At 30.9% G+C, this 142,465-nt stretch overlaps 2 protein-coding genes, 1 long non-coding RNA gene and 4 pseudogenes across 10 annotated transcripts; 5 read left to right on the top strand and 2 right to left on the bottom strand.

The window, feature by feature from the left end:
- The first annotated feature begins 25,310 nt into the window (after positions 1-25,310).
- LOC111274263 (cysteine-rich receptor-like protein kinase 25) lies at positions 25,311-29,396 on the top strand (annotated as a pseudogene). Its single transcript, XR_016334018.1, has 8 exons — positions 25,311-26,364; positions 26,456-26,481; positions 27,171-27,310; positions 27,445-27,537; positions 27,652-27,888; positions 28,102-28,338; positions 28,553-28,703; positions 28,824-29,396. The product of XR_016334018.1 is annotated as a cysteine-rich receptor-like protein kinase 25 (transcript).
- Positions 29,397-60,875: 31,479 nt separating this feature from the next.
- LOC111274262 (cysteine-rich receptor-like protein kinase 25) lies at positions 60,876-64,277 on the top strand (annotated as a pseudogene). The gene is made up of 4 exons (XR_016334355.1): positions 60,876-62,073; positions 62,319-62,456; positions 62,592-62,713; positions 62,983-64,277. The product of XR_016334355.1 is annotated as a cysteine-rich receptor-like protein kinase 25 (transcript).
- Positions 64,278-76,541: 12,264 nt separating this feature from the next.
- Positions 76,542-80,283, top strand: LOC111275150 (cysteine-rich receptor-like protein kinase 25). Of its 4 annotated transcripts, none has more exons than XM_089755860.1 (7): positions 76,542-77,690; positions 77,857-78,060; positions 78,203-78,324; positions 78,596-78,806; positions 78,998-79,235; positions 79,551-79,671; positions 79,789-80,283. In XM_089755860.1, exons 1-7 carry the CDS (start codon positions 76,874-76,876, stop codon positions 80,122-80,124), a joined length of 2,049 nt encoding a protein of 682 aa, XP_089611986.1. In that variant the 5' UTR covers positions 76,542-76,873; the 3' UTR covers positions 80,125-80,283. The 4 variants fall into 4 exon arrangements, with proteins under 4 accessions (XP_089611986.1, XP_089611987.1, XP_089611985.1 ...); XM_089755861.1 differs by having other exon boundaries at positions 76,553-77,690; positions 78,248-78,324; positions 79,551-79,701; XM_089755859.1 differs by having other exon boundaries at positions 76,555-77,690; positions 79,551-79,701.
- On the bottom strand, positions 80,029-82,144 carry LOC111274261 (uncharacterized). Of its 3 annotated transcripts, XR_016334358.1 has the most exons (6): positions 81,739-81,983; positions 81,362-81,572; positions 81,129-81,222; positions 80,985-81,038; positions 80,353-80,738; positions 80,029-80,141 (listed from the first exon to the last, which is right to left on the bottom strand). It is a non-coding gene; the product is annotated as an uncharacterized LOC111274261 (long non-coding RNA). The 3 variants fall into 3 exon arrangements; XR_016334357.1 differs by adding an exon at positions 82,000-82,144 and having other exon boundaries at positions 80,353-81,222; positions 81,739-81,853; XR_016334356.1 differs by having other exon boundaries at positions 80,353-81,222.
- A 23,261-nt stretch (positions 82,145-105,405) lies between these two features.
- Positions 105,406-133,981, top strand: LOC111275148 (cysteine-rich receptor-like protein kinase 25; annotated as a pseudogene).
- LOC149511345 (uncharacterized) lies at positions 128,135-128,965 on the top strand (annotated as a pseudogene).
- A 647-nt stretch (positions 133,982-134,628) lies between the features above and the next one.
- On the bottom strand, positions 134,629-135,571 carry LOC149511344 (cysteine-rich receptor-like protein kinase 11). Its single transcript, XM_089755155.1, has 4 exons — positions 135,406-135,571; positions 135,121-135,249; positions 134,864-134,979; positions 134,629-134,745 (listed from the first exon to the last, which is right to left on the bottom strand). The coding sequence occupies exons 1-4, from the start codon at positions 135,569-135,571 to the stop codon at positions 134,629-134,631; spliced, it is 528 nt and encodes a 175-aa protein (XP_089611281.1).
- Positions 135,572-142,465: the final 6,894 nt, after the last annotated feature.

Here is a 142,465-nt window from a genome sequence, read left to right as displayed (position 1 = left end):
TTTTCATAATCTTTTTCCTCAAAGTGATGGATTTAATCAATGCAATATTGAAATGAATGAATTTGGTGAACTTGGGATGGTTATATATGACCAACAACCTAGAAAAGAATTATTAGAGTTTTATAGGTTGCTTGAGGATATGAATGAAGAACTTTTGAGGGATCGAAGCATTCAAGGTTATCTTTCTGTGTTCATTTTTTTCACTTAAAATGCTTATGTGGATGGACATGGAACTCTCTAACTTTATTATTAGAGTTTATGAAAAAAATATTTTCTTTTGCAAAAATCCCTGAATCTTGTAAGGAATCAAAGAAGATGATCAAAGATTTAGGTCCTGAATATGAGAAAATTCATAGTTATCCCAATGATTACATGTTGTATTAGGGTGATAAAAAAAATCAAGAATCTTGTCATTTGTGTGGTATGTCTCGTTGGGTGGACAAAAACCTTAATGAAAAGTTGAATGAGGATGGTGACGAGCTCTGTGTCAAAAAGAAGCCTGTTAATGTTTTACACTATTTTTCATTAATATCAAGACTTCAACGACTCTTCATGTTTTTCAAAACTGTAAATTCAATAAGGTGACATCATGAGAAGTGGATAGATGATGGATTATTAAGGCATCCTGCAGATTCTTTGACATGAAAATCTTTTTATTTTAGGTTTTTAGACTTTGCATCTGATCTTTAAAATATTACACTTGGACTAGCATATGATGGATTTAACCCATTCAAAATGATGAGTACTTCTTACAGTACTTGACCAGTTGTATTGATTCCTTATAATTTGCCACCATAGATTGCTATAAGGCAACAATCATTCATATTATCTATGATAATTCCTGGGACAAAAGGTCTGGGTAATGATATAGACATCTACTTACAACCTCTTATCGAAAAGTTAAAGCAATTTAAAGAAGGAGTTAAAACCTATGTTGCATAAAAAAAAGAGAACTTCAATATAAGTGTTATTTTATTATGGACTATCAATGATTTTTTTGCTTATGTGAATTTATCTAGTTAGAGTACAAAAGGTCGTTAGGCTTGTCCATGTTGTACTGTACAGACATGTTCGAAGTGGTTACCTAATGGTAAAAAGTTTTGTTATACGAGACATCATCGATGGTTAGATGATAATCATCGATTTAGATTTTAAAAACATCTTTTTTACAAAATTGAAGAGTTGAGAAGATTGTCTTTACCCATTAGTGGGTCTAATATCTTGTCAAAGTTAAAAGATATCAATTTCACTTATGAAAAAATGACTTCATCAAGAAAAAGAGTGAGGGACATCTTTGAAGGTGTCTGATCTTATATTACACAAGTTGGTGACACTAATACTAAAGTTGTGATCTTGATGTTCAAAGTGATGAAAAAGATATTGAAGAAGATGACCCCAAAGAGTTTGAGTTGTGAAAAAAAGCATTTTTTTTAGTTGCCTTATCAGGAATATAATTTATTATGCCATAACCTTGATTTGATACACATAGAGAAGAATGTTTGTGAAAATTTTATCGAGACAATTCTCAATATGAATAAAAGATCAAAAGATGACTTAAGGAGTTGAATTGACCTAGTTGATATAGGGATTCATCCTAACCTTCATTCAAAGTTGCTTCTTAATGGCAAATATCAATTGTCTGTTGTTTGTTTTGAGATTTCTAAAGTTGAAAAAGATGTGTTTTGCATGGTTTTGAAAACTGTCAAAGTTTCGGATGGCTATGCATCAAATATATCGAAATGTGTGAATATGAATGAGCAAAAATTTTTTTCATTGAAGTCACATGATTATCACATTTTAATGCAAAACTTACTTCCAAATGGTTTACGTTCATCAATGTCAAAGCAAGTCAGTTTTGTGATAATTGAATTGAGTAACATATTTAAATCTCTATGTGAGAAATGTATGAATATGGAAGAGCTTGACAAACTTCAAGATCGAGTCGTGATTATTTTATGCCATTTAGAGAAGATTTTTCCTCCAACCGTTTTCACTATTATGATGCATTTGGTTATCCACCTTCCATATGAAGCAAAAGTCAATAAACTGATTTATTATCAATGGATGTATCCTATCGAAAGGTATTATTGTTCAATAGATTGATTAGGTTTTTATTGATGATCATGCCACTTTAGTTAAAAAGATATATGACTAATGTTTTATGTGATAGATTTTTTGAGAAGTTAAAGTCTTATTGTTGCAACAAACGCTATCTAGAAGGTTCTATTGCTGAAGGATATTTAGCAGAAAAGTGCATGACATTTTGTTCTCTTTATTTGAAAGATGTTGAAACAAGATTTAATAGACGATCGAGAAATGTTGGTATGCGGCATACTGACTCTGCTTATAGTTATCTTTTTCAAAGTTTTGGACAACCAATAGGTAAAGCTGAAATGATGGAGTTAGATGATAAATCTTAGGCACAAGTACATCAATATGTTCTTTTTCATCATGACTCTATTGAATCATTTCGCAGGTAAGTTTTTTAGCAAGAAAATTATTCATTACATTAAGCATAATTTATTAGAATTTTTTTATTGTTAACACTTTATCATGATACTTTGTAGTGAGTATAAAAATAATTTGAGAGTTCCTACATATTATCGACAATCAAACCCTCGAGAGCTTGATAAGTTGTTCACCGAAAACTTTCATGAATGGTTAGAAGCAACTGTAAGTAATGCCATACTTCCCATTATGAGAAATCTACATAGAATGCTTATGGTATAATTAACATTAATAACATATATATATTTATTCCACTTTTATAGTTTGAAATGGAAAGCTTGTTAGTGAAGAGGTGAAGTGTCTTTCACAAGGTCCGAACATGATTATGAAATGATATAAAGGTTTCATCATCAATGGATTTAGATTTCACACTAAATCTCGCGAGAGATTTAGAAGTACATAAAATTCAAGAGTTGTTGTTACTTCATCAACTACTAGCTATGCTAGTGTTAGGGACACAAACCCTTTAGAGGAAAATGTTGACTATTATGGCATGATTAATAACATCATTGAGTTGGATTATTATGGCAAGTGGAAAGTTATCTTATTTCAGTGTGATTAGGCTGATGTGAATAACACAAAGAGTATTAAAAAAGATAAGTATGGATTTACATTGGACAACAACTCATTGATGGACCTTATGTTTTTTCATCTCAAGTCAAACAACCTTTTTATTTTGAAGATCCCAAAAAATTGGGTTAGTTTGTTGTTCTTCGAAACACACTTAGAGACTTATTTGATATGAGGTTAGATACAAGAGATGATGTTGAACATGGAACTGAATGTTATCCTCTTGCTGAATAAAACTTGAATGAAAATATCTTCAGTACCTATGCTCAGTGGGTCCACGAAGATGTTAATGAAGACATTTATGAACCATAATGGATTATCTATATTTGGTAATTAGAGTGTTTAAGACATAATGTAGTAAATGATATGTATGAAAAAGTTGTCGTATTCGTTATGTATATTTATTATTTTGTAAATCATACATTATCTTTTGATTTAATTAAATCGATATGTTCTTTATATATCATAGGTTATGATTTCTTAACTTCCCAATGTCTTTATATACATTCTAAACTAATATCTTTTATATATTTGATTTTATGATGTAGGTAAGCTACAATGCGGAATAGTAGATTGAAAGGAATACTTATCAAAGATATTAGTTCAGAACTGTCTGTGACACCTGTTGATATTAGCTATGGATTGAATCCTTTGAAGGGGAATGAACGTATTATCGGATCTAACTTAGTCACTTCTAATCTTTCAATTGATATTGAATCTGACAATATAGGTGGTTTAGGTTTAGATAGTATTTCGTCAATTGATTATGCTTTAAATTTGAATGTAGGTATCATATACCCCATATTTAGAATTCGATTATAATGATAAAAGTATTACCATTTTACAAATTTATTTTTTATTTTTTGTAGTTGATAACAATGGTTAACAGAGGATCAAAGGCCGACAACTTTGAAGGAATTGTTTGCACTACCTCCGACAAGTGTATTGTAGTGTCTGCAAACTCTGATAGGCAACCAATTGGTGAAAAAGCTCAATTGTTGGTTGAATTTCTAGGCATGCTTGCCCGTAATGGAATGAAATTACCTATTCATTATGAAACATGGCATAAAGTTCCAGTAGAAGTTAAGGCCGATGCTTTAAACTTTATTGAGGTATAAGTATAATTAATTACAAATAAAAAAATTAATTATTTTAAATTTGGTTTATTGATTAAAACTTTTCTTTTTGTATTATTCAGTTAAGATTTGTATTTGAAATATCAACTTCATTTGTGCTTAAGTTATTGGGAAAGGAATGGAAAGATTATAAGCATAATTGGAAGAATAAGTATTTCAATCGAAATACTACTATAGAGGCAACAATGGAAAATCTACCCTATAATGTGATTAGGTGACAATATGAACACTTAATTAGATTTTGGTTCTCAAGAAAATGAGAGGTACTAATTTATAACTTTGTAAAGTAGAATGAAATAATAAGTGTTTTATGCTTTAAGTTGGTAATATTTGTATTTCTACCATATATGCAATTATTTTATATGACAAGAAAGAGAACAGATTGGGATTGGTAGCAAAAAGTAATAGAAATATAGCCACATAAGTGGATCAAAAAGTTTTGCAAGAAAGCAAAAAGAAATAGTAAATTTATGATTTTAAACTTATTCCAATAAATGAATTTTTTTACCGTTAAAAGGTAAATATGCAAATTAACAGTTATTGTTCTGTTTTAATAGTTTTGATAGTTTCAATACATGATATTAAACTTATCAAAAGTTTTGAACTTAGTTGACACGGATGATATGTATGAAAAAGTTATTGTTTACGTCTATTTAGGTAAAAATACAAATTTGTTGTTATGGTTCTATTTAAACAGTTTGGATAGGTTCAATACTTGATATTAAACTTATCCAATTGATTGAAATTGGTTTCTATGGTTGATATAAGAGAAAAAGTTATTGTTTATGTCTATTTGGGACTATTTTTGCCTTTAAAAGGCATAAATAGAAATTAAACTTTTGGATGGCTTTCAATAGTTTGAATGGCTTCAATTCATGATATTAAACTTGTCCAAATAATTAAATTTGGTTGCCATAATCGATATGTGTGAAAGGTCAAAATACTTTTATTGTTTGCGTCTGCTTAAGGCTATTGTGTTGTTAAGAGGCCAAAATATAAATACATGATATTAAAATTATTCAAAAATTTTGAACTTGATTAACAGGCTTGATATGCTTGATAAGTTGCGGTTGATATGTATCCTATCAAATAACATATGTTTTTGTATAGGAGATTGAGATGTGCGGTAAAATAGGATGTGTGAATCTTTTTCACTTAATACATACAAAAAAATATGAATCTTACATGAATATCAAAATACAAGAAACTGTGATAATTTGTAACATCTATTTTAATAGAAAATAAATATTTACTCTTTTTAAGATATTATCAATTAATCATTAAACTTGATAGTTGTGTATGACTAATTTATAGGAAAAAATAAAAGAGAAAATGGTTGCTAAGATTGAAGTAGCATCTGATAGTTCTCTCAACATACAAGACTTGGAAAATCGGATATTCATAAAAGTTGCTAGAAAAAAAAGGCATGGACAGGTCTAAGGCCTTGGATTGGGTCTAACACTAGCTATCTACTATAGACGTAGCTCTCAACAATTTACATTTTTAGCAAGTCAGTCTTCGCGAGACATTTCGATATTGAGAAAGGAGTTGCAAACTATGCAACAATATTTTCAGTAGATGAAAGTAGCGAAAGAACAAGAGTGTGCCAAAATTGAGGAAAAACGTGCTAGAATGGAGTAAGAGCGTGTAAAATTTCAGTAGTTACATGATCGATTCGATCATCTTATAAATTTTGTGCAACAACAATTTTCAGGAACTTATCTCAGTGGTCCACCAACTCAGGTAATATATTTAGTAAATATTTATCTTTTTTAATATAAAAAAAGCTTACAATGAAATGTTAAAAATTGTATGCTATTATTCAGTAGGTTTTTGAGCACGCAAGTGACGAAGGTGAAAAAATTTCTTTATCAATTGACAGCCTTTAAAATCTATGTAGTCATCAATTTCATACATTTTAATTTTTATTTTGTTAATGTATAAAAAAATTTTGAATGTTATTATACTAATTATTAAACTTTGTGTTAATTATATGCATATTTAAACGTGAATTAAGTTTATATTAATTTTAGTTTTTAAATTTAAGCTCGTTTATGAAAATAATAAGTATTTACAAAAATTTTTTATTTAAAAAAAAATATCTTAATTTCGCAGCATTTGCATACAATAATGTTGCTAAATGAATAATTTAGTGGCATTTGTACCATAAAATACTAATAAAAGTAGCAGTGCTCTTACTAGAGAATATGCTAAATTAGTGACATCTTTCTGATACAAACGTCACCAAAGTAAATGTGTTTTCTGATAAAAACGTCATTAAATTAATGGTGTCTCAAAGACACAAACATCACTAAAATAATGACATTTTTTAGATACAAATGCCTCTAATATAACGGTGTTTTCTAGATACAAATGTTGCTAATATAGCGGCATTTTCTAGATTCAAATGTTGCTAATATAGTGGCATTTTTCATATACAAATGTCATTAATATAGCAACATTTTTGACATACAAATGCCGTTAATATAGCGGTGTTTTATAGAAAACACTGCTATTTTTCATGACGTGTGTATAGCCGATACTTTGATTGATTTTTTTGCAAACACTATAAATCTTTTAGTGGGGTTTATAAACGCCGCTAAATGTTAAAAAAAACACCAATAAAAACCTAAACCCCTGTAGTGTCTTATGGAACATGAGCTTACAGTTATAAAAATCCATAAAACAATAATTCTAAGTTTCAGTTCACTTGTGCTAACATCAACCATAAGCCGGATGCTAGGTTTATGTTGTCTTACAGGGACGATAGAGGCCAAGTTTCCTTGTTTGGTTTTTTTTTTTGGCAAAGGTTTTCTTGTTTATATGGTCTATTAGCAACATTTTTAAAATCATGGCCAAAGTTCGGCCTGAATTTAGATGGGCTCCTAAGCCTGGTGGGCTTCTCAATCCATACTATTTTGTCTTTCTCTAGGAATTAAAAACTTCATGCATTCACTATTGTGGCCATTAATGCATTGTCTGTCTCCTCATTTTCCAACGTTATGCCAATTGTTAGAAATATTTTGTAATACCCTAGCCCAAATGATAATAGGGTTGGATTATTACCAAAATTCATTAGTTTATAAAAAAGATTAATTAGTAAAAGAAAAATAGTTAAGGTTTTATATGAGAGGAAACCTAGCAAAATTTTTTTATTATAATTCAAAAAAAAATGAGAGCTCTTCTTATTCTTCTCAAGGTTAGGGAGTTTGAAAATTAAGTTAGAGGTTTGAAATCAAATGATACAATCAGATTAATCTCTTAAAAATGAGTATATATCTTCTTTTTATTTAAGAAAAATACTATGTTCGTTGCTATTATTTGGAGTTAAAGTTATAAGAGAAAAATAAAAAAATTATGAAATCTTTCATTAATCTTCATGATATATTTGGAAAAAATATTGAGGTTTGTTTTCTTCATGCTATTAAGATTTAATGATGATTATTGAGTGGCTTTTAAATGCTAAAAATGGAGATTTGGATTTTTTAAAAATTAAAAGAGAAACTTTATTTTTGGATGAAATGTTGTTATCTATAATAGTGAATTAAAATAAAATTCTATATTAATAGATAAAATATTAATATAAGTATTATATATCGTTCGAAAGCTTGTTAAATCTACATTTCAATGACATAAATAGAAGTCAATTTTGAGTTTTCTATGAAAAGTTATCTAGATTTTACTTAAGGATGTTTAGGTTGCAGGGCAACAACATTAGTGATAAATTACGAAAGTTGTCTTAAATTTTATAGAAGGAATTACAAATTAAGCCATATATATTTGAAAAGTTTATTGAGTCTATTTTCTAATGAAATAAGCAAAACTAAATTTTGAGTTTCTTATAAATAGATATTTAATTTTTACTAGAAGATATGCATGTTGTTTGGTAACAAAATATGATGTGGATTACAAAAATTATTAAAATTAATCTACAGGGAATTATGAGGTGGGCCACCTTCTTAATCACTAGGTTATTCTTCTTTATATTTTTATGTCAAACCCATTTATTGTAGTAGTTAGATTCCTTCTACTGGTAGGCTACTATTTTGGTTAGAACTACATTTCTTTATTCTTCTACTATGTCTAGATTGGCTCTGAATGCATCCTCATTCCCATATTCTAATTTGAGCTCAACTTTTAAACTCGAGAGACCGATCCACGACCTATGTTTCAAATGCAAGATTAAAAGGGATTTCTCTTATGGGAACTTTCATGGTTATATTCAAATCCTACAAGACTCTAGAAAGCTCATTGGTCCATTTACCTTTGGCTTTATCTAATCTCTTTTATAGGGCTTCTAATGTTGTCTTATTGGCCATCTTGACCTGACCATTGTACTAAGAGTGAGCAATTGATATGAACCTCAAGTCAATGTGAAGATTAAAACACCATTTTTTGAACCTCAGATTTTCAAATTGCATGCCATTGTTTGTTATTATGGACCCAGGTAGCCAAGGCATCGGTCTCAAGCCATTTTGTAAAATAATCAACTGCTACCAATACAAATCTTCTTTGTCCTATGGTTGAAGTTAATAGGCAAAGGACATTCATCCTCCATTGCATAAAAGGCCAAAGACTGATAATGGTGGTTAGTTTAATTGATGATACATGTTTTACATGGGTAAATCTTTCTCGTTTATATAAATTTTCACAAGGTTGGTTGCATCTTTCTTGATAGTTAGCCAGTAATAGCCCTGTTTGAATACCTTATAGATAAATGGTCAAGGTCTGAGGTGATTTTCATATATCCCTTCATGTATTTCCTTCAGGACATAGTTTGTGTTTAAGTCATCAATGTATTTAGTTTGCAATCAAGTCATCCATACATTTCAGGTAAGGCAAACTAAAAGAACTTTTGTATAATTTTTCATTGATCATGGTGTATTAAAGAGCCCTCCTTATCAAGACTTTAGCTCAGACCTTATCTTTAAGTAGTTCTTATGTTGTCATGTATAACTTAATCAGGGTTATCCATGATTTTTTTTCCTCAATCTGTCCAACCAATTCTCCTCAATGCTTTTTTGTGTAGGCTCTTCCACCAAAACATGGGTTGAGCTTTCCGTCATCATATTTGAAGCTAGCTTAGACAAAGAGTCTGCTAATGTGTTTTTTGACCTCAGTATTTTTTTGACCCAGTCTTAGAAAATGTGGCAAGGTGGGTTAATATTTTTTCTAGGTACTTTTTTATCCTCTCTTTTGTAACTCTAAAGTCACCATTTATTTGGTCGACCACCAGCTACAAATCACTATATACAATGATGTTTTTCACATTTAGCTCAGTTACCAATCTTAGGCCTGTTATTAATACCTCATACTTGACCTAATTTTTGGAAGCTATAAATTTAAACTTAAGGGCATACTGGAATTGTTAGTCTTCTGGACTGATTAGATTAGGTCAACCCCATTTTTATGGTTGGTAGCTGACCCATCAACAAAGAATTTTCACATTTCTTCTTCTTTGACTTCTTTGGCCTTTTCTAGCTGTTTATTAGTTCCGGCCATTAAAAATATCTTAATTTCAAATTGTATATTTTAAGATATGTTCATTTTAATAAAATGAGCTCAGGCTGTCGTATTAATTAGATGACTTAACCCTTATATAACTTAGTTGTTTTTAGTATAAATGGTTTAAAAAAAGGTTAATTAATTTTTGATATGCTGAAATTATCTTGAATAAGATGTTAATTATTTTGGGAAGAAAACTAAGTGATGAAATCAAAATGAGATAAGTAGAATCTCATACACTTTACTTATTTTTGAACTTATGTATAAATGTATATTTTTAAATAAGTGAAAGTTTATTTCTTTATTTTAGATATATGAAAATAGGGTCATGTTCATATCGAGTTCTAAGCTGAAGGTCAAACTTACAAGAAAGGAAAGAAAACGGTTAGGAAAAAGGTAGGGATTGGATAAGGATGTAATGAAGAGTGGATTGGATTGATAGTACCAAGATGACTCCATTATAGGTAGAAAGTGAGGGATTTGTAGGGCAGAATAGGAATGTAACCAAGTTGATGTGGTACTATACATGTTAGGTTGGCCTAACATGTCAGGTTGACCCATAAGTGAAAAATACCCTTAATTGTCTGCTAATAGTCTTTAATAAGGGAGATGATTAATTTGCCCTTTGGATCCAAAAATAGTCATAACTTTTTATCCTTCCACTGAACAATCTGAGTATCAAACTATGGGTGCCTGATCGAACCTTTTTGGTGCAAATATTAGCTAGTTTAACCTCGAGCTTGTGAGTGTGGGTTTTTGAAAAGTTATGCTAAGGGTCCAACCTTATGTTGTTAATGTTAAATGTCATCAAGGTTGATGTGAGAGTCAAGTGAGAGAGGTTTATGACTATTGTTGTAGTGTAACCCTGGCTACCCAAGAGTGTGCCAACCTAATGTGTGAGTGTAGATGTCAAGCTTGATCTTGAGTGTAGGTTTTGGGTTATACATGTTACCAGTCCATTTAGGGGCTGTCAAGGTAAGTGTCTTTATTTCAAAGAGGGCTGAGGTTAGGCTAAGTAGGCTTATGAGTGAATATTAATGTGGCTTACGTGTCCGACATGAGACTTATGTTTTTTCTTAAAGTTTGACCCCCCAAACCTAGTTTAGAGTTGACTTAACAATTGGTTCATTTAACCAATTCACTTAGGGCTTTGCAACCGGTCTAGCCAATTTAAATAGGTGAGATGATCGATTTGCCCATTAGTTATTTAAAAATCACATTTAATGAGGAAAGAGGTATTGGGTGATAAAAATCCAAAGCTGAGAAGGGTGAAAGGTCATTCTTGGTAATCATTTGACTACAATAGTGAATTAAAATGAAATTCTATATTAATAGATAAAATATTACTATAAGTATTATATATAATTGGAAAGCCTTTTTAATCTACATTTCAACGAAATAAATAGAAATCGATATTGAGTTTTTTATGAAGTGTTATCTAATTTTTATTTGAGGATGTGCAAGTTGTATGGCAACAACATTAATGGTAAATTAGGAAAATTGTATTAAATTTTATAGAAGGAATTACATATTAAGCCATATATGTTTGGAAATCTTATTGAGTCTATTTTTCAATGAAATAAGTGAAATTGAATTTTGAGTTTCCTATGAATAAATATTTAATTTTTACTATAAGGTATGTATGCTGTATGGTAACAGATTTGATGTGGATTGCAAAAATTATTACAAATAATCTGCAAGGAATTATGAGGTGGACCATATATGGTTAGAAAGCTTATTGAGTCTATTTTCTAGCGCACTAAAAGAAATCTTAATTTCGAGTTGTATATCTTAAGATATGATCATTTTAGTGAAAGAGCTTAGGCTGCCAGTATTAGTTAGTTAAGTTGACCTTTGTATACCTTAGTTATTTTTAGTATAAATGGTCTAAAAGAGGGTTGATTATTTTATGATATGTTGAAATGATCTTGAATAGGATGTTAATTATTTTGGAAGAAAAACTAAGTGATGGAATCAAAATGACATTTTATTTGTTTTCGAACTTATATATATATGTATGTTTCGAAATAAGTGAAAGTTTATTTCTTTATTTTCAACATATAAAAATAGGGTCAAGCATATATTTATTTTGTATTTTGCTATATAAATGATAGATCATGCCTATTAATGAAATGATAAATTATTTATATTTAAAAAATGATTTTATGATAGCTATGTATTTACGTCTTTGAAAAGTGGGATTATCAATACCGAAACTAGTTATATGGTCCTAACTAATGAGTTATAGTATTTAGTATAGACATGATCATATGGCTAGGCTAATGGGTTATAGTAGTAGCATAAGGCTCTGACTAGTGGGTTATAATAGTTAACAATTATCATAAGAATGAAATTATCGAAACGGTCAATGTCACGGGTTATAGTAGTAACCATAGCTAATGATGAATTAATGACATTAATGATTTGTGATAATTATTTTATGATTTTGAAAACCAATCCATATTTTTTATGAAATAAGTATTTGACCATGATTTATGATTTGTAATTGATGAAATGCTTTAATCTGATGTCAATTATTTGGGTGTCAGCTTAAATGTTTCAAAAGCATAATTTGAATGATGATTCTGATTGAGCTGTATATATATGTATGAAAATGATGCTTGATCCGGTATGGTATGTGAGCTTATACTTACTGAGCTATGATTTGCTTATTCCTTTTTTTACTTTCCCTTTATAAATGATTAAAATGATAAGTTTATTTAGTCATGTGAAATGCTAGAATATCAAATTGGAAAGATTGTTTGGGCGTTTGAGACATTGTTGGCCACTAAGATCTTACGAAATAGTTTTGTATTTTTATTAGTTTACATTTAAGTATATGTAGATTTATCATTAGTTGAATTAAAGTTATGAATTTTACTTCAATATATTATTTTATTAAAAAATTTTAAAATGATTAAGAAAGAAAGTTTCGTATTACTTTGGGATTTTACTTCAATATATTATGGCTATGTTATGTCTAAGTTTTCTGGGCGTGACATATTTTCAATATTAATTAAGAAATTTAATCAAAAAAAAATTATGTTGAGTTAAAATATAACTTAACGAAAATTTTTATAGTCAAATTGACATGATCTTATAATAGAAAGAGTCAAACTATTTTGCTTGAGAAATTATAATTTTCAGAAACATAAATAGTGATTTCCCTTTGTATGAAAAGTTAACTATTCAAATGAACAAATATATCTATAATATTTCAAAAACACATATTTCTAACTAAAAGAAAATGATATTTGATTGAAACAATATAATCAAAAAGTCATAATTTTAGATTACATCCTTATAAATAAAGATTGATATGGATTCATTTGAAATACAATTCAATTCTAAATAACACTTTTCTTCTTTCGACTTTCTTTTAAAAGACTAGTTGTTTTAGTATTGTTTGCTGCAGAAAATTTTGCTTAAGATAAGACACTTTTGTTTCTCACAAAGGATTATTTAGTGATTTAATTTTTTTAGTGCAAAGTAAACAAAACTTAGTATTCATTGTATTTTGAAAGCTATTCGATTCAATTTAAGAAAGTAAAATAGTGAGATAAGCTAGAATGCTTTTGTATTGCACAAGTGTTGGTTGATACAAATAAGAGTGAGGTGGCCTTGTATTTATAGTTGAGCCCCAATACTTCTATGGTAGTTTTTAATATCAAGGGATTACATTTTAAGTTCAAAATACAATTATATCTCCATGATTCTAGGGATTAACTAGATCTTCCTTTGATTTGGGAGATATGCTACAGCACATTCAGGGAATATTCTCAAGCCTTGACTGTTTTGAAAGGTTTTAGGTTCACACCACTCTCCTAGGCCTTTCTATATGTGGTGCGAGCATGTTGTGGACTTGAACTTGGTGATGCATATAGAATTGGCTATGGTGCGAGCAACTTTGATGCTTTTAGCCTGACTATTGCATGAACTTCATGATCTATTTTTAGTGAGCAAGTCTTGGCCACTAGTGTTGGGCCTTAGCTCATACTGCACCTACACTGTGTGTGACATTCTCCTCCACATGATCTTATGATGCCTCTATCGTGTCTTCTGCATATAACTACTTGATTTTGTCATCAAATTATCATAAATCCGTGCCTAGCTCCCAACTAGCTTCATTGTTTGAAAGCCTTCTCTATTGCACTAAGTTCTCTTGTCTTGGTTTATAACTTTAATACTACACAACTCAATAGCAAGAATACACTGAACTTTCTTCTCATATGAGGCCCGGCTCTCAATTATGCATACAATGACTCTACTCATCTTGGATCCTTTTGGTTTTCATGGAATGGCTTGAGCATCTTAACATGAAAAATTGATTGTACCTTTAACTTTAATGGCATATCTAGCTTGTAAGCAACCTTGCTTACCTTCATAAGAAATTTAAAGGTCCTTTATACCTTCAAACTAAGCCTTTATACAAGCCCTTATTGCATATGATAGGGTGTAGCTTTACCAAGACCAAGTCCCCCACTTTGAACTTCATGTCCTTCATCTTCTAGTTGCCCAATTCTTAAACTTATTCATTGCTTTCTATAAACAGACCTTGCCAGGTCCATTTGCTTTTGCCAAGCCTTCATAAACTTGTATGCTGCTGAGTTTGGCCTTATGTAACCTGCTACAATCAAACTCAGTACAAGTTGCTATTGTCCCGTCATAATCATAAAATGACTCTAATTTATGACCTTACTCCACTACAAGTTGTATGAGAATTGGGTAATATCAATTAGTTTAGGTTAATCTTATTGTGTGGCACTCACACAGTGCCTAAGGTAAACCTTTAATAGTTCATTAACTCACTCAATCTGTCTGTCAGTTTGGGGATGCATACTGGTGAAAAAGTTCAAGTTTGATCTTAATAGCTTAAACAATTCGGTGTAAAATTACCCATCCCAAGTTTGTGGTACTCTCTAGTACTTTACCATGTTTTTCAGGAATAAATGGGATGCCTCTTCGATTAGGCACTCCTTGGTTAGCCTTTTAGGTTAGTTGATGGCAACAAGGCTCACCTTCCTACTGAGGGCGTTAGTCACTGAGTTAGCTTTCCTAGGTTCGTACTCTAAACTAAAATCAAACTCTACAAGAAAAATTTTACCAATGGGCTTGCTTGAGGGATAACTTATTCTGTGTCTGAAAGTAGCTGGTTACAACATTGTCAATTTTGACCACAAACCTTAACCCCAATAGGTAGTGTCATCATATGGACAAATAGTGCACCACTACTATCATCTCATTCTCTTAGACCATATATCTATGCTTGACTTTATTAGGCTTTCAGCTTTTGAATGCAACTGGATAGTTCTCTTACATTAGTACACCCCTAATTGTAAAGTTTGATGCATCTATATGCACATCATATTTTTTGGATTAATCTGGCAAGGCTAAGATAGGCTTTTCAGTCACTGCTCACTTTAACCGATAAAAGGCCTATTAACACTCAAAGTTCCATTCCCACACTTTCTCCTTTTTAAGCATATTAGTCAATGGTGTGGTGATAGATGCGTGGCCTTTGATGAAGTAAAAAATTACGAGGTAGGCCACCATCTTGATCATTAGGTCATTTTTTTATATTTTTATGTTCGACCCTTTTATTGTAATAGTTATACTCTTTCTATTAATAAGTTGCTATTTTGGTCAAAACTACATCTCTCTATTCTTTTACTACGTCTAGATTAGCTTTGAACGCATCCTTATTTCTTTTTTTTTATCTGAGCTCAACTCTTAAACTCGAGAGATCTATCTTAATAGATACCATGGCCTATGTTCCAAATGCCAGATTAAAAGGGATTTCTCCAATGAAGACTTTCGTGGTCATTTTCCAAGGCCATAAGACTCTAGGGAGCTCATTGGTCCATTTGCCATTGGCTTCATCTAGTCTCTTTTTTAAGGTTTCCAATATTGTCTTATTGGCCATCTCGACCTGACCATTGTATCGAGGGTGAATAACTAATGTGAACTTTAGGTTGATATGAAGAGTATAACATCACTCTTTAAACCTTGGATTTTCAAACTACTTATCATTGTCTGTTATTATGAACCAAGGTAGCTAAGGCATCGGCCTCAAGCCATTTTGTGAAATAATCAACTGCTACCAACATAAATATTTTTTATCTTATGGTTGGAGTGAATGGGTTGAGGACATCCATCTCTTACTGCATAAAAGGCTAAAAACTGATAATGGTTGTTAGCTCAATTGATGGAAGATGTTGTATATAGATAAATTTTTGGCATTTATCATAAATTTTCACTAGGTTGGTTGCATCTTTCTTGATAGTTGGCCAATAATAGCCCTGTTTAAGTACCTTATAGGTAAGCGATCGAGGTCCAAAATGGTTTCCACATATCCTTTCATGTATTTCTTTAAGGACATAGTTTTTGTTCTCATCATCTACATATTTCAGTTAAAGCAAATTAAAAGATCTTTTGTATAATTTTTCTTTGATCATGGTGTATTGAGGAGCCTTTCGCATCAAGATTTTAGCTTGGACCTTATCTTTAAGTAGTTCTCCTATTGTCAAGTATGCCTAGATCAAGGTCATCCATAATTTCTTCTACTCGACCTAACCGACCAATTTCTCTTCAATGCTTTTTTATGCCAAATTTTCCACTAAGACATGGGTTGAGCTCACCATCATCATCTTTGAAGCTAGTTTAGACAAAGAGTCTACCAATGTGTTTTTTAACCTCAGTATTTTTTTGACCTCGATCTTAAAGAAGGTGGCAAGGTGGGTCAGTACTTTTTTTAGGTACTTTTTTAACCCCTCTTCTTTAGCTCCAAACTCACTATTTATTTAGTGAACCACCAATTGTAAATCACTATATACAACGATGTTTTTCACATTTAGCTTAGTTACTAATCTCAGGCCCACTATTAATACCTCATACTTGGCCTAATCGTTAAAGCTATAAATTCAAACTTAAAGGCGTGCTAGAATTGTAAGTCTTCTAGACTGATCAAGATTAGGCTTACCCCACTTTTATGGCTGGTGATTGACCCGTCAACAAAAAATTTTCACATTTCTTCTTCTTTGACTTTTTTGGCCTCATCCAGTTGTTATTCAGTTCTGGCCACTAAAAAGATCTTAATTTCAAATTGTATATCTTAAGATATGTTCATTTTAGTAAAAGGATCTCAAGCTGCCAATATTAATTAGTTCAGTTAATCCTTGTATAACTTAGTTGTTTTTAGTATTAATGATCTAAAAAAAGGTTAAGTAATTTCTGATATGTTGAAATTATATTGAATATGATGTTAATTATTTTAGGAAGAAAACTAATTGGTGGAATCAAAATGAGATAAGTAGAATCTCATACACTTTGCTTGTTTTCAAACTTATATATATATGTATGTTTTTAAATAAGTGAAAGTTTATTTCTTTATTTTAGTTATATAAAAAAAAGGTCATTTTCATGTCAAGCTTTGAGCTGAGAGTCAAACTCATAAGAAGGGAAAAAAATAGTTAAGGTAAATGCAGGTATTGGATAAGAATGTAAAGAAGAGTGGATTGGATTGATAGTACTTGAATGACTCTATTATAGGTACAAAGTGAGGGGTCAATGGGGCAAAATAGTGATATAGCCAAGTTGATGTGGCACTGTAAATGTTAGGTTGGCCTAATGTGTCAGGTCGATCCAAAAGTAAAAAATATCCCTGACTATTTACTGATAGTCTCTAATGAGAGAGATGATCAATTTGCCCTTTTGATCCAAAAATACCCTTAACATTCTATCCCTCCATTGAGCATTCTAAGCATCAAACTGATGGGTACCTGATCAAACCCGTCTGGTGCATATATTCGCTAGTTTGACCTGGAGCTTATGAGTGTGAGTTTTTAAAAAGTTATGCTAAGGGTCTAGCCTCATATTGTCGAGGTTAAATGTCATCAAGGTTGATGTAATAGACAGGTGAAAGAGGTTTGTGACTATTGTTGTAGTGTAACCCTAGCTGCCCTAAAGTGTGCCAACCTAACGTGTGAGTGTAGATGTCAAGCTTAATCTTGAGCGTAGGTTTCAGGTTACATGTGTAGCCAGTCCATTTTGGGGTTGCCAAGGTAAGTGTCATTATGTCAAAAAGGATCGAGGTTAGGCTAAGCAGGCTTATGAGTGACTATTAACATGGCTCACATGTTCGACATGAGACTTATGATTTTTCTTGAAGTTCGACCCCCCCAGACCTAGCTCAAGGTTGACTTGATAATTGGTTTGTTTAACCAGTTCACCTAGGGTTTTGCAATTGATCTAGCCGATTTAAATAGGTAAGATGATTGATTTACCCATAAGTTATTTAAAAATTACATTTAATGAGGAAAAAGGTATTTGGGCAGTAAAAATCCAAAGCTAAGGAGGTGAAAGGTCATTCTTGGTAATCATCTGACTACAACAGTGAATTAAAATGAAATTCTATATTAATAGATAAAATATTACTATAAGTATTATATATAATTGGAAAGCTCTTTGAATTTACATTTCAACAAAACAATAGAAGTTGATTTTGAGTTTTTAATGAAGAGTTATCTAAGTTTTACTTGTGAATATGCAGGTTGCATGGCAACAATATTAGTAATAAACTAGGAAAATTATCTTAAATTTAAGAAGGAACTACGTAGTAAGCCATATATGTTTGGAAATTTTATTGTCTATTTTCCAACAAAACAAGCGAAACAAAATTTTGAGTCTCCTATGAATAAATATTTAAATTTTACTATAAGGTATGCATGCTATATGGCAACATAATTTGACGTGGATTGCAAAAATGATTACAAATAATCTACAAGGAATTACAAGGTAGACCATATATGCTTAGAAAGCTTATCAAGTCTAACTTCTAACGCACTGAAAAGATCTTAATTTTAGTTGTATTTCTTGAGATGTGGTCATTTTAGTGAACGAAGCTTAGGTTGCCAATATTAGTTAGTAAAGTTGACCTTTGTATAACTTAGTTATTTTTAGTATAAATGGTCTAAAAAAGGGTTGATTATTTTTTGATATATTGAAATGATCTTGAATAAGACGTTAATTATTTTTAAAGAAAAACTAAGTGATGGAATCAAAATGAGGTAAGTAGAATCTCACGTATTTTGCTTCTTTTCGAACTTATGTATATATGTATATTTTTAAATAAGTGAAAGTTTATTTCTTTATTTTCAATATATGAAAATAGGGTCAAGCATATGATTATTTTATTTTTTGCTATATAAATGATGGATCATGCCTATTAATGAAATGATAAATTGATTTATATTTAAAGAATAATTTTATGATAACTACGTGTTTACATCCTTGAGAAGTGGAACTATCAACACCAGACTAGTTTTACAGCCCAAGATAACAGGTTATAGTAGTTAGCATAAAGCCTTGGCTAGAGGGTTATAATAGTTAGTAATTATTATAAGAATGAAATTATCGATACGATTAATGTAATAGGTTATAGTGGTAACCTTAGCTAACGATGAATTAATAATATTAATGATTTATGATAACGATTTTATGATTTTGAAAATTGATCCATAATTTTTATGAAGTAAGTATTTGTCCATGATTTATGATTTGTAAGTGATGAAATGCTTTGATCTAATGTCAATTCTTTGGATGCCCACTTAAATGTTTCAAAAGCATAGTTTGAATGATGCTTCTGATTGAGCTGTATATATATGTATAAAAATGATGCTTGATCTGGCAAGGTATGTAAGCTTATACTTATTGAACTGTGGTTTGTTTATTCTATTTTTACTTTCCCTTTACAGATGATTAAAAGGATAAGTTTATTTACTCATGTGAAAAGCTAGAAGATCAAATTGAAAAGATTGCTTGGGCATTGGAGACATTGTTAGCCATTCAGATCTTATGAAACAGTTTTGTATTTTTATTAGTTTACATTTAGGTATATAGAGATTTATCATTAGTTGAATTAAAGTTATGGATTTTACTTGAATAGATTATTTTGTTAAAGAATTTTAGAATGATTAAGAAAGATGGTTTCATATTACTTTGGGGTTTTACTTTAAGATAATATAGTCATGTTGTGTCTCAGTCTCTGGGCATGACATATTTTCAATATTAATTAAAGAAAAATTATGTTGAGTTAAGATATAACTTACAAAAGTTTTTATAGTCAAATTGACATGATTTTATAATAGAAAGAGTCAAATCAAAAGACTATTTTGTATGAAAAATTATAATTTTCATAAACATAAATAGTGATTTCTCTTTATATGGAAGGTTAACAATTCAAATGAACAAATATATCTCTATCTATAATATTTTAAAAACACATTTTGACTAAAAGAAAGTGATATTTGATTAAAACAATATAATCAAAGAGTTATAATTTTAGATTAAATCCTTATAAATAAAGATTGATGTGAATTCATTTAAAATACAATTCAATTCTAAATAACACTTTTCTTCTTTTAACTTTCTCTTAAAAGACTAGTTATTTTAGTATTGTTTGCTATAGAAAATTTTGTTGAAGATAAGACACTTTCGTTTCTCACTAGGGAGTGTTTAGTGATTTATTTTTTTTAATGCAAAGTAAACCAAACTTAGGCTTCATTGTATTTTAAATGCTATTCGATTCAATCTAAGAAAGCAAAGCGTTGAGATAAGTTGGAATGCACTTGTATTGCACAAGTGTTAGGTGATACAAATGAGAGTGGGGTGGCCTTTTATTTATACTTAAGGCTCCAACACTTCTATGGTAGTTCCTAATATCAAGGGATTACATTTTAAGTTCAAAATACAATCATATCTCCCTGATTCTAAGGATTAACTAGATCCTCCTTCGATTTGAGAGATATGCTACAACACCTTTAGGGAATATTCTCAAGCCTTGACATTTTGAAAGGTTTTGCGTTCGTACCATTCTTTTAAGCCTTTCTATATGTGGTGTCGGCATGTTGTGGGTTTGAACTTGGTGATGCACACAGAACTAGTTGTGCTATGAGTAGCCCTGATGCTTTTAGCCTAACTATTGCATGAACTTCATGATTTATTTTTGGCGAGCGAGCCTTGGCCACTGATGGTAGGCATTAGCTCTTATTACGCTTACACGATGTGTTCTCTCCCACCTGTTCTTATGACACCTTCATCATATTTTTTTCATGGAACTACTTGATCTGGTCCTCAAATTGTCATAAATCCTCAGTTAGCTCCTAACTAGATTCACTATTTGAAAGCCTCTTCTATTGTACTAAGTACTCCTGTCTTGGTTTATAACTCCATCGCTAATCAACTCGATCAGTAATAATGCATTGAACCTTTTTCTTATATGAGGCATTGGCTTTTAATTGTGCATGTCATGACTCAGTTCATCTTAGATCCCCTTGGTCCTTATGGAATGGCTTGAGTATCTTAACATGAAAAATTAAGTGTACCTTAAGCTTTAGTGGTATATCCAGCTTATAGGCAACCTTGCCTACCTTCATAAGAAATCTAAAAAACCTTTATACCTCTGAACTAGGCCCTTACGCAAACCTATGTTATATATGATGGGGTATAGCTTTACTAAGACCAAGTCCTCCATTTGAAACTGTACGTCCCTTCTTTTTTAGCATGCCCACTTCTTAGACTTCTTCGTTGCCTTTTGTAGACAAACCTGGCCAGGTTTACTTGCTCTTGTCAAGCATTGGCAAACTTGTATGCTGCTTAGTTTAGCCTTATGTAACCTGCTACAATTAAACTCGGTATCAGTGGCTACTATCTCTTCACAATCACAAAAAGACTCTAGTTCATGACCTCATTCCACTATAAATTTTATGAGGACTAGGAAACTTCATGCAGCTTAGGCTAGTATCACTATGTGGCATTCACATAGTGCCTAAAGTTAACTTTCAATAATCCATTGGCTCGCTCAATCTATCCATCGGTTTGGGGATTCATACTGGTAGAAAAGTTCAAGTCTGGCCCTAATAGCTTAAACAACTAAATGTAAAACTACTCGTCTTGAGTTTGCGGTACTCCTCAATACTTCACTACATTCTTTAGGAACAAATGGGATGCCTCCTTGGTTGGGCACTCCTTGGTTGCTAGAATGAAAGTCCCATACTTTAAAATTATGTCCACCACTGCCATGATACTCCAAAGCCCATTAGCCTTGGGTAGACTGACTATGAAATCCATAATGACATTTTTTTTTAGGGTTCTAATATGGGTAAAGGCTCCAAAAGACTAGCTGGTGGCTTGAGCTCCATTTTATCTTATTGGCACATAAGACAGGCCTTCTTATAAGCCTCAACATTATCCTTCATGTGCGACCAGTAGCAACGATCCTCTAGTAAGGCTAAGGTATGATGTAGGCTTGGGAGACCAACCCACTTAAAATCATAGTAGTTTTACATAACTTCCTTGCGAAGTTTCCCATACTACGACATAAACAACTAGTTGCCCTTGGTGTATAATAGATCATCCTATAGCCAAAATTGTCTAGTTTCACTTTGCTTGGCATGCTCAATGAGGGTCTTTGTTGTAGGATCATAGAATAGCTTTTCTATGATGCGTGGTACCTTGGTTGATGGTAGCAAGGCTCACCTTTCTACTAAGGGCATCAGCCACTAAGTTAGCCTTCCAAGGTTTGTACTCCAAACTAAAATCAAACTCCGCAAGAAATATTTTACCAATGGGCCTGCTTGAAGGACAACTTTTTTGTGTCTAGAAGTAGCTGGTTGCAATATTGTCAGTTTTGACCATAAACCTTGACCCCAATAGGTAGTGTCGCTATGTGGGCAAATAAACACCACCGTTGTCTTCTCTTTCTCTTGGATTGTGTATTTGTACTTGGTTTCATTGAGCTTTCAGTTTTTGAATACAATTAGATGCTTCTCATATATCAATACACCCCTAATTGTAAAGTTTAATGCATCCATATGCACCTCATACGGTTTCGCATGGTCTGGCAAGGCTAAGATAGGCTCTTCGGTCACTACCCACTTCAATCGATCAAAGGCCTGTTGGCACTTGGAGCTCCACTCCCACACTTTTCTTTTCTTGAGCATATCAGTCAATGGAGTAGTGATAGATGAGTTGCCTTTTATGAAGCGCTTGTAATAATTAACCAATTCAAGGAATGATCTCAGCTCAGTGACCTTGGTTGGAGGCTCCTAATCAAAAATGGCTTGGACCTTGCTAGCATCCATGCGAATTTTGTGACCTCCCACTATGTGGCTTAGAAATGGTACCTTTTTCTGGGTAAATGAACACTTCTCTATTCTTTAAAAATAGTTTATTCACCTATAGAACCTAGTACACTTGCCTCAAGTGGTCTACATGCTCCTTCAATGTCCGATTATCAATCACAATGTGATCAAGAAAAACCACAGCAAAATGATTAAAGAATAGTTGTAGTACCTTGTTCATTAGAGTACAAAATGTTGCTGGTGCATTGTTGAGTTGAAATGGCATGACCAAAAACTCATATGAGCCATAACAGGTGACAAAAGTGGTCTAGAACTCATCTCCCTACGCGTCTTGACCTGGTAATACCCTGACTGCAAATCCAACTTGGTGAGCCACCTTACGCCTCCAAGTTGGTCGAACAAGTTAACAATGAGTGGGATAGAATACTTGTTCTTGATGGTCAACTTGTTCAGTGCCCGATAGTTGATACACAACCATAATGACCCATCATACTTGCATTGGAACAAAATTGGGGCACCATATGAGGCCTTGGACAGCCTAATGTTGCAAGCATTGATCAGCTCCCTGAGCTGCTTCCTCAACTCTTCCAACTCTAGTAGTGACATTTGGTAAGGGACCTTGGCAGGTGGCTTGGCCTCGGGGCACCAGTTCTATCTTATGGCTGACCTCTCTCTTGGATGGTAGCCTTTTGGGCAACTCTGTGGGCATTATATCACTAAAAGACTCCAGCACCTCTAACAATTTCAAAGGGGTGTCGGACTTTGACTTTTTAGGTTCATCAAACTTCGGTGCAGCTAAAAAGGTATCTTTGTTCCTACTTACTTTAAAGAAAATGACAATTACAATCTACCTTAAAGTCATTTCTATTCGTGATTGAAAGTTCCATTACAGTACTTAATAAAAGATTACAAAATATTCACATCAAGTTTATATTATTTAGTGTTTTTAGCTTTGTAATTTTTTTTAATACTAATTTATTCAATTGTAATCTTCCGAATGATGATAAATTAATAGTATGGCTTTTGATTCGGTGAAAAGGGCGATTAGACCACAGCAAAACCCTCGAATCTTCACCCTCACTGCCACATTCCCATCTTATAAGAAACATTTAATTCTGTAATTAGCCAACTTTATTTGTTATTACCTAAAACAATAGCATCAGCCACCACTGCCAGGGCCAGGCAGGCAACAGCTAGGAGAATCCAAGTTTTATTGTTGCTGATTCGTTAAGATTTTGACAGCCGAAATGCTTGAGAGTCCACACTTTCCCGTTTCAGACGCGATACATCTGTGGCCAATCCTTTTTTACGGTCCTTCTTCTATACGTTTTTCTACAAGAATAAAAAAACAACAACAACAACTTAATCTTAAAAAATTCACCCAAATTAGTAAGATAATGACTAAAGCTTATAGATATTATCATTGTTGAATTTCTAAATTCTGTCTTTATTTAACAACCTACTAACTTAGGCCATACTCAATCACATTGTTAATAAATGAAATTGTTATGATTGATGAAAATTTGGGTACATTAACATTATGTATAATATTGTCTAATGATTTTTTAATGTATACGTATATATAGTAGACTTTTGTGTCATGACATAAAATCATATATATGTAATATAAAATCTTCTTAATGTATACGTATATATAGTAGACTTTTGTGTCATGACATAAAATCATATATATGTAATATAAAATCTTCTTACTTTACTTATTTGATTATTTATTATTTTATATATTAATGATGACGTTTTTAAACTTGAAAATTGGATTTATACGATTAATTTGTGTTCATTCAATAGTTATATTAATTTATTAATACTTAATGTTACTCTAGTGCATATGTAATAATTTTTTAAAACACTAATATACAAGAAAATTAGAAGTGTTAATAGATTGAATCAAATCAAATTCAATCAATTTTTTAAATGTTTGTTTTAAGGTTCAATTCCTCAAACTCAATGGGATCCGTTTTTTGAAATTTATAAAGATTAATATTTGAATAATTTTAAACATAATTTTAAATTAAAATTAAATTAAAAATAATTTTGTTAATAATTCAATATTTTAGATCAAAACTAGGTTGAACTTCGACTAAACTCATAAACTGTAATGACAGATCCAAAACATTTTTTAAGTGTTCACTTATTTCAATGGATATCTTTTGAGTGTTAAATGTTGATTAGCTGAAGACCCTGATTGGTATTGGGTAGTAGTGGAATGGTTAAGGAATTAAAAAAAAAAAAAAAAGGATAAATTCAAAGAAAATTTTGGTTATTCAAAAAAATTTTCTTTCAATTCTTTTTTATATTTTAAGAATGTCGATAAATATTCCATCTTTACATTTGCCTCCTCCAATTATAAACAGGATTGATAATCCGGCCAATAGACAAGTCTAAAGATAATAGTTCAAATTCAATTTAGCTTTGATGTCTTTTGCAAAATAATAATATTATTTGGCAGACATGATGTGGTCACGATTGTTAATGGCTGGCTATAAAACCATATATTATAGCTACCAACATCACGTTCACCCCCCATTCCAACCTTTAATTATCCGAATAACTTTGATTTCTTATTCCCCAACTTCTTTGACTGCACTTTGCTTATTGACTTTCGCCCACATATGTTACTTGTATAAACCGAACCTTTGAAAAATGAGAAAAAAGAAATAGAATGTCAAACAAGATAGCTGAATTGCCCCTCTAAATGCTAAAACTAAGAACAGAAAACTTGATCGTGATTGATGCCTCCCTTCAAGCTTTCCATTGTGTATGTGTTTCTCTCCATCTTTTGCCTCACAGCTGAAGCCAACCCAACTTTCTTGTACAAAATCTGTAATGACAATGATACAACTTTCGCAAGAAACAGCACCTATGAAACAAATCTCAATCTCCTCCTCTCTTCCCTCTCCTCCAATGCCAACCGCAGTGATGGATTCTACAACACCACGGTGGGGCAGCAGCCACCGGACAAAATCTACGGTCTCTTTCTTTGTCGAGGTGATGTTACCTCAGATGCTTACCAGGACTGTGTCACTGCTGCTGCCAGAAATGCCACTCTTCTTTGTCCTGTGGAGAAAATTTCTGTAATGTGGTACGATTAGTGCATGCTACGTTACTCGAATGAATCTATCTTTTCCACCATGGAAAAAAGGCCTAGTGCGGTCACATGGGATAACAAGACTGTCGCTGAAGAAAAAGACTTTGTCGACGTAGTGGCATCTTTGGTGAAAGATGTAGCAAGCGAGGCAGCAGACGCTCCAATGGGTGCTAAAAAGTTTGCAACAAAAGAGGCAAATCTTAGTGGGTCTCAAACGCTGTACAGCCTTGCACAGTGCACGCCAGATCTTCCCAACATGAATTGCAACTTGTGCCTTGAGAGCGCAATTACAGAGTTCTCGAATTGTTGTCGTCAAAAAGAGATAGCAACTCGAGCAAGTTCATTGTTGCCTAGCTGCAATGTTCATTATGGATTAACCCCATTTTATAGCAAAAATTGAGGTGAAGCACCGGGGTCTGAGCCATCTACACGAAATTCAGGTTTGCTTATAGACTTCTATTTTGATGTTCATTGTAGTTTGCAATTAGATTTTCTCTGAAATTTCTGTTTTAAGGTAAAATTGAGATGCAAAACAGAAAGGATTAATGTTTAGGGAGTGTATGGTTCATTCCATTTGACTCTGTATCTTTTAATTAAACCTCCAAGATTGGCCGCAGCACGATCCTCGAAGCATTTTTATCTTCTCCCGTCTTTTGACCATGTACTTTTCAACTGTCATGGAAGAAACTTCCAGCATTTAATGGCACGAGTTTCTTTGACCATACAAGCGCACTGGCTTGTGAATTTGACTCAACAAGTACGTATATGTTGAAGCGGAAATGTGAAAGCTTAGGGGAATACTGATCGTAATGAATAGATCACTCTATCTTTATGACTTTTGATTTAAATTATAAACTCATGTTACAGCGTTAAACGCTACCTGGGAATGTAGTCAAAAATAGAATCGTGCTTTCCCAGGTTCTAGTTTTTAGGATTGATTTTACTTAAACACCCATATTCTTACCCTTACCCTGCTCCTTCAGGACTGTATTTAACCCATTCCCTGTTCCTCAATGACCTATATTTTGCCTCTGATTCTGCTCTTAGCTAGGAAACCTAATTATGCTTGGGTTGAGAATGAGTCTTTCCAAGTTATTAGAGGGAGATGTACCAGTTTTCTAAAACTTGTGTCCGAATACTACAATTATAAAGTGTATACTCTCAAGCAACAAGAAGGCAAGCTCACTTGCTATCTTTATGCAGGCAAAGGAAAGGTATCATCCCAGACACTTACTACATTATTGTTCCAACGGTTGGTTCCTTTGTGGTTTTCTCCACATTTTGTTATTGCATTCTAAGAGGGAAAGCAAGGAAGAAATCCAATGCGCTAAAGTATCAGAATGGTACAGTGAAATAGTCTCGTATATGTTAGCATATATAGTTCATAGTTTATACACTTTTCTATTGGCTCTTGTTAATTATATGAATTAGCATGTAATTAATGTCATTTCACTTTTCTGATTGGCATAATGTGTAGAAAAAAGCAAGCCTAGAACCATTCATACTTTACAATTTGATCTTAGCATAATTGAAGCAGCTACAAACAATTTCTCTGATGCTAACAAGATTGGTATGGGTGGATTTGGCAGTGTGTAGAAGATAAAATTGAATACTATTATTGTTGCTTTGTCTAGTTTATTATTTTTACAGCAGTTTGGACTGTTAACAAGCTTTAGAACTTGATCAATGCCTATGGCACTGTTCAATCAGGGTACACTTGCAGATGGACAAGAAATTGCTGTGAAGAGGCTATCAAGAAGTTCTAAACAAGGTGCAGAGGAATTCAAGAATGAGGTTGTGTTGGTAGCCAAACTTCAGCACCGGAGTCTCGCGAGGCCGTTGGGATTTTGCGTGGAAAGAGAAGAGAGGATGCTCGTCTATGAATTTGTGCCCAACAAAAGCCTAGACTACTTCCTATTTGGTCTGGCCCTCTTCAACATACGCTTTCGCCAAACACACATATATACGTTCTGGTTTACCCAAAAGGCCTATTTGTTCTGACTTCTTCATTACCCAAAAGGCCAAAACCTGTTACATTCCCATTGCCTTTTAACATTACAAAAAGGGTTTTTTATTTTTAGTACTATCTCTTTTTCTGTTTAATTCCTTAGCGTTGAGGTCATTACGCATGCAGATCTTGAAAAGCAAAAACAATTGGATTGGCCAAGACGTTTAAAGATAATTAAAGGAATTGCTCGGGGGCTTCTATATCTTCATACAGGTTCAAGGCTTAAGATTTTACATCGCAATCTCAAACCTAGTAATATCTTGCTGGATGAGGATATGAATCCCAAAATATCAGATTTGGCATGGCTAGAATTGTTGAAGAAAATCACAACCTTGAACATACCAAGAAAGTTGTTGGGACATAGTAAGTTTCGTATAGTCCGTAATCTTTATTTCTACCAACTTATAAATGAGGATTTGTTTCGGCTATCCCTTCACTTCTCCAAATGATCAGTACATTCTACTGGTATTATTGGACAAAATTATAATGTAACTAACCTATCTAGTTTTAAGTGACTAATTAGATTATTGATCAAACATTTATAATCGTTGCAATACTAACAATACCTCCATTTTAGTGGTTATATAGCTCCAGAATATGCATTGCGTGGGATATTCTCATTCAAATCCGATGTGTATAGCTTTGGTGTTTTGACACTAGAAATTATAGGTGGCAAATCAAACTCCAGTTTCTATGACCCTGACCGTGCTGAGAACCTTCTAAGCTATGTAAGCCCAAGATGAAATTTCTTTTCATTATTGCTTATATTATATCCCCTTAAGTGTGTATATATATATATATATATATAAAGGTTCCATGTTAAGCTGACAATGTTGGGATCATTACAGGCTTGGAGATATTGGAAAGAGAAGACGCCGCTGGAGATGATGGATCCAACTTTAAGAGATTCTTACGTCAGCGATGAAGTAATTAGGTGCATTCAGATTGGCTTACTATGCGTCCAACAAAATCCTAAGGCAAGGCCGATAATGGCAAGAATTGTTCCCGTGCTTAGCAGTTCTGCCATTACTTTACCACCACCACAACAACCAGCCTTCTTTTTTGGTACCAAAACAGGAGGAAGCACCTCGATTGCAGAGATGGAGTTAGATCAATCTACACAGTTCAAATGCTCAATAAATGAAGCATCTATCACTGAATTCTACGCTCGGTAGCGAGTTGAAACCCATTCTTTTGAAAAAAAATAAATAGCAGAAAATTAGAAATGAAGAAACTATTTCTTCCATTGATTGTAGGTAAATGTTTTAGTTTGAATATGAAATATATGTTTTTTTTTGAATTTATATTTGATACATTGACAGTGTATGCATTTCATACACTGTCAATTAACTAAATGCTGCTACTTTGTAAATAAAAAATTTTAAAAATTTAAAAGCAAGATATATACCTTTATATTTTAATTATTTAGTTTGAAAAAAGTAAGTTATTTTTCTACTCTCTACAAAAACTTAATCATAATTTTTAAATTGATTCAAATTTATTTATGAACTTCGATGAACTCTTCAAACTTGAGAGTTCAAACTTGGAGAAGTGAATATAACTGTTGAATAAAAATAATATTCAAAAAGTCATAATTACAACTAAAAATATTAGTAAAGAGTAAACCTGACTTTAATTTAAACTACTTAACCCAAAAGAAACCTAACTACCACTGTGATTCATGTTAACAACAACTAGCCACCACTCTAACCACCACATTTAGCCTTCAATAATCATTAATGGAGGAGCAAAGCATTAAGCCTTTGTTGTACTCTACCCAAAAAGTAAGTATCAAAGATTATCATATCCCCAAACCCAATTTTTCACAACTAGCCAACAACATGAGAAATCTCTTTAATCTTGATCTCAAGTCTACCATTTCATCATCTCATTCCCTATCAATTTATTCTATATCTTGTTCTTTTATTTTTGTTCAACTTTTGCTATAAATTCCTCCATTGTGAACAAAGGGAATGAATTTCATATCATGTTGCATTTTTTTTGTTGGCCAAATCATAACAATAGAGGATATAAGTCAATTAACTTTTCTTTTAATAAAATTTAAAGATATTTATTTTTGAGGGCTTTTAAATCTTTAAAATTTTTCATTAATGAGGTGACAGTATTTAGTTGATTAAGTGTATGGAATGCATACATTGTCAGGATGTATTTAGTTTATAAGATTATGATATGATAGAATAAAATAATATTATAAATAGAATTGATTAAATAATGTCATCCTATCTTATATTTGATATGTGCAAAAATTAAAATAGGATAATTTATTTATTAGTCAAACTATCATTCCTCAAAATTTATACAATTTAAATTATTGATATAACTTTTAAGAATATAATAAGATATGTAAGTTTAATCTTATAGATTAAAAATAATTCTCTTGACTTTGGAAGGATTAAATCATTTTATATCAAAAAAATGATTAATCCTCCTCGTAATCTTATATCTTTTTTCATATACAAATCAAACATAACATAAAATAATTATCATCTTATTCTATCCATTATTCTATACATCAAACATAAGCTACATGTATCAAATATAAATTTTTAATAAAATTAAAGTTCTAAATTAATTTCTTTCGAAGAATGCTAGCGGAACTGAGTCCAAACATCACCTTTCAAGCTCAAACCCACAAAAAGCTACATCACTTAACTTTCAAAACTAAAAACAAGTAAATTGTTATCACAATTTCTGAACTTCACATGAAAATAAAATAAAAATTTGATTGCAAGAAGATTTTTGTAATTTTTCAAACAGAAGCCATAGATCAAACTTCATGTGTCAATAAAAGAAAATAGTAAAATTTCATGCTATTTCACTTATTAAGCTTTTAAGGTGGTTCTTGATTTGTTTTATTTGTTGTGTTTCTTATTTGGGGGAAAAATGCTTTTGACTAAAATCAATCAATATTTTTAAGATTATAAAATTGGTAAGTTATTTAGCAAATAAAATGATGATTATACCTTTTCTAATTACTTAGATTATAAATTTGTGTACATTTTAATTATATGTATTTTATCAATTATATTATACTTTTTAAACTTTTCTTTGACTTGTAAGTAATTTTTGAAGGTAGCATTTGATATCTTTTATAAGATCATCATAGTAATCTAATCATCGAAGTGATTTTATTACCAAGAGAATCTTATCAGTTGTAATTTGAAATTACTTTATTTGGTTAACAACCATTAGTTTTTAGGAATTAAATATTATTGTATTTGGTATTATTAAAAATCAAATATTATTTATTTAAAAGTATGAAAATGACCATGCATATTATAATAGTTACACAAGTTAATGATTTAATGTTGTTTAAAGATAATAATTTATAAAATATTAGTAGACATGTTCATGGCCAGGTTCAGACCAGACTCATATTTGTTATTAATAGCTTATGTGCTTACTCAGGCTTAACCCGACCCAAAATTTTGGGCCTAAAAAAATTTTCAAGTTTGACTCAAATAAAATAAATAAATCTCAAATCAACCAATTAAACTTAATTTATATAATAAAAAATTAAAAAATTAATAAATGAAGTTTAATGGGATTATATTCAATTTACATATATATAAAAATTAAAAATAAAAATTATATAAAAATAAAAAGTTAAGTTTGATAAAACATATAATTTTTATTTTTAATATATATATATGAATTCGGCTGAGCCGAGCCACATTTAGGTTTAAAATTTTTTATATAAGGTATGGCTTGAAATTTAAATGGGTCTAAAAATTGTGTCCAATGAGTTTTAATTTTTTGTCCAAACTTTCTCAAAACTTGGGCAAGCCTTCAGGTATGAGTGAGTAACTCGATCCTTGAATAGATATAAATATTAGTAATATTTTATTTATTTTAAAATATAATTAAATTATCAAAATAATAAATATATTTATCAATAGGTAAATTGATGTTTATAATATAAAAAATAAAACTAATTTATTAAATTCATAAGAAAAGAAAAACAAAACTATTATATTGTATTATATATAAAAATATTAAAAAATAAAAAATAAACTTTTTTTAATTTGTTACAATGAATATTAATTTAAAAATATAAAAATTTATAATGTAAAACAACTACAATTAATTTGAAGAAAAAATAATTTTTAATTCACATATTAAATAGGTTGTATTAGATATTCTTAATTTGGCATATTAGTTCGCATCGAGAATAAAAGTTTGGGATAATGTCCCATTTACCCCTTAAACTATTACATTTTTTCTAATGTGATACCTAACAAAATTTTCTAATTAAGTACTTAAACTACATTTGCATGTGTTAATTTACTCCAACCTTTAATACTATTAACCTTAAATGTTGACATGGTGTAAACATTCAACAAGATGTTGACACGTGTTAAAAGTCCAATTAGTGACATTATCAATGTTACGTTAGCATTAAAAGAATAATAAAAAAATCTAAAAATTTTTGAAAAAAAATCTAAATTTAAAAATTTTTAAAAAAAATTCTAATTTTTTTAAAAATTTTAAAAATTCTAAAAAATTCAAAACTTATAAAAGCTAAACTTTTTGTTTATTTTTTCTTCCTCCCACTTCACAAAAAAAAAAAATCATTTCTCTCTCAAACAACAAACAATTGGCTTTTCTTCAACCCAATTTTTGACATTGATTGCCATTACCTTCATCGTCCACTATCGACTATTGCCATTCGTTGGATTCAATTTGCCCTCAAATTTCAACAAAAAGCTCCTCTATTCTTCCTTATTCATGTTTTCAAGTTGGTTTTCGTAAAAGCATTGTAGATTTCCCTAGACTTAAGCCAAAACCTGAGACTATCAATGCCCAAAAGTTCAGCCACCGCCACTTCAAACTCTCATTCTTCAAAGTATGTCCTTTACCTAGCCTTAACCTTAGTCTTCACCAAAAAAAAAAAAAAAAACCAAGTCGAGACCTCCTAGAAAAGCCTCGAATCGAGACTTGTAACCTCTTTTTTTACTGTTATGTTTTTTTTCCTTGAGTTTCACTTCTACAAAAAATTTTTTAGACTTGCTTCTCCTTATTTTAATGGATGTGTTTGATTTTTTTTTGTTTTTTATATGGCAAGATGAAGCTATGTTTTGTGATGATGGTAAAAGAAATGGGCTATTTGGGGTTTAGTTGATGGTTGTGGGTGGTGTGAGAGATCAAATAATGGTGGCATAGGAATGGAAGGTACTAGAATGGATTTGACAATGGTGGGTGGATTACCGAATAGTGGCTTGCAATGGTGTTGATCAAGAGATGTTGGTGATAGATAGGGTTTCGGTTGTAGGTATTGAAGGTGGTTAAGGGGTTTTGGTGATGATACTGGGAAAGGCTATGAGATTTTTAAATGTTGAGAGCTTTTTAATTTTTTGTGTCTTTCTCTTTAGCCAACTCCCTCTATGGTCTCTCCCTATTAACAGTCCTAGTAGTTCAATTTGCAGATTGAACTCTAATGTATTGGAAACATTACCTTCTTTTAAAATTTAGCTTGGGAAAAATGAAAATGAAAAAAAAGTCAACCTTAAAGAGGTACCAAGATTTCTAAAGGTCTATGTGGAAAGAATGTTATAATTCCTCGACTTTGTGTGCCATAAAATATGGAAAGACAAAGATGTATATAACTGTTAGTTGTTTATGATGCATGCCTTAGCTCTCATATCTCAAGGGAGATGCACTATAGTTACTGCCACCAGACATTTGGCACCATTAACAATAGTTTGAATTTCTCATTTAAAATATTTTAAAATCATTTTCTTTAATTTCTGAAATTTTTTTGGATTTTTTTCAAAATTTGAGTTTTTTGCAAATTTTAATTTTCCTTAATTTTTAAATATTTTTTAGAATTTTTAAAAACTTAAAATTTTTAAAAATTTTAGAATTCCTAGAAAATTTTTAACTTTTTTTTTAATTTTTCAAAAAATTTTTGATTTTTTTAAATTTTCTTTTAATATTAACGTGGCATTGATAATGTGGTGTTGATTAGATTTTTTGACATGTGTCAATATTTTATTAGATATTTATACCATGTCAGCATTTAGGGCTATCGGTGTTAATGTTTAAGGCAAATTAACACACGAAAATGTAGTTTAAGTACCTGATTAAAAAATTTATTGTTTCGTATCACATTAGAAAACATGCAATATTATCTAGGCGTTAAATGGGACATTATCCCTAAAGGTTTTCCACCTCTTTGGAAGGTAATTAGATTATCCTCCAAGGTAGTGATTTAAGATCATTATCATATAAGATTATTAAATGATTATCAAATATGATGATTTAGTCACCATGTGTAAACAACAATAGTTTTTTTGAGTGATCATCACATACCAAACACTACCAAATAAGCAAAAAAATTAAAACCAAAATAGAAACTATCAAACCCAAAAAAGAAATTATTCACAGTTTTTAATATATTGTTGAATGATGAATTAAATGATTAAAAAAAATTCATATATCTTCACTTGTGAGATCTTGATAAATCACTGAAAAAAAAATTAAAAAAGTTAGAAAATGTGTGTAAAAAAAAAAGAATTAGAAAAACAATGGTTATTGGGAAAAAAAAGAGAAAAGAATTGTGTATTTGAGCAAATTTTTGCAAATTGAGAAAGAAAAAATGATATATCACATACTATTTATAGGCCAAAATGTAAGATAATTCTTTGATGATAATTAAAATGCATAGATAATTTTTAAGTATTTTAATTTTAAATGATATACATATTTGAAAAAGCTATTTGAATTTCAAATATCGTACCCATTTTAAAATAATAAGTTTGAGGGATAAATTTTATTTAATTTAAATAAGATAAAATTTGGATAAAGTTAATCTTGGTAATTTTGAAATATTGAATAATTGATTGGATATTAATTTTAAAATATTAAAAAATTAATTGGATAGGATTATTTGATAAATGATGTAAATTTAGAAATTATGTATAAAATCTTATGTGTCAAAATATAAGTTATTTACCTAAGCATCCATGTGACATATCTTATCAAGTTTTTATATATCCTATAATATAATATTACATATGATAAGAAATCAAAATTTTTAAAAATTAAGTCAGAATGTGATAAGTTAACAGGCATATAAATAGTATAATTTTTTTAAAAAAATTAATATTGGAAAATTTGGGGATTAAAAATAATTTTTTAAAGGATTACAAAAAAAAAAATTGAATGGTAGAAAGTACATAGAATTTTGCATCCAGATAATTGATTTTGTGATTGATGCATAATTTTTTATACATAAATGACAAAATTCGAATCCCTCATTTTTACATAAAACAAGATTTTTTTTCCAATAAATATATTCATATTTTATGAAAATAATTTAAAAAATAAATGAAATAAAACTGATTAAGAAGGAATTCTATATTTGATGGAATGACCAATATTATATGAAGGGTATTTTTATGTTATAAAAACTTTTGAGATAAAGCCAACTTCTTATCACTTTACTTTGAGCCTCACTGTACACTAATAAAATGATGAGAAACACGTAAACATTCGGAAGCCGGTTTTAAATTTAGAAAGTAAGGTCACGTGGCTACTTATGGCCTCAAGTGTTTAAGGGCAATGCTTAAAGCACCTGCCCCCAGTATTCCCCATTTCTCTAAGAAAGTTTCAATACCAGATAGGGCTATGCATTCATTGATTTCTATAAAAAAAATAAAAGAAATTTTGTTTAATTGAAGTAACTTGGTTGGTTTTTTCGTTTTAATAGGGTAAGTCAATTGAATCTTCAGTTTAATCGATTTTCAATGTTAAATATTTAGATCTAAACCGATTGAAAAAATTAAAATTAACTAATTAAATATTTAAAATAAATAAAAATATATATTTCAGTTTTTAACATTCAAACCTTAGTACCTAATTTCCTAACCCCTCAATTTTGATCTTATTTCCCTCACTCTTTCAGCCACTACTTGACCTATCTTCTTCAGTCCAATCTCTTCATAAATCTGAAATCAAAATACATCTCGCGTCAGCCAAACTAGACACTAGTCCTCTATTCCTCTCACCTCACAATTCACAAAACACAATACATATCACAATCCTCTTCCTTTCTTTTCCTTTTATTGGTCAAAACTTAGCCACCATCTACCCTTAACCTTAATACCATGAACAAGCTCCAAACCAAGAAGCCATGATCATTCTCACTTTCAAAGCTTGGACTGGGAAAGAAGAGAATCTAAAGAAGGCCCAAGATGTTTTCCTTATTAGGTGCAAGGCTAACTCAAAAACTACTCTTGCTACCTATAAGGGTAGTGCAAAGCTTGGTGAAGGTGCTACAAAAATCCTTCATGTCGTCTAATGTGTCATGTTTTGTAGAGCAAATTGTGATATGGATATTAAGCTTTTAGGCCTTTTTTTTTTCCTCTTATTTTTCATCAAATTTAGGGGGTAAAATCAAACAAATAAGCTTAGGAGCCTTTATGCTCATTGAGTGTGGACAGTTTTTATTTCATTTAAAAATAAAATTTTCTACTTACATAAATGTTTAATACTACATTTTGGCATAAATATGATTCGGCTTTTATTCTTTTATTTTTTATTGTTACTTTGAATTAAAATGCCTTTCTTTATTGATTAATCATAATCCTAATTCTTGCTTTGACATTGAAGACCTCTTGAGAGCAATCTTGAAATGTCCTTTGAATTGAAATGGGTTTCTTTATTCATGCGATTCTTTGTTCATTAATTGATGAAACTAAGGAAACTAACCATTTTAATTCAGTTCAATTAATTTTGATTTTTATCTTATAAGTTGATTGGTTCAGTTTATTAATAGATAAAGTTAGTTTAATCAATTTTTGAATTTTAATAATTGAATTAACCGAATTAACTTATTACTCTGCTCTAATATCATATTTCACTATTCTTTTCATACTAGAAAGTTTGAAAATGTGAAGATTACTTCAAGATTTGAAATAGTAATAGAAATCTAAATATCTACATCTATACCATAGATGAACAAAAAATCCCTAGAGAGATTTCATGTAGAAAAGTGTCATTTTTTATTTTTTATTTAATTTTTTAGAATAACAACATAAAAAAAGGCATGAAAAACATTTATAATTATATTATCTATATTGATTTATCTATATTAAAAGAATTATAAGGAATTAGAGGTAACATGTGTTTATTTTTAATGGTTTGTTGGGTTTTGGCGTGAGATATGAGCCAGTATGTTTAGGAAAGTTAGGCTGTATGTTTATGGCTTATATATTAAGAGTTTATATTTGATGCATTATCAATGTATATCAATAAAATTGAATAATATCCTCTTATTAATGAAGTGAATTAAATAATATCATCTCATTAATGAATAAGTTTTTTTTTAAGTTAATTTTTTGTATATTTATTTTAACAGTTGATATTTATTCATTAACAACGTGTTTATCATTTGATTTATTGACAATATATATAGTTCATATATGGATAGTGCATTAAATATAAGCTCATATATTAAATGGGTTAGGTCAACAGTTAGATTGATTTTTGTTGGTTTTGAAAGATAAATGAGTTATGATTATTTATTAGATTTGATTTTAAAAAAGATGAATGGATTAAAATTTTATCTGTTAGTGTAGACTTTTAATTTTATCCAAGATATTTTACATTTTTAATTTGAATTTTTTTTTTCTAATTAGGCTTTGACCATCAATTTTTTGAGCTCATTGCATGGCTTATTTTTTAATGATTCGATATAAGGCCCAATATGGGCTTTATAAGGAGGCTCAATCCATAAGCTCAAATGAATACTCAAAATAGCATAATAAAAGGCATATCTTTAAAGTCTATTAATAATCTATTGTTGGTCATTAAACAAAAAAATATATAAAAATATAAAAATCAATTTAAAAAATAAAATAAATAATAATAATAATAATAGTAATAGTAATACAAATAAATAAGATAAAAAAACTTGAAAAAGCCTAAATGAAACTCTAAATGACATAAATAAAACCCAAGGCTCTAAAGCATGGATACCTGTTAAAAGCCCAGGATATCGCCTAAATATAGACATTCGGCCTAGCCTAATAGCTTGCATGAGAAAACGTGAAATAAAATGAAAAAAAAAAATTGATGCAAAACTGCATGAAGCCATGAAGGTGGTTGCATGAAAAAGGGTAACCACATGAGGGCATCGAGGAAGGAGCAAAAACTGAAGCACATAATTTGAGGGAAACGTGGGTTACGTGGGCACAACACAATGGAAAAGAATAGCAAAAAAAGAAAACAACAATAAAAGAAAAGAGGTAGAACGGCAAGTAAGAAAGAACAAAAAAATAGCAGAAGAGAAGAAAAGAACCAGCAAAAAAATAAAGCAAAAAAATTGGTAGTGAAAAGTAGTAGCAAGCAAAAACAAAGACACCAGAATAAAACCAGAAGAAGAAAAGAAAGAAAAATCGAGCAAAAAAATACAAAAAATAAAAATAGAAAAGACATGAGTAGGAGCAGAGAAGAAAACCAGAAAACAAAGCAAGTAGAAAAAAAAGAAAAAAAAAATAAAAGAGCAAACAAAGGAAGAGAAAAACCAGCGAAGAGGATGACTGAGCGTGAAACTAGAACAAAAGACTAGTGGCAGCTAGAAGCGAGGAAACTAAAATCTAAAACTAACAGTTTGCAAGTATAAATTCAAGTTCCTCTTTTCTTATTTGTTTTCACATGTGGATGATTTGCAAAAGCCTAGAGCTTCACCCTTTCATGCTTTTCTAGATTCTTTTTCTTTCACACATGGTCTATTGGGGGTTCCTAGTTTTGTTCAGTTTTACCTTCCTTTTGGCTATTCACGGGGTTTCAAAATCTTCATTCTTGGTTAATGTTTATTGGCAGAAAAGTAGCATGCACTCCTTTAAGAATCCCAATTTTTTTTAATGTCCTATTGTATAATAAAGGTTTTTTTCTTTCTTAAGGTCGAAGGCCATAAAAGCTTAGGAAATGAGTTGCCTATGGAAAGGGGAAGGGTTTAAGGTCTGGTTCTTATTTTTCTTCTCGCTTGGTCCTAGTTCATTTGTACTGTTATTATTTTTTTTTTTTGCATGTGGATAAGCCGAAAGCTTATTGAACTTTAAAGCTATAGAAAAAATTTTCCCAAGCATAGACTTAAGACATGTAGGTCTAAAAATTGTCAAGTCCTAGTGCATAAAAGAAAAAAAGAAGTAAGGGTAATGGAATAAGTATTGAAAGTAGGATAGGGACGGTAATGGCTAGGCTCAGCACTTTATTTACTTTGCTTATCTTCATTTTGCCCGTAGGTTATTTAGTTATTACTTGGATTATTTTGGGAAAACTATTTGTTTTACTTTGCTTTTTTATTTCCCACTTATGTCATGGAATTAGGATAAAAGTTAAAGAGGGTTAAAAGTAAATAATAAGTAATAAATCCAAATAATACAAATGGAAATTAAAAAATTTAGATCATATGAATATTTGAATAGCTTTTTTGCATTATTGTTGATATTATTATTTTTTTATTATGGTTGTTACCATTTTATGATTACTTTACCTTATATTTGATTTTGGTTGTTTAATGGTTTTGCATATACATTATATTATTAATTGAAATGTTTATATTGTCCTTGATTATATTAATGCATTTTCATTGTTATTTATATTTTAAAATTTAAAAAAAAAGAATAATAAAAACTATTAAGAAAGATTTATTCTAATCCCTGCCTAAATGTTAAAAAGAATTAAAAATCATATTTTGAACAAATAATAATAATAATTCTAACTAGATGTTGGAGAATTATTAAAAAATAAAAATAATAAAAGTTTAATCAATAATAATAATAATAATAATTTTTTAATAAAAAAGAAAAATATAAAAAATAAATATAAATTAACTTTTAGAAATCATAAAAGTGAGCTTACTCCGAAAATCTACCTAGATATTGAAACTTTTAGATAAGTTCATAAATAAATGAAACCCTAATTGAAACCCTAATACAAAACCCCAAATGAAATCTTAAAAGGAAACTTCAAATGAAACCCTAAACTCTAAGTGAAACTTTAGACCTTAGGTAAGACCCTCAACCTTAGTGGAACTTTAGACTCTAAGTGAAATCCAAAATCTTAGGTGAAATCCAAAAACCTTAGGTGAAACCAAAAATTCAAAATCCTAAATGAAACCCTAAACCATAAACAAAATCTTGAAACCCTAAATATACCTAAAACCCTAAGACCATATCAAAATTCAAGGATTTATGTAAAAACTTTTTGTGAAATAATTTGTTCCTGAATGTCATCTAGATGATGGAGTATTTAAAAAAAATTTATTTCATTAAAAATTTTCGTATAACTCTGTAATCTAAAACAATAAAATTAAATAAATAATAAAAATAAAATTTTAAATATAAAAAGTTGCACCCAAACTTGACCTAGAAAATGAAAAGTCTAGGTGATCTTTTTATATTTAAGGATTTGATATTAAATTGTCATTCACATCATCATTTAAGACACATTTGCATATATCTATTTTCTTGCACTCATTATGCATATGCATGTATTTTAATTATTGTTGTTTATGGTCAATCATAGCATGCTCCATTTTCTGCATAAAAAAGGGGTTCTTTGAGAAATTGATTTCAAGTAAAAAATGAAATTAAAATAACATTTGGAGAAAAATAAATTTAGTACTCTGCCAGGATATTGGGGAGTCATCAACATTTATTATTTGCAAAAAATGTTATTTTTACTTTTAAAGGAATTTTAAGGTGAATTTAAGATAGAAATGATTATCTTTGTGTTCTGCTTAGATGTTAGAGAATTATAATATATTTCTTCAATCTACAGGTTTTCACAATATTCTTAAATAAAGATTTTTAATTGATTTTCTTTCTTAAAAAAGGAGAATTATTATTAAATCTTAAATAAAAACAATTTTTGTCCAAAACTATAGATAATGAATGGTTAATTGGTACCAATTTTTATGGGTATTGTAGGGGTGCTAATTTTTCCTACATGTAACCGACTCCCTAACTTAATCTTGTTTTTGTAAACTAAAATTATTTTTTTAATAAATTTTAAATCCATTTTATTATTTTATTATTAAGATAAAATTTTTGAGTGGTCAATCATAGCCTAAAAAAGATTGGTGTCGAATTCCTATTTTTTTTATTTCAAAATTTTATGTCTAGCGATTAAGTCTTATGATCGATACATTATGAAAACATGATGACTCCATTAAGGAGCTTTTGAGAGTCAGGCCAAAAAAATTAATCATATACTATCAAAAGTTTTGGAATTAATTGGTTTTTTTATATTTAATTTAATTTCCTTTGTTTTAATTTTTCAAAAATAAAAAAAATATATAAAAATAAATAAATTGCATGTTATCTTGTTTTAATTTTGTTATTTGTAATTTATTTATTTTGTTTTGATTGATATACTATTTTGTACACTTTTACATATTCATTTACATGTATGAGCTATAAACTCAGGCTCCATCCTTATTAGAAAGAAGTGAAGTAGCTACGCTCTCTTAAGGTCATAACCTCTATATTTGTTAGTGTCACACTTTCACTCAAATTGATCCTTTTTCATTTCTAGCCTGTAATAGGTGAGGAGTGATGTACCTTATTAGTCTATAATGAATAATAATGTAAGGTTTGATCTAAATAAATCCCAGCCTAACATATCACGAGCCATAAAAATCTTGCCTAAAGTAGAGCCATGCTATTTTTTTAGAAAATCACCGAAAGTTAAGACACTATATATATTCTATTATGTTATATGGTTGCTATGTTATTTTTATTATTTATTTGTTTTAGATTATTGATTCATTTTATTTGTATAGTCTTTAATTTTGTTGCATACATCATATAGGCATCACATTTGCATTACATTATATTCATTTCATATTATTATTATTATTATTATTATTATTATTATTATTATACTATGTGTTTTAATTCATAAAAAAAAGGAATAGAAGTTCAAAGATAATGAAGCCAAGGAAATCAAGTCCTCATTAGCACAATACCTAGTCCAATTCTCGAATCATGAAAGGAAAAAATACAACTAGGTTTGAAAAGGTTGAGAAGCCATAAGTGGAGATACGAGAAAGGGTTACGGATATACGACATGATTTAGAAAAACAATTAATGGAGTTAAAGCAAATAGTGTTAAGGCTCTCAAAAGGAAAACAGAATTGTTGAAATATCAAAGATAAGGGAAGAAGTTGTTGTTAAGGAACCACTGTACCCACCTAGGTTCCTACATCCATGTGCTCAAAATTCTCATACTACACAAGCACCACTAGCAAATCACCAACCTTAAACTTATACTAGTACTTTTGTTAGACCATCTCTAATTTAAATAAATGTTAATTTTGGGTTTACTCACTATGATCGCATTATAATACCCAACCTAGATGACTCCAAAGAACGAGAGAAGCTAAAAAGGGTACCAAAGCTGGTAGAAGCTATAAAGATGAAAAACAAGTATGACTTACTAGAGAAAAAGTTAAAGGCCATTAAGAGCCACAATGTATACGAAAATACTAATGCCAATGAGTTGAGTTTAGTGCTTGATCTTGTCATATCAACCATGTATAAGGTTTCAAACTTTGAAAAATATGATGGGACCTAATGCCGTCGGCTCATATCATCATGTATTGTTGAAAAATGATGGGTTACACTTAAAATGACAAATTGTTGATTCACTATTTTTAACATAGTCTTATTGGATCTGCAACAAAATGGTATGCCTAATTAGATGGAAGTAAGATTTACTCTTGAAAACATTTAGCTAGAGCATTCCTAGCATAATACAAGTATGTTGAAGATATAGCATTAGATAAGTTGTCCCTATAGAATATAGAGAAAAGGTCAACCGAAACTTTTAAGGAGTATATATATAAATGGAAAGACATGGCAGCCTAAGTACAACATCCCTGACAAAGAAAAAAATCACTATTTTATTTGTCAATTCTTTGAACACTCCTTATTATAAAAGAATGATCGGGAATGTCTCCAAAAACTTTGCTAATATGGTGATTTTTGATGAAATGATAGAAAAAGCAATAAAAAATGGGAGAATTAAATTGAAAAATACAACTGATGTTGAAAAAGAAAGTACATCAAAAAAGAATAACAGAAACGTGCAAGCAATCACATTTGAAAGGCATCTACCCAAGAACTTCATCTTGTGTAATCTTTATTTTTTTCATCAACCTCATTTCCCTATCATAGGCAATATCTCTCAAAACCCATATCTTTGTCAACTAGGCTAGCATTTGGACATTCAAACAACTCTTTATTCTCAAATAACCATTCATGATCTTATTCCTACACTTAAGCCTACCACCAGACCAACGCAAAACCAAAAAAGATAAAAAAAAAAGACCAAGAACAACTTTCAATCCTTATTTCTCACCATTTGTCTTTACTAATAAAATGTCAATACCTCATTTCTATGCCTCAAAAAATAACTCCAAATCCATCAACAATGAGTTATGATCTTAATGGTAAGTGTAATTATCATATGAGAGTAATTGGCCACTTGATAAAAAAAATGTAAATAGTTGAAAGAAAAGGTTGAGAATCTCCTCAAGAGCGATACCTTAACTCTAGAACTTATGAAACAATAGGAGTTAACTTTATCTAATTGCAAAATATGAAAAGTTGAAACGTGAAAGAAGGTCTCAAGTTTTAAAAGATCAAGATATAATAATTTTTTTTTAACCTTTGACCTTTTTATTTTATGTATGGCATACATAAAATGTCCCTAAGAATTATTTGGATTAATCTTGTTAAAATTTATTTTGGAAGAAATGGATGCTTTGGAGTTTTTTTATGAAATTTTATTTTTATGAATAAAAACCTCACATAATTAATTTCTAAAATCATAGAATGAGAAGTGTTTTTAAAACAAGAGATAAAGAAAAAGGTATGTGAAAAAAAAAGTTTGCTTTTGTAATAAAAGAAAAGTTTGGGTCTCAGATGAGTTGATGATCACTATTAGTAATTTTTTAAATACCTAAAAATCATTTCTTAAATCATTTAATTGATTCTATTCATTAGCCATGACCTTTCAAATGCCATGAATTTGAATTTGTAAACCTTGTCTTCACTTGATAATGTTATGATATCAAAAGGTGATATTCTTTTTCAAGGCAATGAACAATGAAATAGCTAATTGAAAAAGAAAAAAAAATATGGTTTTTAAAAGTTTAGACAAATATGATACTTTAAAGAATTCAAATATGGTAACTTGATATGTCAATGTTATGCTGTAGCTACAAAATTTTCAAAATCAAAGCTATCATAAGTAGTATAAAATAACCTTAGATTTACCAACCTTTTAGCTTTTTACCCTAAAATTGGTCTGGCTTGTATGCCTTAAGGGTACGTTGATCAAAAAAGAAAGATATCATTGCCTTTAAGACAACTTAAGTTATGGTCAGCCTATTCATTCTCTTTTTGTGGAGTGACATGAACCATTTGACACATTAAATGGGTTCATTACAAATGACTTTTTTCTTGTAATAACTTTCATTAAAGATATTTTGTTAAAATAAGACATCTTCTATAAATTATATTTCTAGCAAAGTGGATTAAGATATGAGTTATGAAGGGCATGTTAAAAAAAAAGATAAAAAAATGTGAGAAAAATAGGAAAAAGGCAAATGATTATGGCATCATGCACTTAAGAAATTTGAATAAATCCAAGAAAAAACTTGACAAATCTAAAAATTTTGTGAAAAAAAAAAAGAGAAAAAACATAAAAGCCCAAAATGAAAAGCCAAAAGAAAAGCAAAAAAAGCAAAAATTGAAAAGCAAAATATAAAAAAGGAAAACCTTTTGAAATGAAAAGCCTTTTTTTTCAGGTTCATTTTTCCAAAAGGAAATTGCTTTTCAATTTAAGTAACCATACTTGAAATGATTAATGGTCATTTTTCATTATCCTTTCATAAATGTATAAATTTATCCCTTAATAGCCCTTTGAGTTTAATAAAATTCTTTAAAAAATAAACTCTAATTAAGAATCACCCTCCATATTATGAGGCAAAAAAAATGCATTTAGGGGTTAAAAGCAATGATTTCCAAAAAGAAATCCCATATGTTGATTGCAAAGGCCTAATATAAAAGTCACCAAAAGTTTGGAATCCACTCATAAAAAAGGAAAAGAAGAAGAAAAAATGAAAAAGAAAAGGTGAAGAAAAAGAGAAAAAGAATAAGGAAAAAAATGAATGAAAAAAGAAAAGAAAGAAAAAAAAATAAGTGAATGGGTGGAAAGCACGAGAAAATGATAAAAAATATATCTCAATATTAATCTTTCAAATGAAAAATTATCATTGGTTTAATCACCATAAAATACTTAATTTGGGCTTATTTATCCCTTTCTTGGAGAACCTTAAACCTTGGCCTACGTTACGTCCTAATAAAAGTTGATAAATTAAAAATAGATGCTTAAAATTGAAAAGCTTTTCTTTGAAGAATCACCATTAAACCCATGAATCTTTTTTTTACCTCTCTTTATCCCCTAATTACCCATTTGGATCATTAGTTTATTTTGGATAAGTTTAAGTTATTGAGTGCAAGGTGTGATCATTAACAAAATAAAAAAAAAAAAAGAAAAGAAGAAAAAGAAAGGAAAAGGAGAAAGAAAAGGAAGAGAAAGAGAATGAAACTGTAGGGTGAAAATCCTACAAAAAAATAGTTTAAAGTAAATCTTAAACTTTCAATGCCACTTTTGATACTGGCCAAAGACAACCCAGACCCTTTGGAAGATTCAAATATATGAGGGTCCCAAAAATTTGAGATGTATAATAGGGATTGATTTTGAAAATTTAAGCTTTGTTTCCTTATCCTTCCAAAATTTTGAACCTGTTACAATTGCCCATGACATTTATTAAAATGCCACATTCATATATGAAAGAAAATGTCAAACTAGTTTGATTTTTAAAAGAACTCATGTTCTTAGAAAAAAATTATTATGTTCATTTGTGAGCTTTAATAGAAAAGTATACAACTATTTTATGTCCTCATTGTCATGAAACTTATTTTTAAAAAAAAAAAGGCTAAAGCTTTCACATGCTGAACCATCCAACTAATTTGAAGAAAAAATCATCACCTTGTTTATTTCTAATAGGGAATGCCAACTTTTAAAAGACTCCTAAAGCCATATTTGTTCAAATATTTCATTCTCTTTGACTAAAGAATTTAATTATGTAGGGCAAATTTTGTTGACCATTTTTGAGAAATTTTTTAATAATGAATCACATTTTTTAAGAAAAACAAGGAAATCATGTTTGAGAAAATTATTAAAAGGTGATAATCTTTAAACCGATTTGTATTTAAGAAAGAAAAAGGTTTTTTTCATGGAATAATTAATGATGTTGAAAAGGAAAAAAAAAAGAAAAAATGTTTTTAAGAATAGTGATGTGTCTTCTTGTTAAGTCTAAACATATGTTGCATATTGGTGGCACATGTTGCATAATTGTATGAAAACTTGTTGAAAATGAAAGAAAAAAATGTTAAAAAAGTAAAAAAGCAAAAATTGGTAAATAAACCATAAAAAAATAAGTGAAAGTGAGAAAATGGAAAAAGAGACCCTTTTGAGATAAAGTTAAAAAGTTAATTGGATGAGAAAAAAATCAGCATAAATAAGATCTAAAACAAATGAAAAAAAGGATCTTTCATGTGCATCCTCATGTTTGTATTTGCATTATGAAAAAAAGAATTTACACTTGCATCATTGCATTACATCTACATAATTAGGATAGAAATTTGTATTTGTATGAAACATTTGCATTAGGAAAAAGACATTTGCATTTGTGTATGAGAGGAGATATTTACATATTTGCATAGGGCATTCATATGCATCTTTGCATGAAGTAAAGTACTCATCCATATGATCATTTCAATAGTCGTTTGCATTATGATTATGTTTGCTAAATTTTAGGTAATAAAGCAAGAAAAAAATTTATTCTTTTAAAATTTAAAACACTCATGAAATGGTGTGGAACACTTATGAAAGAAAAAATTGAAATATTGGGCATTTTCAAATCTAAAAGATGAGATGTTTTGAATTAAAGAGTGAAAAATTTTTGAAATGAAAAGTGAAAATTTTGAAGTAAAAAGATTTCAAACTCTAAAAATGATTAGGATTAAGAAAATGAGCACATGATTTCCAATGACTTTCGGGTAAATTCTCAGATTTTTAAATGATTTCAAAAGGTCGTTGAGTAAAATCTTATAACTTTGAATGATCTGTAAGACATTTGGGCAAAATTTTAAAATTTTGAATGATTTTCAAGACCTTTGAGCAAAACCTTAAATTTTTAAATGATTGTGAAAGACCTTCAAGCAAAATCTTAAATCTTTAAATGATCTCTAAGACCTCCAAGCAAAATTTTAAATTTTCAAAAGACTTTCAAAGGCCACTGCATGAAATTTCAATTTTTTAAAATGATTTCCAAATACCTTCAGACAAAATATTAAAATTTCTAAATGATTTCTCAAGACCTTTGGGCAAAGATTTGAATAATTCGTAAGTTCTCCAAGTAGAATACTTTCAATTTTTAAAGTTTTGAGGCCTCTTTTTAGAGAACATTCATAAATATTAAGATTTATAAGACCTCTAGACATAATTTATAGGTCATTTAAGCAATATTTGTAAGTCTTCCAAACTAATCTATTTTAGTGTTAAAATTTGCAAGACCTTCTGGAATGATCTCCTTTTTTTTTTTTTTAAAGCTATTAAACCTTTGTTTAAAAGAGCTTTTAAATTTAGTTTTAAAAGTTTTTGAGTCTTTGCTTTAAGGAGTTTTTAAATTTATTTTTGAAAGTTATAGAGCCTTTGCTAGAAGAAGTTTTTTAAATTCATTTCCAAATGGTCAAGTCTTTTAATTATTAAAAAAAAGTAAAAAAAATTACCTTAGGAAGTAGCATTTGAACAAAATTGTTGCCTATGAGTTTATACTATTCCTGATCTTTAAAAATATACAAAGAGGGGTAGTTATAGATATTTAGTTTGATTTGAGATATTTATTTTTTTAATCTGGGTTTGTTTTATAATTGGGCCTTGATAATAAATTTTTTTAGCCTATTGCACGGCCAATTTTTAAATGATTTGATATGAGGCCCAATGTGAGCTCTATAAGGAGGCCGGTTGCATAAATTCAATTGAATACTCAAAATTGACCTAATAACAAGGCCTAATAAAAGACCCATCTTTAAAGCCCATTAATGACCCATTATCATCCATTAAAAAAACAAATATAAAATACAAAAAATATAAATATAAAAATAAATAAATAATAAAAAAATAAAATAAAATAAAATAAGAAACTTGGCAAGCCTAAATGAAATAAATAAAACCTAAGGCCTTAAAGCATGGATACTTGTTTAAGGCCTAGGATATGGCCTAAATGTGGCCATTTGGCCTAGCCTAATAGCATGCATAAGAACATTTAAAACAAATAAAATAAACTGATGCAAAAATCGTATGAAGACGTGAATGTGGCTGTATGATAAAGGGTAACCACATGAAAGAATGGAGGACGAAGTAAAAACTGAAGCACACAACATGAAGGGAACTTGGGTAACATGGGCGCAAAACTATGGAAAAGAATAGCAAGAAAAAAAATAGTGGTAAAAGAACAAAGATAGAAGGGCAAGCAAAAAAGAATGAAAAAATAGGAAAAAAGAGGAAAAGAACTAGCAAAAAAATAAAATAGAAAAAACTAAGCATGAAAAACGGTAGCAAGCAAAAAAGAGAAAACTAAAACAAAACCAAAAAAAGAAGCAAAAAATTGGGCAGGAAAAAGATAAAAGAAAAAAAACCAAGCAATATATATATATATATATATAAATAGAAGAAAAGTGAGCAGGAATAGAAAAGAAAATCAATAAACAAAGCTAATAGAAAAAAAGGTAAAAAAATTTAGAAAAACAAAAAAAAAACCATATAAGAGGAGGACTAAGTGTGAAACTAGAAGACTGGTGGTTGCCAAAAATGAGGAAATTAACATATGAACTAGCAATCCATAAGTATAAATTCAAGTTTTTCATTTTTTGTTTGTTTTCCCATGTGGATGATTTGAAGAAGCTTAGAGCTTCACCTTTTGATGCTTTTCTAATTTTCTTTTCTTTCACATATGGTCTGTTGGGGGTTTCAAATTTTGTTCAATTTTACTTTTCTTTTAGCTATTCATGGTGTTTCAAAATCCTCGTTCTTGGTTATGTCTATTGGCAAAAAGGTAGCTTGCACTCCTTTAAGAATCCTAGTTTTATTTTTTAATGTCTTGTTGTATGATAAAGGTTTTTTTCTTTCTTGAGAACGAAGATCATAGATGCTTAGGAAGAGAGTCGCCTATGGAGAGGGTAGAGGTTTAAGGTCTAGTTGTCTTTTTTCTTTTTGCTTAGTCCTAGTTCATATTTACTATTATTTTCCTTTTTTTTTTTTTACATGTGGATGAGCCGAGATCTTATTGAACTTAGAAACTACAGTAGAGTTTTTCCTAAGCATAGACTTGAGACATGTAGGTCTAAAAATTGTCAAGTCCCACTACATAAAAGAAAGAAAAAAGCAAGGGTAATGGAGTAAATATTGAAAGTAGGATAGGGACGATAATGGTTAGGCTCGGCACTTTATTTGCCTTGTTTATCTTTATTTTGCCCTTAGGTTATTTAGTTATTACTTGGATTACTTCAAGAAAATTATTTATTTTACTGTGCTTTTTTATTTCCCACTTATGTCATGGAATTAGGATAAAAGTTAAAGAGGGTTAAAAGTAAATAAAAATAATAAATCCAAATAATACAAAAGCTAATTAAAAAACTCAGAACATATGAATATTTGAATAATTTTTTGCATTATTGTAGACATTATTAATTTTTTTATTATGGTTGTTACCATTTTATGATTACTTTAGCTTATATTTGATTTTGATTGTTTAATGGCTTTACATATGCATTATATTACTAATTGAAATATTTATATTGTCTTTGATTAAATTGATGCATTTTCGTTGTTATTTATATTTTAAAATTTTTAAAAGAAATAATAATAATAATAATAATAATAATAACAATAATAATAATAATAATTATTATAATTATTATTATTATTATTATTAAGAAAGATTTGTTCTAATCTCTACCTAAATGTTGAAGGGAATTAAAAATTATATTTAAAAAAATAATAATAATAATTCAACCTAGATGTTGAAAATTATTAAATAATAAAAGATTAGTAAATAATAATAATAATAAATTTTTAATGAAAAAAGGAAATATATAAAATATATATAAATTTATTTTTGGAAATTATAAAAAAGAAGCTTATTTACAAAGTCTGCATAGATGTTAGATATTTTTAAAAAGGTTCACAAATAAGTGAAATCCCAAATGAAACCCTAATATGAGACCTTAAATGAAACCTTAAAAGGAAACTCTAAATGAAGTCCTAAACTTTAGGTGAAACCTTAAACCTTAGGTAAGACCCTAAACCCTAGTGGAACCTTAGATCCTAAGAGAAATTCAAAATCTTAAGTGAATTCTGAAAGCTCTAGGTAAACCAGAAACCAAAACCTTAAATGAAACCCTAAACCATAACCAAAATCCCAAAACCTTAATTGAAACCCTAAAACCTTGAAATCCTAAATATACCTAAAACCCCAAGACCATTTCAAAATTCAAAGAGTTATGTGAAAATTTTTTGTTAAATAATTTGTTCCCAAATATCACCTAAATGATAGAGTATTTAGGAAATTTTGTTTCATTAAAAATTTTCATATAATTTTGTAATCTAAAATAATAAAAATGAGATTTTAAATATAAAAAAATCACACTCAAACTTTGCCTAGAAAAAAAATTCCAAGTAGTTTTTTATATTTAAGGATTCAATCTTAAATTCGCATTCATGTCATCATTTAAGGCACATGCATACATCCATTTAAGGCACATGCATACATTCATGTCACTTTTAATTTAATGGCGTTTTTAGACACAAACGCTGCTAAATTTTTCGTTATTAGCATTTTAGTTTGAAAAACATTGCTAAATTTAGTGATGTTTGTAACCAGAAACGCCACTAAATTAGAAAATTTAATTGTGTTTTTTCTTTTGAAAACACCATTAAATTTAGTGGCATTTCCATACTAAAATGCCACTAAATTGGTGACTTTTTGTCTAAAAACATTGCTATTTTCCCTGACATAGGTATATGCAACACTTTTAGAGGAGTTTTTGGCAAACGTTGCAAATCGTATAGTGACATTTATAAATATTACTAAACATAAAAAAAAAAAATGGCACTAAAGACCTATTCCCCTATAGTGTCACAACTTATGTATCCCATTCCTATATAATTCAAATTCATTCTTTCTAACAATAAGCTTTAATATGGTTTTGATAAAAAAGCAAGGATGAAAATTGACTCACTCACTTTATGATACATTTGGCCTAGCAAACTCAACGATAGATTTTTTTATATTAATATTATGATGAATACCAAACGTGATTCATATAAATTAAGCTTAAAGCTTCATCATAATCCTAGCTAGAATTTAATAGCTTTTGTATTGAAAATCTAAAATACCAAATATAATCATTATGCTATATTATATAGACAAAAATTGAATAGATTCATAATGTGTATAAACTTCCATCCTTAATACATTTTGTGTACTTTATGTTATTTTATTACTTTTTAGCTTAAAACTAATTATATACTTTACATATGAAAGTTTTAATAACTGATGAACAAAGACATGATGCCCTATCTTCAATTTAACCTATATTATACAATGCATTTTTTATTATCTTGCAACGTAGTGCAAGTTTATACCCTAGCAATAAATAGATAGTAAACCCCCAACAAAATCACCATTTTACCATTTTAATTTTTTATCATTTGCTTGACATTTGCTCAAAATGACTACAATGCCTCTTTTGTATTAAATGATAAAAATAATTTTTTTTTAATGTTAAACTACTATAATGCCCTTTCATTCTTAAAATACAAAATACCTCTCTTATAAATGTCAAATGACTATAATGCCTTTATGTTTTAAATGACTAAAATACCTTTTATATAAATGATGAGTTACTATGATACCTTTATGTCATAATTATGAAAATACCCCTCATTTCATAATTATCTAAAATTACTATAATGTCCCTCATACTGTAATTACGAAAATATTCTTACTACCATAATTGACCAAATTTGCTATAATGTCTTTTTATCATAATTATGAAATAGCCATCCTACCAAATTTGGTCAAAATAACTGTAATGCTCTTTCCATAATTAAAAAAAAAGTCTTTATGATTGCTTCATAAAAAGTTGACATGTACCATTTTATTTTAAGACTACTATGATACCCTTTTTAATTTAAATATTAAATTGTAACATAATAATATAAAATTAATTACATATTAAATTACTAAAATACCTTTATCATTATTTCATTGAAATTTGACATGTGAAATTTTATTTGAAAATGCTATAATACTTTTATTAAATTACATATATTAAATTTTAACATAATATAAAATTAATTATATATTAAATTACTAATCTTATTAAGAATTAAGATTATCAAAATGCTCCTATGGTTATGATTCTTTGTTAAGAGTTGACAAGTATCCCAAATTATTATAATATCTCTTTTATCATAATTACATAAATGTCCCTCTTACCATAAATTAGTTAAAATTACAATGATGCCCCTGCTACAATAATTTGACATAATTGCTAAGACACTTTTACTATCATAATTATGAACATGCCTCTTTTATCATAATTTTTCAAAATTATTATAATACCTCTCTTGTCATAATTACAAAAATATCTCTTTTATCATAATTGTATAAAATTATTATAATGCCTTATATCATCTATTACTATATATAAAAATAATTTATCAAGGAAATGAGAATTTTGCCCCTTTACTTTTTGTCCAATTACTTGACATGTGTACAAAATATGAAAATACCCTCCTATGTGAACGACAAAAATATCTTTCTTATAAATATCAAATCACTATAGTGCCATTTATGTCTTATCTATACCTTTATAACGAAAGTTTCTATAAATATATAATAGATACAATTTTACCTTTTCAATTATTTGCTAATTGCTTGACATTTGTACAAATTTACTACAATGTCCCTTTTTTCATAATCAACCAAAATTATTATAATGCCTCCTATCATAATCATTGAAATGCCCTTATTATCATAATTATGGAAATGTCTTCCCATCATGATTAGCCAAAATTACTATAATAACCATCATATCATAATTACAAAAATGTTTCTCATGCCATAATTAATCAAAATTACTTTAACACATTTATTAAATTATGTGTTTATAACTATAATTAAAAGTAAACACTACCAAAATTACATTAATACTTTTTTTATTATTCCATAATTCATTGACATGTGGCATTTTATGTCACCCTTACCAAAATTATAAAAATACCCTTCTATATCTATTTAATTGCATCATATAAAATATTATAATGCCTTGTTTTTCTCATGAATAGCCAAAATTACTATACTATCACTCATGTCATAATTACGAAAATATCATTTCTACCATAGTTTTTCTCTTTTCGCATTTCTTTCAATATGGATATCAAACATTGGAAAAAAGTAAGCATCTTCACTAGCATTCAATGATTTAATTGCATTGCTGTTGTTTCAACTTTTTGAATGGTCGCTCTATCGAATCCAAAAATTACTTTAAAATCATCAAAGAATGGGAAAAGTTCAATCAAATACGAATCAAATAAAACCCATAGAAAAAAAAATCATAAATAAGGTAAGCCATAATGTAATCTTAAAAAATTACTCAAACCTACTCTTCAAAAACTTTTTTCTCAGTTGTGATATATTTTTCTTGTTCATTCCACCCAAATCCACTAGCATTTTTCATTTCAAAAATTGCATGATATTATCTCTTAAGCAGCTTAACCTTGAATTTGATATAAGGGGTGGTTTTAAGTTGTGAAATAAGAATGAGTCGCTCTAGCATGCATTCAACATAACTTAGATATCTGATACAGAATGTCTCATTATCCACTTTTCATCTAGGATCTTTAGCCAAAAAATGTAGGCATTAAATAAGATAGGAATCTTCCTCTCAATTCCATGAATGGTTACATGCACTTGAACTTTCATTTCTTCTTCTGGGTTGGCCTTAGATAGATTGTGATAGATTGGCATGCCAAGAAGATATGTTCAATTCCTAATGACATGGTTAGACATTATGCAACAATATCAGTATAGTGAATCAAAAACCCATTAAGGGAATGAAATAAATGAATACACATGAAAAGAAGACAAATAAATGTGTACTCCAAATTGTAATATACATTGGACATTTAAGAATAAAAAAAATAATGTAAACATATATTCAACATTGATATAAAGCAAATTCTATGCTTGATCATATGGTACATACAATAAAACCATTGAGCAAATGTTATAACATATAAAACATTTCTATAATGTTATTATCCTTGGGATTGCAACCAATGGGTGAACATCTCATTAGTTAGATTATCTTTAAATTGAATTCAACTGTCAGATGGCTCAATATGCATAATCAAATCTTAATGTTCATATTCATCTAGTTGGCTAATACTTCCCTCAATAATATCACCTTCTATAGGGTCTAAAATCATCTCAAACTTAATAAAATTATAGAGAAGGCAATAAGCAAAAATGATTCTACACTATGTCTTTATTGAATAAAATGACCTTTCCCTTAAAATTGCCCATCTAGTTCTTAATATACTAAAATATCTCTTAATTCAATTTCTTACTTTAAAGTGTTTGATATTGAAATATTCCTGTAAGGTTATCGATTGGAGTCTTACCCTCCAATCATTAATATAGTGTTTTTTACCTCTATAAGGTGCCAAGAATCCATCCCTATTTATGTATCAAACATCACACAAATAGTAATTACCTGTTATCCGATCAATAATATTAACAATATGAAAAAAATGTTTCATTAATAACATAATACGAACATAATAAAAATAATATCTTGTAGGATCTTCAACTCATTTCTATGTGTAATGGCATCCTTTAGCACTCTGTCACTACTACAAAACCTTCCCATCCTAGTAGAATATATATAAATTACATATTTAGGGTACAAACACCAAGGACATTAGTTGCAATTTCATTTTTCTAAATCTTGTATCTACATCTGTGTCAACTGTGTCAACTGTGTCTACATTGACTTTGATGTATGTCCCATCTAAGGCATCTAAACAACTTTTAAACTATTTTCATCTATTATTTATTAAATTTTTTGGTATCGGTTCAAGTTCTTTAAACAACAACATATGCAATCTTAAAATAGAATTCAACACATAATAGACTTGTCTATTAATTGTCTCACTAAATCTAGCTACTTGACACTTCATAACCCTATTTTTTGTATGATAAGCAATGATATGGAGAAAGTTAATAATTAGTTCTTGCATTGATATATGTCTAGATGATTGTAACACCTCTTTTATTTTAAGCAAATGACGTAATTTTACAAAAGCTCTTCTATCCATTCTAGTATTATATACACACACTGTCTATTGCTTTTAAAGATCATTGCATTTAAGTTTAATTATCTAATATGTAGCCTATCATAAGATGTTCCACCATAAGATAGTCTACATCATTTTCTAACGTTCATATTTAATAAAGTTACAGCAACAAAACATAACAAATGAAACAAAGTCTGCATCTAGCTCAAATGCATCATAAGCAATGTAACTAATTGCATATTCATTCTTGGTGATAAACCAACCATAACTGCTTAGACGACAGAATATCCTTAAAGTTGAAAACATAAATGGAAAGCAAATCTTGGCATATGGTACATGGAATCTATCAAACATCATCAAAGAAAATATGAATCAGCAACAAAACATTTCTGGATGAAGGAACTAAAATAATAATAAAAAAAAAAACCCACAAAACAAGACAATTATATCATAAACATAAATTTAGATCTAAATGACATCTACAAATATGAAAAAAAAAAAAAACATTGAAAGGCAATAAATAATGCAGATTAGATAAAAAAGATCAATAAAAAAGTATACACACATTTTCTATAAAAAATAAAGATAAACTTAACAAGATGAAGATTGAATGATAGATGTTAAAATTGAAATTGGTTTAAAGAGAAAAGTAAATGCTAAGACTAAGATATGTTGAAATAAAAATAAGAAATGTATTGGGTATTAAAATATGATGAAGACATCAAATAATGCGTTTAATAATAAGGCATTTTGTATATACAAACGCCTTATTTGATGTATAAAATATAGGTGATTTTGCTTCGTAATTAGACATTACAACGTTTATATTGTCAAAACATGATATTCGAGAGAAAAAATTTTAATATATTGCAATTAAGGCATTTGTAGGAAGAAACGCTTTAATTAATAACCAATTAAGATATTTTTTCATATGTTAATTGATGGACACTTTTCATACTATAATTGAAAATCATTTATGTCATAACATAGTCTTTGAGAACAAATAAAAAAAATATTTATCCTAAAATTATCAATTAAGGTGTTTCAATGAAGAAAAACCTTAATTGATGATAAATTAAGGCGTTTGATGAAGAAAATGCCTTAATTGATGCATTAATCATTTTAAGGCATTTTAGGCATGAAACACCATAATTGATGATCCATTAATGCATTGGTGTCCATAAATGCCTTAATTGATCATTAAATAAGGTGTTTTTCCATGCCAAATGCCTTAATTGCAATATAAAAAAAATTAAAATGCCACTAACAAGAACTTACAGCTAAGTTTTAGTCACTTCTAGACATACTTTTTAAAAGAGTAATGGTTATGTGATAATTTTTTATTTAGATCAAAATTAGAAATAAGGTAACTTTTCCCCCATGAATCCTAGAATACCATAAGAATAAGTAGATTTCTGATTCTGAGACTTTGGGTACTATTAAAAATTTGAATTTTTTTTTTGGTAATTGAATTAATGTAAACTAAACTTGAGAATTAAATACGTACCGTTAAGATTTCAACAAAAAATTTATGGATTTCCTCGAACCAAACGTACTCTTAAAGTATTCAAGATAAACTCATTATTTATTTAAAAAGGTTTCATCATCGGATTTATTAAATATCTTATGAAAAATCAAATTCTAATTGATTTTATTTATTTACAAAACAATGTTATACAAAAATACTATCAAGATATCATGCGAAAATATAATAATCAAAATATGTAAAATAATTCATGCAAAATCATAAAAATTATACCAAAAATCATGCAAAGATCATGTAATAAATATCATAAAAAAACCTTGCTAATAAATTATGCAAATAAATCATGTGAAAAAATCCATACAAAAATGTTTTGTAATAAATCAAGCAAATAAATTAAATTCATGTAAAATATCCTGTAAATATATATATATATATATATGTATACTATAATTATTGATGCAAAATATAAAAACCATGTAAATAGATAACATAAAAAAATAAAAAAAAAATGCAAAGTAAACTATAAAGTTTCTTTTTCTTATCACTTTTAATTCAATCACAATTAAAATTAATAAAAACAAAAAAAATTAAATAACAAAAATAAAAAATCAAATCAAATTAAAAAAGAAAAGAAAAACTATGATCGAGTCGGATCATCAGTGGGTTGGCACGAAGGTCGCCACAAGTCGAGGTATGGATCTATCCCCTCTAAACGACATTGTTTGATGCTACTATAAAAGCTAAAAAATCAAATTTTCTCATAACTCTTCTTTTGCTTATTTCTTTAACCCAAAAAGTCCACTGACCTTTTTTTTTAAAAAAAAAAAACAACCTTTTGGCCAAAAACCCAAATTTACTCATTGAAAGATTCAAATAGCATTGAAAATTTCAAACAGTTCCTAGAAAACTTAAAGAATCAAAAACCGACCACCTTAAAACCTTCCAATCACCATGAAACTCACTAAAAATTTTAAACTCTCGCTGAAAATTTCAAAGAGAACCAAAAAATTAAATAAAAAATTTAGAAAAATCTATTGAAAAACCCATAACCCATAAATCAAATCCAAAAACCAAAAATATTTAGAAATCAAACCAAAACACATGAAATCCAAAAAAACCCAAGGATCAAAACAACTTTAAAAATATCAAAAAATTGAATTTCAGAACCCAAAATAGAAAACCAAAAAACAAGCAAAATCATAATTTATTTTTTTAAAAAAATTGTCTTTCCTTGTTCAATGAATTGGTGTCCAGATATATTCAAAATTAACCTATGTTGAATATTCTTGGATCTTTACAAAGATTGAATCTAACTAACTTTTTCTTTTCGATTTCTTTTTTTTTTTTGTCAATCAAATGTAAAAACAAAAAACAAAAAATAAAGTAATAATAATAAAACTAAAACTAAAATAGAAATTAAAATCTAAAATGGATTAAAGTAAAAATACAATTTTAGGCTTTTTATTTCTGGGCCTAAAGTTCAATTTCATAATTAAAACTCAATTACAATTTTCATCCAATTATTAAAATTCAAAATCCATTTAAATACCGAAAAACTTTTAAGATAAAATGCGGTGTTTATAGTTCCTCATATCATAATTATTAAAATATTATTCTATCATAATTGATCAAAATTATTATAATGTTCCTCCAATTATAATTACAAAAATACTTATTATTATCATTAATTAAAATTACTATAATACCCTTCAAATTATAATAAATTATTAATTTTTTTCTTTAAAAAAATAAGCTGAAGATAATATTAATGGCCTTTGATTTCATGGGTAAATGGATTTGAATTGGATAATTGATCAATATTAATAATAGGTAAATACTATATCAGTAAATTGAATTGTTATGTATGTATTATTAGTTTAGATTTAATCTATATAATTATTTTTAAAAAGTTTCTTTTATTTAAAACAAAACCAATAACTGTTCAATTACAATTGAGTGACAAAATTAGAGTATCATTTTTTTATTTTTTTTAAAGATTATATTTTTCAAAAATAAAAAAAAAACAACAAAATACTAAAAAAATAAATTTTAATTTATTAAAAAATTTAAAAAAATTATAATTCATCAAAATAAACAAAATTTGCAACCTGGACGTAGCTGGATTGTTTTTCTAGCATTAAATGAAAAGAACAATAATTTGGCTTGGATTGGCAATATATAAAGATGGGGACATTCCAAAGCAATTTCTGCCTCATTTTGCGCTGATTAAACCTTCCCGGGGGATCCATTGTAATTTTAACCATGTTTAGTCTATTAAGGACAACATTTTTAAATAATAGCCCAAAGTCAGGCTTACAACATTTTTAAATAATAGCCCAAAGTCAGGCTTGTTGTCCAATCACATCCTCATCTCAATATTTCCGAAGTTGGATGAACCATTTAAGGTCAAGAAGTTAGGTTCACAATAGTGCAAATAGATAAAGTCGATGTAAATGTCGATGCAGAGTTTCCACTTTCCATGGCTGGAGAAACCCTCAAATGGATCTTTTGCTTAGTGACATTTCTAGTCAAATGGTACTGCAGAGGGAAATTCGTGCTGAAATTCATCACGCTTTTTTGTTATGGTCTGCAGACTACTGCCGTAAGGAATGGTTTACTACAATTGTCGTTGAACTTGAAAGAGACTCCAAACAAGCCATTTTTTAAGTTTTGAAAGAGGACTTTTCGTAGCTGCTCAATTTGATTCTTTTTATCGTGCTTTCACAGAAACCAACGAGCTGGCCCACAATGCAACCAGGCTTCCATGTGATTTGAACCATGAACAGGTACGGAGAAATTCGTTTCCAAAGAAACTCTGTCACTTTGTAATTCAATTTGTTTGTTCCTTTCATTCCCTAATATTGAGTTGCCAGACGAAGATTAATTAAAACTCAAAAACGGGTTATCGAAACAAAAAAATGTGAATATGAACAAACCCCCAAAAAATATTTCAACCCTTTCTAGAAGAGAATAATAACTTAACATTCAACAGAAATGAAGAAAATTGAGGAGACATGAGGATCATGAGAGAGGCAACCGTATTTAGTTCCAAAAGTTTTTGTCGTGGGAAATGTAAGAAGATTTCATCTTTTGATTTGACATAATTAGGATTTTAAAATAAACACAAAATAAATAGACATTACTATTACTTATCAAAAAATTTTATTAATGAATATCTTAGAAGTATTATTTAAAAATTTTATATCTTAGAAGTAATTTTATTGACGAGGATCATACATTTTTTCTATTTAAAAGAACCAATTTATTTTTTAATAAGCAAATTTATAATATTAATTGTTAACTCCCAGATTTAATATGTCAAATAAAAATGATAAAGAAATCACTCAGTTCGGTAAAAAAAAAAAAAAAAACTTCATTTTTAAATCAATACAACCATAGATTAAATGTTACCCTCGTATTCTTCTACATTTGTTATTTATGCCCAAGAAAAGTTTTTACATAGATTTATGCACATTAATCCACAGTTTTTGAGGTAAGATTTTAAGTAGAAATTTTATTTGTAAAAAGAATGAAAATATTTTAAAATAAAATTATTTTATTTAGCAAAATAAAAATTTGTAATTAAAATTTTATTTTCAATTGTTCAACCGTTAAACTTGCTCACTATATTTCCTATTGGTAAATATATCAACTCAATTTCTGCACAAATGCTAACCGGTTGCAACCGTTTTCTAAGTAAGGTCATAATGGTTTTCCCCACATCTGTGCAAGTTAACAGCGCTGGGCCTTCATGTTTGTTACTTTTTATGAAAATCTCTATTTACCAATAACAGAAAAGAACACAATTATCTGAAGATTACAGCTTGAACCTAACTAGAGTGACGAAAATTCATATTTCAAGGGATAGAGCGAACTTATGATCTGAAAGAAGCTACAATTTGTTGGTGAGTCAATAGGGTGCTAGGCGGCCTGACTTATGTACCCTCTCCTTTTAATTATCTATACACAGTTCAGTACTGTTTGCTAGACTTTTCAATGCTAGCGCTGTTTGCCTAGAAATGAATGGCTGCCCACACTTCAAAGACTTGTGCAATGAATGGCGTCAACTTGCCCTTTGTTTGCCTGGAAATTGATGGTTTGCTACATCTTTCCAACCACATTTCTCAATCAGTGAAAGGGATACTAGCTATTACGTACATATGATCTCAACAACGACCTGTGGTCTTCCTTACTCTCCTGATCAACTCAATTCATTTGGAAATATCGCAAGATAACTAGAATCAAGTACAGTTAAACACTTCCTAGATGCCAAGGAAAAAGCTGAGTATCACCATGTTTTCCTTTAACATCTCCAAGACCCTTGTGATTTACTTCTTGCTAAGCTTGCTCAAGCTCAACTTCTCCTGTGAAGCTAAGCCTATTTTCTTATTTCATGACTGCACTAATACAACAACTTCCAGTCCTAATGGCACTTTTCAGCGAAATCTCAATTTTCTTCTCTCATCCCTTTCCTCTAATTCAAGCCGTGACAACAGATTCTACAACCTCACAGTTGGCAGTGGCCCTGAAGACATTGTTTATGGTCTCTTTCTCTGCTGAGGTGATGCCACCAAAGACCTCTGTGGAGAATGTGTAGATACAGCTGGCAAGGACATAGTTCAACGTTGCCCCATGGAGAAGGCAGCCATAATTACGTATGAGGAATGCATGTTACGTTACTCGAGTCAGAATTTCTTCGGCAAATTGGAACTGAAACCTGCTTTGCAACTGGTGAACTCCCTCAATATTTCGCAACAAGATCAATTCCTTGAATTGCTAGAAAGGACGACGCTTAATGTAACTGCAAGGATTGCCAATGATTGGTAGAAGGTTTGCTACTGTAGAATTGCCCTTCACAAGAAGTGAAACGATATACGCACTTGGTCAATGCACGCAAGATTTATCCGTGTCAGATTGCAACAGGTGTCTCGAAGCAGCATTCACTTATTTTCTTCCTGGTTGCTGCGGGGTAAAGGAAGGGGGTAGAGTTATATTTCCGAGCTGTATGTTTAGGTATGAATTGTACCCATTTTACCTTGTGGCAGGGGCACCATCGTCGCCTAAACCCGGCTCCAAAGGTAAAGTTGAATCCAATTTTTTTTTATCGATTATTTTATCAATTTTTAAAGAAAAATCTCTTAGTCTAAAGATTTTGGTTGGGGTGGGAGAATCGGCCAACCGTGGGACTTCGATAACTGATCGCAACTGAATTTAATTATGGTTGCGTAAATTCAGTTGCGTGTCTGCCCAATTGAAGATCCAGAAAAAGCAAAACTGTCCAGCAGGTCATTATTAGAGGTTTGTTTAACCGTTTGATATGCAGGAAAAGGGAACCTATCCTCGGGAAAAATAATCAGCATAGTTGCTGCCACTGTGGCCTTTGTGCTGCTTTTAATCGCCGGCTTGTGCATCCTAAGTTGGAAAAGAAAAAACCAGTACAATACAATAGAAAAACAAACAGGTAAATCATTAGAGAAATAAAAAACACAAACATATGAGTGGCTATTTTTACGAAAGAAAAACCTAGAAACATTATTACTTATTTTCAATGTTTTCCATTGCAAGAAAAAGACTAATACTCCTTTTCTTTGCTCAGCTGCAAATGATATTACGACCGTAGGGTCCTTGCAATTTGATTTAGGGACAATTGCAGCCGCCACAAACAAGTTCTCTGATGATAACAAGTTGGGTGAAGGTGGATTTGGTCAGGTTTACAAGGTAGGAAATTACTAATTAACACCAAGTTTTCATGAACCATCCATATCTGTTTGCCTGTAGGAATAATCAATTTAATTAGCCAATTACCACTCAGCTTAGGGTAGCCAATCATTTTTATAGACATAAAATCCTAGGAGCAAACCAAACTTTCCTTCCCAAAAATCCTCATGAATAAGATCATATGGCGGAAATTACCCATTCAAGATCTTGGAGTAACTAGATATTCAAGGATTAGAGATTTTAACAAACAGAAAATTTTAAATTACCAGGGTATACTTCCCTCTGGACAAGAAATCGCTGTAAAGAGGCTATCAAGAAGATCTGGGCAGGGTGAAAAGGAATTTAAGAACGAGGTTGCGGTAGTAGCCAAGCTTCAGCATAGAAATCTTGTGAGGCTATTGGGATTTTGCTTGGAAGGAGAGGAAAAGCTGCTTATTTATGAATTTGTTCCCAACAGGAGCCTTGACTGTTTTCTATTTGGTAACGGCACATCCAAATAATTTTGGTTTGCTTATATAATTTTGGTTTGATAATGTAGCAAGTACTAAATGGATTAAAGTTGGATGCAAAAGTTAAGATTAAATCAAGAGTACTGAGATAGAGTGAAAATTTTTCTTAATTTTGCATTTGATAATGCAAGTAAAGATAATATGACATTATACTATGTTTGAGGTGTGCTAATATCGATTAAGAAAATTCATGAAGTTGTTTTAGAACATTTAGCTTGTATTGGATTTATCTCAAGATTTATTAATTGGTATTTTTATAGAGAGTCTATACCGTTAAAGTCAGCGAGTAAAATTCCTTCAATTTTAAGGGCTCCCCAATACCAACATGATCTTATTAGACAAGATGATATAAAAGGCATGTTGTGAGATGCTTTCAACATTCATTACCAATATTTTCATAATTCGTCTTCTCGAAATGATAGATTTAATGAGTTAAATATTAAAATGAATAATTTTGGTAAATATGGGATAGGTGTAAGTGACCAATAACTTAGTGGAGAAGCATCAAAGGTTTATAAGTTACTTAAAGATGTGAATGAAGATCTAAGTATTCAAAGTTATCTTTCTGTGTGCATCTTTTTTATTTGAAATGCTTTTGTGGACAAATAGGAAGCTCTTTGACTTTATTATTGAAGTTTACGAAAGAAATATTTTTTTTGCAAAAATCGCTAAATCTTGTAAAAATTTAAAGAAGATGATCAAAGAGTTAGGTTTTAGATATAAGAAAATTCATAATTATCTCAATGATTGCATGTTATATTAAGATGATAAAAAAAATCAACAATTTTGTCATGTGTGTGGTAATTCTCGTTGGTTGGATACAAATCCTGAAAAAAGATTGAATGAGAACGATGATGAAGTCCACGTTAAAAAAAAACTTGTAAATTTTTTTTAATATTAGAAATAGCTTATTATTAAGTTTAAAAACTTGTTTTATTCTTTTCAGTATGTTCTTGAGCAAGTTAGTGATCATGGTGGGAAAAACACTTTATCAAATGGCAGTGCTCCAAATTCAAGTGGTCATCAATTTCATATATTCTAAATTTTTGATTAATGTACTGAAACAATTTGAATGTTAATGTATTAAACTTTGTGTTACATGTATACTGCAACAAATTATATATTTAGATATTAAATATTTATAACATTCAGTTTATGAATTTAAATTCATTTTTATGAATTTAAAAATATTTATCTATTTTTTATTTAATTATAGTAGTAAATATTGAAAGGAAGTAAACTTCCTAATTTAGTGACTTTTGTGTCAAAAAATGCTACTAATTTAACGGCGTTTCTAGACACATATGTCACTTTTAATTTAATGGCATTTTTGACACAAAACGTTGCTAAATTTCTCGTTAGTAGCATTTTAGTCTAAAAATATTGCTACATTTAGTGATGTTTATATCCAAAAATATTGCTAAATTAGAAAATTTAACGATTTTTTTTTTTGAAAACACCATTAAAATATAGCGACATTTTCAAACTAAGGCGCTACTAAGTTGGTGACATTTTTTCCTAAAACATCACTATTTTCCCTGATGTAGGTATAGGCAACAATTTTAGCGGCGTTTTTGGCAAACGTTACAAATCGTAAGTGACGTTTTATAAATACCACTAAACATAAAAAAAGCCACTAAAGACCTATTCTCCTATAGTGTCACTAACTTATGTATCCCATTCCTATGTAATTCGAATTCATTTTTTCTAACAATAAGCTTTAATATGTTTTCGATAAAAAAGCAAGGATGAAAATTAACTTACTCACTTTATGATACATTTGGCCTAGCAAACTCAATGATAGATTTTTTTTATATTAATATTATGATGAATACCAAACATGATTCATATAGATTAAGCTTAAAGCTTCATCATAATCCTAGCTAGAATTTAATAGCTTTTGTATTGAAAATCTAAAATACCAAATATCATCATTGTACTATATTATATAGGCAAAAATTCTATAGATTCATAATGTGCATAAACTTCCATCCTTAATACATTTTGTGTACTTTATGTTATTTTGTTACTCTTTAGCTTAAAACTAATTATATGCTTTACATATGAAAGTTTTAATATCTGATGAACAAAGACATGATGCCCTAACTTCAAGTTAACCTATATTATTACACAATGCATTCTTTAATATCTTGCAATGTAGCGCAAGTTTATACTCTAGCGATATATAGATAGTAAACCTCCAGCAAAATGACCATTTTACCATTTTAATTTTTTATCATTTGCTTGACACTTGCTCAAAAAGACTACAATGCCTTTTATGTATTAAATGATAAAAATACTTCTTTTTTTAATGATAAACTACTATAATGCCCCTCCATTCTTAAAATATAAAATACCTCTCTTATAAATGTCAAATGACTATAATGCCTTTATGTTTTAAATGATTAAAATGCTCTTTATATAAATGATGAGTTACTGTGATACCTTTATGTCATAATTACAAAAAATCCCCTCATTCCATAATTATCTAAAATTACCATAATGTCCCTTATATTATAATTATGATAATGTCTTTACTACCATAATTGACCAAAATTGCTATAATGTCCTTTTATCATAATTATGAAATAGCCCTCCTACCAAATTTGGTCAAGATAATTGTAATGCTCTTTCCATAACTACAAAAATGTCCTTATGATTGTTTCATAAAAAGTTTACATGTACTATTTTATTTTAAGATTACTGTAATACCCTTTTTAATTTACATATTAAATTTTAACATAATAATATAAAATTAATCACATATTAAATTACTAAAATGCTTTTATCATCATTTCATTGAAATTTGACATGTGAAATTTTATTTGAAAATGCTGTAATACTTTTATTAAATTACATATATTAAAATTTAACATAATATAAAATTAATTATGTATTAAATTACTAATCTTATTAAGAATTAAAATTATCAAAATGCTCATATGGTTCTGTGATTAAGAGTTGATAAGTATCCCAAATTATTATAATATCTCTTTTATCATAATTATATAAATGTCTTTCCTAGCATAAATTAGTTAAAATTATGATGATGCCCTTACTACAATAATTTGACAAAACTGCTAAAACGCTTTTGCTATCGTAATTATGAAAATGCCTCTTCCACCATAATTTTTTAAAATTATTATAATACTGCTCCTATCATAATTACAAAACTATCTCTTTTATCATAATTGGCTAAAATTGTTATAATGCCTAATATCATCTATAACTATATATAAAAAAATTTATCAAAGAAATGATAATTTTGCCCCTTTAATTTTTATCTAATTACTTGACATGTGAACAAAAGATGACAATACCCTCCAATGTGAATGACAAAAATATCTTTTTTATAAATATCAAATCACTATAGTGCCATTTATGTCTTATCTATACCTCTATAATGAAAGCTTCTATAACTATATGATAGATACAATTTTACCCTTTCAATTATTTGCTAATTGCTTGACATGTGTACAAATTTACTACAATGTCCCTTTTTTTATAATTAACCAAAATTACTATAATGCATCATATCATAATTACAGAAATGTTTCTCCTACCATAATTGATCAAAATTACTTTAACACATTTATTAAATTACGTGTTTATAACTATAATTAAAAGTAAACACTACCAAAATTACATTAATACTCTTTTGATTATTTCATAATTCATTGATATGTAGCATTTTATGTCACCCTTACCAAAATTATAAAATGCCTTTTTTCATCTATTTAATTGCATCATATAAATTATTATAATGCCTATAAATAGCCAAAATTACTATATGACCATCCATGTCATAATTACGAAAATATCCCTCCTACTATAATTGTCAAAATTACTATGATACCCTTCTTACTATAATTATGAAAAATACCCTTAATACTATAATTGATCAAAATTACTATAATACTTTCTTATCATAATTGAAAAAATACCCTTTTAATTGCTTTATAATTACATATTAAACTTTAACATCTATATAATAATATGAAAGTAATTCCTTTGGAAATAACTATAATGCCCTTCAAATTACTTGATAATTGAATAGCATATATCCTAATTGACTGTAATGCCTCTCTTTTTATAATCAAGTATAATTGCTATAATGTTCCTACCTTAATGTTTAAGTTCGAGAGCCAACCCATTAGACACAAAAATTATAAAGTCACCACCAACCTTTTTTACCTATTTATGATTGGCCACCTAAATGAATCTACCTTTTTTAAGGTTGTCCTAAACTTAAACTAAAGGTCCCTAAAAAGAATAGATTCTGGTTTACATTAATAGAACTAAGTTTGGGAATTGGTTACATATAGGAAAGGTTTTAACACTTCATAACACCTAAAATTGGTACTAAATTAATCATATGCTATCTTGTTTAAGCCTTAAACAAATATGGTTTTTGTTAATTTTGGTATTTAAATATCAAAAAATCTTTAGGTTTTCACTAAAAAAGAAAATTTCCTCACTTCTTGTATCATTTATAACATCTAATATCATGCCTATTATTTGACAGTGTCACTAGCAGCTTATTGTAATTGTTACTAATTCATGGATGCCATACTTATTTAACTTTGCTCAACCAATGTCTATGCCTAAACCTGATATTGCCAATTTAATAAAGAAGTATTACATTAATTATATTAATAAATGGTAATTAGATTATATTGTATTTCTTCGTAATTACATTAATTTTTTACTATTTTTTTTGTTCAATTTAAGGGAATGGCTGTAAATGATAAGAATAAAAGATAAACTAGGTGTCATTACTAATAAGTGTACAATATATTCTTTTATGTAGAGTTTGTTTAGATAAATATTTACTAACCCATTTAATTTTATTTTTTAGGTACCTCGTTAATTAGAAGTTACTAAATGTGTATATTGTGTTCTTCGTTTTATGAAAGAGATTTTTTTATATGATTTTATGAGTACACCATTTAAAGTTAGTACTAATTTCATATAATAGTAATATCTTTTAAAAAGAAAAAAAAATTTACAAGTTGAATGACAGTAACTTCTTTAAATTTTGTTTATAGTGAGAGAACAAGGAAAGCTTCATGAAAGACAAATTGGATGAAGTCTACAAAGAATGGCTTGAATATGTATTAGATTTCGCTAATTCTTAATGTTGGACAATGTTGATTGGTTGTAAATATATGCATTACATTGATCTAAGCTTATTGTAAAAGCAAGATGATTGGATATTTGTTAGTTTTGATTAGTTTATTGATTTATATTTGTTTTATATCATTCACATTATATCAATACACATACAACATTGATCACCAAACATTCTTCTATCAATACAAGTATGTGATATATAAATCCAAATTGTGGTCACTTAAACAATTACGATTTTTGTTCTTTAAATACAAATATGAAATTTTTAATAATACAAATATTTATTTGATTTACAAAAGTACGATATCTGTTATAAATAAAAAAATGTACAACATGCCACACAATTTGCATATTTACAACTAAACACTTTCCTATTTTAATTAAATAAATACGTTTACAAAATTATTGTATGAATATGGTATACAAAATGTAGTACGGTCTACATGTGTTTAAATGAGGAAAGTCAAATGATAGGCGATATACATTACATTCATTTAACTTTTTTCTAATGTCATTACTTCTAAATACAATCGGCATAATATAAAAAAAAACTTAACTTTGTGATTTTTTTTAACATATACTTACCAACAATGATGATTTCATCAGGCGTAAATTCATCGAGTTAAATAATTTCATTGAAAAATGACCTTTCTTTCTATCCATTTTCTTGACTTTTGTCTAGAAATAAGCTAAAATGCCTTCCATTACATTCACATCCCTATCATATGATGCACCAATTTTGCCAATTTGATAAACCAAATCAGCAATTGGTCCATCCTCGCTCATAAAACTCTTCATGCTTGACAACATCATCCTAGCATTGCTCGAAACAATAGAGCCAATTTTTTCTTCATCATCTCCTCTCTTCATATTTCTTTTAGTAATGATATCAAATGCTGAAAAAAAGTAAACATTCTCATTAGCATTTAATGATTCAATTGCATTGGTTGTTGTTTCAACTCTTTGACTGGTTGCTCTATCGAATTCGAAAATCACTTTAAAATCATCAAAGAATGAAAAAAGTTTGTTCCTTAACCTTTTAGCATATGGATATGCTTGCCAAAAGTTCAATCAAATACGAATCAAATAAAACTCATAAAAAAAACTGTAAATAAGTAAGGTAAGTCATAATGTAATCTTAAAAAATTACCCAAACCTACTTATCAAAAACTTTTTTCTCAACTATGATACATTTTTCTTGTTCATTTCACCTAAATCCACTAGAATTTTTCATTTCACAAATTGCATGATATTATCTCTTGAGCAGCTTAACCTTGAATTTGATATGAGGGGTGGCTTTAAGTTGCGAAGTAAGAATGAGTTGCTCCAGCGTGCATTCAACATAACTTAGATATTCGATATGGAATGTCCCATTATCCATTCTCTGTCTAGGATCTTTAGACAAAGAATGTAGGCAATGAATAAGGTAGAAATCTTCCTCTCAAGTCCGTGAATGGTTACTTATGCTCAAACTTTCATTTTTTTTTTTTGGGGTAGGCCTTGAATGGATTGTGATGGATTGGCACGTAATGAAAATATGTTCAATTCCTAATCACATGGTTAGACATTATGCAACAATATCAATATAGTAAATAAAAAACATATCAAGGGAATGAAATAAACAAATAAACATGAAAAGAAGATAAAGAAATGTGTACTCCAAATTATAATATACATTGGACACTTAAAAATAAAAATAAAAATATATATATTCAACATTGATATAAAACAAATTCTACACTTAACCATATGGTACATACAATAAAAACCATTGAGCAAATGTTATAACATATAAAACATTTCTATAATGTTATTATCCTTGGGATTACAACCAATATGTGAACATCTCATTAGTCGGATTATCTCTAAACTAAGTTCAATAATCAGATGGCTTAACATGCGTAATCAAATCTTGATGTTCATATTTATCTAGTTGGCTAATACTTCCGTTAATAATATCACCTTCTATAGGGTTAAAAATCATCTCAAACTTAATAAAATTATAGAGAAAGCAACAAGCAGAAATGATTCTACACTGTGTCTTTATTGAATAAAATGATTTTTCTCTTAAAATTGCCTACCTAGCTTTCAATATACCAAAACATCTTTTGATATAATTTCTTACTTTGAAGTGTTTCATATTGAAATATTCCTGCAGGGTCGTCGGTTGGAGTCCTGCCCTCTAATCATTAATATGGTATCTTTGATCTTTATAAAGTGCCAATAATCCTTCCTTATTTATGTATCAAATGTCACACAAATAGTAATTATCTACTATCTGATCAACAATATTAATAATATGGAAAAAAGTGTTTCATTAATAACATAATACGAACATAATACAAATAATACCTTGTAAGATCTCAAACCTATTTCTGCATGTAATGGCATCTTTTAGCATTTTATTACTACTGCAAAACCTTTCTGTCTCGATAGAATATATATGAATTACATATTTGAGGTGCAAACACCAAGGACATTGATTGTAATTTCATTTTTTCAAATCCTGTATCTAGGTCTATGTTAACTGCGTCTATATTGACTTTAATGTATGCCCTATCTAAGGCATCTAAACAACCCTTGAACCGTTTTTATATATTCTTTGTTAAATTTTTTGGTATCGATTCGGGTTCCTTAAACAATAACTTATGCAATCTTAAAATAGAATTCAACACATAATGACTTGTCTATTAATTGTCTCTTCAGATTTGGCCACTTGACGCTTCATAACCATATTTTTTGTATGATAGGCAATGATGTGGAGGAAGCTAATAATTAGTTCTTCTATTGATATATGTCTAGATGACTATAACATCCATTCTATTTTAAGCAAATGACATAATTTTGTAAAAGCCCTCTAGTTCATTCAAGTATTATCTACGCACTGTCTATTGCTTTAAAAGACCATTGCATTTAAGTTTAATTATCTAATATATAGCCTATCATAATATGTTCCACCATAAGATAGTCTATGTCATTTTCTAACATTCATATTTAATAAAGTTACAACAACAAAACATAACAAATGAAACAAAGTCCGCATCTAGCTCAAATGCATCATAAGCAATGTATATTAGTTCTTAATGATAAACTAGCTATAACTGTTTAGAAGAAAGAATATCTCTAATGTTGAAAACATAAATGGAAAGCAAATCTTGGCATATAGTACATGAAATCTATCAAACATCATCAAAGAAAACATAAAGTAGCAACAAAACATTTCTAGGTGAAAGAGTTAAAACAAAAAAACCAGAAAACAAGGCGATTATATTATAAACATAAATTTAGATCTAAACGACATCTACAAATATGAAAAAAAAAAAAAAAGAAAACATTAGAAGGCAATAAATAATGCATATTAGATAAAAATATCAATAAAAAAGTATACACATCATTTTCTATAAAAAAATGAAGATAAACTTAACAAGACGAAGATTGAATGACAGATGTTAAAATTGAAATTAGTTTAAAAAGAAAAGTAAATGCTATAAGCTGAAATATGTTGAAATAAAAATAAGAAATGTATTGGGTATTAAAATATGATGAAGACATTAAATAAGGCATTTCATATATACAAATGCCTTATTCGATGTATAAAATAAATGTTATTTTGCTTCGTAATTAGACATTACAGCATTCATATTGTCAAAACACGATCTTTGAGAGGAAAATTAAAATTTTAATATGTGACAATTAAGGCATTTGTAGGAAGAAATGCTTTAATTGATAACAAATTAACACGTTTTTCCATACAAACAACTTAATTGATAGAAACTTCTCATACTATGACTGAAAATCATTTATGTCATAACATAGTCTTCAAAAGCAAATAAAAAAATATTTATCCGAAAATTATCAATTAAGGCGTTTTAATGAAGAAAAGCCTTAATTGGTGATAAATTAAGGCGTTTGATGAAGAAAACGCCTTAATTGATGCATTAATCATTTTAAGACATTTTAGGCATTAAACACCATAATTGATGATCCATTAATGCATTTGTGTCCAAAAATACCTTAATTGATCATCAATTAAGGTGTTTTTTCATGCCAAATGCCTTAATTGCAATATAAAAAAAAAATTAAAATGCCACTAACAATAACTTACAGCTAAGTTCTAGTCACTTCCAAACATACTTTTTAAAAGGGTAAAATTAGAACAATAACTTATGGCTATGTGATAATTTTTTATTTAGATCAAAATTAAAAATAAAGCAACTTTTTCCCCCCATAAATCTTAGAATACCACAAGGAGAAATGAGTTTTTGATTCTAGGATTTTGCGTACTGTTAGAAATTCAATATTTTTCTCTTATAATTGGATTATACTAAACTAAACGTGGGAATCAAATACCCACCATTAAAATTCCAAAGAAAATTTTATGGATTTCCTCGAACCAAATGTACTCCAAAAGTATTCAAGATAAACTTATTATTTATTTAAAAAGGTTTCATCATTGAATTTATTAAATATCTTATGAAAAATCAAATTCTAATTCATTTTATTTATTTACAAACAATGTCATACAAAAATACTATCAAGATATCATGCAAAAATATTATAATCAAAATATGCAAAATAAATCATGCAAAATCATAAAAATCATAGCAAAAATCATGTAATAAATATCATAAAAAAACTTGCAAATGAATTATGCAAATAAATCATGTAAGAAATTCATACAAAATATTATGTAATAAATCATGCAAATAAATTAAATTCATGTAAAATATCTTGTAAATATATATACTATAATTATTGATGCAAAATATAAAAATCATGCAAATAGATATCATTGAAAAAAAATGCAAAGTAAACTATAAAGATTATTTTTCTTATCACTTTTAATTCAATCATAATTAAAATTAATAAAAACAAAAAATTAAATAATAAAAATAAAAAATCAAATCAAATCAAAATAGAAAACGAAAACCTATGATCGAGTCGGATCGGCTGTGGGTTGGCACGAAGGTTGCCATAGGTCAAGGTATGGATCTCTTCCTTCTAAACGACATTGTTTGAGACTACTATAAAAGCTAAAAAAATCAAATTTTCTCATAACTATCATTTTCCTTATTTCTTTAACCCAAAAAGTCTTCTGACCTTTTTTTTTTTTAAAGACCAACTTGTTGGCCAAAAACCAAATTCACTCATTGAAAGATTCAAACGATATCAAAAAATTTAAACACTTCCAAGAAAACCTAAAGAATCCAAAAACTGGCCCCTTTAAAACCCTCCGACCACTGTGAAATTTATTGAAAAATTCAAACTTTCACTGAAAATTTCAAAAAGAACAAAAAAATTCAACAAAAAATTTAGAAAAATCAAATGAAAAACCCATAACCCATAAATCAAATCCAAAAACCCAAAATATATATGAATCAAACCAAAAACACTTGAAATTAAAAAAAAAAAACCCAAGGATCAAAACAGCTTTAAAAAATACCAAAAAATTGAATTTCAGAACCCAAAATAGACAACCCAAAAACAAGCAAAATCACAATTTAATTTTTTTAAAAAAATTATCTTTCCTTGTTCAATGAATTGGAGTTCAAATATATTCAAAATTAACTTGCGTTGAATATTCTTAGATCTTGAATCTACCTAACTTTTTCTTTTTGATTTTCTTTTTTTTTTAATCAAATGTCAAAAAAACCAAAAATAAAGTAATAATAATAAAACTAAAATTAAAATAGATTAAAGTAAAAATACAATTTTAAGCTTTTATTTTTGGGCCTAAAGTTCAATTTCACAATTAAAACTCAATTTCAATTTTTCATCCAATTATTAAAATTCAAAATTCATTTAAATACCAAAAAATTTTTAAGATAAAATGTGGTATTTACAGTTTTTTCCTATCATAATTACTAAAAAACCATCCTATTTTTGTTGGTCAAAATTATTATAATGTTCCTCCAATCATAATTACAGAAGTACCTATTATTATCATTCATTAAAATTATTATAATGCCTTTCATATTATAATAAATTATTAGTTTTTTTTTTAAAATTAAGCTGAAGATGATATTAGTGGCCTTTGATTTCATGGGTAAACGGGTTTAAATTGGATAATTGATCAAATTAATAATAGGTAAATAGTATATCAATAAATTGAATTGTTATGCATGTATTATTAATTTAGATTTAATCTACATAATTATTTTAAAGTAGTTTCTTTTATTTAAAATAAAAACCAATACTTGTTCAATTATAATTGAGTGACAAAATTAGAGTATCAGTTTTTTATTTTTTTAAAAGATTATATTTTTCAAAAATAAAAAAAAGCCAACAAAATACTAAAAAAATAAATTTTAATTTATTGAAAAATTAAAAAATTTATAATTCATCAAAATAAACAAATTTTGCAACCTGGACGTAGTTGGATTGTTTTTCTAGCATTAAATGAAAAGAACAATAATTTGGCTTGGATTGGCAATATATAGAGATGGGGACATTCCAAAGCAATTTCTGCGTCATTTTGCGCTGATTAAACCTTCCCGGGGGACCCATTGTAATTTTATACATGTTTAGTCTATTAAGGACAACATTTTTAAATAATAGCGCAAAGTCAGGCTTACTACATTTTTAAATAACAGCCCAAAGTCAGGCTTGTAGTCCAATCACATCCTCATCTCAATATTTCCAAAGTTGGATGAACCATTTAAGGTCAAAAAGTTAGGTTCACAATAGTGCAAATAGATAAAGTCGATGTAAATGTCGATGCAGACTTTCCACTTTCCATGGCTGGAGAAACCCTCAAACGGATCTTTTGCTTAGTGCCATTCCTACGCAAATGGTACTGCAGAGGGAAAGTCGTGCTGAAATTCATCATGCGCTCTGTTATGGTCTGCAGACTACTGCGGTAAGGAATGGTTTACTGCAATTGCCGTTGAACTTGAAAAAGACTCCAAACAAGCCATTTTTGAAGTTTTGAAGAGGACTTTTCTTAGCTGCTCAATTTGATTTTTGTTCTTTTTGTCGTGTTTTCACAGAAACCAACGAGCTGGCCCACAATGTAATCAGCCTTCCATGTGCTTTGAACCATGAACAGGTACGGAGAAGTTCGTTGCTATAAACCCTATCACTTTGTAATTCAATTTGTTCGTTTCTTTCATTCCCTAACACTGAGTTGCCTGACGAAGATTAATTAAAACTCAAAAACGGGTTATTGAAACAAAGAATGTGAATATGAACAAACCCCCAAAAAATATTTCAACCCTTTCTAGAAGGGAATAAACATTAAACATTAAACAGAAATGAAGAAAATTGAGGAGACATGAGGATCATGAGATAGGTAACCGTATTTAGTTCCAAAAGTTTTTGTCCTGGGAAATGTATGACATAATTAGGATATTAAAATAAACACAAAATAAATAGACATTACTATTTTTTATCAAAAAATTTTATTAATGAGTATCTTAGAAGTATTTAAAAATGGTATATCTTAGAAGTAATTTTACTAACGAGGATCATGCATTTTTTCTATTTAAAAGAAGTAATATATTTTTTAATAAGCAAATTTATAATATTAATTGTTAACTACCCCATTTAATATGTCAAATAAAAATGATAAAGAAATCACTCAGTTCGGTAAAAAAACTTTGTCTTTTAAATCAATTCAACCGTAGATTAAATGTTACCCTTATATTCTTTTACATTTGTTATTTATGTCCTAGAAAAGTTTTTATAAAAAAGATGTGGGATTTATCCACATTAATCCACAGTTTTTGAGGTAAGATTTGAAGGAGAAATTTTATTTGTAAAAAGACTGAAAATATTTTAAAATAAAATTATTTTATTTAGCAAAATAAAAATTTGTAATTAAAATTTTATTTTCAATTGTTCAACCGTTAAACTTGCTCACAATATCTCCCATTGGTAAATATATCAATTCAATTTCTGCACAAATGCTAACAGGTTGCAACCGTTTTCTAGGTAAGGTCATAATGGTTTTCAGGTCATAATGGTTTTCCCCACAACTGTGGAAGTTAACATCGCTGGGCCTTCATGTTTGTTACTTTTTATGAAAATCTCTATTTACTAATAACAGAAAAGAACACAATTATCTGAAGATTATAGCTTAAACCTAACTCGAGTGACGAAATTCATATTTCAAGGGATAGAGCGAACTTATGATCTGAAAGAAGCTACGATTTGTTGGTGAGTCAATAGGGTGCTAGGAGGCCTGACTTATGCACCCTCTCCTTTTAAATATCTACCCATACTCCAGTACTGTTTGCTAGACTTTTCAATGCTAACGCTGTTTGCCTAGAAATAAACGGCTGCCTACACTTCAAAGACTTGTGCAATGAATGGCGTCAACTCGCCCCTTGTTTGCCAGGAAATTGATGGTTTGCTACATCTTTCCAAACACATTTCTCAATCAGTGAAAGGGATATTAGCTATTACATACATACGATCTCAACAACGCCCTGCGGTCTTCCTTACTCTCCTGATCAACTCAATTCATTTGGAAATCTCGCAAGATGACTAGAATCAAGTATAGTTAAACCCTTCCCAGATGCTAAGGAAAAAGCTGATTATCACCATGTTTTCCTTTAACATCTCCAAGACCCTTGTGATTTACTTCTTGCTCAGGTTGCTTAAGCTCATATTCACCTGTGAAGCTAAGCCTATTTTCTTATATTCTGACTGTACTAATACAACAACTTTCAGTCCTAATGGCACTTTTCAGCGAAATCTCAATTTTCTTCTCTCATCCCTTTCCTCTAATTCAAGCCGTGACAACAGATTCTACAACCTCACAGTTGGCAGTGGCCCTGAAGACATTGTTTATGGTCTCTTTCTCTGCCGTGGTGATGCCACCAAAGACCTCTGTGGAGAATGTGTAGATACAGCTGGCAAGGACATAGTTCAGCGTTGCCGCATGGAGAAAGCAGCCATAATTACCTATGAGGAATGCATGTTACGTTACTCGAGTCAGAATTTCTTCGGCAAATTGGAACTGAAACCTGCTTTGCAACTGGTGAACTCCCTCAATATTTCACAACAAGATCAATTCCTTGAATTGCTAGAAAGGACGACGCGTAATGTAACTGCAAGGATTGCCAATGATCGGTCTGGTAGAAGGTTTGCTACTGTAGAATTGCCCTTCACAAGAAGTGAAACGATATACGCAATTGGTCAATGCACGCAAGATTTATCTGTGTCAGATTGTAACAGGTGTCTCGAAGAGGCATTTAATTATTTTCTTCCTGGTTGCTGCGGGGTAAAGCAAGGGGGTAGAGTTATATTTCCCAGCTGTATGTTTAGGTATGAATTGTACCCATTTTACCTTGTGGCAGGGGCACCATCGTCGCCTAAACCCGGCTCCAAAGGTAAAGTTGAATCCAATTTTTTTTTATCGATTATTTTATCAAATTTTAAAGAAAAATCTCTTACTCTAAAGATTTTGGTTGGGGGTGGGGGAATTGGCCAACCGTGGGACTTTCATAACTGATCGCATCTGAATTTAATTATGGTTACGTGTCTGCCCAATTGAAGATCCAGAAAAAGCAAAACTGTCCAGCATGTCATTATTAGAGGTATGTTTAACTGTTTGTTATGCAGGAAAAGGGAACCTATCGTCAGGAAAAATAATCAGCATTGTTGCTGCGATTGTGGCCTTTGTGCTGCTTTTAATCGCGGGCTTCTGCATCCTAAGATGGAAAAGAAAAAACAAATACAATACAGTAGAAGAACAAACAGGTAAATCATCAGAGAAATAAAAAACACAAAAATATGAGTGGTTATTTGTACAAAAAAAAAAAAAAAAACCGAGAAACATTATTAATTATTTTCAATGTTTTCCATCGCTAGAAAAAGACTAATACTCCTTCTCGTTGCTCAGCTGCAAATGATATTATGACCATAGAGTCCTTGCAATTTGATTTAGGGACAATTGCAGCCGCCACCAATAAGTTCTCTGATGATAACAAGTTGGGTGAAGGTGGATTTGGTCAGGTTTTCAAGGTAGGAAATTACTAATTAACACCAAGTTTTCATGAACCATCCTTATCTGTTTGCCTGTAGGAATAATCAATTTAATTAGCCAATTACCACTCAGCTTAGTGGTAGCCAATCATTTTTATAGATATAAAATCCTAGGTGCGAACCAAACTTTCCTTCCCCAAAAATCCTCATGAATAAGATCATATGGCGGAAATTACCCATTCAAGATCTTGGAGTAACTAGATATTCAAGGATTAGAGATTTTAACAGATAAAAAATTTTAAATTACCAGGGTATACTTCCCTCTGGACAAGAAATCGCTGTAAAGAGGCTATCAAGAAGATCTGGGCAGGGTGAAAAGGAATTTAAGAACGAGGTTGCGGTAGTAGCCAAGCTTCAGCATAGAAATCTTGTGAGGCTATTGGGATTTTGCTTGGAAGGAGAGGAAAAGTTGCTTATTTACGAATTTGTTCCCAACAGGAGCCTTGACTGTTTTCTATTTGGTAACGGCACGTCCAAACTTTTTTCTTCCTTTTTGCTCAGTAGTTTCCCTTCGGTTCCAATGTCAAATTAGGATTCATGAGATTTTACTTCATCCATTAAAAACAGAAATTAAAGCTATGCATTCTGCATGTCACTTCTAATTGATTAAATAGTTTGATTTACTGGAGTTTATGATTTTGGTGTGTGATAGACTCTGAAAAAGGAAGAGAATTGGATTGGTCAACTCGCTGCAAGATTATCAAAGGAATAGCTAGAGGGATTCTTTATCTTCATGAAGATTCTCAACTCAGAATTATTCATCGTGATCTTAAAGCTAGCAATGTATTGTTGGATAGAGAGATGAATCCAAAAATTTCAGATTTTGGTATGGCAAGAATTTTCGGAGTTGATGAAAATCAAGGCAACACTAGTAGAATAGTTGGGACATAGTAAGTCATGAAGTATTTTATAAACGCATGTGCATCTGCATGGCTACATTAATTCATCTGCCCACTAATCTTTTATATAAACCATTGATAGCACAATATAGTTTATCAAAACAAAATACTTCATGAATTCTTTTTGAATCCCCTCGGCCTTCTCGTGTCACCAAAAGCTTGTAAGCTTTTAACAAATAGACATATGCAGAAGTTGGTCAAGGATTAGAGATTAAGTTAGATTAGTAGTCCTTAATTTACATTTTAAATCATTTATTATGTCTTTGTGCTAAATCAACTATCTTAATCAGTATTGTTGGTTTATAGTGGTTACATGTCTCCAGAATATGCAATGCATGGGCAATTTTCTGTGAAATCAGATGTGTACAGTTTTGGAGTCTCAGTTCTTGAGATTATCAGTGGCAAGAAGAACAACAGCTTTCATCAGGTAGATGGCTTTGAAGACCTCTTAAGCTATGTGAGTATACATGGAAAAATCATCAAATTGAATTTCAAAAGGTAAACTGCAAAATTTATGAACATGAATAAGTTGTGTTGCATGCAGAGCTGGGAACTCTGGAGTAAGGGAACACCCTTGGAACTGTTGGATCCAACATTGAGAGATTCTTGTTTAGAAGATGAAGTCATTAGGTGCATCCAGATTGGCTTGTTATGCGTTCAGGAAGATCCGGCCAAGAGACCCTCCATGGCTACAATAGTGCTTGTGCTCAACAGTAGCAATGTTCTTACTTCAGTGGTACCTCAGCGCCCGGCCTCTTTCTTTCGCTATAAAAATAAATCCAGTATTCCAACAAGCGAATTGGAGTTTAATCAATCTCGCTTCTCTTCTATGCCATCGTCCATAAATGAGGTCTCCATTTCCGAAACATACCCAAGGTAGCGTTTATTTTATCTTTTCTGCATAATATACCAAGTCCAATAAAGTTGAAATTTCGAACTTTTAATTGATATATAAAAGTTCACTCAAAACCTATGGTAAGTTTGCCTTTTGTATTTCTCATAACAGTTTCTACAATTTATAAAATATATATATACTAGTATTTTAAAGTAAGAAAACATATATATATATATAAGGTAACTCACAACAGTATATCTGTGTTGAACCCACCATAGATGCATGGGCTGTGCATTGGTGTCGAGGGGATTGGGATAGATACAGAAGTATCACTAAGCATTAGAACAACAGAGTTCTTGGTTGGTCATATTAGCATCGTTTCCTTGGACACATAGCAACCCGATATGGATGCCTCTTGTCAATTCACTTCTTGAACCAGAACCACCCCTCAAAAAACAATCTACTAGATTTAGAGCTGTTCCTTCTCTCCAATTTCTCCAGGCCATCAAATTTTCAACATTTGAGTAGTGAGCAACATTGTTTTCGGTCTTCAAAGTCTTAGAGTTAGTAGGCCAATGCAGAAAAGCACCAGTGAAATACCACTTACATAGGTTAGAAGATCCACCCCATCGTTACCGAAGTGACTGATTTTGTCACCACTGATGATTTCCAAAGTCAACACACCAAAGCTATAAACATCAGACTTTAAGTGAAAATTTTCCATGCTTTATCTTTACCGGAGCCATATATACACTGGATGCAATAAATAGTTAACTAAATTCGAATTGACTAAGCTCTCAATGAATGTTAAATTGTCTAAAATTCTTGTTTTTATACACTCACAAGCAAAAATAATAAGTACTAGACTACTACTAAATGCTTTCTCAAGGTAGTCATGTACTTACAATGTTTCTGCAACTCTTCTTGTGTTTTCTCTAGTTTAATCAGCTCCAAACAATCTTGCCATTCAAAAGTCAGAAATTTTAGGATTCGTTTCTGCATCTAATAGAATGTTTGCAGCCTTTAGATCACAATGAATAATTCCATACCGAGAATCTTCATGAAGGTAAAGTAAGCCTCGAGCTGTTCCTGTTATGATTTTGTATCTTCTATCCCAATCTAGTCGTCGATGTTTGACGGGATCTACAAATTCATGAAATCATATGAAAAAAATAAGATACTATTAATGATTAGTAGAGGTTTGACAACTTTTACTCTTCAAGATCTAGGCAAAAAATCAATCGGATTTTAATTTTTAAACAGAGATGAACTGCGGAAATACCGAATAGGAACTGATCCACGTGTGATTTAGATACAAACTCAAATATAAGAAGCCTTTCTTTTTTCTCCAAGCAAAACCCTAGAAGCCTACCCAAATTCCTATGTTGAAGCCTTGCCATTAATAGAACTTCATTTTTAAATTCCACTTCTCCTTGTCCAGAATCATAAAACAGCCTCTCTACAGCTATCTCTTGGCCGTCATGGTGCCTACCCTGAAATAATTTTAACAAAAATGAAAAAGAAAAAAAAGGAAAGAGGCCTAGAAACTTTAAATACAATTACTTTTTCGATGTCCTTAAACTGAAAAAGATGATTGGCCAAAACCCCATATTGAAGGCTTCACTTGCCTGCCATGTCAATCTCTAATTACGTGCGTACCTAATAAACAGCACCATAGCCATCCTGCCCAAGCTTGTTACCTCGAAGAAATTGTCTGTTGCCTCTTTGACTGATTTGAACTGAAGTTGCAGTTATTCCAAACCATCATCGTTGTCTGTGGTTTAACAATAACGTCAATTAGCACATAAAAAATAAAAGAACACCTGCAAAGTTTTGTGGACTATATAAAGAATTAAAGCTATATATAGCTAGATATATGAAGTATTGACATGAACTTCCCTCGCTATAACTTTAACTTACTTTTTATCAGTTGCTTTGACTTCCTCCTCTTTTGTAGAAGAACGCAAATGAGGATGACTATTGCTATGAAAATAATGATGGGAATAACAATAATTACGATACTTTGAGATGGAATACTGTTATGGGTATTAGATGATCCAAAAAGATATAGTGGTTTTTTTTCCTTTCAAAGCTTTCGACAAACAATTAAGAGCATATTTATTATTTGTGTTGACTTGACATGTTAAGCCGACCTGACATGATCAGTGTCACCTTAGCTCAGCTTTGTCCTAATTGTCTCTTTATGGTCTCTCTCAGCTTACGTATAAATATGAAGATTCAAGCACCAAGAAGGCAGGTTCATCCCATTCACTCTCTCTCTTTCTTTCCTACTTTCTTACTTTCTTTCCAATCTAATCTTCACTGACTTGCACGTCAAAGAACAAATGAGGGAACACCCCTTACCTTTGCGTCTAACCATCCTTCCCTTTTGCATTTACAAGAGCTCAACACCAACATTTGGTCCACCAAGTATAGGACATCTTGTATTAGCCGAGTACAAAATAATGCCACTAAGAAAAAAAAACCCAAAAGGAAGGAGCGGTAGTTGCCTCAACTAAAATAGAAACTCACCTTAGGCAGTATTCTGTTTGCCCAACTTAACCACAGGCGAGACTGACTATGGAACAATTTCAAGCCCTATTAGAATAAATACAAGCTCTCAAGCAGATGCTACAAACTATAACCCTACCACAACTCTTAAAAGTATAGGGCTTAGTCACACCTAGTCAATAAGTCGTTGTCGGACAGTTGAGCTATAAAGAGGCGAAAGCCTCCTCAACCTCCAGAAAAGAAGAACGCACAAACCTAACTCATCATCACCCTAGCCACAATTTCATACATGCCATAACCTAAAAATCCAAATAAACAGACCATGAATTTCAATCGAATAGAGATTTGGAAGCTCGGATACAAGCCATGAAAAAAGAGCTGTAAATGAAAGCAGTGGCATTTGAGAATGAGCTTAAGTTATTGGAGACCTCACCTTTTACTGAAGAAATTGATAGAGCCATGCCTCCTAAAGGATTTAAAATGCCAACCTTGAAGACATATGATGGTACTTCTAACCCTTTTGATCATTTAAAATTTTATAGAACCAACATGATGATATAGGGGGCAGACGAAGCTCTAATGTACAAAGGTCTAGCTACTATGTTGAAAGACGTAGCTTGATCTTGGTATAACAATCTAGAGCTGAGGTCAATCAACACATTTAAGGAACTCAGCCACTCATTCTTGTCTAGAATTGTGAGTAGCTGAAAAGTAAAGAAAACGACTCTAAGCTTGATGTCAATTCACCAAGGGCGATATAAAACTTTAAAAAGCTATGTCATGTATTTTAACGTAGAAGCTCTACAAGTTAAAGACCTAAAATAGATGGCCACTGTTGTCACACTAATAAGTGGACTCAATGATAAAGAATACCATTAAACTGACATTATCGCTAAACCGTCAAAAATTTTGGCCGACGTCTTGCTAATAGCAAAGAAATACATTAATGCTAAAGCTACAATGAAAACAAATCGAGGTGAAATAGGCATATCTCCTTCTTTGACTATCGAGGTAAAAAAGGCTTATCCCCCCTCTCTTTAGTCATAAAAAGGTAAGGATTTTTACAATCTTCCTTTAAGAGGGAGACCATATAGGGCTAAAAGCCATAGAGGAGAAAAAAGCTATACTACATTGAATACCTCCCATGAAAGGATTTTAATGTAAATTGAAAGAAATTTTGACCTCATAAGGCCTAAGCCACTAAGATAGTATACATTGGGAGATCTGACAAAAAAATGTACTTTTCACAAGGACATTGACTATAATACCAAAGATTTTATCGACTTAAAAAATGATATTGAAGTTTTGATAAGACGAGGTTAGTTAAGGAGATTTGTAAGACAAAGAAAACAAGACCAATATAGAATGGACTATAGATAGGACCACAAAACAACCACCTATGGTAGAGAGGAAAGAGTAAAGCAAAGAAGAAAATATACTCGAAAAAAAGAGTCAAATAAAAAAGAGGGCCAAGCTAACAATAGTAAGCTAGTTACTGGGGTAATTAACATGATCACAAAAGGTAGCTTCACTTCGGCTAAAAGGAAGTTTAACTTAGGCATGGTAATGGCAGTAGGCATCTTTGCTATAAAAAAAAGATTAAAAAGATAAGTCGATCTCATTTAGCTCAAAAGATCTTAAGAGAATCCAACACCCATATGATGATGTCATAGTGCTCATAGTCTAGGTGTATAACTATACAATCAAAAGAATCATATTTGATAATAGGAGTTTGACTGATGTTTCATGTACTATAGCTATTTGAAGAAAATGAGGGTTGAAAAAGATCACTTGAAGTCGATATCCACCACATTAGTGTGGTTTGGGAATGAATAGGTGTGTGGTTTGGGAATGAATAGGTGCCTATAAAAAGAATTATCAAGTTTCTAATCTCCTTAAGGATTGAATTGAAGATAATTACCTTGATCGTAAAATTCATGATAGTGGATGTCCTATCTACCTATAACATGATATTAAGCCAACCTAGCTAGTCTATTATATGGCTTATAGGCTCAACTCTCCATTTGAAAGTGAAATTGTAAACACCTGGAGGGGTTGAAGAAGTTCGAGAAGACTAATCCACAGCATGGCAATGTTATGTTAAAACAATGAAGGGTAGGATTGAGAAGTAGGCAAGCAGCTCGATCGATATCGAGGTTGAAAGCAAAAAAGAACCAACATAGAGAACCAATAAAAAATAAAAAATCACTAACAAAAGCACAAAACGTAAGACCGACCTGAGAGAAGCATGCTCTTCAGCCATTTTGAGCTCTTAAGCTATTCTGAGCTCTTAAGCTCTGAAAAAGTTTAACTTTGTTTCATTTTTTGAGATAACATTAGAAACAATTGAGTTCTTAAGCCGGTGCAAACACTTTGATATTACTTAGACTGAGCTAACACGTCGACCAAAATATAGTATAAAATGAAAAATATATTTCATTTTTATTAATACGTTCAACAAGTTCTTCAATATACCTATCATCACGTCGGGATCTATTTTTGCAAAAAATGATCCTGATCGAATCAAACAAAAAAGATAATTAATTAAAGACTAGACTCAGACATAAACCAACCCGAACTGATCGAGGACTTCATGACAATCTCATTCTAAAATAACATTTTTGAAAAAAACATGTAGATTGGAGCTAAGCACCAACATAAAGACTAATTGATTTAACTTATAAAAAATAATATTGACCTATTTTCTTGAACAACATTCGACATGCTCGAAATTAATACTGAAGTGATGGTTCACAAACTACATACTAATCTTGAGGTAAAACTAGTTTGACAAAAGAAAAAAAACTTTTCCCCTAAAAGACAACAAGCCATTGAAGAAAAAGTTAACAAATTATTGCGAGGTAACTTTATCAGGGAAGTTTACTACCCTGAATGGACAGCCAACGTGATCATGGTCAAAAAGCACAGTGAAAAATGAAGAATGTGTGTGGACTTTACCAACTTGAATAAAGCTTACCCAAAAGACAACTTTTCTCTCATAGCATAGATCAACTAATAGATGATAATGCCGAGCATGGCCTCTTCAACTTCATGGATGCCTATTCTGGATATAATCAGATCAAAATATTGAAAGAGGATAAGGATAAAATGGTTTTTATTACTAAAAAAAGCTTTTATCGTTGTAAGGTTATACTTTTCGAATTGAAAAATGTAGGGACAACCTACCAAAGATTGGTGAATAATGTGTTTAAAGACCAAATCGATCACAATATGAAGGTATATCTGATGACATGATAGTCAAGAGTAAAAGTTTGACCGAGCATCTGAAAGACCTCAGAAAAACCTTCAACACTTTGAGAAAATATAATATGAGACTTAAGGGTTACATTAGGCAAGTTCTTGAACTATATGATTAACTAAAGAGGAATAAAAGCGAACCTCAAAAAGGTTTAAATAATCTTAAAAATGAAGGTGCCGACCTTGGTAAAGAAAGTATAGAGGTTAACAGGTACAATTGTCTCGTTCAGTCGATTCATGTCCAGATAGGCAAAATAATGTCTACCATTATTCAAAATTCTCAAAATATCTTTAACTTTAAGTGGACTCTCCAATGCCCAAAAGCTTTTGATAAACTCAAAGAGTTTTTATCCTTTCCACTTGTCCTATCTAAATCAAAGACTAGCAAAACACTGTACTTTATACTTAACTAGCCCAGATCCAGTTATCAGTTCGATCCTAATCTAAAAAGAATAAAGGAAACAACAAATGATCTATTTTGTAAGTAAAGTATTGACAGGGCTTGAAGTAACTACAATAGTGTAGAAAGATTAGCCTATGCCATTGTCACCTTGACCAAGAAACTCAAGCTATACTTCCAAGCCCACATGATCCACGTCTTAATCGATTAGCCACTGAAGCAAGTTTTACAGAAGCTTGAAATGTCAAGAAAGCTAATAAAACAGGTAGTAGAGCATGGCGAATTTGACCTATACATTTCTCTCAGATCAACATTAAAATCATAAGTACTAGCAAACTTTGTCATAGAGCATACTTTGGTACAATAGGAAAGATAATCTAAGAAAAATGAAAAAGCCCTAGATAAAGATGATTGAAAGCTCTATGTCAACGAATATGTTACAAGCCAGAGTAAAGAAGCCAGCCTCATTTTGATTAGCCCAGAAAGGTTATAGTACCCATACACTTTTAGATTCAAATTTAAAGCTAAATGTTCAACACTAAAGCAGAATATGAAACATTGATAGCTATCCTAAGGTTGGCAATCGAGCTAAATGTTTAACATATAACTAGTTATAGCAACTCCCAACTAGTGATCGACCAAATAAATAGAGAGTTCGAAGCTCAAAAAGAAAAAATTCAAAAGTATTTCGACAAAACACTAGCTTTGGTAGCTGATTTCAAGAAAGCTAAGGTGAAAAAGATACTAAGATCAAAAAATTCAATAGCAGATTCCCTATCTAAATTAGCTTTAAGAGTAGCAATAGAAAGTCCATATCGAGTTCTAGTAGAAAAACTAGCATATAAAAACACCAAAAACAAGCTCGTAAGATAAGTCATAGAGAAAAAAACCTGGATGATGTCAATTAAAGCATACCTAACCATGGGAATGTTACTCAATAAAAAAGTTTAGGTTAAGGCACCAATGAAAAAGGCCTCCCAATACACAATAATTAAAGATAAATTATACAGAAGATCATTTGGCCTACCCTATTTAAGATGTGTTGATAAAGAAAAAAAAAGTATGCCCTACGAGAAATCCATAAAAAAATATGTGAAAGTCATATTTGACCTCGGACTTTGCCTTATAAAGTGTTGAGGCAGAGCTATTACTGGCCCACCATCAAGATGGATGCGATGAACTGGTGAAGAGATGCAACAAGTGTTAAAGATTTACCCATGTCAACATATCCCTTTAACTAAGCTCACTCTTATTATTAGCCCGTGGCCATTCATGCAATAAGAAATGGATGTCCTCAGACCATTCACCCTAACCACAGGTTAGAAAAAATTTATTTTACTGGCAGTAGATTACTTCAAAAAATAGTTAAAAATCGAAGCCCTAGACACCACTATGAAAGCGTAAGTCAAAAAATTTGTATGAAAAAACTTAGTCTGTAAATTTGGATTACCTCAGTCTATAATAATAAACAATAGCAAACAATTCAAAAATCCAAGGTTTAGGGAATAGTGCTCAAATCTTCACTTTGACTTCAGATTCACGTCAGCTACCCACCATTTATCCAATGAGCAGGCCGAAGTCACAAATAAGACAATATTAAAAGTTCTAAAAAAGAGGCTTAATGCGACAAAAAAGAAGTGGATCGACGAGCTACCGAGAGCTTTGTGAGCCCTAAGGATGACCACGAAAGTGCCCACTAGTGAAACCCTTTTTCACGTGGTATTTAGAACAAAGGCCATAGTATCTATTAAAATCAGCCTGCTGAGCTTAAAAGTTAAATTGACATCAGAAGAAAAAAAATGAAGAGGCGTTTAGGGTCGATTTCAACCACACCAAAGAACAAAAAAACATAGCCCTAACACGGATTGTAACCTACCAGTAAAAGGTAGCCAACTATTAACCTTGACATAAGAAGGACCATATATTGTTAAGAAGGTCATTCATAATGCGACCTACAAATTACATAATATAAATGGCAACATCATTCCAAAGATATAGAATGCATACAACTTAAAGATTTGTTATTAGTAGCTTGGTATAAAATGAGCTCACACTTGTATTATTTTGTGAATGGCACTGTCATTCTAAACATGTGAAATACAAATCAAGTTTATTACCAGTAAATCGGTACAAACCAAGCTCACATTTGTATTATTTTGTACACGAACACATAAATTAAATTATCTTCAGTAAGCTTACATTTAAATGATTTGAAGAAATTCAACCTAGAAATTGTAATTATGTTAATCTGATCTAAGCAATTATGTAAGCCTTCAATTTAATTATTCATATGAAGATAATTTAATTGTACTTAAACTTGTGCAAATAAAAAAAATGATGATAAATCCAAGTTAAGACTTAAGAAAAATTTTATTTCTATTTCATTGTGACAAAATACATCAGTTAAAGTATAGGAGGTCATTGTAAAAAATTGACCTTAAAGTCAAAAATTTACAAAGTCAAAAAACAAAAAATTATAGAATTTATTTATCAGTAGCAGTAGTGGTGGAAAGAGCACTCTTATCAATAGGGGTAAGAGGGATGACCTCACCCTTGACGACTTTCACATTTTCCTCTTCGATCCCTAAGGTAACCTTCAGCTATTTTTCAAGGCCTCATCTTCATCTTTCTCTTTTTTATCCTTCTTGGGCTAATTTCAACAAGACCTCGATCTAATATTATTAATGTCAATATCATAGAGGTTAAGGTAGAGAGAGGAGAATTTGAAATGTACCTCATCTTTGGCTAGTAGAAAGGCACCAAATACGTTCTTTTTGAAAAACTCTACTTTTACTCAAAAACATTCATTGGAGGTCTTATACTCTTCCACAGCTTTTACTTTCAACTTTTCTTCCTTCTTATCTCGAGCTTTCAATTGGGACCTTAACCTCGTAATTTTGACCTGAGTATTATTAAGCTTCAGCTTGACATTTTCTTTCGTAGATTCGACTAAGGCTTTTGTCAATCGAGATGGCCTCTAGCTTCGCTGTCAGCTTATCTACCCTTTTTCTTAGCTCAGCTTTTTTTTTATAAGACACACTGAGGCTTGACCTGACGTTAGCCAATGCCTCTGAGCTTTTTTTATACTCCTTGACGAGGGCAGTCATATCCTTTTTAACCTTTAGCATATGCCTCATGGTAAGATAAGTATGATAAAGGGCTTAACTGCTGTTCTTCATAGGTTAATATGAAAACTTCTTTTGGACTGAGCAAAAAGACCTAAGAATTAGAAACATAAAACAATAATAATAATAAGAAACTAAGCTAAGGTCAGAAAATACTCATAAAGAGGAAGAACTGTGACTTTACAAAAACTTATGGCAACGTCAAAGTTAGAGAATACTCTAACCCCATAGATATTCTCTCCAAATTAGGCCTTAACACTTTAGTTTTAGGGTTATTAGGAGCAAAGGACAATATCTCCACTCATGGTCTTTTAACTAGAGGGGATGGTGTCAATGCCGATGTGAAAGACAAGTCTCGACCTGCCCTAGCTTTTGACTTTCAACCTAGAAGAGTGTAGGGTTAGCTGTGTTGACCATTTTGTCTTTCCTACATGATGGGATCCTAAGTCGAATCTTCTTTTTACCTTTTTTAAGCTTCAGGGTGTGTTGGTATAATGAGACATCTAAGTCTTCACTATCGACCATCTCTGCAAAACTAAGCTAATAATTAGATAAAAAATTAATTTAAAATAAAATCCTACGAGGTTACCTTAAACCTACCCCAATACTTTATCTTGTTTATCACTTTTGGGGATGTTAGCTCGTGAGCATCGATGATGAGCTCCCATTATGTGTAAAATCCAAAATTTTTTCCCCATCTGATAGATCAGAGATGGAGATGGCCATTAGTACATCCACAAAAGAGCCAAATGTCCTTTTTAGTTTCAAACCTTAACTTTTTACTCACCATCTTTAATTGCTTTTTGTTTCTTAAGGCATAGGAAGAGTAGCTTTCAATTCTTTATTGAGCTCAAAAAATCAGCATGAAGTTTTTTATTTGACTGAGCTGTGATATAGAATTACCTATTGTCACTAAGATATTTTTTAAGAGAGAAGTATTCCTTGAATATAGGGAAAAAAAGAAGAATATTTAATTATTGACAAAGAATAATAAAAGTGACTATGTACCAAATAGAATTTGGGGTAAGTTAAGTGATGGTTAATTTATAAGAATTAAAAATTAAAATAAATAAAAGATAAAGTGAAAATCTCAGACTGACCATGAATGAATCCTAATATACGTAGAGTCGATGTGACTCTAGCCTATCAGTGACTTGATCTGAGAAGTTTGACGTTATTATACTATACCCCTCTTTGAGAAAAAAGAAAATGGTTCTCAGAGCTCGAATGTGATGAACCGAGCACATGTTAGGATAATCTTTTGGATTTACTCTACCCTTTGGCTTACTTATCATGTCTTTGAGGATCACGTCGAGGTCACACAAAGTATATACAAAGACCTTGACGAGTTCATCTAGCTCTACAAGACTCTCCCTTTCATCATCACTTTCCTCGAAACCCTTATCGTCAAAAAAATTTGACCTTTGGGGGGAGATGGATCCTGAGGAAAAGCATTGAATAAAAGTAGCTCAATCCTGAAGAAAGAAGGATAAGGTGGAGACCCCTCATGAGAGGATGAGATGTCCAAAAAAACTAATTAAAGGGAGAGTATAGAAGTGGCAAAAGATGTAAAAGATCAAACCCCAGAAAAAGGAATGACCAAAGAGGAAGAAAGATTAGCTATAGAAGATGGACCGACTTGAAAGATGGGAAAAATAAGTGGATGTTGAAGTTTGAAGTCAATCTGAGCATACAATTCTTTCGTGCTCAAAACTTGCTCACCTTTTGCCCTAGCATTCTCTTCGTTATGCTGCTACCTATCCTTGGATATCGAGTTGAACCAATAAGCTGTCCTTTCATAGTTGTAGCCCCCAATAATAGTGAAAATCAGGTCATCATCCTACTGCTCTTACTGATCTCCTTTTAGCTTTACCCTATAACTCTCAATCTCTCCAAAACTTATACTAAAAGACATGGTTAGAAATACGTACTGAAGTGGATGTAGAAAAAACTTTGAAAGCTAGTAAGCTGTTGAGATAAAAAATTTTAGGTTGGATTGAGAGCAAAGAAAACTAAAGGTGGAAAGCTAAAGCCCTACCAGCCTTTTATATAAATGTGCTACAAACCAAATGGATAACACATTCTATGCCACATGTTGAAGAACGGACGGAAGACATTTTTTCATCTTTCTAATTTAAATTTTCCTACTTAAACTACCTCTTTCCACATTTAATGCCATCAAACCGGCCTAACTAGATGAACCCCAAGATGGGCTATCTAAATCGGACAGTCGTCTGGGGTAAACCGAGAGCCCGATTTACTTTCAGAGGCCAAAATAGAGGCTCAAATCTATATTTTAAAAAAAATACAAGTTTTACCACTATTAGATGAACTTCAACACTAATCTTGAATTACCCCAGACAATTATCATCTCGACAATCTTTAAACTGATTATTCACTCAATCTAGAACACATACGCAAGATCGGATAACCATCAGGTAGGATCGTGGTTCAAAGCTGATCATTGTCCAAAACCGACTTCCCATTGCAACGTCAACCTTCGACGAGCCAAACTACCAATTTGTTCCTTCAACCAATTTGTCCTACACCGGGGATGTTAGTCATAAATTTGGCGATCTGATACTCAAACCTTCTAATAGAAAGACAGAGTGTTAGGTGCATTTGATGGTCAAAAAGGTATAGTAGTCTTTTTTCCTCTCAAAGCCTTCAGCAAACAATAAGGGGCATCTTTGTAATTTATGCCATAGTTAGTGCCACCTTAACTTAGCTCTAGCCTAATTGTCTCCTTATGTTCCCTCTCAGCTTACTTATAAATATGAAGACTCAAGCACCATAAAAGCAAGTTCATCCCATTCATTCTCTCTCTCTTTCTCCTTCTTACTTTCTTACTTTCTCCTCGACCTAATCTTCACTGACTTGTGTGTCAGAGTGCAAACGCAAAAAATATCCCCTACCTTTATCTCTAACCGTCATTCCTTTCTACATTTACAAAAATATCCTTAGGTCGAAGCTCGACACCAACAACTATCTCCATTATTATCTGCACTTGCAAGAAATGGGTTAAGTATTATCGCCAAATGCAGTAGAAACAAATTTCACCTAGAGGGCCAAGCCTTAGAACTTACCTTTTATTGTTGCTGATGTATCAGTAGTTAAATTTGGAGGAAAGTTACTGGGTGAGGCGAAAGAGATAGAGTGTCAGCGGTTGGTGTGAAGGAAGATATACAAATCCCAACGCATACGACAGCTTGGTGTCTCGACATAACCCCCTTGATAAGCAGGACAACATACTGTATACCGACGCACCAATGTCCTTAGGCAAGTTAAGCAATCACTCTGGGACAAATCTTGAGTGCACTGCATAGGTGCACGTATCGCGTCAGCCATTCCAGTTGAATACTTAGCCTAGAAGATCCCATGGAAGCTTTTGTAGCCACTGCCTCCATTAATTCCCCCGAAAGCTGAAAAGATTGTGTTACATTCGATGCGTCATTGATGTCATTCGGGTTAATCTTCTGCTGTATAGGATCTAGAGCTAGAACCCCAAAAAGGATTGATTTGAATAACATACTAAAACATGGAATATCACCATCCATGAGAATGTTTCTTTCTGGTTTGGACAGCTTGCTACCAGTTATTGAGCTGTAAATTTGACATACGTAAAACAATCTTCTGCAGATTAGTCTCCTCTGCAAAGTGCTTGAGCATAAACTTTGTTGGGTTCTTGGCCAACGATGGCATTGAAGAAACCACCATTTTCTAAGACATTAATCGGGAGAGAAGGATGAGATCACGGTTTCTACCATAGATACTATTAGGGGAGAAGTTGCCAGTTTCAAAGCAGGTTCGGGCAGTCGTAAGACGAATTACACCTAAAACAACAAGGCAGAGAACAAAAACCAGGCTCTGACATCAAATTGCAGAGGGTTGAAATCCGACAGAACGAGAGGAAGGAGGGGGGGGGGGGGAGGGTGAGTACTTTTGGTTTCTCTAGTTGGATAGAAAGGTGGGCGCATGATCTCTTTTAGTGGAATTAATTTATTTCAAAACTTTCAACGCGACTCGATAATTACATGACACCAAGAATAGTCAAATTGAAAACCAATGCTTAGCACTCGGTTGACAACACTTTTTTTTTTTTTGAAGAAATAAACTTTGATCCATAGATCAGTGTTATAATCGGCATAAAAAACTATGGTTAATTAAATCAGGACATTCCAGCCCTATTCTCTTGACACTGTAAGCCATATTTTGCTAATACATGAGAAGCAATATTTATATTTCTTGATATATGTCCTACTGCACACGTTTGAAAGAAAAGCAACTTAATTCGAGCTTCATCAATGAGTGGTCCAGCAGGAGAAGTCAGTCTCCATCAATTTAAGCTTCTTGACAATACCCAATGCCTCTCCCTCCTGTACAACTCGTGTTAACCCCAAATCATGACCAAATTCCAGTGCTTTAAATGCACTTGTTGAGAAATTATTATATAAACCATTCCTATACATCATTCACAAATTCATCGAATAATCTTTCTTCATATTAGTATTTTTATGACTTTTATTTATGTTAGATTTAACCCAACTTTGAAAATACCTTCTCCAAAGCAAACCACAAAGTTAAGAAAATTAGAACAGTCAATTCATCAAATCTATGATGATATTAGTGTTCTTTGATTTTATGAGTAAATGAGTTTTAATTTGATAATTCATTAATGTTGATAATAGGTAAATATTATATTAATAAATTGAATTATCATATATGTATTATTAGTCTGGATTTAATCTACATAAAAATTTTAAAGTGATCTCTTTTATTTAAAAAAAAAAGTCAACACATGTTTAATTATAATTGAGTGACACAATTAAAGTATCAGTTTTTTAATTTTTTAAAAGTTATATTTTTTAAAAAATAAAAAATAAAAACCAACAAAATGCCAAAAAATTAATTTTTTTAATTTATTAAAAAAAATAAAAAATTAATACTTCATCAAAATAAAAAAATTTGCAAACTGGACGAGGTCGGATTGTTTTTCTAGTACTAAATGAAAAGAACAATAATTTGGCTTGGATTGGCAATATTTGGAGATGGGAACATTCCAAAGCAATTTCTGCCTCATTTTGTGCTGATTAGACTTTCCCGAGGGGAGCCATTGTAATTTTAACCATGTTTAATCTATTAAGTACAGCATTTTTAAATAATAGCCCAGAGTCCAGCTTACAACATTTTCAAATAATAGCCCAAAGTCCAATCACATTCCTTATCTCAATGTTTCCGAAGTTGGATGAACCATCTAAGTTCAAAAAGTTAGGCTTAAGTTCAATCAACAGTACTGCAAAGTAAAGGTAAATGTTGATGCAGAGTTTCCACTTTCCATGGGAGGAGTTATCGGAATTTTGTGATTTTGACTCATGAGAATTTTGTGATTTTGATCCACATGTGAACCGATCACAAAAAGAAACAGATGAAGGAAACAACGGAAGAAAGAAAGAAAAAAGAAAAAAAGAAAAGAAAAAAATGAAAATAATAATAATAATAATGGTGATAATAATAATAATAATAATAATAATAATAATAATAATAATAATAATAATAATAAAACACATTTCTTTGCACCAAAATGGGCCATGATGGGCCCAACCCACATAGGCTTACCAAAAATGGGCCTAATCGGGCCTAACCTAAGAATGGATTAGCTAAGCCCGAACCAAGATGGACCTAGTTAAGCACGGGCTAAAATGGATCCAATGGGGGTGGGACCAGAATGGACCCAATCACGCCCAAACCAAAATAGGCCCAATTAGGCCCGAACCAAAATGGGTGCCTACAGCTAGCCCTTCTTTGCACATCTTTGTTAGATAAAGATGTTGCAAAGACCTAGACACCCACCATAAACCAGAATTCGAACGATGACCTGGACTGAACCAAGGTCAAGAGATCAGAATGAAATCATAAGCCATAATAAAACAACTAGGAACCAGCCGAGGTCCAAGTAATTGATCGGGATGAAACCATGAATCATAAAGAATGACCTGGACTGAGCCAAGATCATGTGATTAGGATAGAACCATAAGCTAAAATAAAATGACCAAGGCCAAGTCGAGGTCAAAATAGATAATCGGGACGAAACCATGTGGCCCTTGCATTTGATAGTGACATACAATGCCTTAGTACTTCTTTGATCTTCTGATGGGATTTCATCATCACTAAAAGAGATATGATGCGGCACTATAAGGTTGCCTGCTATATGGTTCACATACTCCACAAAGATATTATGGGCCACATATGCCTGATTCAATACCTTTAACAAGGCATTACGATGCGGTTCAGAATTCAGGATGAGTGACAACAAAAAAATTCTGGCAAGTATCTTATTTAATTGCTCTACCACAGAGTATTCACTGTGCTTGACCAACTTCAGGAACTCACAAGCTTCTTTTTCAGGGACGAGTTTTGAAGTATCATTCTCTAATTTTTTTTGTTCAATTTGCTTTTATTTTTCTTTTTCTGACTTACTTGAAGCTTCTGGAGTATAACATCTCCAATTCTTAGTTATGCCCCTTACTCTCATTATGTGAGCAATTTCAGCCTTCAACACATCCTTTTGTTGCCCTTGAACCATTGCCCCACATTTATAATTCTAAGGTACTGTTTTATTGTCCTTATAAGAAATGGGTGTGAAATTTTGAGGGCTACCAGTTTAGGGATGGACTTGTTCCCAGCTGATTATGGTTTCTCTTTACAGCATCTAATGACAGGTTTCGACACCCACTTATCTGTCATAGCTACCTCGGCATCCTTTGATTCTTCATACAACTCTATTTGGTGAGAATCCATTAGTTTTTGAACTTTGCGACGAAACTGTTTATAAATGTCAATTGAGTGACTAGGTATTCCACCACGATATTTGCATATATGAGCTAAGCTGGGTTTTTTCACATGAGCACATGGAGCCATCGATTGTATCATTTCAGCTTTGTGCAAGGCCTCATATAACTAGTCAAATGGCATCTTGAGTTTTTCCACTTTCCTTTTCACATGTATTTTGTCTGTGTCCAAAACATTAATCGAGTGACTGGGCAAAGGATTCCCACTGACATTGGGTGTAAAATTTTCACTTGCATCAAAACTCACCAACCTTTCCTTAATTAAACTTTGCACTTTATATTTAAATAGGACACGATTTTTAGTAGAATACCCTGCTATTCCAAAATGATAGTCATAATGGGCATCAAAATCATACCACTTAGGGTAGGAAAGTTTAAGTTATTTTACAGGGATGAGGGCTATCAAATGATTTTTGTAGAGCTCTTGATATAACTCTATGTAGCTCATGGGTATAGGGTAAAATGTTGGTCTTTCTCTGGTTCGAGATTCTCTAGCATTGCTTGTGGCATTGATTGGGTGAGTGGGGGACCTTGGAGAAGATGGATAGGATGGTCGAACCGTTGATGTAAAAGTATGGTTCATTATGTAGTGGTATAGAGGATAAGCCGACCGAGTATAACTTCTAAATTGTTGCCCTTCAAGACTCACAGCTTGAGCTCATTCTCCTTCTTCTTAGGTGCTTTCTTAGAAGACTCACTCCCTTCAAGCTTGCCACTCTTAATGACATTTTTAATGATCTCCCCTGAAATTACCATATCCATAAAATTCTTGATCGCACTCTCAATCATCTTTTTATAATATGGTGATTTCAGAGTGCTTATAAATAGCACCGTAGTCTTTTTTTCTATTAAAAAAGGTTGTACTTGTGCGACCACATCCCGCCACCTTTAAGCATATTGTTTGAAGGACTCAGATGCCTTTTTTTTCCATTGCTTGTAAAGAGAGGAGATCTAGAGCCATGTCAATGATATGTTGGTATTAGTTAATAAATGATCTAGTCAAATTCTTCTATATCTTGATACAGGTCCCATTTAATTGGACATACCATCTGAAGTAGATCTAGTAACCTATCTTGAAACATATGCATGAGCAATTTTTCATTATAGCATGTGCAATCATTTTGTGACAATATATAGTGATGTGCATGATGGGGCATTTGGTACCATCATACTTTTAAAATTCAGAGACTTTAAATTTCGGTAGATTACTATATCGGGTATTAAGCAAAGTCCCACTGTATCCATAGATCCGTAGAAATCCATTCCCTTTACAGCCCTTCGTCTTTCTTCAAGCTTATTCATAGCTTGATCGATTTTAGAATCCTCTAAGGACACAACTGCTGGTGGCTTTTCTTTCTCTTTCTCCTTTGCAATAGGGAGTTGGATGGGCTCAGTTCTTTTCTCAGTGAAGATCGGATTGTCATAACTCTGGATGTTCTCATGTCCTGATGCATAAGTCATTCTCGGGTAACCAAACTTTGGAGGGGCTGTCTGTTAGGGCTGGAAAAATGGTGTAGTCGGGTTTTGTGATGGACCGAAGCCTGAAGGATTTACCGAATTAGTAGCATCCTATGAAGTATCTTCTTTCACTGATTTTTTCTTATTCATTCTTTCTAGAGCCTTCATAATTTGGCTTAATTTTCTTTTTAATGCTTCTTAAGCTATTCTAACCTTTCGAAGTGACTAGCATTATCTTGCTTCATCCTCCTTGCTTGAGCCTAAGTGTTGTACTGATGAGTAGCTATTCTCTCACCTTAGTACCACAATTAAGGATTCAATGATCATGTTATGATAATGAATGCATGAATGCGGTGTGAATGCAAGAAAAAAGAAAAAAAAAGAATATATTTGCCCTTTAAAAAAAATCCAATAAAAGAAACTTTCATTTATTCCACAGAAGTTTGTTTTACATCAAACTTAGTATTGTTCCTCTATAGAAGTGCCTAACTTGCTCATATTGGTCTTTAGCTTCCTCAATAAAATTCAATAGCTTCTGGCCATGCTTTTCTACTGGTGTGATCAAGGTTCTCAGAGTTTTAGCTTTTTCTACTATCTCACTTGCTTGGACCATGACCTTGCCTATTTGAACAGTGAAATGTTTTATATATCTCTATCTTCCCAATCCCTTTCTTTTGCCATACCACACTTGGTGAGTTAGCTCCCAGTGCTTTTCTATAAGAAACTTGACATGATTTTTCTGTTTTTTCAATTTTAATGTCAGAGTCAAAATGTGGTCTAAAAGCTCTTGCTTCTCCTATTCAATCTCCATGAAAGCATTTCCTATTTGGTCTCATTCTTTTTTTAGCTCTTTATTTTCACGAACTAGTTTTATATTGTTTATTTATTTAGCTTGTACCTATATACGTAACCTTTTACACTCTTATTGTAACTCTCTCAACTCCTTTTAAGGCATCATCCCATTCTCTGACAACTTTTTGGGCCTTACTATACTCATTGGAAACCCTGTGGACTTGGACTTCTAGTTTCTCTGCTTTGTTTTACCATTGATCCTTTTTTTCTTACAATTTTGAGACCTTTTGTCTTAGTTTCTCTTTTTCCATCTCATGCTCTAACTCTGGAAGCTTTTTATCAGATTCTTGTTCCACTGGTAAGGGATAATCCTGAGGCCCAAATGCAACCTTTTGACTTTTTTTGCTTTTCCAAACCAAATATCCCTCAGTTACTTGATCAGTGAATGGCCCTAGGCTTACTCTCTTGGGCTTCTTCCAAGCCTTAACCATATGTCGATCTTCTGAAAGGTTTCAGGATCCCCATATGAGTAATCAAATTGGCTGAGCTTATGGGTCATAGGAATAAATTGTTCAGCCCCATGCTGCCTCCTTACCATTAAGGGAGCATAACTGGTTAACCTCTATAGACCTAAAAGTGAGACCCCTGTTTCATTTTTACACTGGTATAATATAGGTTCTCTGTCCATCCATGGAGCCAACCACTTTATTTGACTAGTTGTGAGTCTCTGTAGTATACATTTCCATTCCTTTTAAGTTCTTACCTCTAGCTAAGTACTCTAATAGAATTCTCTAATCGGGTTTCAAGTGCGAAGATAAAGTTTTATGAAGGCACTTTTCTTACATTCAAAATGGCTTTTCATCCATACATAAAATAAAGGTATGCAAACCATGAAACGTGTTTTATCCATCTACCTACAAAAACTCAAAGATCTGATAGTTTTTGTTAAGATAATCGATGAAGAATTACAACCTCCTTCAATCTACTCAAATAGATCCACCACTTCTATTTCAATGTGCCCTAAGACCTTGGGAAAGATGACCAATCTATATATGGCTAAAGCAAATGCATTCATCTCCTGCTCATCATCCAAATGCTTGACAATGAAATCCAGAAGTACCCCTCATAGAATATCTTTATGGTCACCTTTCTCTCGAACATAGGAATCTACAGTCTCTTTTCGTACCTCTAACATCTAACTCAACTTCTTGTGGCTCCTTGATTTTATTATATTCTATCTCGATACAATAGATGCACACCCATCAAAATTGAATACTTTTCAATGGTAGGCACCAAATCAATCTCATTAAAGATAAAACACAGGTAGGAGGGGTCCTAAAATTGTATCATTGCTCTAATCAATGAATAGTTAACTTTTACTGATAAGAGATAGGTTATATGTCCAAACTTTTCACGGAAGGCTTCTTGCCTTAAAAGGGTCATAACACTCCATATGTTTGATAGGTCTTTCAAACTATTGTACTTGAGGAGCAAGTAGACTTCTTCTGACAATGTGGAAACATGGTTGGATGGCAAACAATCCCCTTCTTCCAATTGTCTATTTTCTGATTCGATCTTCACCTCTAAAGGAAAATCACATTTGAATAGCATAGATGAAGCACAAACCCTGATGTTCTGTGGAATCCATGAGAACTTTTACTGGAATAGTTTTAGGGCAAGAACGTTATGCAATCTGATGTTCATGAATGGGTGCAAAAAGAGATAAGAGAAGACAATGAAGTCAGTCATAAAGAAATATAGGGAAAATATAATAGTCAAGAATACAACATGACCTAGAATTTTGGATTATCTAAAAAATGTGAGGGAACATAAGGCTTTATCTATGGTTAGGCTTCTAAAGTCAACGACATGTGGTCTAGGCCATTTCTAAAAGGTTCCCAAATTGTTCCTTACATCATGGTTCATTATAGACTAGTAAGGCACCCCAATCCTAACATATCATAGGCTTCAGGCGAAAATGGTTCAATCTGAGTAGAAGTGTTTCGCAGGTCCATGCAGAGATATAAAATCTCACAAGAGTATAGGTACTTCACTCCTTCCTAAAGGTTGAGCTCGAGTGGAGGGCTTATGTTATGCACATGCAAGTGAATAATAGATAACATATATTTAAGCATAATATAGATATTTAAAGAATAGGGCAGACAAACGAAAATATAATAAAGCAAATATAAGCAATGACAAAAAGCAATTTTAAATTATTATACAACGCTTGGATAATAAGAAATCTTTTACTGGCTTGACTCTTAATAAAATTTCCAATGGAGTCGTCGAGCTGTCATAACTAGTACATCCGTGGACTTACCGCCTGACTTGAAATAAAAAGGAGTCACTACCAATCTTTTTTGGTTATGTGTGATTGGCCACCTAATTAAAACTAGCCTACAAAATAGAGATTAGATTCGGGAGTCAATTACGCTTAAAGAAGGTTGTAACACCCCTATAGTGCCCACCAAATGATGGTACCAATTTTGATTTTGTATTATCCAAGCCTTAAATCACTATTGTTTGCCAAAAATTTTATACTTCGTTTTTTTCTTTTTCCTTTTTTCTTTTTTTTTTAGTTTATATTTTATCCCTTTTTTTTACTTATTTTTTTTTCTTTTTTTCTTTTTAAAAAAATTAGAATATAAAATATAGGTAAAATAAATAAAATGAAATAAAAATTAAAAAAAAAAGAAAATGGAAAAAAAAAACCTACGAATGGGTCAGGTAGGAACGCGAGTCTGCATGCTGATCCTCAGGTTAACATGCGGATCCTAACTTAGCAAAACAACATCGTTTTGATGCAGTATAAAAGGGCCATTTCAGTGTTTTCTTTAAAAATCCCAGAAGCTTTCTCTTTCTACCCTTCCAAAATCCTCTACATTCTCTTTAAAAGTCGTCGAAAAGTTCAATCGAAAACTGGAGATCTAACCAGTTTCTGGAAACCTCACCAAAAAATCCCATCAAAAATTAGAGAACCCGACGATTTCTGGAAAACCTGCTGGATCCTGGAAATTTTTTCGGAATCTAGCCGAAAACTTCAATCTTCGTCGAAAAATTCAATCGAAAAATTCAAATTTCTTCAGAAACCCAGAAAACCCAAAAAAATTCTAGAAAAATCCCCAAAAAGATTCCTAAAAAGTTCCTGGATCATCCCTAACCTTCCTAGAACCCTGTACTACTCTGAAATTACTTCTAGAAGCCCAAAATCATCATAGAATTCCAAATCAAAACCCAATCTCAATTCTTGAATCCCAAAACCTATTTTTTGCCAGAATTCCCCAAAAATTTGCCTTTTATCTTTTCTTTTTTTTTTTTTTCTCTCAGTTCGTGTATTTTTTGTGTTAAAAATTAGTCCAATTTATAGGTGTTCTGGCAAAATCAATCCCGGACTTGATTCCTAAGATTGCATTCTGTCCGAGATTTCAATTCCACAATTTCAGCAGTCCAATTTGATTTTGTGTTGACTCCCGAGAATTTTATGATTCTAATTCACATGTGGACCGATCACAAAAAGAAACAGATGAAGGAAACAACGAAAAAAAAAAAAAAAGGAAAAAAAAAAAGAAAAAATAATAATAATAAAAAAAAAACACATTCCTATGGACCAAAATGGGCCTAACCCACACTGGCTTACCAGAAATGGGCCTGGTCAGGCTCAACCTAAAAATGGATTTAGTTGAGCCCGAACCAAGATGGACTTAGTTAAGCACGGGCTAGAATGGATCCAATAGGATTCGGACCAGAATAGGCCCAATCGGGCCGACCAAAATAGGCCCAATTGAGCCCGAACCAAAATGGGTGCCTATACTACCTTTAGATATTTGATCTCTTCTAGATTTAGAAACTCAATTCTCCTAATCGATGCACAGCTAGGCCTATATTTCACATGTCCAAACCATCGCAAATGGCCCTCTTTTATCTTCTCTTCAATTTGAACTACCTATAATTTTTTTCAAATCTTTTCATTTTTAATTTTATCTCTTTTAGTCTTACTACATATATATCTAAGCATTATCATCTTTGCTACATTTGTTTTCTTTTCATGTTGTTTCTTGACAACCCAACACTCAATTCCATATAGTAATGCAGGCCTTACAATTGTGTTATACAACTTTGCTTTTAACTTTAAAGGCATGTTATGATCACATAACATGCCCAACATACTTCACCACCTCACCCATCTTACTTGAATCATATGTTTGACATTTGCATCTATTTCAGTATCACTTCAAATAATTTATTTGAAATATTGAAATTAGCTACTCTTTGGTAGTCCCTTACCATCTAACTTGATCACACTAGTACTACCCATTTCCTTATGATTACTAAACTTATGGACTATATATTCAATTTTGGATCTACTCAATTTAAAACCATGAGACTCCAATGTACTCTTCCATAATTCTAATGTCACATTAAGGGCATCACAAGTTTTTGTAACTAAAACTATATCATCGACAAATAACATACACCATGGTACCTTATCTTGGATACATTCAGTGAGCTCATCCATAACTAATGCAAAAAAGAAATGAGTACTAAAAGAAATTTTGTGCATATAGTTCGGGTCATAACCAAATCAACACAGGTAGCACCAGTCCCACTTTCCAAAACGACGCCATAAAAAAATCAATATTTTTTATTTTTCATCTTTTTGTCTCCATTTTCTCTCTTCTTTCTCTTTACAAATCTCATTGAAAAATTCAACAAACCCAAATTTCAATAGGACTTCCAAAATTCGATAATTGAAAAATTCAACAACCACTAGAAAAGTTATCTAAAAAACTCAAAAGCCAGCAATACCTAGAAACCAACCCTTGACACTCTCATATTTTCTTGTTGATTACTTTTGTTATTGATTGTGCATATGGTTTGCTTAGTTTGTTGATTCGAGGTTTTTTTATCTGGCTTTTGTGCTTCTAAATTTTTTCTAAGTTTTTCTTTCTTTTTTCTAAGTGTTTCTTTTTCTTTTTGTTTTGTTGTTTTTTTACCTTTTTTTAGATTTTATATTTTTCAGATTTTAAAAATATTGAAAATAAAAATTAAAAGAAATGAAAATAAAAAGAAATAAATAAAAGAAGGATAGAGAAAAAAAAAATCAATAATCCAACTGATGTTGGACTTAAAATCTAATTTATCAAATTAAAATCTAATTACTAATTTAAATGACCAAAAAAATTTATTTAAATGTAGAAAAAATACCATGATTAAGTTTAAAATTTATCTGATTTGGTTATGATTTAACCCATTTGTATTGAATAGGATTTTTTGAATTTATCTTAGGTCAAACTCTAAATTTGATAATTAATTAATGAATAGGGATCTAATTTGAACACATTAAAATAGAGTAGATTTGACAATTTAAAATATGATACAATAACATGACATGAACATAATAAGAATAAAAGATACAAAGGTGACACAATTTAAAATTTAACTAATAACTATTTATGGGTTTAACAAAACAAAAAAAAAAAAAACACATTTTATATTTTCATATTGTCACAAATTATGACACACAATTTTTGTATAAAACGTAACACGAATATATAAATTTTAGTATTTTGACTGAATTGAATATACAAATTATCAAGTCTAAGATAGAGGGGCTAATTCTATACTTTGATGAAAGTATAGAGATAAATCATATAATTTGAAAAAAAGTTAACTTGGAAAATATGTTTATGTGACAAAAATTTTATCTGGTCATCATAAAAAATTGACACGTCAATAAAATCAATGATCATGTAAATAAAAGATATTACATCATTAATTTTAATAAAAAAATTTAAATCATTAATAATTTGACTAAATTCAATAATTAATATATAAAAATCTAATTTAAATATATTAAAATAGAGAGATTAATTCCTCCATTTTATCCAAGTAGAAGAATGGACAGCACAATTTGAACTATTTAATGCCAAACGTTTTTGTCTCATGAAATTTAGGATGATTTCATCCTTTGATGTAACATAATTAGGATAATAAAATAAATATATAAACATTTATCATAAAATAAATAGACACTTACTATTATTGATTAACAAATTTTATTAATCAGTATCTTAGAAGTATTATTTAAGAATGTTATACCTTATAAGTAATTTTATTAACGAGTATCATGCATTTTTTCTATTAAAAAGAATATTTTATTTTTCAATACGTAAATTTATAATAGTAATTGTTAACTATCGTTATGTCATTGAAATAAGAAATCACTCAGTTTGATCCAAAAATTCTTTTTTATTTTTTTATCTAAATCAATTCAATCAACCCTATTCTCTTCTACATTTGTTATTTATGTCCAAGATCAGTTTTTATAAACAAGATATGGATATATGCACATTAATTCACATTTCTTGAGGAAAGATTTTAAGGAGGAATTTTATTTGTAAAAAAGACTGAAAATTTTAAAATTAAATTATTTTATTTAGCAAAATAAAAATTTGTACTTGAAATTTTATTTTCGATTCGTCAACCGTTAAACTTGCTCACTGTAATTTCTCCTATTGGTAAATATATCAATTCAATTTCTGCACAAATGCTAACCGGTTGTAACCGCTTTCTAAGTAAGGTCCGAATGATTTTCCCCACAACTGTCGAAGTTAACAGCGCTGGGCCTTCATGTTTGTAATTTTTTATGAAAATCTCTATTTACCAATAACCGAAAAGAACACAATTATCTGAAGATAATAGTTTAAACCTAATTAGACTGGCCAAAATTCTTATTACAAGGGATAGAGCGCACTTATGAAAGAAGCTACAATTTGTTGATGAGTCAATCGGGTGCTGGGCTGCTTGACTAACGCACCAGCGGGTCTGAAGTAATATTGTGATTAATCCCCCTCTCCTTCTAATTATCTACCCAGACCCCACTACTGTTTGCTAGACTTTTCAACGCTAACGTTGTTTGCCTGGAAAATGAATGGCTGCCTGCACTCCAGACACTTGTGCAATGAATAGCGTCAACTTGCCCCTTGCTTGCCTGGAAATTGTTGGTTCGCTACATCTTTCTAAACCACATTTCTCAATCAGTGAAAGGATATTAGCTTTTATTACATACATATGATCTCAACAATGCCCTGGGTCTTCCTTGCTCTCCGGATCAACTCAATTCATTTGGAAATCTCGCAACATAACTAGAATCAAGTACATTTAAACCCTTCCCAGATGCTATGGAAAAAGCTGATTATCACCATGCTTTCCTTTTAACATCTCCAAGACCCTTGTGATTTACTTCTTGCTAAGCTTGCTTAAGCTCAACTTTACCTCTGAAGCTCAGCCTTATTTTCTTATATTCTGACTGCACTAATACAACTTTCAGTCCTAATGGCACTTTTCAGCGAAATCTCAGTTTTCTTCTCACATCTCTTTCCTCTAATTCAAGCCTTGACAACAGAATCTACAACCTCGCAGTTGGCAATGGCCCTGAAGACATTGTTTATGGTCTCTTTCTCTGCATAGGTGATGCCAACAAAGACCTCTGTGCACAATGTGTACATACAGCTAGCGAGGACATAGTTCAACGTTGCGCCATGAAGAAAGCAGCCATAATTGCCTATGAGGATTGCATGTTACGTTACTCGAGTCAGAATTTCTTCAGCAAATTGGAACTGAAACCTGCTTTGCAACTGGTGAACTCCCTCAGTATTTCGCAACAAGATCAATTCCTTGAATTGCTAGAAAGGACGACGCGTAATGTAACTGCAAGGATTGCAAATGATCGGTCTGGTAGAAGGTTTGCTACTGTAGAATTGCCCTTCACAAGAAGTGAAACGATATACGCACTTGGTCAATGCACGCAAGATTTATCTGTGTCAGATTGTAACAGGTGTCTTGAAGCAGCATTCACTTATTTTCTTCCTGTTTGCTGCGGGGTAAAGGAAGGGGGTAGAGTTATATTTCCGAAATGTACGTTTAGGTATAAATTGTACCCATTTTACCTTGTGCCAGGGGCACCATCGTCGCCTAAACCCGGCTCCAAAGGTAAAGTTGAATCCAATTCTTTTTATCGATTATTTTATCAATTTTTAAAGAAAAATCTCTTAGTCTAAAGATTTTGGTTGGGGTTGGGGGAATCGGCCAACCATGGGACTTCGATAACTGATCGCATCTGAATTTAATTATGGTTTCGTATCTGCCCAATTGAAGATCAAGAAAAAGCAGAACTGTCCAGCATGTCATTATTAGAGGTTTGTTTAACTGTTTGTTATGCAGGAAAATGGAACGTATCCTCGGGAAAAATAATCAGCATAGTTGCTGCGACTGTGGCCTTTGTGCTGCTTTTAATCGCCGGTTTCTGCATCCTAAGTTGGAAAAGAAAAAACAAATACAATACAGTAGAAGAACAAACAGGTAAATCATAAGAGAAATAAAAAACACAAAAATATGAGTGGTTATGTTTACAAAAAATAAAACCTAGAAACATTATTACAGATTTTCAATGTTTTCCATCGCAAGAAAAAGACTAATACTCCTTTTCTTTGCTCAGCTGCAAATGATATTACGACCATAGAGTCCTTGCTATTTGATTTAGGGACAATTGCAGCCGCTACAAACAAGTTCTCTGATGATAACAAGTTGGGTGAAGGTGGATTTGGTCAGGTTTTCAAGGTAGGAAATTACTAATTGACACCAAGTTTTCATCTATCCATATCCGTTTGCCTGTAGGAAAAATCAATTTATTTAGCCAATTACCGCTTCCCTTAGTGGTAGGCAATCATTTTTATAGACATAAAATCCTAGGTCGAAACCAAACTTTCCTTCCCCAAAAATCCTCATGAATCATGACCATATGGCGGAAATAACCCATTCAAGATCTTGAAGTAACTAGATATTCAAGGATTAGGGATTTTAAAAAGTAGAATATTTTAAATTACCAGGGCCTACTTCCTTATGGACAAGAAATCGCTGTAAAGAGGCTATCAAGAAGATCTGGGCAGGGTGAAAAGGAATTTAAGAACGAGGTTGCGATAGTAGCCAAGCTTCAAAATAGAAATCTTGTGAGGCTATTTGGATTTTGCTTGGAAGGAGAGGAAAAGTTGCTTATTTACGAATTTGTTCCCAACAGGAGCCTTGACTGTTTTCTATTTGGTAATGGCACATCCGAACTTTTTCGTTCTTTTTTGCTGGGTAGTTTCCTTTCAGTTCCTATATCAAATTCGAATTGATGCGATTTTACTTCATCCATTAAAAACAGAAATTAATGCTATGCATTCTGCATGTCATTAAATAGTTTGATTTACTGGAGTTTATGATTTTGGTCTATGCTAGACTCCGAAAAAGGAAGAGAATTGGATTGGTCAACTCGCTACAAGATTCTCAAAGGAATAGTTAAAAGGATTCTTTATCTTCATGAAGATTCTCGACTCAGAATTATTGATCGTGATCTTAAAGTTAGCAATGTATTGTTGGACAGAGAGATGAATCCAAAAATTTCAGATTTTGGTATGGCAAGAATTTTCCGAGTTGATGAAAATCAAGGCAACACTAGTAGAATAGTTGGGACATAGTAAGTCATGAAATCTTTATAAACGCATTTGCATCTGCATGGCTACATTAATTCATCTGCTCACTAATCTTATAAATAAACCATTGATAGCACAATATAGTTTATGAAAACCAAATACCTCCTTAATTCTTTTTGAATGCCCTCAACTTTAATGTCACCAAAGCTCTTCGCTGCAGTCGATCATACAAAAGCTTGTATACTTTTTATTGGGGGCATTTAATGGTCAAAAGGGTATAATGATTTTTTTTTATTAGAAGCCTTTAGTATATAGCTAACAGTAATTCAGATATTTGTGCTGACCTTACATATTCAATACCACATCAACTCGATTATGTCTTTATTGTCCCCCGATGGTCCCTTATCTCTTACTTATAAATATGAATGTCCAAGTATCATTAAGGTAAGTTTAAAATACTCCCAATTCTTCTTACTAATCTCCTTCTAACCTTATTCATTCTGCCTTGCGTGTTAGAGTGCAATGTAGGGAACATTCCTTGCTTTTGCCTATAATCGTCCTTTTCTTCTATCTTTTCAAGAATACCCTGAGATCGAAGCTTGGCACAAATATTTAGCACGCTAGGTAGGGGCTTTTTTCCACTCACTGGCCAAGCATGAAACAATGCTACCCAAGAAAAGAATGTTAGAAGAAGGAGAGACCGTCATCCTAGTCAAAACGAAAACACACAATAGCCAACACTCAGACCAACTTGCCCTACCATAAACTGGCTCAACCATGGAACAATTTCAGGTTTTGACTGAGCAAATATAGGCTCTCAAACAAATGCTACAAACCATAATCCCACCACAAGCTTTGAAAATGCCTGACCTGATCACCCTTGGCCAAGGAGTCATAGTAAGACAACCAAGTTATGAAGAGATAGAAGCATCTTTGGCCTCCAAAGAAGAGAAGCACAATACTCTAGTCAGCCACTACCCCAGTCACAATTCGACACATGCTATGACTCAAAATTCCAAACAAACAAACCTTGAACCCCAACCAAACAAGGACTTGAAACCTTGGATGCAAGCCATAGAGAAAAAGCTCAAAACAAAGGTAGCGGCATTTGAGGATGAGCTTAAATTTTTGGAAACTTCACCCTTTATTGAAGAGATCAAAAGAGCCATACATCTCAAAGGATTTAAAATGCCAACCTTAGAAACCTACGATGGTACTTTTGACCCCTTCAATCATTTAAAACTTTATAAGACTATCGTGATAATGCACTGTGCAGACAAAGCTTTGATGTGTAAAGACCTCGTTACCACTCTAAAGGGCACAAGTCGATCTTGGTATAGTAGCTTGGAACCGAGTTCAATTACAACTTTCAAAGAACTCATCCACTCTTTTCTATTTCGATTTGTAAGTAGTCGAAGGATAAAAAAGATGACTTTAAGTTTGATGTCAATCCACCAGGGTCACAATGAATCTCTAAAGAGTTACATAATGCATTTAACGCATAAGTTCTGCAGGTAAAAGACTTAGAGTAAACGGTCGTTGTGGTCGCTCAAACAAGTTGACTCAAAGATAGAGAGTACCATCTAAAATTGACCTTATCACTAGAGCCATCTAAGACTCTGGTTGATGTCCTAGTTATGGTTGAAAAATATATAAATGTCAAAGTTACAATAAGAAACAATTGAGGTGAGAAAGACTCATCCCTCTTCCTTGACAGTCGAGGTGAAAGAGGCTCATTCTCTCTTTTCAGTTGTAAAAATTACAAGGATTTTTATCATCCTCCCCCAAGAGAGAGACAAAATAGGGCTAGAAGCCTCAATGACGATAGAAACTACACCTTGTTGAATACTTCCCGAAAGAGGATTCTGATATAAATTAAGAAAAATCTTAAGCTCAAATGGTCAAAGTCACTGAGACAAAAATAAAAATGGATCTGACTAAAAGATGTGCCTTCCATAAGGACATAAATTATAATACTAAAAACTACATTAACTTAAAAAAATGAGATCAAAGCTCTAATAAAGAGAGGTCAGTTAAGGATGTTTGTAGAACAGTGAAGACAAGGTTAACTTAGAACCAATTACAGATAAGACCGAAGAGAGCCCATTCGGGACAAGAAAGGAAGGCTAAAAAAAAAGAAAAAAAAATTTTGATGAGATGAACCGAGATAAGAAGAAGTCTGAATTGATAACAACAGGCCAATCGCTAAAGTGATTAATGTAGCCACTAGAGGCAGCTCAAGTTTGGCCAAAAAAAGTTTAAACTAAGCATGATCATGGACGTAGGTACCTTGACAAGAAAAAAAGACTAAAAAGATAAACTAATCTCATTCAGTCCGAAAATTTTGAAAAGAATCTAGCACCCACATGATGATACTATAGTAATCATAGCTATAGTATACAATTGTGTAGTCAAGAGAATCTTGTTTGATAAACAAAGCTCAGCCAAATTCATGCACTATAAAACCATGAAAAAATAGGAATTGATGAAGACCAGTTGTAATTGATCACCAAAACACTAGTGGGATTTGGGAAAAAATAGGTTTCAATGAAAAAAACCATCAAACTATCTATCTCTTTAAGGACAGAACCGAAGACTATCACCACAGTCATAGAATTTATAGTTGTGGATGCTCCATTTACCAATAATATGATATTAGGTCGACCTAACCAATTTATTATACGGCTCATAAGCTCAGCTCTCATCTGAAAGTAAAATTTTTAACATTTAACAAGACTGAAAAAGTTAAAGGAGACCAATTCACTACACGATAGTATTATGTCACAATAATGAAGGGGAGTATTGAGAAATAGACTAGTGGTTTGACCAAAATCAAGAGTACTGAGGAGGGGCTAACAATAAAAATAGGAAAGCAAAAAAAAACCATAAGCAAAAACATATAACGTAAGATCGACCTAATAGAAGAGTGCTCTTAAGCCGCTTCGAGCTCTTAAGCTCCAACAAAAGAAATATTTTGTTACATTTTTAAAATTTTTGAAGTAACTCTAAAGATGATCAAACTTTTAAGTTAATGTAAACAATTACATGTCATTTAGACCGACCTAACATGCCAGCCAAAATATAACTTGAAATGAAAAATACGTACCAATTCAAACATGTATTTTAGCAAGTCACCAACAATACATGAATCATAAAGTCAGAATCTGTCTTCATAAAACATGGTCTTGACCTAACCGAATAAAAAAAAATTGACCAAAGACTAAACTAAGAAGAAAATCAACCTGAGCCAGCCGGGGATCTCGTGGTTTTACCATTTTGGGATAACATCTTTAAAACACACATGTAGATTAAAATTAACTTCAACGCAAGGATCAGTTAATTCAACTTCTAAGAAATAATGTCAACCTATTCATCTGGACAACATCTGATATATCCAAAATTGATATTGAAGTGATGGTTCATAGGTTATATGCTAATCTCGAGGTAAAATCAGTTCGACAAAAGAAAAGAACCTTTGCCCAAAAAGATAAAGGGCTATCAAAGAGGAGGTCAACAAATTACTTCAAATAGGCTTTATCAAGAAGGTGTATTACCTTGAATGGATAGCAAATGTGATTATGGTTAAAAAACAAAGTGAAAAATGGAATATGGATGTTGACTTTACCTACGTGAGCAAAGCATGCTTAAAAGACAGTTTTTCTCTCCTTAGCATAGATCAGTTAATAGATAATAATGCCGAATATGGCTTTATTAGCTTTATGGATGCATGCTTTAGTTATAATCAAATCAAAATGCTAAAAAATGATAAGAAAAAGATGACTTTTATTATCAAAAAAGGCTTTTATTGTTATAAGGTGATGCTTTTCAGATTAAAAAATGCAAGGATGACCTACTAAAAGCTAGTTAACAAGGTGTTTAAAAACTAGATTGATCATAACATGGAAGTATATGTGAACGACATGATAATCAAAAGTAAAAGCTTGATCGGGTATTTGAAAGACTTTAAAGAGACCTTTAACATCTCAAAAAAGTATAATATAAGACTTAACCCAAGCAAAAGTGCTTTTGGGATCATGTCAGGTAAGTTTTTTTATTATATGATTAATAATAAGAGGATAAAAGAGAACCAAAAAAAGGTTCAAGAAATCCTAAACATGAAGGCACTAACCTTAGTAAAAAAAGTACAAATGCTAACTAAAATAATAGCCTTCCTAATTTGATTTATATTTTGGTTGACAAAATGATGTTTGTCATTTTTTAAAATTTTCAAAAGTATTTTTAACCTCAAGTAGACCCATCGGTACCAAAAAAACTTTTAAAAAACTCAAAGAGTTCTTATCCTTTCCACTTATCTTATCTAGGCCAAAACCTGGTAAAATCTTATAGTTAGACATAGCCACAATGAACCAGGCCATTAGCTTGATCTTAGTATAAGAAAAAGAGGAAAAGCAAAGGTAGTCTATTTTATGAGTAAAGTAATGATAGGGCCAGAAATTAACTATAGCAGTATAAAAAAATTAGCTTTTGCGATTGTCATTTTGGTCAAAAAACTTAAGTCATATTTTCAAATCCATATGATTCATGTATTATTGATCAACCACTAAGACAAGTCTAATAGAAGCTAAAAATGTTAGAGAGGTTAATCAAATGGGCAGTAGAGCTCAGCAAGTTTGACCTACATATACTACCTAGGTCGACCTTGAAATTTCAGGTGCTAGAAAACTTCATTATAGAGTTTACCTTGGTCCATATTAAAAGACAACTTGAGAAAAAAGAAAAAACCTCAAACCAAGAAACTTAAAAGCTTTTTGTTGATGGATTAGCCACGAACCATAGTGGAAGAGCATGCCTCATTCTAATCAGATCAAAAGGACTATAATATTTATACGCCTTAAGATTTAAATTTAGGGCAACTAACAATAAGGCAAAATATGAGGCATTAATAGCTGGTTTAAGATTGACAACCAAGCTAAATGTTTAATATATAACTGTATATAGTGAATTTCAATTAGTAGTCAATAAAATAAATGAGAAGCTCAAAGCTTAAGAAAAAAGAATTCAAAAATATCTGGATAAAGCATTAGCCCTAGTTTTTGGTTTTACTAAGTTCGAGGTAAAAAAGATATCGAGGTTCTAAAATTCGTTGGCAAATTTCTTCTCTAAGTTGGGTTCAGGAATAATGACACAAAAAGCTTGGTTCAAGCCATAGTAAAATAACTAGCGCACAAAAACACCATGAAAGAGTTTGTAAAGTAAATCAAGAAAAAGAAAACTTGGATGATTCGATCAAAACATACATGTGAGTGCTATTCGAAGATAAGATCTTAGCTAAAACATTGATGAGAAAAGCTCTTCGGTACATGATGATCAAAGGGATATTATACAGATGATCTTTTAGCCTGCTTTATCTAATATACATTATGAGGAAGAAATAAAGTATGTCCTATGAGAAATCCATGAAGGAATATGTGAAAATCACTTCAAACCTTGGCCATTAGTTTACAAAGTGCTTAGGTAGGCTATTATTGGCCCACCATTAAAATGAAAGTGACTGAACTGATTAAGAGCTGTGATAAATATCAGAAGCTTGCTCACGTGCAATAGTTTCCCATGATCAAGCTCACTCCTATCATCAGCTTGTAGCCCTTCATGTAGTGGAGAATGATGTCCTTGAACCATTCACCCCAACCATGGGTCAAAAAAATTTACTTTAGTAGTAATAGATTACTTCACAAAATGACTCAAAATTGAGGCTTTGACCACTACGATAGAGGTCCAAGTTGAGAAATTTATGTGAAGGAATATAGTTTGTAGATTCGACCTACCTCAGTCCACAATAACAGATAATGGCAAACAATTCAAAAATCCAAATTCAAATAATGGTGTTCAAATCTTCACATCAACTTGAAATTTACATCGGTTGCCCATTCTCAGTCTAAGAGATAGGTTGAAGCGATGAACAAGATAATATTAAAAGCCCTAAAAAAAACTAGATGAACATAAAAGAAGTAGGTCGATGAACTACCAAAAGACTATAAGCCTTAAAGATGACTATTAAGGTACCAACAGGCGAAACCCTATTTCACTTAGCACTTGAAATAGAGGCCTTAGTACCTATTGAGATCATCCTTTTGAGCTTGAAGGTCGAATTAAGGTAAAAAAAAAAGATGCAATGCTAATGGCCAACCTAGATCTCATTAGATAACAGTTTATCAACAAAAGGTGTCTAGCTATTATAACAAAAAGGTTCAACATAAACACATCTGAAAAGATGACCTGGTGCTTAAAAAAGTTAAAGCCTTAAGAATAGATGATCGAGGTAGCAAACTAGCCCTAACTTGAAAGGACCATATATAGTAAAAAAGATCATCCAGGATGCGACTTACGAGTTATAGGATATGAATGGTAACATCATCCCAAGGACATAAAATGCGAATAACTTAAAAATCTATTACTAGTAGCTTGGACTAAATCGAGCTCATACTTGTACTTTGTACTTGAATATAAAAATTAAATTACACTTACCTGATGATGCTAACGCTTACACTTAGCTCATACACTAATTGATCTAATAAAATCTAACCTGAAATTTAAATGAATTCTCAAGTTAATTTAATTTGAGATATTCTTAAGTGACTAGGTAAATCTTCGAATCACTTAACCGGGTTTGATCAAATTAACTTCGTCAAATTAAATACTGAGCTTAAACTTATTACCACAAATCCATATAACCCATGTTACCATGATTAACCTAGTTTAAACTTTACTAGTAAAGAAAAAATAATAATGAAATTGAACTACAACTTAAATTGAATTGAGCAAAATATATATTTGATTTTCTGTTGGTATGATCGATATAAAAGTTGTCATTAAAAGCCCTGTCAGCAAGAGGTTCCTATTTTAGGTCACCACAAAAACTAACTTCATATATCGACATTTCTAAACAAAAATTTCATAAAAAGCTAAAAAAAATTATGTGTCAGCAACATCAATAGCAACAGTTGCAACAATACACCTTCATCAACAGAATAGCAGTAATGGTCTCAACTTACTTAGGTTATCCACTTCATGCTCGACCTTCAAAGCTACCTCAAGTTTGGCATCCATGGCCATATCATCATCTTCTTTCGTTTTTTCTTTTTCGGGTTGACATGGAAGAGGTCTCAATCTAATATTATTGATATTAATATCAAAAAGATCAAGGTTAAGGTCGATAAATTTGAATTGTACTTCATTATTGGCTTGATCAAAAGTACTGAGCACATTGACCTTAGAGAACTCCATTTAGAGTTGAAAGAATTCATTAGAAACCTTGAAGTCCTTAATAGCTTTTTTTTTAGATCTACTTTTTCCCTATCTCTAGCCTTCAACTCAGACCTTAACCTTATTATCTTAGCCTAAGCATCATTAAGCTTGAGCTTGGTTGGCTTTCTCATAAAATCGATGAAGACTTTCTTAATCAAGATGGTGTCCAATTTTACTATCAACTCTTATTTCTTTTTCTTTATTCAGCTTCTTTCTTGTGAAAGGCATTCAAGTTGGATCAAACATTGCCCAGAGTGTCTAAGCTTTTCTTGTGCTCTTCAGTTAGGATAGTCACATCCTTCTTGGCCTTGAACAAGTGAGCCATGGCAAGGTAGGCATGGTGGAGGGCTTGGTTGGTGTTATCCAAAAACTGAGGTGGAAGCTTCTATTAGACTACATAAAATGAACTTAGACTTAGTAAAAGAAAGAATAATAAAAAAATCTTAGCTAGAATCAAGTATTACTTACCAAAAGAAGGGACTACGACTTTACAAAACATTTTTCCCCATGTCGAGGTTGTCAGTAGGGTCATCGGTAAGAGTACACTCCAACCTTGTGCATATCTTCTCTGAGTTGGGCCTTAATACCCTTGTCTTATGATTCTCCAATGAGGAAAAAGAGGCTTTGACCTTTAGATTTTTGCTAGAAAAGGTGCTATAGAGACTTCTTGATAAGTTTTAGATTTTGTCTTACAGACTGTAAGGGAGTGCTAGGTCAAAGGATTGATGACCTTGACCTTTTTACGAGATGGGGCCCTAAGCTAAATTTTTTCCTAATGTGGGATTAAGGAGATGCAAAAATAATACTTTAAGATCCATTATGTGTCCAAGGCCTTTTGTTCTTTTTGACATTTTTTAGGGAAATAATACACAAATCTTTTTGGTTCTTAAAAAGAAACAATTTGAAAAGGTTTAAGTGTCCGAAATGAATTTTTAGATCCATGGACATCAAATTTGCAAAAAAGAACTAATGAAAAAAGTATGAAAAGTCTTTTGCTTCTTTATATTCTTTCTTTAAGACTTACTTTTATCGCATTCAAATATGTATATTGTGAAGAAGACTCTTTTCTTTCTTCAATCTAAATGGGCTAGGTGCATGCTAAAATAAAAAAAAGTTAAAATCTTCGCTGACAAACATCACTGTAAAACTGAGCTAACAATTTAATAAAAATGAAGTTAAAATAAAATCTTATGAGGTTATCTCACACCAACCCCAATACTTCATTTTATTTATTACTTTGAGGGAGGTCAGCCTATGGGTATCAATTATGAGTTCCTTTCTATGAGTGTACTCTATTATTTTATCCCAATCAGATAAATCTAAAATAAAAAGAGCTATTGGTGTATCCATAAAAATGCTAGGCCCATTTATTATCTCTCATGCCTCAACTTCGATAGCGGCCCTGACCTCAATCTCACCTCTTTTATTTATTTTTTGCTTTTTAAGGCAAAGAAAGAATAGTTTTCAATTTTTTATAGAGCTCAAGCAATCGACGAATAATTTTTATTGGGCTATGCTATTACGGAATACCACCTCTTATCATTGGGGTGTTTTTTTATGAAAAAAATTTTCCTAAATAGAAGGTGAGCAAGAAAAATGTTTAGATGTTGACAAATAATTATAAAGCCTATTATGTACTATATAGAGCTGGGAGTGAGCTGAATAATGGTCAAATTGTAAGAATTAAAAATTAAAACAAGCAAAGAATGAAAAAAAAAACCTCAAATTAGCCATAAATAAATCTTAATATACATAAAGTTGATGTGGCTACAATTATCGGTGACTCGATCTGAGGAGTTTGGCATTAATATGTTGTACCTCTTTCTAAAAATAATGAAGGTCATTATCAGAGTGTGAACATGATAAGTTTAACACATATTAGGACAATTTTCAGGATTAGCCTTGCCTTTTAGTTCCTTCATCATGTCCTTAGAGATTATACCAAGGTCATAAGGAGTATATATAAAAACCTTGATCAACTCATCTTACTCTATAAGATCCCCTTCTTGACCATCGCTTTCCCTAGTCAAGGTATTTCCTTCATTTTATTCCTCTTTGAAACCCTCATCGTCATCAGAATTCTTATCATTAAAAGACTTTAACTCCTGAGTAAAGGTAAGATTCTGAGGTGAACCATAGCTAAAAGAAACACAATCTCGAGGGAAAAAAGATGAGGTAGAGACTCTTCAAAAGAAAAAGTAATCTCAATAAAAACTTATCGATGAGGGATAGAAGTGACAACAAAAACATTTATAGGTGGATGAGCAAAAATAAAAAAAAAACTAATGAGACTAGACCTTAGAGAGGGAACAGCTGAAGATGAAGGAAGGTCAACCATAAAAGACGGATTGACCTAAGAAATAGGAAAAGAATAAGAATTTCGTAGGTTAAAATCTATTTGAACATGCAGTTTTTTTGTACTCATGACTCGTTCTTCTCTTGCCCGAACATTCTTCTACTTTCGTTGCTATCTTTTTTTAGACATCAGGTTAAACCAGAAAGCCATTCTCTAACAATCATGACTTTCAAAGATAGGCAAAATCAGGTCGTCATCATTCTACCCGAGCTGACCCCTTAGATTCTACCTTAAAACTCTCGACCTTCTCCAAAATTAAAACTAAAAGATATGATTAAAAGTATGTATCCAAAAAAAATAGAGAAAACGAGTGATAAAGAAAACTACTTTAAGGCTAAAAAGTTTTTGACGTTGAAAATTTTAAATTAGACAAAGAATAAAGAAAGCAAAAAGGTGAAAATGAAAGCTCTAACAACCCTTTATCTAGTCGTGCCTCAAATCAAATAAATGGTATATACTACACCTCAAGTTAGAGTGAAGATGGAAAGACGTCTTTTCATCTTCTTTTTTTAAATTTTTTTGCTCAAACTACTCTCTCTTTATTTAATATAATCAAACCAGCCAAAACAACAAACCCTAAGTTAAACTAGCCAGATCAGATACACTGTTCATCATTAGAGTTTGAAATAAACTTAAATTCAAACTTGAAATAAAACACAAAGTTTTATGTTAACTAGATGAACCCTAACACTAATCTCAGATCATCTCAAACAACTAACACCTCGACAACCGTCAAGCCGGCTATGCACTCAAACCAAGATATACGTGTAAAATCAAACCCCATAATGTCGAACCACGACTTAAGGCTAATTATCTCAGAATGCCAACATTCACTATGATGTCAAGTTTCAAATTTCACATCATCCTCCTTTGCTTATCTAGTTTATATAGAATGTATCGACCACATACCCAACTGTCTCATATTCAAACTGCTTAAGAGAAGATAAAATATTAGGGACATTTGATGGTCAAAAGGGTATAGTGATCATTTTTCTTATTAGAAGCTCTTAATAGACAGCCATGGGTAATTTCAACATTTTTGCTAACATATTTAATGCCACATCAACTTGGCCATATTCTTATTGTCCCCTGATAGTCCCTTATCTCTTACCTATAAATATGAATATCCAAGCATTATTAAGGCAAGTTCAATCTACTTCCAATTCTTCTTACTAACATTTTTTTGACCTCATTTATTTTGATTTGCCCATCAGAGTGCAAACGTAGAAAACACTCGCTACCTTTGCCTCTAACTGTCACTCTCTTTTATCTTTTCAGAAATACCCTGAGATTGAAGCTCGACACAAACACTTTTAACAAATAAACATATGCAAATTTTAATCAAGGATCTAAGACTAAGTTACATTAGCAGTCCTTAATTAACGTTTTAAATCATTTATTATCACTATAGCAAAATGGCGTATTAGCGACAGTTTGTAGTGACCTTTCACTTACAAACGCCTCTAGCTTTCGTGTTTTTATAAAACTTCAGACGTTTATTATCCAAACATCACTAATTATTCAAATAGTGGCATTGTTACTTATAAACGCCACCGAAGACTTGATATTAGAGGTGCTTCTCGACTAAATTATCTTGAATATTTTTTACTAAAAGTTTTGATGAATAGTTAAGGCATATTTTTTAGAGACAACACCTTCAATAATCTTGTCATAAAAATTTGTATGAGATTAAAAAAGGCATTGTCTACAAGAAACACCTTTAATATTTAGACAAAAAAATTTTCCAGTCTTATTAAATTTATTTTCTACAAAAACTTAACCAATATTAAGCTTATCAAATTGTTAGGATCATACGGATGTTTAATTACCATAAGATTGTTGGTTCGATCCATTTTTCAGGCTTTTTTTGGGTTTAGGTACATATTATTTGTTATTGATTATTCTAAGTGTTTTTTTTTTGCATAAACGCCTTTACCAATTGCTTTAAAAAATTTATCATAGAATATTGAAGGCGTTTTTGGTTGAGAGACACCCTTAACAATCGATAGAAAAAATATGAGGTCGATTATTGAAGGCATTTTTGGCCGAACTCGCCTTCTATAATCCAGTAAATGTTTTTTGAATTTTTAAAGGTGGTTTTACAATAAACACCTTCAATATTCCATAGACAAAACTTGGATGGGATGGTTGAAGGTGTTTTTGGCTCAAAATGCCTTTAATATTCGCAGGAATAATTTTTAATGGTCGGATTATTAAAGGCGGCTATATCAAAAAATACCTTCATAACTTTTTCTTAGGATTATTGAAGGCATTACCCGTAGGAAAATGCCATTCATAATCTATTTAATTTATTTTTAGTTGGTATTATTGAAGGCATTTTTTGCCCAAAATGCCTTTAATATTCCAGATAATAATTTTCTGTGGGGATTATTAAAGGTGATTTTGATAAAAAAAAAACACCTTCAATGTTTTCTGTAGGGGTGAATGAAGGCGTTTTCTTGCTAAAAACACCTTCATTAATTACATCAAATAAACATAATTGATATTTGAAGTCAGTTGTATGTTTATGCTCAGAAAAATATTTGTTGTCAGATGTATATTTATGCCCAGAAAATATTTGGTTTATATATCTGATACTATGAATTACATTTTGGAATTTACATAATGAACATTGTTGTATTCCAAAAAATTTACCACACATCCGAAATTAAAACTGATAACGTTGCCATATTAATATACTTTTTTGAAATAATCGTACTCAGTAATTAAATATTTACGCATAGTGTATTCATATTAAGTATATCAATAATATTAAACCAATACCCCCAATGTACAAACTTAAAGTTTCCATTCAACATTGCATGTTAACAACATTATAACAATTTGTTCGACATATATTTACAATCAACCAACAATGTCTAACCTGAAGGTTTATCAACATTGATAAATGACAATACATAATCACACCATTCATTACGGACTTCATCCAGCTCCTCTTCTATGAAGCTTTTTTTATCCTCCCACTAAAAAAAATCAAAAGTAAATGTTAAGAAATGAGAACATAATGTACCATTTTATTTTTGTAAATATATAACGAATTTATGAAATTTATACTAACCTTGAATGGTGTGGTCATAAAATCATGTAACACAATCTTCCGCATAAAATGAAAGACATAATATCAACATTCAGTATTACCAAGTTGACGAGGAACCTGAAAATTAAATTGAGTCAGTTTAGAAAGTAATTATCTACACAAACCTAGCATTAAAAGAATAAATTTGACATTTACTGATAATGACACCCATTTTGGTTTCTTTATTTTTTTTATTGAATGTAGATATTATTCTAAATTAAAAAGAAAAAAAATTAGTGGGAACCTAAATAAAATTTATAATATGAAGAAACAGAACATATATAATATTATAATAAAGTACTGTAATACCTTTTTATAAAAGTTTCAATATCGGGGTTAGGCATTCCCGTTGGATTAACTGAATTAAAAAGGTATGGTGTTAAAGATTTGGTGTCAATCACAATAAGCACCCAATGATGACTGCAAAATAATAACAATGATATACTCAGAATAAGCATCAGATCATAGAATGGAGCAGGTTGGAGTAATTAAGGTTTGAATATAGCTTATTGCGCATTATACGAGAGCAAATAATAATCAGTCAATCTTTTCATGCATTGGATCACATGATTAGCACGATACACGACTGTCCCACTCTGTTCACTAATGAAGTTGGGGTCAATAAATTGAAATCTGTTCGTCAACTGTCTCCCCTTCAGCTCTTTATATAGGAAGCTACACGATAACAATCAACACTGTTGATTAGTATTACACCCTAATACTAACTTACTACATATTGAATGTGCATATTTATATTTATAAGCTTACCTTATATAAGTAACGATTTCAGCAGCTGATAATTCATCCATTTCACAAAATTCTTTCACCTTATCCACACCAATGAAAGAAAATGATTATTTATCAAATAAGTCTTCCTTAGCCTCAATAGATATGAAGTTTTCGCCAGTACATTTATCCAGTGAATATTTTGTTAACTCATCCATGAAAGCTTGGGCAAGGGTCAAACATTAAGGCTGAACATCCTCCTACAGTATTAAACTTATCTATAAGTATTAAAACCAAATCACTCAATATTATAATCAAATTAATATTCAAATTATAACAAAAATCTTACTTCTTGGGTGGTAATGGATGATGGGATCGCTTCGTTACTTGCATCGATAGCTTTTCGTACAGGGACGATGCTATCAGGCTGGGGTACTGGCATTACCTGCTGTATTGCTGCCCACATAGACTCCAAAGTAGCGAGTCTTTGCTATTGGTCATTAAGGTGTTGCTTCTGGTCATTAATTTGTTACTGTTGTTGCGAAATTATTGCTTCATACTGTACATTTCTCATTCATGGGGTTTTTGCTTGTTTACCAAAATACGTTGATGGCAAGACAAATTTACCAACCCCACGAACCTGACCAAGCTTTTCTTTAGTGCCTAATGCTAAAGACAAAGGATCTTCATCATACTGGGTCGCCAGTTCACCAAATTTTACTTTGGTAACATAATCATCCTGAAAGACAATAATAAGTTGGGCTATTAGAACAAATCTACATAAGCTAGTATATACTCATGCATACAACCACATTGTCAATCATACATTATAGCAAAAAAATAGTTATACATACAATCTTTTTTGCCAGTTCCTTGGTTACTTCATCTGTGAAAGATCCATCATTTCGTAAATGTCCTTGTTTCCAAACATCCCATATAGAAACTTTTGTGTTTGAGCTCACTGATTCCTATTAAATTACCGCAATAAAAGAATCATAATGTATGAAAGTAATGTTCATAAATATTCATTAATGAGTATAAAACAAGTGTACGAAGACATACAAGCTCATACTTTACAGTTGCATATCCTTTTCTTACTGTTCGATGGTGATATTGCTGTTTGACCTGAATGTCCCGATGTTGTTCTTTGATTTTTTACAAAATCAAAAAATTACGTCAATCACATATGAAAATCAAAGGCTATATTGCATAAAGACTTATAAACTTGGTTTAATTTGGTAATGGGTTTGTGTACCGAGAAATCTTTTGAAAGTCGATATTGAACAAAATTTATCCAATCTTTCATACTTATGACATCTGCATATACCGTAGGTGGAACAGCCAAAACATCACCTTCACTAGCCATCGGTAAAATATATTGGGTTGTTAATCTACTTTTAAAGTCTCTGAAAGCTTTTCCTGCAGATTGTAATACAATCTTTTTACACTCAATTAAGACGTCGAACCTTTCCTAAATAAGTTAACACAAATAGTATCAACACATTGAATTTCATTTAAATGACCATATAACAAAGTTTACAAAATAGTTGCATAAACATACCACAACGGACTGCCATATCTCATCCTTTAGATTATCAGGAACTCATCGTCAATTATTGAACGTAATTGAAATCCTCTTACAGACAATGGCTCCAATATAAGTAGCCATCTTGGCAGCTTCTTTCGACATAAGCTGCCTACTTTGATTGAAGTCAACATGAATTTTACTATCAATTAATTTGATTTGTTTATTTGAGCCCCTTCCCTTTCTTTTTTAACCTACACTTTTTTCTTCTGCATATTCATTAGAAAAAGAATGATGTTGTTCGGAGTCCATATTACCTGCAATATTGATCATAATTATATGAATTACACAATATGACCTTCTAAATTGATCATTGTACTTAATTTAATACAACCAATACCATACTGAGAACAAAAACATCATTTAACACATCATTCAGTAATGTGCTCATACACACCCTTCAGCAAACCACTCAGAAATATCATTCAGCCCTCATTCAAACCTATTTAGCAAAATAATATCAGACAACTAGTTCAGCAAACCATTCAGCATGAAATATTATTCAGACCCCTAATATCATACAATATCATTCGGTAATACAATATCAGTCAACAAGGTTCAGCAAACCATAACATAGAGGAATGCGTACTACATAGAAACAACATATTTGCCAATTTTAATGAAAAATATAAATGCATATGCCAATATTAAGGAACTGAAAAAATAAAAATTCTCTATTGAAGGCATAAATAATACAGTAAACTAAAAAAAAAGACTTACCAACTTAAAACAGAGGTTCGCAGGGGTGATTTGTTGAAAGTCGGAGGCGAAGAATTAGAGAAAGAAAACAATGGCCTTGTATAAATGTGTTTAAGGGTTTGGTTTGTTTGGTAGAATAACGCAGCTTTTAATTGTTCTGTGTACCAAGACTCTGTAACTTCCTATGTTCAAGGCAGAGAAATGAATATAAAATTAATTAATAAAGGTATTTTTATGGAACAACGCCTTCAATAATCACTTGAAAATTTTATTGGAGATTATAAAAGGTGTTTCTTACAAAAAAAAATGCCTTTAATTATAAACCTTTAAAATTGTGCACCCAACTTATTAAAGACGATTTTTATAAAAAAAAAAAAACCTTTTTTAAATTTTAAAAATTATAAAAGGCATTTTTATAAAATAACCACCTTAATAAGTATGAATTTTCAAAGTTTATAACAAATTATTAAAGGTAGCTTATAATAAAAAACGTCTTTAATAATCCGAGAAAATTTTTTAAAAAAAATATTAAAGGCGTTGTTATCTGAAATCGCCTTCAGTAATTATATACGAATTATTGATAGGAATTATTAAAGGCATCTATCTTAAATATATACCTTCAATAATAATGTTACAATATGTGTAGCGGTATATAGAAGGCATTTTACAGTAGAAGACACTTTTAATAATTCTTAAAATATTTAGTGAGAAAATTTTGAAGGCGTCTGTTAGTAACAAACGCCTTCAGTAATTGAAGGCACCTTTTCTAATAAACGCCTTCGATTACCATCGTGGTATATCGAAGGCGTTTTATAATAAAAAATACCTTTAATAATCCTGAAAACTTTTATTAGGGAAATTATTGAAGGCGTTATTTTCTGAAACCGCCTTCAGTAATTATATACAAACTGTGATAGGAATTATTAAAGGCATCTATCTTAAATATACGCTTTCAATAATAGTGTTACAATATGTGTAACGGTATATAGAAGGTATTTTACAGTAAAAGATGCCTTTACTAATTCTTAAAATATTTAGTGAGAAAATTTTAAAGCCGTCTGTTATTAACAAACGCCTTTAGTAATTGAAGGCGTATTTTTTAATAAACGCCTTTTATTACCATCGTGGTATATCAAAGGCGTTTTATAATAAAATACGCCTTTAATAATCCTGAAAACTTTTATTAGGAAAATTATTGAAGGCGTTATTTTTTGAAACCACCTTCAGTAATTATATACAAACTGAGATAGGAATTATTAAAGGTGTCTATCTTAAATATACGTCTTCAATAATAGTGTTACAATATGTGTAGTGATATATAGAAGGCATTTTATAATAAAAGACGCCTTTAATAATCCTGAAAACTTTTATTAAGGAAATTATTGAAGGTGTTGTTTTTTAAAACTGCCTTCAGTAATTATATACAAACTGTAATAGGAATTATTAAAGGTGTCTATCTTAAATATACACCTTCAATAGCAGTGTTACAATATGTGTAGCGGTATACAAAAGATATTTTACAATAGAAGATGCGTTTAATAATTCTTAAAATATTTAGTGAAAAAATTTTGAAGATATCTGTTTCTAACAAACGTCTTTTGTAATGGATTACTAAGTTTAAAGGTATATTGAAGGTGCTTGTTTAAATAAACGCCTTCCATTACCATTATGGTATATTGAAGGTGTGTCATAATAAATGACGCCTTCAATAATCAGCGAAAATTTTTTAGTGAAATTATTGAAGACGTTGTTTTCTATAACCACCTTCAATAATTAACTACAAACTGTGATATGAATTATTAAAGGCGTCTTTCTTGGATATACGCATTCAATAACAATGTTAGAATTTCTGTGGCGATATGTTTAAGGTGCCTATAATATATTTAAAAAATATTTGAGAGGCAATTATTGTTAGCATTTTTTGTTAGTAAATGTCTTCCATAATCTTGTCCAATAAAAATCTTCCCAAACTTAGTGCATCCAATCACCAACTTCAAGCTTCATCTTCCTTATTATATCTTTTCAGACCAAGTACAATTTACTTTCCCTTTCCTTTCGCTTTTAGTATTCAAGCATTGTCTTTTAAAACCCTATTTCAACTATTAATAACTTATTGAATTTAGCTTTTACTTTATTCAACTATTCCTTCAGCTCTTGCAAATCGTGATTTTCTTTTTCGTGAAAAAAATTTTCTACAAAACCCACCTTATTTCACCCTATGTCAACCCCAATACCATATACTCTTGGGTACTGTCTACGTTAGCAACAGAGTTTTAAAATCATAATATCTGGTAGCTGATAAACTACTTCACACCAAGGAGTTATCATTTTGTGTAAGTATTATTTTTGTTATTATCTTTTGTTTAAAACATAGTAAACTATGTAATTGTACATATTCATTTTCATATTAATTATTTATATACATTTGGTCTGATTATGTAGCAACTAATAAATGGATAAGAGTTGGATGCAAAAGTCTAGATTAAGTCAAGAGTACAGAGATGGAGTGGAAAATTTTCTTAATTTTTCATTTAAGAATACAGGTGAAGATAATATGATATTATGCCCATGTGTGAAATGTGCTAATATCGAGTGGCAAATGCATCGAGTTGTTTATGAGCATTTAATTTGTATTGGATTTCTATCGGAATATGTTAATTGATATTTTCATGGAGACTCTATACCGTCAAGGTCTTCCACTATAGTTTCTTCAACATTAAAGGCTCTTCATCACCAACATGATCCCTTTATAGCAGATGACATTGAAGGCATGTTGCAAGATGCTTTTAACATTCATAACCAAAATTTTCATAATCTTTCTCACGAAAATGAAAGATTTAATCAGTCCATTGTTGAAATGCATGAATTTGGTGAACCTATGATAGGTGTACGTAACCAACAACCTAGAGGAAAAGCATCAAAGTTCTATAGGTTACTTGAGGAGATGAATGAAGAACTTTTTGAGGGATCGAAGCATTTAAGGTTGTCTTTCTATGTTCGTCTTTTTCACTTGAAATGCTTGTGTGGATGGACAAAAAACTCTCTGACTTTATTATTACAGTTTATGAAAGAAATATTTCTTTTTGCAAAAATCCTTGAATCTTGTAAGGAATCAAAGAAAATGATCAAGGATTTAGGTCTCAAATATAAGAAAATTCATAATTTTCCTAATGATTGCATGTTGTATTGAAGGGATAGAAAAAATAAAAAATCTTATCATTTGTGTGGAATTTCTCATTTGGTCGACAAAAACTTCGATGAAAGGTTAAATGATGATGGTGATGAGGTATGTGTCAAAAAGAAGCCTGTTAAGATTTTACGCTATTTTCCATTAATACCAAGACTACAATGACTTTACATGTCTTCCAAAACTACAGATTCAATGAGATGGCATCATGAAAAAAAGATGAATGATGGATCTTTGAGGCATCTTGCAGATTTTTTAGTATGGAAGTCATTTCATTCTAGGTTTTCAGACTTTGCATCTAATCTTTGAAATGTTATGCTTGGACTGACATTTGATGGATTCAACTTGTTTCAAATTATGAGTACTTCATATAGTACTTGGTCAGTTATATTGATTTCTTACAATTTACCACCATGGATTGCTATGAAGTAACAGTCATTTATATTGTCTATGATAATTCTAAAAAAAAAGGTTCAGGTAATGATATAGACATCTATTTACGATCTCTTATTAAAGAGTTAAAGTAATTATAAAAAAGAGTTGAGACCTATGATGCATCAAATGCAAAAAACTTCAATATACGTGCTGCTTGATTATGGACTATCAACGATTTTCTTGTTTATGCAAATTTATCTGGTTGGAGTACAAAAGGTCATTATGCTTGTCCATGCTGTGCTGCACAGACATGTTCAACGTGATTACGTAATGGTAGGAAGTTCTGTTAAATAGGACATCGTCGATGGTTAGATGATAATCATCAATTTATATTCCAAAAATATATCTTTGATGAAATTGAAGAGTTGAAGAGATCACCTTTAGCCATTAGTGGGTCTACTATCTTGTCAAAGTTAAAAGATATCAATTTCACATATGAAAAAAATGACTCCATCAAGGAAAAGAGTGAGAAACGTCTTTAAAAATGTTTGGCCTTGTATTACGCAAGTTAGTGATAGTCATATAGAAGTTGGTGATCTTGATATTCAAAGTGATGAAAAAGATGATGAAGTAGATGACCCCAATGAGTATGAGTTATAGAAAAAAAAGTATATTTTTTGAGTTGCCTTATTGAGAATATAATTTATTATGCCATAACCTTGATTTGATGCACATAGAGAAGAATGTTTACGAAAATTTTATCGGGACAATTCTCAATGTGAATAGAAGATCCAAGAATGACTTAAAAGTTGACTTAACCTAGTTGATATGGAGATTCACCTAGACCTCCATCCGATGTTGCTTCTTAAAGGTAAATATCGATTTTCTGCTGCTTGTTTTGGGATTTCTAAAGCTAAAAAAGATGTGTTTTGCAAGGTTTTGAAAAATGTCAAAGTTTCGGATGGCTATGCGTCAAATATATCAAGATATGTGAATATGAAATAGTAAAAACTGTCATCATTGAAGTCACATGATTATCACATTTTGATGCAAGACTTACTTTCAATTACTTTACGCTCATCAATGTCAAAGCAAGTGACTTCTGTGGTGATTGAATTGAGTAACATATTTAAATCTCTATGTTAGAAATGTACGAATGTGAAAGAGCTTAACAAAGTTCAAGATCGAGTCACGATTACTTTATGCCATTTAAAGAAGATCCTCCCTCTAAACTTTTTCACTATTATGATGCATTTGGTTATCCACCTTCCATATGAAGCAAAGGTCGGTGGGCCGATTTATTATCGATGGATGTATCCTATTGAAAGGTATTATTTGTTAATATATTGATTACGTTTTTATTGATTATCAAGCCAATCTACTTAAAATAACATATGACTAATGTTTTATGCTATAGGTTTTTGGGAAGGTTAAAGTCTTATTGTCGTAACAAATGCTATCCAGAAGGTTCTATTGCTGAAGGATATTTAGCATAAGAGTGTATGATATTTTGTTGTCATTATTTGGAAGATGTTGAAACGAGATTTAATAGACCTTCAAGAAATGTTAGAATGCAGCATACAAACTCGGCTTACAATTATTTTTTTTAAAGTTTTGGACAACCCATAGGCAAAGCTGAATTAATGGAGTTAGATAATAAATCTTAGGCACAAGCATATCGATATATTCTTTTTCATCATGACTCAATTGAATCGTTTCGCGCGTAAGTTGTTTAGCAAGCAAATTATACATTACAGTAGGCATTATTTATTATGTTTTTTTTGTTAATACTTTATCATGATGCTTTATAGTAAGTATAAAAATAATTTGAGAGATCCTACACATTATCGACCTTCAAACCCTCGAACGGTTGATAAGTTGTTCGCTAAAAACTTTTATGAATGGTTAGGAGTAACTGTAAGTAATGACATACTTTCCATTATTTTTTATCTACATAGAATGCTTACGGTAAAAATAACATTAATAACATATATATATATTTATTCCACTTTTATAGGTTTGGAGTGGAAGGCTTGTTAGTGAAGAGGTGAAGTGTCTTTCACACAATCTGAACCAGATTGTGAAATGATACAAAGGTTTCATCATCAATGGATTTAGATTTCACACAAAATCCTATGATAGATTTAAAAGTACATAAAATTAAGGAGTTGTTGTGACTTCATCAACTACTAGCTATGCTAGTGCTAAGGACACAAACCCTTTAAAAGGAAATGTTGACTATTATGGCATGATTAATGACAACATTGAGCTGGATTATTATGGCAAGTGAAAAGCTATCTTATTTCGATGTGATTGGGCAGATGTGAATAGTGAGAGGGGTCTTAAGAAAGATCAGTATGAATTTACACTTGTTAATTTTTCTCGATTAATTCACACAAGACAATACCTCATCGATGAACCTTATGTATTTTCATCTCAAGTTAAACAAGTATTTTACTCTGAAGATCCAAAAGAATTGGGTTGGTTTGTTGTTCTTCGAAACACACCTAGAGACTTATTTGATATGGGGTTAGATACCAAAGATGATGTTGAACATAGAACTGAATGTTATCCTTTTGCTCAACAAAACTTGGATGAGAATATCTCTAGTACCTACACTTAGTAGGTCCGCGAAAATGTTACTGAAGACATTTACGAACCATGATTCCTTGCACCTATAATTTGTAATTCAAGTGTTTAAGACATAATGTAGTAAATAATAATATGTAAATAATGCCACATTCGCTATTGTTTAATTATTGTCTTCTAAATCATACATTATATTTTGATTTAATTAAATCAATATGTTCTTTATGTATCATAGGTTTTGATTTCTTAAATTGAAAATGTCTTTATATATTTTTTGATCTAATTATTTTTCTATATTCGCTTTTATGATGTAGGTAAGCTACAATGCAGAGAAGTAGGTTAAAAGGAAAACATATCAAAGATATTAGTTCAAAACCATTTGCGACACCTGAATATATTGGCTATGGACTGAATCCTTTGGAGGGAAATGAACGTACTATCGGATCTAACTCCATCACTTTTAACCCTTCAACTGATATTGGATAAGGCAATATAGAAGGTCCAGGTTTATATAGTACCCCATCAATTGATTATGCAATAAATTCGAATGCAGGTATGATATACTCCAATTTGAGAATTCGAGTATAATCATAAAAGTATTACGATTTTACAAATATATTATATATTTGTTGCAGTTGATAACAATGGTCAACGGAGAACCAGAGGCCGGACAACTTTGAAGCAATTGTTTCCACTACCTCCTAACGAGTGTATTGTAGTGTCTGCAAATGCTGATAGGCAATAAATTGGTGAAAAGGCTCAACTATTAGCTGGATTTCTAGGCATGCTAGCCTGTAATTGAATGAAATTGCCTATTCATTATGAAACATGGCATAATATTCCAAAAGAAGTTAAGGCCGATGCGTTAAACTTTATTGTGGTATTAGTATAATTAATTAGATATATTCAAATTTTTTATTTTACATTTTGTTTACTTATTCAAACTTTTCTTATTGTATTATTACAGTCAAGATTTGTACTTGAAATACCAACTTCATATGTGCTTAAGTCCTTGGAAAAGAAATGGAAAGATTATAAGCATAGTTTGAAGAATAAGTATTTCGATCGAAATAGTACTGTAGAGGCGATTATGCAAAATCTACCCCGTAATGTGATTAGGTGGCAATATGAACAACTGGTTAGATTTTAGTTCTCAAGAAAAGGAGAGGAACTAGTTTATAACTTTGTATAATAAAATGAAATGATGAAAGTGTTTGATGGTTTAAGTTGGTAATATTTGTATTTCATCATATAGGTAATTATTTTTTATGACAGGAAAGAGAACAAATTGGGATTGGTAGTAGAAAGCAATAGAAATATAGCCACACTAGTGGATAAAAAAATTTTGCAAGAAAGCAAAAAGAAATCGTAAGTTTATGATAATTAACTTATTCCAATTAATGAACTTTTTCTACCATTGAAAAGTAAATATGGAAATTAACGTTTATTGTTCTGTTTTAATAGATTTGATTGTTTCAATACATGATATTAAACTTATCAAAAGTTTTAAACTTAGTTACATAGATGATATGTATGAAAGGTTACTGTTTATGTATATTTAAGCCTTTATTATCTGGTTGTTGTTATTGTTGATTTTTAATAGTTTCGATACCTTCAATACTTGATATTAAGCTTGTCCGATCGATTGAAATTGGTTTCTATGGTTCATATGAGAGAAAAAGTTGTTAGTTAACTCTGTTTGGGAATATTTTTGCATTTAAAAGGCAAATATACAAATAAATTTTAGATGCCTTTCAACATATTGAATAACTTCAATCATTCATATTAAACCAAGAGAAAATAATTGAATATGGTTTCTATGATCGATATGTGTGAAAGCCTAAAATACATTTATTCTTTGCATATATTTAAGACTATTGTGTTGTTATATGGCCAAAATAAAAATAAAAGAGATTAAAGTTATTCGAAATTTTAATACTTGATTGACAAGATTTATGCATAAATAAGTTACGGTTGATATGTATCCTATCAAATAACATATGTTTTTGTATAAGAGAATGAGATAGGTAGTACAATTGGACATGTGGAACTTTTTCGCGTAACACAAAAAAAATATAAATCTTACATGAATGTCGAAACACAAGAAATTATGGTAATTTGTATCATCTATTTTAACATAAAGTAAATATTAACTGTTTTTAACATATAATCAATTAGTCATTAAACTTAATTGTTGTATATAACAAATTCACAAGAGAAAGCTAAAAAGAAAATGGTTGTTGAGATTGAAGTAACATTTGAAGGTTCTCTCAACATGCAAGAAATGAAAAATTGGATATTCATATAAGTTGCTGAAAAAGAAAGGCATGAACGGGTCCGAGGCCTTGGATTGGGTCTAACACCATCTGCCTACTATGGATATAACTCTCCGCAATTTACACTATCAGCAAGTCAGTTTTCACGAGACATTTCAATATTGAGAGGGGAGTTACAAACTATGCAACAACGTTTTTAACAAATGGAAGCAGAAAGAAAACAAGAGCGTGCCAAAATTGAAGAAAAACGTACTAGAATGGAGCTAGAGCATGCAAAATTTCAGCAGTTGCATGATTGATTCGATCATCTTATGAATTTTGTGCAACAATAATTTTCAGAAAATGATATTGGTGCTCCATCAACTCAAGTATTATATTTAGTAAATATTAAAATTTTTAAATAAAAAATAAGCATACAATGAAGTGTTAAAAATTGTATGGTATTATTCAGTAGGTTATTGAGCACGTTAGTGACTAAGGTGGAAATTTTCTTCATCAATTGGCAATCAGCATAATGTATGTAGTCATCCATTTCATACATTTTTAATTTTTTATTTGGTTAATGTATTTACAATATTTGAATGTTATTATACTAATTATTAAACTTTGTATTAATTATATGTATATTTAAACGTGAATGAAGTTAATATTAATTTTAGTTTCTGAATTTAAGCTCTTTAATGAAAAAAAAAATTTATTATAAAAATTGAAAAAAAAATTTTACATAATGATGACGTTTGCGTTGGCCAATGCTGCTAAATGAATAATTTAGTGGCGTTTGTAGCATAAAACGCCACTAGTAGTAGCGGTGCTCTTTCTAGCAAATGTCGCTAGTTCGATGGCCTTTTTTTTAGAAACACCACTAAAGCAACGGCATTTTTCTCATAACAACGCCACTAAATTAGCGGCGCCTAAAAGATATAAACGTCGCAAATATTGAAGCGTTTTCAGATTCAAACGCCATGCAAAGTAGCAGCGTTTTCTGTTACAAACGCCGTCAATGGAATGGCATTTTTCTCATAAAAATGTCACTGAAATAACGGCGTCTTTAAGATATAAACGCCACTAAAATGACAGCGCTTCACATACAAATGCCATTAATATTGAGACATTTTTTTGAAAACGTCGCTATTTACCGTAACGTGTGTATAGGCGGCACTCTGTATGATATTTTTTCGCAAATGCCGTAACTTTATAGCGGCGTTAATAAATGCCATTAAACGGTTAAAAAAACACCGCTAAAAACCAAAACCCCTATAGTGTATATCTTTTTTGCTAAATCAACTATCTTAATTAATATTGTTGGTTTGTAGTGGTTATGTGTCTCCAGAATATGCAATGCATGGACAATTTTCTGTGAAATCTGATGTGTATAGTCCGGAGTCTCAGTTCTTGAGATTATCAGTGGCAAGAAGAACAACAGCTTTCATCAGGTAGATGGCTTCGAGGACCTCTTAAGCTATGCGAGTATAAATGGAAAAATCTTCAAATTGAATTTCAAAAGGTAAGGCGCAAAATCTATGAACATGAATACGTTGTGTTGCATGTAGAGCTGGGAACTCTGGAGTAAGGGAGAACCCTTGGAACTATTGGATCTAACATTGAGAGATTCCTGTTTAGAAGATGAAGTTATTAGGTGCATCCAGATTGGCTTGTTATGCATTCAGGAAGATCCGGCCAAGAGACCCTCCATGACTACAATAGTGCTTATGCTCAACAGTAGCAATGTTCTTACCTCAGTGGTACCTCAGCGCCCGGCATCTTTCTTTCGCTATAAAAACAAATCCGGCATTCCAACAAACGAAGTGGAGTTTAATCAATTTGGCTTCCCGGCTGTGCCGTCGTCCATAAATTGGGTCTCCTTTTCTTGAAACATACCCAAGGTAGCGTTTATTTTATTTTTTCTGCAAAATATTCCAAGTCCAATAGAGTTGAAATTTCGAAGTCTTAATTGATATATAAAAGTTCACTCAAAACCTATGATAAGTTTGCCTTTTATATTTGTCATAACAGTTTCTACGATTTATAAAAAAATTATATACACTAGTATTTTAAAATAGGAAAATATATTAAAAAAAAAAAGAGTAACTCACAACAGTATATTTGTGTTGAACCCACCATAGATGCATGGGCCTGCCTATTGGGTTAATGATTAACAGTTAATTTGTAGCATCACCTTTGCATATCAGCCGAATTGGTGGCCATTCCTGAACCTGGCCTTGTGGCCCAACCTGGCCTTTTTCTTGTGTTATACTGTCTAGATTAATAAGTTCTCGAAATTATGAACCCAAATAATAACTTGGATTCCGAATTGCAATAATCAGCCCTGCCTGATCCTTTGGCATGTATTTGGATTTCTCAGGTGGAGTCAGACTGCTCCCATGGTTTCCTTCCTCTTTAATTTTGATTTACTCCCTCAATCTCAAATGTCATGACCATAATCATATTTTAATTAACGGCCAGAAATGTCTAAAACATAAAAGCTGCCCTTGGCGCAAATGGGGCCGGTAGAAAAGCATCTTCTTCTAATGCTCTGAAGGATTAAGATAAGCCAATTTGCAACAGTCAGTTTGACTCTTCCACTTGTATCCATTGGTGTAAACTCCTCTTTGTTTTTTTTCCCTTGAATGAATAACGAGGAACTGAAATACTCGCCGATTAATTTGTTTCAATATCCATAAACTGAAAAAGATGATTGGCAAAACCCCTAAATTGAAGGCTTCACTTGCCTGCCATGTCAATCTGTAATTACGTACGTACCTTATAAACAGCACCAAATCCACCCAGCCCAAGCATGTTATCCTCGGAGAAATTGTCTGTTGCCTCTTTGACTGATTTGAAGTGAAGTTGCAATGATTCCAAGCCATCATCGTTGTCTGTGGTTTAACAATAACGTCAATTAACACATGAAAAATAAAAGAAAAAGACCTCCAAAGTTTAGCGGACCATATACATAATTAAGCTATTTATAGCCAGTATATCTGAAGTATACATGAACTTCCCTGACTGTAACTTACTTTTCATCTGTTGCCTTGACTTCCTTCTCTTTTGTAGAAGAACACAAATGCGGGCGACTATTGCTATGAAAATAATGATGGGAATAGCAATAATTACCTCAGTTCGAGATGGAAGACCTCCTTTGTTATCTGCACAAGCAAGAAATGTGTTGAAGTAATATCGCCAAATGCAGTAGAAACCAATTTCACCTAGAGGGCCATGCCTTAGAACTTACCTTTTATCGTTGCTGTTGATTAGTAGTTAAATCTGGAGGAAAAAACTAGGTGGAGGCGAAAGATATATACGCAGAGTGTCAGCAGTTGGTGTAAAGAAGGTATACAAATCCCAACACATACGACAGCTTAATGTCTCGACACAACCTCCTTGATAAGCACCGCAACATGCTGTATACCGACGCACCAATGTCCTTAGGCAAGTTAAGCAATCTCTCTCGGACAAATCTGAGTGCATCGCATTAGTGCCTGCATCGCATCAGCCATTCCAGTTGCATACTTAAGCCTAGAATTCTCATGGAAGCTTTTGCAGCCACGGCCTCCATTAATCCCCCCCAAAGCTTAAAAAATTGTGTTACATTCGATGCGGCGTCATTGATGTCATTCGGGTTAATCTTCCCCTGTATAGGATCTAGAGCTAGAACCCAAACAAAGGATTGATTTGAATATCGCACTAAACATGGAATATCACCATTCCACGATAATGCTTCTTTCTGATTTGGACAGCTTGCTATCAGTTGTTGAGCTGTAAAATTGACATAGGTAAAACAATCTTCTGCAGAGAAGCCTCTGCAAAGTGCTTGAGCATAAACTTTGTTGGGTTCTTGGTCAATGGAACCGCCACTTTCTGAGACATTAGTCGGGAGAGAAGTGAGAATGAGATCACGGTTTCTACCATATGTATTATTAGTGGTGAAGTTGCCAGTTTCAAAGCAGGTTTGGGAAGTGGTAAGACGAATTAAGCCTAAAACAACAAGGCAGAGACCAAAAGCCAGGTTCTGACATACATTTCTGGTCGATTATTTTGATCAAGCTTCAAATTGCAGAGAGTTGAAATCCGACAGAACTAGAGGACGGGGGGGAGGTTGAGTACTTTTGCTTTCTCTAGTTGGATAGAAAGGTGGGCGCATAATCTCTTCTTGTGGATTTAATTTATTTGAAAACTTTCAATGCGACTCGATTATTGCATGACACCAAGAATAGTCAAATTGAAAACCAATGCTTAGCCATCGGTTCGGTTGACAACAATTTTTTTTTTTGAAGAAATAAGCTTTGATTCCTAGATCAGTGTTATAATCAGCATAAAAAAATATGGTGAATTAAATCAGGACATTCCAGCCCTATCCTCTTGACACTGGAAGCCATATTTTGCTAATACACGAGAAGCAATGTTTATATATATTTCTTGATATATGTCCTACAGCATACGTTTGAAAGAAAAGCAACTTAATTCGAGCTTCATCAATGAGTGGTCCAGCAGGGGAAGTCAGTCCCTATCGATTTAAGCTTCTTGACAATGCCCAATGCGTTTCCCTCCAGTACAACTCGTGTTAGCCCCAAATCATGACCAAATTCCATTGCTTTACATGCACTTGTTGAGAAATTATTAATAAACCATTCTTATACATCATTCATATATTCATCCAATAATATTTCTTCATATTAGTATTTTTATGAGTTTTTATTTATGTTAAATTTAACCCAACCTCGAAAATACCTTCTCCAAAACAAATGGCAAAGTTAAAAATATTAGAACAGTCAATTCATCAATTCTATGAATCACGTGATAATATATATATATATATATATATATATATACACAAAATTTCTCTTACAATTTTCAATAGATTTTAATGATTTATTCTAAGGTGCAAAGGCCTTCCTTTTGGGTGGACTGTGTCTAACTTATCAAACAGAGAATTACCCCGAAATGTAAAGGCAATACGAGGAAACTGCTATACGTGAAAAAAGGCTTTTAATTCCAGGAATAGAGTACGCTACTCGGGTCAAACTAATCTTCCTGTCGTGCTTAGATTTTTTTTTTGTTGTTGAACAGTGCTATAAGCATTTTTTTTTTATACATTGATTTCACATATTTCTTTTTTATGTATTTGAAATTAATTAATTATATTTCATTTATTAAAAAAATAACGAGATAAAAAGAATATATTGACATCGAAAAGTACAAACAGATGTGAATATTAAATTAGTATTTTCTTTTTTCTTTTTTTCGGCATCATGCATCATAACAACAATAATAGTATTAATAACTTGATAATTATTTTTTCTTCTATTAAAAGTTTTAATGTGTACGTAAAAAACAAGTGCAGCGGACACTTTGGAAACTTTTGCAATAGATTTATTCAAGACGGAAAAGGAGCATTAGCATTGCCTGCCATGGTTGAAACCAAAAGAGCAATGGTTGGTTGTACCCCCAAAATCCAAATAGAAAACTACTGGTACCAAGTGGGCTGCTATGGTTACCAAATTTCGAAATATTCTGTCAGCTAATTAGTCCGTCTATAATATACTTATTTTCTTAAATTCTCAAACTTATAATTTTGATTTAATCATGAGGGCCGCCCACGTGACTTTAGGGTGTCTATCTGTGATTTTAAACAGAGTATATATTTATCAACAAAATATGGTAAATATCAGCTTACAGACAACGTATGATTGGCCATAAGAATGAATGATGTGTGGCAAGGCAAACAACAAGGCAAATAATTTTGGTGAAGAAAGTATGATTTATAAACAGCGTTTTGTCATAAGAGTCGAACCGCACCGTCTACAGACTGAAGATGCCCTTAGGCATAGCAAAAGCTTTGTTTTCAATGGACTCCTCTCTTTCAATTTTGGCATTCACAATTCTCTCTTCTTTTGGATTAACTAAAGGACTAGCCATTAATTGACCGAAAAACACTAGCCCAAAGGCTTACAGCTCATTGTCCACCCCTTTACTTTGGACTTTGGGGCAAATTTTGGTTTAAATCTAGCCCAAGGAAAAGGCTCTTTAAAATGGCTTATTCAATATCATTTTAACTAGAGTTGGTAATTAAATCCGTTTTCGGTGAGTTTCGATCCGATCCGATTTCATAGAGTTAATTTTTTTTTTTTGAAAATCAAGTTTTAGGTCAGGTCGGGTATTGTAAAAAAAAAGTCGAGTTCGGGTTTTAGGCAAACTCAACCCGATCCGACCCGATATTATTTAAAAATTATTTTTTAATTAATTATTTAATTTTTTTATTTATATATATTTATATAATTATATATTTAAATATTTATATTTAAAAAATAATATTTTATTAATTTCAGGTCCGATCAGGTTAAGTATGTTTATATAATATCGGGTCAGGTATGAAAAAAATAAAAAAAAATTTCAAGTCGGGTTTGAGGCGAGCAAAAACCCGTCTTGACCTGAACCGTTGCCAAATCTAATTTTAATGTATCAAAAATAACTAAATTATAAAAGAGTTAACTCAATTAACTAATACTAGCAAATTACATTTTTTCCCAAAATGATCATATCTCAATATATATAATTCAAAATTAAGATATTTTTAATGCGTTAAACTAAACTCGATAAATTTCCAACCAAGTATAGCTCACCTCATAATTGCTGATTAATTAATTGCAATAATTTTTGTAATTCACATCATATACTGCTGTCAGATAGTATATATATTTTTTAAAAAAATTAAATATTTATTCATAGGAGACTCGAAATTTAATTTCACTCATTTTCTTGAAAAGTAGACTCAATAAGCTTTTCAATAATATATGGCTCAATCCATAATTCATTGTACATAAATTAAGCATTTTCATAATTCATACTTGTTGTTTTTGCTAGGCAACCTGTGTATGCTTAAGTATAAATTAGACAAGTTTTTATAAAAATTTGAAATCAACTTTCGTTTGTTTCATTGAAATGTACATTCAACAAGCTTTCCAATAGTATATAATACTTATAGTAATATTTTATCCCTTAATACAGAATTTTATTTTAATTTACTATTATAGATAATAACATCCCATGCATTAAAAAACAAATTTTATGCTTCAGTCTTTAAAAACATAAATTACCACTTTCAACCTTTAAAATCACTTATTAATCATCATTAAATCTTAATAAAATGAAGAAAACAAAACCCAATAGTTTTGCCAAATATATGAAAATTAATAATAGATTTCATAATTTTTCTTAGTTTTTCTCTCAAATTTTCAACTTCAAATAATAGAAATCAATATAATTTTTTCTTAAATAAAAAGAGAGTTTTTACTCACCTTTAGGAGATTAATCCAATTATAGCCTTTGATGATAGATACCTAACTTGATTTTTCAAGCTCCTTAACCTTAAAGAATATAAGGAAAAAGAGTTCTCATTTTTTTTTCTTTGTGTTAAACAAAGTTAGTCAAGTTTTCTCTCATAAAATACCTCAACCTCTTTTTCTTTTAACAGTTAATCTCTTAATTAAACTAATTGGCTTTGGTAATAATCTAGCTCAATTGTCATTTAAACTGGAGTATCACATTCTCCCTTCCTTATAAAAAGTTTCATTCTCGATACTTGATTTGCCTTCACATCTTATTCTTCCAAATTCTCAAATTACTTCTTCTATCGTATAATTATTCCATTAAATTTTTATAGAAGTAATCATTCTATCTCAAAGCTAATTCTTTCCAATCAACTATTAGAATAATATATTTTTGATATGTTAAAACTTATATCATTTGAATTTCTAAGTACTCATAACCAACCTCACAGCTTGGATCAAGAAAATACTCTCTTAACATAGATTTGTAACACATTATATACACTAGATATCTAAAGTGGTAAGATTTTTTATATTAAACTTTTTTCACTTTGCTAAGATCTTCAAATGTACTTACATAATGTAAAGTTAACCTTCCTTATCTTATAATCCTCACAAGACTTTTAATTATGACACATGTAAGTTCAGATGATACCCTACTTAAAGCTATAAATTTTATTTTTGAATTCTGATGTAATTCTTTTACTTACTTTAAACAATTTCTTGATTGAATAAAATTTACCAACCATTTGTTTCATAAATTCAAGAAATAAAAGTTTTTCTTCCTTTTTTTTATCCCAATAATTTTGAAACTTAGATCTACTTTCATATAAAACCTCAAAATAAGTCATGTAATGTTTGTCTTATAATTGTTGTTATAAAAAGAAAAAATTATTTTCAACTCACAACATAAGCACTACTCAAAAAAATGTCTATCAACGATAAAACCACTAAAACTAAAAAAAAACACAAAATATTCATACAAAATCCATTAGTCCTTATTTATTATAGATTCATCACTTTCTCGATTAACAATAGCCTAAGAATTTATAATTTAAACTAAATCAAGCTTTTACTGCACAATCTGATATTTCCTTCTAATAAAACTTTAAAATAATATATTAACTTTCATAACATTATTTTATGACAAGAAAAGCATATGTTCACAATATTTCATATAATTTACTTCATACTAGATATTCATGGCTATAACAACCTTAAAGTTGAATAACAATATCAATAAATCCTTTAGTCACATATCATATACTACTTTAATTTTCTTCTCTTTTTCATCGACAATATCAAATTTTCTATCAATTAACCATTATAATACATATGAAGTCAATGCAATAGATCATATCATAAATTTATACTATGTCAATTTAAACATACATCTTTAGTTACTCTAGTTGTTTTCAATTTCGAATATTATTCTTTCTAATTCTATATATTGATTATCGAATAACGACTAACTCTTCACAATCCTCACTAATATCATAATGTCTCAATTTTTTTTTTATACCAAATATATTGTTATCATCTCCAAGTCAAAGTCAAAAGCCATTTATCACAACTCATAAGTAAATTTCTCTTATAGAATTTAAACAATAAGAACTCCAAATGCTTAAATTTGTGTTGAAAATATAGTTATAAACAATAACAAAATGTATCTCATTATTCTTAATTTTTCTTAATTTTTCTCAAAAATTGAATCCATGCTTAATATCACCAAGTACACAAAATCATCATTATTAACACCTAAGCATAATATGAATAATTTTTATACTTGTAAGATTTCAAAAGTCACCCTTAACAAATATATATATATGACAAATACTCCTTCGGAACAAACTTCTTTTTTTTTTCTTTTTGTCAGATTCCTTATCTAGTTACAATTTAACTCTCATCCATTAGGTCGTAACATATACTATAACATATGCCTTGTACAATCATAATCAAAATTTTTCATTAATACATTTTTCTAAAGAATTCAATATTCTACTCCAATTAGAATTTATAATCATAAATTAATCATATTGATCATTAAGAAAATTCATTGCACTATGAATAGAAATATAATGATTAAACTTCAAATTAATTATACTAACTTCTAACTCTCATCATCCAGCTATGTACTTTCTCAATAAAGATAAAACATACTAGGTAAAACGAATATCCTCATTTACGTATATAAAGTTATTTATCACTACTGTAATATTCCAAACTAATCCCATCAAGACATTCTCTAACATTATAACCAAGAATTAATTACTTCAAAATTTTAAAGTATCATTCAATTCCAACTCTTATATTTTATACTTTTAATTCTAACGATACACTCTTTTATTCTTAACTTAGTCCATGATTAAGTATTCATTTAACACTCATCAAATAATTTCACAGTCTCATTAAATCAAACATCAATCTTTTCTCAAATTCATAGGACCTCCAAGAATCAAATCATTTTCTTAAGTAATCTTTTAGCTCATAAAATATGTCTCGTTAGAAGTCACACTTAAAATCTCTTCAGCTATTGATATCACACATATCAAAGTAATTAAACTTTCTTTTAATTAAAAAATTCAAAAGTAGTATATAAATATCAATTAAAATAATCACACTGAGAATTCATTGAATCATTAATTGCTCAAAAATTCATCAAATCATTACTTATACTCACCAAAATAGTTTATAAATTAAACTTAAGTTCTTAGAAAATCATTTCATAATCCAAAGATCATCATCTAAATTCTTATAAATCTCAATGTAATATATAGATCATAACCCATGCTCTTAAAAAATCTCTTTTAGTCCAAAGATTATAACCTTCGTTCTTAGAAAATCACCATCAATCTAATTATTATAATCTAACCTCTTAAGAGATCTCCAATGATCATGACCTAAGTTTTACATAATTTCGCAAGTCATAATATAAACTCTTAAATATTTTCACATATTATAAATATCATTAAGCATATTCCTAGAAAATTTTCATTTATTCAAATATCATACTCAAATCTTTTAAGAAAAATTTTTA

Source organism: Durio zibethinus, chromosome 26, assembly GCF_047325235.1.
Source record: "Durio zibethinus cultivar Kanyao isolate XHJ-2024 chromosome 26, ASM4732523v1, whole genome shotgun sequence".
Classification (NCBI taxonomy): domain Eukaryota; kingdom Viridiplantae; phylum Streptophyta; class Magnoliopsida; order Malvales; family Malvaceae; genus Durio; species Durio zibethinus.
This window is presented reverse-complemented; position numbering and strand designations above follow the sequence as displayed.

Bases quoted from the DNA above. Each gene is read 5' to 3' on its own strand.
- LOC111275150 (XM_089755859.1), top strand. From the start codon at position 76,874: ATGCTAAGGAAAAAGCTGATTATCACCATGTTTTCCTTTAACATCTCC. The intron at 78,807-78,997 runs GTAACGGCACGT...GGTGTGTGATAG, and splicing joins CCTTGACTGTTTTCTATTTG to ACTCTGAAAAAGGAAGAGAA. The intron at 79,236-79,550 runs GTAAGTCATGAA...GTTGGTTTATAG, and splicing joins AGTAGAATAGTTGGGACATA to TGGTTACATGTCTCCAGAAT.
- LOC149511344 (XM_089755155.1), bottom strand. From the start codon at position 135,571: ATGCACTCAGATTTGTCCGAGAGAGATTGCTTAACTTGCCTAAGGACA. The intron at 135,250-135,405 runs GTATATATCTTT...TTGCTTGTGCAG, and splicing joins ACCAACTGCTGACACTCTGC to ATAACAAAGGAGGTCTTCCA. The intron at 134,980-135,120 runs GTAAGTTACAGT...GTTAAACCACAG, and splicing joins GTCAAGGCAACAGATGAAAA to ACAACGATGATGGCTTGGAA.